The sequence below is a fragment of the Pteronotus mesoamericanus genome, unplaced genomic scaffold (genome assembly GCF_021234165.1).
Source record: "Pteronotus mesoamericanus isolate MK-2021 breed Mesoamerican mustached bat unplaced genomic scaffold, CSHL_Meso_final contig_173, whole genome shotgun sequence".
NCBI classification, from domain to species: Eukaryota; Metazoa; Chordata; class Mammalia; order Chiroptera; family Mormoopidae; genus Pteronotus; species Pteronotus mesoamericanus.
In genome coordinates, this window is record NW_026555072.1 from 122,198 (window position 1) to 266,376 (window position 144,179).

At 40.1% G+C, this 144,179-nt stretch overlaps 1 protein-coding gene and 5 pseudogenes across 1 annotated transcript; 2 read left to right on the forward strand and 4 right to left on the reverse strand.

Moving 5' to 3' along the window:
- Positions 1-42,321: 42,321 nt before the first annotated feature.
- Positions 42,322-77,477, reverse strand: LOC129065024 (prohibitin 1-like; annotated as a pseudogene).
- Positions 77,478-79,118: 1,641 nt separating this feature from the next.
- Positions 79,119-79,738, reverse strand: LOC129065025 (transcription initiation factor TFIID subunit 10-like; annotated as a pseudogene).
- Positions 79,739-93,815: 14,077 nt separating this feature from the next.
- Positions 93,816-97,822, forward strand: LOC129065108 (leucine--tRNA ligase, cytoplasmic-like; annotated as a pseudogene).
- Positions 97,823-102,073: 4,251 nt separating this feature from the next.
- Positions 102,074-106,822, reverse strand: BMP15 (bone morphogenetic protein 15). Its single transcript, XM_054566360.1, has 2 exons — positions 106,474-106,822; positions 102,074-102,933 (listed from the first exon to the last, which is right to left on the reverse strand). The coding sequence occupies exons 1-2, from the start codon at positions 106,799-106,801 to the stop codon at positions 102,074-102,076; spliced, it is 1,188 nt and encodes a 395-aa protein (XP_054422335.1). The 5' UTR covers positions 106,802-106,822.
- A 13,324-nt stretch (positions 106,823-120,146) lies between these two features.
- On the reverse strand, positions 120,147-120,663 carry LOC129065110 (60S ribosomal protein L23a-like; annotated as a pseudogene).
- Positions 120,664-133,133: 12,470 nt separating this feature from the next.
- Positions 133,134-133,529, forward strand: LOC129065112 (fatty acid-binding protein, brain-like; annotated as a pseudogene).
- Positions 133,530-144,179: the final 10,650 nt, after the last annotated feature.

Genomic DNA, 144,179 nt, shown 5'->3' on the forward strand with positions numbered 1-144,179 from the left:
TGCCCCACAGGTAACCTTGGAACTGAATGTTCTCTCTTATCTAAAGGTCAGGGACAAAGTGGGCAACTCCAGCATCCAAGCCATTCACACTGAGTACGGCACCTAGCTTACCAGAAATTGGCCTTTTTGTTGCTGTCCCACTTCAAGCTTTGTTCTTGCCTCCATATTGCAATGAATGGTCACTGCACAAAATTTAGAGTTCTCTGCACTGTGCCTTCCACCGTGCTTATTTTAATTTGCACCAAAGAGCTACATGTGGTTATGGCAGGGCCAGAAGTTATTCCTCATCCTCTCCAGTAGATTGTTGAATAATACAGAGAATTACCTTAATCACAACAGACTCAGTACACTAATAATGTAAATACTAGTTTTCTATTGCTGCGTAACAAGTTGTCGCAAATTCGTCGGCTGAAATCGACACATATTTATTACTTCACAGTTTCAGTGGGTCAGAGTTGTGGCATGGATCCACTGCGTTCTCTGCTTAGCGTCTCACAGGCTGAAATCAAGGTGTCAGCAGGGCTGTGCTCTTACCTGGAGGCTCTGAGGGGAAGCTGCCTCCCAGCTCATTCAGGCGGTTAGCAAATTCAACTTCTGTGGTGGCAGGACTGACCCCACATCGTCAGGGACTGCTCTCAGATTCTACAGGCTGCCGGTATTTCTCATGATGTGGTTCCCTCCTTCCTGAAGCAAGCAATGTTGTGCTGAGTTCTTGTGCTTCAAGACTCTCTTGCTTCCCCTGCTGCTGCAAGCCAGGGAAAACTGTCTGCTGTTAAATGGCTCCTGTGATTAGATTGGGCTCTTTTGGGTAATCTGGGATAATCTCCCTATTTTAAGGCCCACAATTTAGTAACCTTAATTACAACTACCAAACCCCTTTAGCCATGTAAGCCAACACACACATGCCCGTGATAACTCTTCTTATTCACAGTCCCGGGATTGTGATGGGACATCTCCAGAGATCAATTTTAGAATCCTTCCTACCACAACCTTTAATAACTGTCAGTTAATTATTTATGAAAGCCCTACTTAGTGACCCTGATTGTCTGTATTCCTGTGAACATACTGCCCACTCTTTACCGGGTTACAGCATGTCATCATGTAGTGTTACTCCAACAAGAGGCTTGTGCCTTCCCAAGTGTATTAGTCGAGGTTCTCCAGAGGAATGGAACCAAGAAAATGTATATCTATATCCTTAGATATATATACCTCTCTATACTGATAGATCTAAAGGCAGAGAGAGAGGGAGAGAGATGTTTTAAAGGAATTGGATCACATGATTTTGGAGGTTGAAAAGCCCCAGTTTCTATAGTTGGCAAAGCTGCAGACCCAGGAGAGTCGATGGTATACTTCCCGTTCTAAAGCTGCTGGGATCGAGTCTGAAGAAGATCAGATTTTTTAGTTGGAGTCTAAAGGGGCGAAAAGACCAACGTCTCGCCTCATTGTGCCAGGCAAGAGAGGTTCCCTCCTGCTTGAGGGACGGTCAGGTTTTATGTTCTACTCAGGTTTTCAAGGGATTGGATGTGGGACACCCCCGTAAGAGAGGGCAATCTGCTTCACTCAGTCTACCCATTCAATTATTAATCTCATCCAAAACATCCTCACAGACACACTCACAACAATGTTTGACCTAATATCTGGGCACCGTGGGGCCCAGACAAGTTAACCCCAAAATTGCACATCACAGCAAGCATCTTGACACAGTCCATAAACTAACATTTATTTTAAAATTCCTATTGTATCTTAGTTAAATTCTCTGTTCCCCTGTTTTCTTACCTATAATATGGAGGTCTGAATAATTTCACTTTTGTAGTTGCACTGTTAACTAATAACTTTAAGGTTACATGTGTGAAAGGTCAAAACAGATCAGCAAACAGTTCCTTCCTGCAAGGGGGAATTTGGTACCATGTGACATGCAGATTTGATAATACCTACTACTTATGAAATATTTACCACAGTTAGCAAGTCCTTTTGTAAGTTATTTAAATGCCTTACCTCATTCGGTCAGCAAAACTTGGAAGAGAAATGTGCCAGGACTACCCCACTTTCACATGAAGAAGGTGAAGTGCAGAAATTAAGTAATTTGTCCAGACAACAGCTTGTAAGTGAGATGCCCGGGACTGGAGTCTATGGCGTTAGAACCAATGTCCTGAACTAATTCATGAGACCATGTAATTTATCATCCAAACCACCTCATGTAATTTATCACCCAAACCAGAATGAAAGAGAGTAATACTGAAAGTTATATCTCCATAGGCATAAAACAGAAAACGTCTTAGATATACCAAAGACATTGGTCACTGTTTGGTGAAAGTTGTTTTGGTTGCAAGTAGAAGAAAATCCTTACCTCGACTGGCTAAATCAAAAAAGGAAATTCATGATTTCATAGTATTTGTAATATCATCATCACGTTTTCTTCCTCTACTAGATTGGTCCTGTCAGCATACAAACTGTTATAATTTTTTTTCTATCTTAAAAAAAAATCAGAGAAAAAAGAATCAAGATGGCAGAGGAGTGAGTGGAAGTCACACTGACCCCCCTACTAGGACCAACCTGGAATTACAACTAAACTGGGGAGAAATCACCTGGAACAGACAACTGAACAATAGCAAGAGAGGAGCCTTATAACCTTGGAGAGACAGAAGAATCAGCTTTAGCACAACCTAACTGGTGAGGAGTGTGGTAGAGACTCGAGAAGGTGGGCAGGGTGCCCACGGGTGGCAGAACCAGAAGGATAGAGAAACGGCCAGTCGGATCCCCCTGAGAAGAGCGGGGTCTAAATCAAAAGTGGGGATTTCTAGCCCACAACACCAGAGCCCCCAAAATACACATAAAACAGGGAGCTGCAAAAAGCGGCAGGATTGCTCTCTGCTGGAGACAGGAGGCTGGGGGCACAAAGAACCGATTAAAGGGCCAATGCATAAATCTTTATTTCCAGCCACTTACCCTGGGCTCGGGCTGTGTTGGGGGCAGCGTGGGCTGGGGACACCTGGAGGGGGACTTGGGAAGGAGTCTTTGTGAGGAGAACTGGGAGAGTGGCCGACGGAATCCGGTGCTGACTCATCCCCCAGGAGGCAGCAGCCATCTGGCTCAGGCAGATCACTCCCATGACTGGCAATAGCATGAGAGAATCCAATAGTCCCAGCCCCAGGAAGGATTCAGCCCCTAGCTTGGTAGTGCTAAAGCCTGATGGCTGAGTACATAGTGGCAGCTACAGATAGCCGATCCCTGGCTAAGGGGGGGCGCACTGTAGTCTAGGGACATGTGAGGAGAAATGGGAAATGGTGGCTTTGGGGAGAGAACAGAGAGAGTAGCCGGCCGGATCCCGGTGCTGACTTCTCCCCCATACGGCAGCAGCCACCTGGCTCAGGCAGACCATTACCCTGAGTAGCAGCAGCTCGAGAGGACCCAATAACACCACCCCCCGGAGGGACACTGCCCAGCCCTGTGGTGTCTCTATGCTGGCCTGCTGAGTGCAGAGTGGGTAGACTAACAGCTGAAGGATACCAGCCACAGACAGTAGATTCCTGGAACTCTCAAACAGACTGCCAAATGTCAGACGGCGTCAATATCTGACATCAGCCGAGGCAGATCAAGAAAGAATAAACAGCGGTCTCCTACCATAGAAGTTCACACCACAAAGTCAGGAAATCAAGGCAGATCGATTTCGCAAGCAGATGGAAAAAAGTCTCACAAATAATGGGAAGACAAAGAAACACCCCCACCCCAATCAAAGGGAAAGGAGGAATCCCCACAAAGAGAACTAAAAGAAATAGAGGCAAGTCAACTATCAGATAATTGAGTTCCAAACAATGGTTCTAAGGAAGCTCAATGAGCTCAGTGAGCTCAGAGAGAATTACAAAAAACTACAGGGAAAGTGCGAGGAACTTACTGCAAACTCTATCAGCATGAAAAAGGACATAGCAACTGTCAATAAGAGACAAGAAGTAATGAAGGATACAATTTCTGAATTGAAGAACACAATAGAAGGAATCAAAAGCAGGCTAGATGAAGCAGAGGATCGAATCAGCGAACTGGGGGGGCAAGGTAGAATAAAGCTCCCAGAAGGAGCAAGAAAATGAAAAAAGACTCAAAAAGAATGGAGATGCATTTAGGGAAATGCAGGACAACATAATAATATCCGTATAATAGGGATACCAGAAGGAGAAGAGGAGGAGGAAAGGATAGAGAACCTGTTTGAAAAACTCATGATGAAAAACTTCCCTAAGTGGAGGACAGAAAAAGTCACACAAGTCCAGGAAGCACAGAGGGTCCCATTCAAGAGGAACCCAATGAGGCCCTCTCCAAGACACATCATCATTAAAATGGCAAATATCAAAGTCAAACAGGGAATCCTAAGGGAAGCAAGGGAGAAAGAGGTAGTAACATACAAGGGAGCCCCAATATGGCTAGCAGCTGACTTCTCAACAGAAACACTGCAAGCCAGAAGAGAATGGCAGGAAATATTCCAAGTAATGAAAAGTAAAGGCCTGCAACCAAGACTGCTCTACCCAACCAGGCTATTGAAATGGAAGGTAATATAAGGAGTCTTAGATAAAAGAAAGCTAAAAGAATACACATCCACCAAACTAGCATTGCAATATATGATATATGGGGCTTTTAGAAGATAAAAAAAAAGTTTCTATCAATACCCATTCCTTTCACAGTCACCAATTCTTGATATTACCAATAATATTAATACTTATTCATGTGATTGTGACAATGATATATTATTTTAATTGTTACTTTATTATTGAAACTAAAGCTGTTTTTGTATAGTTCTTCCCTATTTCTATTATTTTTAAAAAAGCTTTAAATGACTTTTTGGTATTCTTTATCCATTTTTTTGATTAAATGTTTGTAGAATTTGTTCCCTAAAAGGAACCTATTTACCCTTTTTCAGATGTGTTTCAAATACTTTCCTATTCTATTACTTGTCCTTTAACTTTTTAAATATGTATATTACTGTATAGTCTTAAATGTTTAATATAGTCATATTGTCAACATTTCACTTTATGGTTCTGGGTTTGAATATTTTCCTCAGAGGTAAAAGGATATTATTTGGCTTTTTCTCCTAAATCTCCTTAGATTTTAAATATTGATTTTTAACTCACCTGAATATTGTTTGTATAATGAGTGAAATATGGCTCTATATTTGTTTTATTTCAAGTAATGGTGGTCCATGCACCTTATTTGTTGAATAAGCCTTATTTTCCACATTGATTTGAAATATCAATTTAATAATATATTACATTGTTAGACAGATATATATGTTTGTTTCTAGAATGCTCATTTTATTGCATTGATTTACCTGATTATTTCTGTGCTGGTGTCATGTTTTAGTTGCTGAGACTTTATAATGGATTTATATTTTTAATATTTTGTAATGGATCTTGACATTTAAAGCAATAAATAAAATCAATCTGCATTTAATAAAATAAAGAAGGAAAGAACTCCTACCTTTTGTGATAACATGGATGGAACTGGATTATTATGCTAAGTGAAATAAGCCAGTCAGTGAAAGACAAATACCATGTGATCTCACCTGTAAGTGAAATCTATTCAACAAAATAAACTAATGAAGAAAGTAAACCACAGGCAAAGAAACAGGGAGCAGACTGAAAGTGACCAGAGGAGATGGGGAAGGAGGGCAATGGTGGAAAGAAGGTTGTAAACAAAGAACATGCATGAATGATCCATGGAGTTTGGCAACAGAGCGGGATTTGACTGTGGAAACGGGGGTAGAGTGGGGTGGGTGGAGGAGGGCAAATGGGGAAAAACTGAGATAAGTGTAATAGAATAAACATGATTTAAAAATTAGAAACAAAAACAGATATAAAACGATTTATTTTTCCTTCACTCCCTCTCTCCCCTTTAGGTCCATTTATCCTCCCCTTGAAAACAAAGAAACCCCCTGTAGATAGTTGTTTACATTCACTGTCTTTAATTCTTCTCTTCCCATTCTGTCTGATTCGTATTCCAATCAGGCTTATACACCTTTTGTTAAGCTGAAGCTGTTCTGGTCAAGGTAACAATGACATCAATATTTTAAATCAAATGGCTATCTTACAGTCCTCTCCTTAGTTGACTTGTTCATAATTTTGGATGGAGCTGCTCACTCCCTCCATCTGAAACTACTTTCTTCTCTAGTGTATTTTTCAGAGTTCTCTGGAGAAACAAAACTAATAGATCTCACACACACACACACACACACACACACACACACACACACACACAATTATATATCTATAGATAGTTATCTATATTTAACTCTCCTATTATATATATATATACACATACATATATATGTATATATATATATACACACACACATACATACATACATATATATATATATGTATATATATACACACACACACACACACACACCCCTAATAGCAGATTTTATATGTATATGAAGAGATTTCTTCTAAGGAAGTGGTTCATGCAATTTTGGAGGCCAAAAAGTTCCCTGATCTGGTGGTGTGTCTGATCAGGAATACCAGGAAAGTCTGTGGTGTAAGTTCAAGTACAAAGCATTGAGAATCAAGAACATCAATGATGTAGTTTACAGTTGGGGTCTGAAGACCTGAGAATCAGTAGTGCCATGGAGAGAAGAAAATCCATGGCTCAGCTCAATCCATCAAGCAGGAAGAGCCAAATTCTTTCCTCCTCCACCTGTTTGTTCTATCCTGGCCCTCAAGTGATTGGTTGATGCCTATTTACTATGGGGAGGGCAAAATCTTCACTGAGTCCACTGATTCAAATGTTAATTTTATCCAGAAACACTTCCATAGACACACTTAGAAATAAGTTTTAGGCAAATATTTGGAAACCCCGTGATCCAGTCAAGTTGAAACATATACACTTGGGCTCCAGGACAAAACTTCCCTACTTTTTCTCTGACTTCATTGGCTGTAATATCTCATTGTTTTTGGCAGGTTCTCCTTCTTTCCTTTTGACCTCTTGGAATTGATGTGCTTCAGAACTCAATCCTTGGTTCCCTTCCCTTTTCTACTTATACTCATCTCCTTCGTGACCTCATCCAATATTGTGGCCTTAAATGCTATCTATACCCTCTCTTCTCTCCAGTTTAGCTATCCAGAGTAAATGCTAGAGTGTATTGCCTACTGTCTGCTTTGCAAGTCCACATGGATGTCTAATAGAGATTTTGGTTTTAACCATGAAAAAAATTTATCATTTCATCTTCCTCACTTCATCTATTTAGTTCTTCCTCATCTCAGTTAACATTAACATTATGCTTTTAGATGCTCATTTAAAAATACTGGGGTCAACCTTTGCATTAAATCCATCCAGAAATTCTGTTGTTTCCACATTCTAAATATGTTGAGAACATGAACAGTTTTGCCACCCCTGCTGCTACCACTTGATTCTAAGCCACTACAATTTCTTGCCCTGGATTATTGCAGTAACATCCTTACTGCTTTATCCTCCTATAACTTTATCTTGATGTTTAGTCTCATCACAGCAACAAAGGGTGCCCTTTGAAGACCTAAGTCAGATCATGCCTCCTCTGCAATCACTCTCTATCTCGCTGAGAGGAAAAAAAAGTGTTTACGTGGACTACAAGTTTCTACATGATTTGATATCATGTTACTACTCTGCAATCCAATTGCACTTCACTAGCTCCCTCCACATCTTCCATGACTATAATAGACACACTTTTACCTGCAGGTTTTGCACTGGCTATTTTCTATGCTTGAAATACTTTTCCGCCACTGATTTAATGGCTCCATCAACTCCTTTTAGTCCTTGCTCAAATATCACCTTCCAAGGGAGGCTATCCTGACAACTCTAAAAATAATCCCATTCCTCAGCATTTCAGGTTTTTCTTAACTTTAATTTTTTCCACACCATTATAGTCTTCTAACATACAATATACTTTAATTATTTATTTTATTTGTTGTTTGTACAATTACTTAAAAATATGCATTCCATGATGGCAGAGACAGTTGTCTCCTTACTGGAGTATCTTCAGGGTCAACTGTAGTGCCTGGCAGTTAACTGTTACTTACTATGTATTTGGTTCATTTTCAAAATAGACTGGAAGACAAAAGACAGGTTCTAGACATGGAGAACTCTAGCTCAGGATGTCAAGGGTTCAGATTCTTTCTCTTTTGTTGCTAATCCTCAGTGTCCTCATTATATTGGTACTCTGATGTCTGTAGTAGTTCCAAGCCTCAGATCTAGACATGATAATATTCAAACAGAGAGGGAAAATATCTTCCAGTGTGCTTTTTTCAAAGAGATGGGAAATCAAGATGTAATACTTTTGAGAAGATATCCATCCCCACAACCCCATCAAAAATATATGGGATTGAATTTGGTCACATGACCAACCCAAAACCTGTGATTGTCAGGTATTTGGGTTTGCAATGACTGGCTGAGATGAGTATGGGATGAAATGGATGTTGAGAAGTCAACCAAATTGTACCTTAAATACATCAGTGCAGTGGGATGACAGAATATGTGTGTATGTACATGTGTACACCTTCTAGAGGGCTGAATTCTGGTACTCAATTTTGGTAAAGTAAAAAGAAACAGATTATTGAAATTCAGGAGCCAGAAGGTGGGGGAAGAGATGATGTCTTGCATAAAACATTTCATCTATTAATTTCATGAAGTTAATATCATCTACTATGTTCGTTTTTACGATAGGTAATGCTTTGACAATGAGACCAGAAATTCAGCCATCTGGAAGAAACTTCTTTTACCCACACAGTGCTTAGATGGGCACTACAAGTATATTCTCTCATGACTGACCAACCAGCTTCTTCTGACTGATACATTCTTTTTTTAGATGTTTCCTTTTTTAAAATATATTTTATTGATTATGCTATTACAGTTGCCCTAATTTTTCCCCTTTTGACCCTTCCACCTGGTCCCCTCTTCTCTCCAGCAATCCTCCCTTAGTTCATGTCTGTGGGTTATGCATATAAATTCTTTGGCCTCTCCATTTCCTATACTGATGTTAAAGTCTCCATGTCTATTTTGTACCTACCAATTTATAGCTTTTTTTTTTAATTTTGGGGAAGAAATTTATTTAATAATGACTAGAGATTTAAAATATGATTTAATAGTCTTTCCAAAATGCATGCTACATAAATAATACATGGACTATAATCCCACTTGTTATAAAACCTTTAGAATTACATTTGACTCAAAATGAAAATTTTTTCTTTTTTTTTCTTTTATTCAAATACATTTGTCTCCATTTTCTCGCCACCACTTTCCCCTGCCTCACCCACCCCACCTCTCTCCCTCAATCGTTCCCCACTTTGGCTTTGTCCATGAGTCCTTTATATATGTTCCTTGATCTGACACTTCCCCTTCCTTTCTGTGTTTCCCTCATCCCTCCTCCCCTCACACCACTGTCAGTTTCTTTTTTCCTTCAATATTGCTGGTTATATTTTCCTTGCTTGTCTGTTTTGTTGATTAGGTTCTACTTATAGGTGAGATCATATGGTATTTGCCTTCACCCCCTGGCTTACTTCACGTAGCATAATGCTCTCCAGTTCCATTCATGCTGTCGCGAAGCATAGTAGCTCTTTCTTTCTTTCAGCTGTGTAGTATTCCATTGAGTAAATGTACCATCATTTTTTGATCCACTCATTTACTGATGGGCAGTTGGGTTGCTTCCAGCACTTTGCTATGGTAAATTGTGCTGCTATGAACATTGGGGTGCATAGGTTCTTTTGAACTGGTGTTTTGAGATTCTTAGGGTATAATCCCAGCAGTGGAATCGCTGGGCCAAAGGCAGTTCCATTTTTAGCTTTATGAGGAAATACCAAACTGTTTTCCACACTGGCTGCACCAGTCTGCATTCCCACCAACAATGTAGTAGGGTTCCCTTTTCTCCACAACCTTGCCAGCACTTGTTTGTTGATTTGTTTATGATGGCCGCTCTGATTGGTGTAAAGTGGTAACTCATTGTGGTTTTAATTTGCATCACTCTGATGGCTAGTGATGCTGAGCATCCTTTCATATGTCTCTTGGCCCTGTGTATGTCTTCCTTGGCGAAGTGTCTGCTTATGTCCTCTGCCCATTTTTTTGTTGTTGTTGTGGTTGGTTTATTTATTTATTTTTTAACATTTTCTTTTTTAAATTTATTTATTTTAAATACATTTGTCTTCACCTACCCCCACCACTTTCTCCCCCCCCATCCTTCCCCACTTTGGCTTTGTCCATGAGGCCTTGCTATATGTTCCTTAACTTGCCCCTTCCCTTCCTTTTCCCTGCCCACCCCTCCCTCCTTCCCTCTTGTCTCTGTTGGTTTCTTTTTTCTTTCAGTGTGGCTGGTCTTATTTTCCTTGCATCTTTGTTTTGTTGGTTAGGTTCCACTTATAGGTCAAATCATATGGTATTTGTCTTTTGCCTCCTGGCTTATTTTGCTTAGCACAATGCTCTCTAATTCCATCCATGCTATTGTGATTAACTAGATTGTTTATCTTCTTGAAGTGGAGTCATGTGAATTCTTTATATATTTTGGAGATCAAACCTCTGTCCGAGGTATCATTGGCAAATATATATTGCCATAGGGTTTGTTATTCTTGTTTGATAATTTGTAACTTTCAGTTTTATATCCCGCATATGAGTGAAGTCATATGGTTTTTAACTTTTTCTGACTTATTTCACCTAGCATGATATTCTCAAGATCCATTCATGTTGTTGCAAATGGCAGCATTTTATCATTTTTATGACTGAATAGTATTCCATTGCATATATGAACCACGTCTTTTTTATCCAATCATCTATCAAAGGAGACTCTGGTTGTTTACATGTCTTGGCCACTATGAATAGTACTACAATGAACATAGGGGTACATATGTCTCTGGAATAAATGTTTTCAATTTTTTCAGGTAGATACCCAGAAGAGGGATTGCTGGGACATATGGTAACTCTATTCTTTTTTTTAAATTTTTTAAATGTTTATTGATTTTAGAGAGAGAGGGAGGGAGGGAAAAGGAGAGAGTGATGGGGGGGAGAGAGAGAGAATTAAATACTCTGCTTTTTCCTCAAGACCTTCTCCAGGTGCAGCTGCTTTAGATTCACTCAGGAAAAAGTGACGCTTTCAGACCACACCCTGATCTTACCCCCACAACTCCAACATCATGGGAAGGGACTTGCTTGATGTTACATGAAAGGTCTTGTACTCTGGCTGGTGTGGCTCAGTGGATTGAGTACCAGCCTGCGAACTTAAGGGTCACCGGTTCAATTCCCAGTCAGGGCCCCTGCTTGGGTTTCAGGGCCTGGTCCCCAGTGTGGGGTGCATGAGAGGCAACCACACATTGATGTTTCTCTTTCTCTTTCTTCCTCCCTTCCCCTCTCTCTAAAATTAAATAAATAAAATCTTTAGAGGGGTTGGGGAAGGAGGACAACGGTGGAAAGGAGAAGGGACTAAACAAAGAACATGTATGATTGACCCATGGACATGAACAATAGAGTGGGAATCAAGTATGGGAGAGGGGGGTGGGGTGGAATGGGTGGAAGAGGGCAAAGGGGGAAAAACTGAGATAACTGTGATAGAATAAACATGATTTAAAAATTAAAAATTAAAAAAAGGGAAAGGTATTGTACAGACCTAGGAAAGACCCGAGTGTCTTCTCTTACCCTGTATCTTTCAGCTACTGAAGGTCACTCTGAGACCAGCCTTTTCCCCTATATGTGCCTACATTCTCCATAAGTTCTAAAAGGTGACAGACAGCATTTACAAATTACAGTGTGTGTACGTGCAGAATGAATATGGTTTCACACAAACTGTACATCTCATTGGACAAATATGATAATCAAGATGTAAATATGTCAAGTCAGTTAGAGATAAGGGCTATGAAGAAACATATTAAGCACATTACGGGGAATGGGGAATGACCAGGTGATGGCAGGTGCTATTTTTCAGATGGGAAGATAAGTTAAAACGTCTATAAGGAGCTGAGGTTTGAGCTGAGAGTTGAATTAGAGGCATTGGAGGAGACATGTAGATTGTCAAGTTTGAAGAGCAAGTACCAGAGGCAGAGGGAACAGAAAGTGAAAAGTCCTTAAGGTGAGAGTGCACTCTGTGAGTGTTTTGTTGTCATCACAGTGGAAGGGTGGTAAGAGGTAGAACTTGAATCCAAATTGGTGGGAGGACACCCAAGTGGGACTTGGGGACCACACTGGAAGATCTATGTGTCTGAACCCTAGAGTTTAGGGAGAAAGGGGGATTTAACTAGTTAGAGATGTTATAGGACTTCCTCTGTTCTTCTCACACCACTTACATGAATCTAATTCCTTCTATTTGGTTTCCCAGAGGCAATGGGCCTGTCTCAACTGCTCACTGGGTTTCTGTTTTCCTGGGTCAGAGCAAAGAAAGACGGATGTTGAGTAAGCAAATCACTCAACTCTGCTCCCTCTCAAAATGTTGTATTTCAAAGTGCTTGACAAGCACCCCCAGATTATACAGATGAAGGATAAGAAGCTTCAAAGCCCAGGCACTTCTCTCCGAGCAAAGCCAGACAGCCAAGTTCCCTGAACTCACATTGAAAAAACTCCTTAACCCTATTAACCAGGTTCTCAATCCATGTATTCAAGTTTTCTGCTGCAGAAGGAAAGGGAAATTGAGCTGGAGACGGCTGGGCATCTGAAGACAGTAGAAATGAGGTGGATGCTGATGCAATGTTTATTTTGCATTCATTCGTGACCTATTTATTGTCTGCTATGTCACAAAAGATGTGCAGTACCCTCGTGGACTTCTTTTATGAATGGCAGAGAAGGGCAGTGAACAGAAGAATAGATCACAGCATTTGATATCATGTTGATAACTGTGTTATAAAAATAATAATACAAGGCATAGGGAGAGAAAGAGTGAAAGGGTGGTAGATGCTTCTTTCAGTATAGGAAGAACTTCCTGGGCCCCAAACGAGATGAGCAAGCTCTACAGTTCTCAAGGAGGGGAGGGTGTGGAGACATTTCCAGGCAGAGGGAACAGCAAATGCAAACACCTTGAGTTAAGAAGGCAGGAAGTACATGTTCCAGGGTACAGGGAGGATACCCAGTGAACAATTGGAGAGTAGCATGATGTGAATTGGAGTGTAGGGAGAAGGGAGATCCTGCAAAGCTTTGTGAACCAAGGAAAGGCTTCTGGACTTTACTCTGAATGTTGTGAGAAGACTGTGGAGATCCCTATGCAGTCCCATCCTCTTAAGGTCCCTGACAAGGGTTGGGGAAAAACATGACAAATGTGTAACTAAAGAATTGGCTCCATTAAACAAAAGAAAAATGCTGCCCTCTACATGCCAGGTGGCAGCCTGCTAGCTGCCCGTTCCGCCCAGTGAAAGGGAGCACACTGCCTCTTGGGGGACTTCTGCTAGAGTCTTCTTTAACTTAGTCTCCTCATAAGTTTCTTGGTTGTAATGATATGAATTGAGAAGCATTCTTCCTCTTGCCTTTCTGGTTCCAGGATCATCAGTGCAAAGCTAGGGCCTAAGCTTGAATAAAAAATCATTCCAATTGTCTCTCACCCTCCACCAGTTCCCAAAGAACTTCTGGGCCTCAAAGATCCAGTTCTTTCTGGAAGCCAGGTTTCCACCTTCAGGGTTCTGCCTGACACAGACTTATCATTCTGCCTCTGAGACAGGATTTAAAACAAAACATGAAAAATAAGGAAAACACGTCATACCCAACTGTTAAAACAACCCACCAAGAATCTGTAGAACTGTAAGTGCAAGCAATAAGTTTTTGAAGTCCCTAATTGAGTTATATGACCTTTGGGCTAGAGAACACTATTTGAAATGCTAATCATAACTTTGAACACCACCACCCCTGGGGCATTTTGTTTTCCTGAGGTTAGGGTAGTTCCTGTGGTTCCTGTTTTTTCGCCTTTGCCTAATTTTTGGCTACATGGAAACCCGATCTGCTATCTTAGAAAGGGGGGGCCAAAGTTCATACAAATTTGGTTTTGATTGGCTGACCACATCATTTTAAACTTAGAATGGCCTTGGAAGAATCCCTTTGCCTCAGCTTTGCTGTGGACTCTGGTCTCATGTCATCTCTATGGTATATCACAACAAGAAAAAAAAAGGGCAAAACCATTTACAGTGTTTTCTGCCACTTTGTATTAAAAATGGGAGGCATATATATCTATACTTGTGTATATGTAAATACCTCTGGGAGAATACCTAAATTATCTAATAACAGTTGTTAACTACTTGTGCAGAACACAAATGGGAGACAAGAGTTTAGGGAGATCATTTGCCATCTATCCTATGTAACTTTTTGAGTTCTGAGCTATGATGTTAGTATTGTTGATTCAAAGAATTAAATTTTAAAATAAAAATCAAAATGGGATAATTTCCTGAGGTTTGAATTGTGAGGGCTCTGAGTCCTGTCCCCAAACCCCAAACCCCAAACCCAGATTCAGTCACAAGGACACGCATGACCTTGCTGCAGCTTGATTGCCATCTCTAGAAAAATTTTGTTATCTTCTTTGTGTTAGATTGCCCTGTGGAGGTGAGTGTGTGTGTGTGTGTGTGTGTGTGTGTGTGTGTGTGTGTGTGAGAGAGAGAGAGAGAGAGAGAGAGAGAGAGAGAGAGAGAGAGAGAGATTTGAGGAAAAGGGCCTAATTTATCTGGAAGTGGAGGTCAGGGACCCCTAGTGGAGTGTTTAAAACAAGCCCCAGCTTCCTGATATCTCACATCCAAATACTTCAAATTGCACCTCTAGAAATTAAAGGTATATTCTGGGAAGCCCACAACTTTATTATAATGACCAAAAAAATTCCATAATATCATCCCAAACCTAAACCTATGTAAATGTTCATGATTGTCCCAAAAATGTCTTTATGTTTGGTAGGTGCAACCATTTCTCAGTGTAGTGTTGGCAGCAGTTGTGACCACCTCTTGTTTTCACACTCCACTGTATGTCTAGTGCCAGTCACAAGGGATGGCATGGTATATTCTCGTGTATTTCCCTAGGATGGCATAATCATTATTATGTGACATCTGCCTAGGACAGTAGATAAGATGTAATCCAACATTATAAATTATAGCTCTTTTGAAGGGAGTATAAGGAATTAATAAAAACAAGAAGGGCAGTAAGTCAATGACTATTGAAGGTAAGTGATAGATACAGGAGTTTCATTGTATTATTTTCCCTATTGCCCTTTGAAATGTTTAATAAAACTTATAATGGTATATCCTATGAGGCATGGAGTATAGTTATGAGATGCATTTATAGGATAATTTTTCAATGTTCTTATCTATTATGGATAGCAACATTCAGAAATACTCTAAAACACAATGCACTCTTTTAATTCCATAGAAAAATATCATAATGTAAAAATAAAGGAAAACTGTATTTATGATGGAGGTCATTCTTGATTAAGAGATCCTTTAAACACTATACAACATGTGGACACTGGTTTAAAAAATATCCCACTTTTAAAAACTATTGTGAGGACTACAAAAAGGAATATGTGTAAGGGCTGAGTGTAAGATGATATTGGGGAACTGTTAATTTTTTTAGTTTTGGTAATAGTATGATACTTTTTGTTGAGAAAAAGTGCTCTTTTATTAAAGAAAAACATACTAGCCCTGCCTGGGTATCTCAGTTGGTTAGAGTGCCATCCCAGTACACCAAGATTCCTGGGTCCTATCCCGGGTCAGGGCACATGCAAGTTCAACCAATGAATGTATAAATGAGTGAAGCAACAGATCAATGTTTTTTTTCTCTCTCTCCCTGCTTCCTTCCTCTCTCTCTAAAATCAATTAAAAAAATTTAAAGAGAAACATCCTAAACTATTTCAGAGGAAAGAAAGGGAATCTATAATTATTTACTTATAAATTGTTTAAAAATAGATGTAGCAAATATGATTAACAGGACTGAAATCTAGGTGATAGGGAGTCAGAAATAGTGGTGGTATTAACGCAGTTTATTAGTTCCTCTTAATCTCCACTTAAAAACCGACAGAGCAACTGTATAGAAAAACCAAAAATTACCATCAACAACATTTGCAATAAAATGTGATGACAATCTATTCTGATAGACCTTAAAATACATGTGGGTGGAGAAAAACCACCAACATCCACAGGACCTGTTGGCATCTGCATGACAATAAAAGGAGAAAGTAATGGCTTAGCATCTGATAGCCCTAGGAAAGGAGAACAACAAAATAGCCAGCAGATATTTAATGAAGAACAGAGCTCGTCAATTTGAGAACAGCAGCTGACAGCACATAGTGGTTTTGCCCTCCCCAAACTGCTAGAGTAGTTTAAACCCTAAGCCTGTGGTATGTTTAGATAGCCAAGCAAAAAAAGAAAAAAAAAAGGCTTTGACTGTAGTATTCACCAATTTCCCCCACCATGGCTAATTTTTTCTTTGTTTTGATTTGTTCTAAATTATATTTTATTGATTATGCTATTACAGTTGTCCTGATGTTTCTCCCTTTGCCCCTCTTCTACCCAGGACCCCTGACTCCCTACAGTAATTCCCCAACCATTGTTCATGTCCAAGGGTCATGCATATAAGTTCCTCGGCTACTCCATTTCCTATACTGTACTTTACATTCCCATAGCTATTCTGTAACTACCTATCTGTACATCTTAAATCCCCTCACCTCTTCACCCATTCCACTATACCCCCCTCCCATATGGCAATCAATAAAATGCTCTCTATACCCATGATTCTGCCTCTGTTCTTGTTTGCTTAGTTTTTATTTTAGATTTAATTGTTGATCATTGTGAATTTATGGCCATTTTAATCTTCATGGTTTTGATCTTTTTCTTAAATAAGTCCCTTTAGCAGTTCATATAATAATGGTTTGGTGATGATGAACTCCTTTAGTTTTTTCCTGTCTGGGAAGCTCTTTATCTACCCTTTGATTCTAAATGATATCTTTGCAGGGTAGAGCAGTCTTGGCTGTAGGTCCCTGCTTTTCATGACTTTGAATATTTCTTGCCAATCCCTTCTACCTTGCAAAGTTTCTTTGGAGAAATCAGCTGACAGCCTTATGGGAAGCCGCCCCCGTAGGTAACTAACTGCTTTTCTCTTGCTGTTTTTAAGATTCTTTATCTTTATCTTTAACCTTTGGCATTTTAATTATGGTGTGTCTTGAAGTGGGTTTCTTGATGTATATGTCTTTTGGGACTCTCTGTGCTTCCTGGACTTGAATGTCTATTTCCTTTACCAAATAAGGGAAGTTTTCTTTCATTATGTTTTCAAACAGATTTACAATTTCTTGCTCTTTCTTTTTTCCCTCTGGCACCCCTATCATGTGAATGTTGGACTGCTTGAAGTTGTCCCAGAGGTTGCTTATACTATCCTCATTTTTTTGGATTCTTTTTTCTTCTTCTTGTTCTGATTAGTTGTTTTTTTCTTCCTTATGTTCCAAATCATTGATTTGATTCTTGGCTTCATTCACTCTACTGTTGTTTCCCTGAAAATTGTTCTTTATTTCAATTAGTGTATCCTTTATTTCTGACTGGATCTTTTTGATGCTGCTGAGGTCCTCACTAAGTTCCTTGAGCATCCTTATAACCAGTGTTTTGAACTCTGTGTTTGAGAGATTGCTTATCTTCATTTTCATTAGCTGTTTGTCTGGAGTTTTGATTTGTTATTTCATTTGGGCCACATCTCCTTGTCTACTTGTTTTGGCAGCCTCCCTGTGTTTGTTTCTATGTATTAGGTAGAGCTGCTTTGATTCTGTGTCTTGGTAGTGTGGCCTAATGTAGTAGGTGTCCTCTAGGGCCCATTGGCACAGCCTCCCCTATCATCAAAGCTGGGTACTTGAGGTTGTACCCTTCATGTGGGTGAGTATACCCTCCTCTTGTAGTTGAGACTTGGTTGCTGTTGGCAGGTAACTGGGAGGGATTTACCCAGGCCAGTCAGCTGCAAGGACTGGCTGTGACCACTTACCACCAATTCCCACCCTCTGTGGAGGATCAGCTGTGTGGGGACAGGGTGGTGGTGCTCCAACATGGTCTGTAGCTGTTTACTGGGTTCACTGGCCCTGGGGTTTCCCTGTTGGTACAGGTCAAGATCAGCCCTGACCTGTGTTTTACCCAGGCTGCCCTTCCTGAGCTACAAAGCAATCTGAGATGGCTGCTACTCATTTTGGGCTTGGAGATTCCCAGGCAAAGCAAAGCTGTGAAGCTAGGCTGGCTGCTGCTAGTGCCAGGCCTGGGGCTCACTGAGGGCAGCTGTTGCTTGTTTGAGAGATTTAGTAAGTTGCATAGCAAGAGCCAAGACGAGCCATTCATATGAAAAAACAGCTTGGGTGGGCCCATAAGTTGGGTATGGGAGAGTCCCTGGGGATCTCTAAGGCAGGTCAGTGTTAACCAGGTTGATGGAGTCTCAGATATAGCACAAGCTTGAGGATTCTATCAGGGTAGGGTTTAGAAAAGGGACAATGGCCTCTGTTCACCTGATGCCACATACTTCAGTTTCTCCTTGTATACCACTGGTGCCTTTCAAGCTGCTACCCTGGTGCTGGAGCTCAGAGGGAGTGTCTGAGTAGTTGAGTTTGTGTGTGGGTTCTTTAAGAGGAACAGTTTGGTGCTCCAGCAGTTTCTTTCACTGACTCAATCCCCGCTGCTTTTTGCAGTCAGAAGTTGTGGGGACTTATCTTTCTGGCACTGGAACACTGGGCTGGGGGGCCTGCTGTGGGTCTGGGACTCCTCACTACTGAGATATCCCTCCCGAATTTTTATCCACCACATGTGGGTGAGGGACCAGCCTGTTTCTCATCTGTACCCCCCGACCAATGTGGATGAATATGGTTTCTTTAATTCTGTAATTCTCAGACTTACATTCAATTCGATTTCTCACAGTTATGAGTGATTGTTGTTATATATTATAGTTGTAATTTTGATGTGGTTGTGTGAAGAGGCAAGCCACTTCTGCCTATACTGCCACTTTTTAATTATATTTTTAATTTAATTTTAATTTATTTTTTCAAATACATTTGTCTCTGCCTACCCACCACCATTTTCCCTTGCCCCCTCCCTCCTTCCTTCCCTCAGCTCTTCCCCTTTAGTTTTGTCCATGAGTCCTTGCTAAAAGTTCCTTGACTTTCCCCTTCCCTTCATTTTCCCCGCCCCCCTCCCTCCTTCCCTCTTGTCTCTGTTGATTTCTTTTCCTTTCAGTGTTGCTGGTCTTATTTTCCTTGCATCTTTGCATTGTTGGTTAGGTTCCGCTTATAGGTGAGATCATATTTGTCTTTCGCCCCCTGGCTTATTTCGCTTAGCATAATGCTCTCCAGTTCCATCCATGCTGTCGTGAAGTTTAGTAGTTCTTTTTTTCTTTCTGCTGCATAGTATTCCATTGTGTATATGTACCACGATTTTTTGATCCAATCATCGACTGGTGGGCATTTAGGTAGCTTCCAACACTAGGCTATTGTAAATTGTGCTGCTATGAACATTGGGGTGCATAGGTTCTTTTATATTGGTGTTTTTGAGTTCTTAGGGTAGAGTCCCAGCAGGGGAATCCCTGGATCAAAAGGCAGTTCCATTTTCAGCTTTTTGAGGAAATTCCACACTGCTTTCCACAGTGGCTGCACCAGTCTGCATTCCCACCAACAGTGTACTAGAGTTCCCTTTTCTCCACAGCCTCGCCAGCACCTGTTGTTTGTGGATCTGTTTATGATGGCCATTCTGACCAGTGTGAGGTGGTACCTCATGGTGGTTTTGATCTGCATTTCTCTGATGGCTAGTGATGCTGAGCATCCTTTCAAATGCCTCTGGGCCCTCTGTATCTCCACTTGGAAAAGCGTCTGCCCAGGCTCTTAACCCATTTTTTGATTGGATCGTTTGTCTTCTTGGAGTGAGTCGAGTGAGTTCTTTACATATCTTGGAGATCAAATCTCTATCTGATGTATCATTAGTGAATATATTTTCCCATAGGGTTGGCTCCCTTTTCACTTTGCTGATGTTTTCTTTTGCCTTGCAGAAGCTTCTTATTTTGATGAGGTCCCACTTGTTTATTCTTTCCTTTATGTCCCTTCCTTTAGAAGACATATCAGTGAAAAAATTGCTGCATGGGATATCTGAGAGTTTCCTGCCAATGTTCTCCTCTAGGACTTTCATGGTGTTGCGACTTATATTTAAATCTTTTATCCATGTTGAGTTTATTTTTGTGTATGGTGTCAGCTGATGATCCAATTTCAATTTTTTGCATGTAGCCGTCCAGCTCTCCCCACACCATTTGTTGAAGAGGCTATTATTGCTCTATTTTATGCTTCTGCCCCCTTTGTCACATATTAGATGCCCATATAGACCTGGGCTTATTTCTGGGTTTTCTATTCTGTTCCACTGGTCTATGGGTCTGTTCTTGTGCCAGTACCAGATTGTTTTGAGTATATTGGCTTTGTAGTAGAGTTTGATGTCCAGTATTGTGATCCCTCCTACTTTGTGTTTCTTTCTCAAAATTGCTGAGGCTATTAAGCCTGTATTGCTCTGAACTTCCCTCTCAGGACAGCCTTTGCTGTGTCCCATAGGTTTTGGACTGTTGTCTGTTCATTTTCATTTGTTTCCAGAAATTTTTTGATTTCTTCTCTTACCTCATTATTGACCCATTCATTGTTTAATAGTCTACTGTTCAGTCTCCATGACTTTGCAAGTTTTAGAAGTTTCTCTTTGAGGTTGATTTCCAGTTTCAATCCCTTGTGGTCCGAGAAAAAGTTTGGTATTATTTCCATTTTCCTGAATTTGCTGAGGTTTGCTTTGTGTCCTATCATGTGGTCTATCTTTGAAAAACTGCCATGAGCATTTGAAAAGAATGTGTATTTTTCTTCTTTGGGATGTAAGGTTCTATATATGTCAGTTAAGTCTCTCTGATTCAGTGTGTCATACAGCGTCACAATATGTTTCTTAATGTTTTGTTTGGAAGATCTGTCCATTTTTGGGGAGTTGGGTGTTGAAATCCCCTACTATCAGTGTGTTGCTGTCTATATCTTTTTTGAAATCATCCAACAATTTCCTTATAAACTTGGGGGCTCCTATGTTGGGAGCATATAAGTTTACAATGTTGATATCTTCTTGATAGATTCTTCCTTTAAGTATGATAAAGTGCCCCTCTGGGTCTCTCTTTATGGCCTTTGTTTTGAAATCTACTTTGCTGATACAAGTATGGCAATCCCAGCCTTTTTCTGATGCCCATTTGCTTGGAATATTTTTTTCCATCCCTTTACTTTCAATCTGTGTAGGTCTCTTGCTTGAGTTGGGTCTCTTGTGGGCAGCATATGTGTGAGTCATGTTTTCTTATCCATTCAGCTACCCTGTGTCTTTTGATTGGGGCATTTAGTCCATTCACATTGAGAGATATTACTGATAGAAACTTACTCATCTTTTCTCTTTGTACCTGTGTTCCTCTCTGTCTCATTCTTTTCCTTCATCTGCTTAAACCCGTCCCCTTAGCATATCTTGAAGTGCTGGTTTGGTAGAGATGTATTCTTTTTGTCTTGTCTTGTCTGGGAAACTCCGTATTTCCCCTTCTATTTTAATGGAGAGCCTTGCTGAGTAGAGCAGCCTTGGCTGTAGGCCCTTGCTTTTCATGGCTTGGAATATTTGTTGCCATTCCCTTCTGGTTTGTAGTGTTTCTGTTGAGAAGTCAGCTCCTAGGTGTATCGGGGCCCCCTTGTATGTTACTGTCTCCTTCTCCCTTGCTGCCTTGAGGATTTTCTCTTTGTCTTTGACATTTGCCATTTTAATGATGATGTGTCTTGGAGTGGACCTCTTTGAGTCCCTCTTGTGGGGTCCTCTGTGCCACCTGGATCCATGAGAGCCTTTCTCTCCTCAAATTAGGGAAATTTTCCATCATTACTTTTTCGAGGAGGTTCTCTATCCCTTGCTCCCCTTCTTCGCCTTCTGGTATCCCTATTATACGGATATTATTGTGTTTCAGGTTGTCCTGCATTTTCCTAAATGCCTCTTTATTCCTTTTGAGTCGTTTTTCCATTTCTTGTTCTTTCTGGGAGCTTCTCTCTACCTTATCCTCCATCTCACTGATTCGATCCTCGGCTTCATCCAGCCTGGTTTGGATTCCTTCTACTGTGTTCTTCAATTCAGAAATGGTATTCTTCATATCCTCTTGTGTCTTCTTGATAGTTTCTATGTCCTTTTCCAGGCTGATGTAGTTTACTGTAAGATCCTGATAGCTTCTCTGCAGTTTCTCATAGTTATCTTTGAGCTGGCTGAGCTCATTGAGCTTCCTTAGAACCATTGTTTTGAATTCAGTATGTGATAGTTCCCTTGCCTCTATTTCATCTAGCTCTCTCTGTGGGGAGTCCCCTTTTCCACTCATTTGGAGGGAACTTCTTTTCTTCCCATTTTTGTGAGAGTCTGTTAAGTATTTTTGTCCTTTACTTTTCTTTCTGGGCCTGCCTCTGATGATGTTAGTTGTTGACCCTATCTGTCCTTGGCTTGTTTGTTTGAGCCTTCCAGGAGTCTACTGTCTGTGTTTGACTCCTGCTTGGGGCAGCTCTGTGACCCCTTCGGTCAGGGCTGGGCTATTTTTTGGGATCTCTCTGCACTCTCCTGCCGGCTCCTTGAGCGCGCTCTGGCGCGGCAGTATCCCCTGCCTGTTTGGCCTCGCATGTGCTTGCCCCAGACCAGGGGGCTTACCCGCGACCTCACGTACTCATCTGGCCCCCCTGGCCAGCGAGCTCCCCGGCCCTGGTCAGTTTAGGGTCTTCTCTTGTGTGTTTTCCCTGCTTTTGGTTCCTTGGGTGCGTTGCTTGCCCTCGCCAAATGGGGACTACGGAAATGGGAGGAAGTCAGCTCTAGGACTCTCCAGTTAATCCTGTCTCTGTTCTCTCCTCCAGGGACTCTGGGAAGTTCTACTAATTTTGTGGGCTGCTCCGCAGTCGCGGGCGGGCGGGTCAGTTTATACCTGCCCTTGCCTCTCTGTGCACTCCCTCGCAGGCCGTATCGGTGCCAATCTGTAGGAGGCCTTTCTGGCAGGTTCAAGCGTTTGTCAGCTCACGCAGGTCACACACACGCTCGCCAACCCTCACCTGTCACTTGGCACAAGTGTGCACGCTTGCTCTGGGTTTTTCAGGGGTGTCTATGTGTGCTTTTCGGCTTTTGGCTCTTTGGGGGTGTGGCCTCGTCCCGTGCAATGGAGACTACAGCAAGGAGAAGGAGTCAGGACTCCTCGGTTCCTCCTCCCTTTCTTTACCCAACGCCTCCATTTCTGGTATCTCCTCAGGGGTCTCTGGGCAGTTCTGTGACCCCTTGCCCAAGGATCCACCAGCTGTGCGGCCTGCGTTTCAATCGCAGGCAGTCTGGTTCCTGTGCGCCCCTCTTCTGCCTCTTTGGGGGCGCTCCTTTCCAGCCCACAATGGAGACTACGGAACGGGGAGGGAGTCAGGGCTCCCTGGTTCCTCCTCCCGTTCTTTCCCCAATGCCTCCGTTTCCAGACTCTCCTCAGGGGCCTCCGGGCAGTTTTGTTACCCCTTCGGCCAAGGATCCACCCCCTGTGCGGACTGCGTTTCAATCGCAGGCAGGCTGGTTCATGCAAGCCCTGCTTCTGCCTCTTTGGGGTCGCACCTTTCCAGCCGACAATGGCGACTGCAGAATGGGGAGGGAGTCGGGACTCCCCAGTCCTCCTCCTGTTCTTTCCCCAACACCTCCGTCCCCAGTCTCTCCTCAAGGCTCTCCCAGCCAGTCTGCACTCAGCCCAGCAGCTCACACACATACAAGCTGTGTGCGGAGCGCACAGAAGGCAGGTTAATTGATTCCCTTATGCCTGAGCGAGATGGGTGCTGCAGAGTGGGAGGTGCTTTATCACCCGGGCTCCACCGGCCACCCTGTCAGTTCTCTTCACAAAGTTTTCCTGACCAGTTTTTTCCCAGGCACCAGCCCGCCCTGCTGCCGCCTCTGCCGAGAGATCAGGGAGGGTGGCTGCCACTGCAATTTTTGCGTTGGCCCTTTAAATGTCTCTTTGCATCCCCAGCCACCTGTCTCTGGCAGAGAGTGCCCCTAAGCTTTTCGGGGTTGCGTTTTGTCTGTATTTTCTTGGTAGTTTAGGGGTCCCTGTTTATGATTCAGACCCCGCTCTTCTCGAGGGAAGCTAACTGGCCGTTTCAATGTCCCTCTGGTGCTAGTTCCCGTGGGCACCCAGCCCACCCTCTCAAGTGTCCACCGCATTTCTTACCCATTGGGATGTGTTAGAGTCGAATCCACTGTCCGCAGCTCCAAGGCTCCTCTCCCACTATCGTTCCATTGTTTTCCGGGTGATTACTCTACTGTTTAGTCGCAATTCCAGTTTGGTCTTGGGAGGAGGTCAGTGGGACTCCCATTCACTCCTCCGCCATCTTCTCTCCTCTCCAATTTTATATTTTGAAGCCCTAAGCCTCAATGAGACTTATAGATAAGGCCCATTAATTAATATTAAATGAGGTCATAAGGTCCTAACCCAATAGGATTAATGCCCTTATAAGAAGAGATATCAGAGAATTGGGTCTCTCTCACAGCAAAGGACAGCCATGTGAAGACACAGAAAGAATGTGGCTATTTGAAAGCCAGTAGGGTATTTCTCACCAGAAAGCAACCGTGCTGGCTCCCCCATCTCAGGCTTCCAGCCTCCAGACCTGGGACATAATTAGTTCCTGTTGCTTAAGTAACCTAGCTTATGGTATTTTGTTATGGCAGCTTGAGCTAATAAAGTATTCCCATTCTATGTGGGTAAATTAATAATTTACCTGTTGTTTAGTATAATTTAGAGTGGTGTTTGCTTTACTGTAATATTCAAGTCACTTCAGAATGTAGATTTATGTATATATAGGTCAAACATTTTATTGTTCTTTCCAAAATATTGAGTAGAAACTTTGCTATTTTTGCAAACTTTCTATCATATTCTATGATCTGTAATAGAGTTTATGGTATTGAAATAGACTGCTTTTTGAAAATGTGCAAGAAATTCACCAGTAAATAGTTTGGATCCAGAAAAATTAGGGAATAAAAGTATAAATATGGTTATATTTGGCTTTCTCTAGTTCTTTTAGTTTAATATTCTTTAAAGTTGATACACAGATGGATTTACTTAATTACCCAAGAATGTAGAGAAAATAAAGCCAGATAAATTAAACATAATGCCCATTGTGTGACTTATCAACAATTGATTGAATTAGATATCTAGTATGTGTGAGTGGATTTGCTAAGTGTTGGAGATATAAAGATAGAAAATATATTTCCAAAGAGAAAAGTAGGAATTTATAAACCTCAAATTACTAATATTGTTTAAAGAGGATAGTGTAAGAACAAGGTAGAAGGAAATAAGGAAAATTGCTTTGTTTACGAAAAACCTAAGAGCACAAGTTAATTATATATGTGTATAATTGTGTGTGTGTGTGTGTGTGTGTATGTGTGTGTGTGTGTGTGTGTAAGAAGAAGGGCATTGAAAAATATTCACTATATTTGCTATTGTTGCCATAACAAACTACCACAGTCTTGGTGTCTTAAAAAGAAAAACAACTTTTTTTTTTACCGTAGTTAATGTGAATTTATTTATCTCCCAGACTTTTTTTATTGTTATTCTATTACAGTTTTCTCACTTTTCCCCTGCTGCTCACCACTTCCCTGCCTACCCTCTATGCCCACAGTCAATCCCCACCCTGCTGTCCATGCCCATGGATCACTCAGACATGTTCTTTAACTAGGCCTTTCCCCTTCTTTCCTCCCTTATCCCCCTCTCCCACCCCTCTGGTCACTGTCAATTTGGTCCTTGTTTCCATGCCACTGGTCCTATTTTGCTCGTTCGTTTTGTTCAATAGATTCCAGCTATAGATGAGATCATATGCTATTTGTCTTTTGCCCCCTGCCTTATTTCACTTAGCATAATGCTCTCCAGTTCCATCCATGCTGTTACAAAGGGTAGCAGTTTGTTCTTTCTTTCTGCTGCATAGTATTCCATTGTGTAAATGTACCAGTTTTTTGGATCCACTCATTTACTGATGGACACTTAGGCTGTTTCCAGCACTTGGCTATTATAAATTACACTGCTATGAACATTGGGGTGCATAAGTTCTTTTGAATTGGTGTTTCAGGATTCTAAGGGTATAATTCCAGCAGTGGAATCACTAGGTCAAAAGGCAGTTCCAGTTTTACTTTCTTGAGGAAGTTCCATACTATTTTCCATGGTGGCTGTACCAGTCTGCATTCCCACCAACAGTGTGCTTAGGGTTCCCTTTACTCCACAGCCTTGCCAGCACTTGTTGTTTGTTGATTTGTTTATGATGACCTTTGTAATCAGTGTGAAGTGGTATGTCATTGCAGTTTTAATTTGCAGATCTGTGATGGCTAGTGATGCTGAGCATCCATTCATTAGCCTTTAGGCCTTCTGTATGACCTCCTTGGAGAAGTGTCTGTTCATATCTTTTGCCCATTTTTTAATTGGATTGTTTGTCTTCCTGGCATGGAGTCATATGAGTTCTTTATAAATTTTGGAAATCAAACCCTTATCCAAGTTATCTTTAGCAAATACGTTTTCCCATGTGTTTGGTCCTCTTCATTTTGACAATGTTTTCTTTTTTGATGTAGTCCCATGTGTTTATTCTTTCCTTTATTTCCTTTGCCCTAGAGGATGTATCATTGAAAATATTGCTGCAAGGGATATCTGAAGTTTTACTGCCTATGTTCTTCTCTAGTACTTTTATGGTGTCATGGTTTATGTTTAAGTCTTTTATCCATTTTGAGTTTATTCTGGTATGTGGTGGAAGTTGGTGGTCTAGTTTCTTTTTTTTTTTTCTTTTTGCATGTAGCTATCCAGAACTCCCAAAAACATTTGTTGAAGAGGCTATTTTTACTCCATTTTTGCTTGTGCCCCTTTGTTGAATATTAATTGACCATAGAGACATGGGTTTATTTCTGGGCTCTCTATTCTGTTCCATTGACCTATGATTCTGTTCTTGTGTCAGAACTAGACTGTTTTAATTACAGTGGCCTTTTAATTTAGTTTGATATCAGGTATTGTGATCCCTCTTACTTCTTCTTTCTCAAAATTGCTGCTGTTATTCGGGGTCATTTATAGTTCCATATATATTTTTGAAATATTTGTTCTAAATCTGTAGAATATGTCATTGGTATTTTAATAGAGATTGCATTGAATCTATACATTGCTTTGGGTCGTATGCACATTTTAATGATGTTGATTCTTCTAGTCCATGAACATGGCATATGCTTCTGTTTATTTGTATTTTCCTTAATTTCTTTCTTCAGTGTTGTGTAGTTTTCTGAGTACAGGTCTTCTACCTCTTTGGTTAAGTTTATTCCTAGGTGCTTTATTTTTCTTGTTGTTATATGTAAATGGGATTTTTCCCTGTTGTTTCTCATTCTGATATTTAATTGTTGGCATACAAAAATGCCTTCAATTTCTCAATATTGAGTTTGTATCTTGCTATTTTTCCAAACTCACATATTAGGTTGAGTAGTTTTTGGTTGAGCCTATAGGGTTTTCTATGTACATTATCATGTCGTCTACAAATAATGACAGTTTTACTTCCTCCTTTCCACACTGGATGTTTTTTATTTCTTTTTGTTGTCTGGTCACTGTGGCTAGGATTTCCAATACTGTGTTGAATAAAAGCAGTGAAAGCGGACATCCTTGTCCTGTTCCTGATCTTAGGGGAAAAGCTTTTCGTTTTCCATGTTGAGCATGATGTCGGCTGTAGGTTTCTCATATATGGCCTTTATTATATTGAGGTATGCTCTCTCTATTACCACTTTGCCGAGTGTATTTATCATTAATGGATGCTCTACTTTATCAAAAGCTTTTTCCTCATCTATTGCTATGATCATGTGATTTTTGTCTTTTATTTTGTTTATGTGGTGTATTACATGTATTAATCTGTAATATTATACCATCCTTGTATCAAGTGGGATCAATCCCACTTGATCATCGTGTATGATCTTTTTAATGTATTGCTGGATCTCCTTTGCCAATATTTTGTTGAGGATTTTAGCATCTATGTTCATCAGCGAAATTGATCTGTAGTTTTCTATCTTTGTTGTGTCTTTACCTGATATTGGAATTAGGATGATGCTGGCCTCATAAAAAGAGTTTGGGAGTCTTCCCTCTTCTTGAATTTTTTGGAATAGTTTGAGAAGTATAGGAATTAGCTCTTCCCTAAATGTTTGATAAATTCGCCTGTGAAACCACTTGGTCCAGGGCTTGTGTATGTTCGGAGTGTTTTGCTTACTGCTTCAATTTCACCAGTTGTAATTGATCCGTTCAGACTTTCTGCTTCTTATTCATTCAATTTTGGAAGATTATATGTTTCTACAAATTTGGCCATTTTGCTCAGGTTGTCCAATTTCTTGGCATATAGTTGCTTTTAGTAATTTCTTAGCAATCCTTTGTATTTCTGTGGCATCGGTTGTATTTCCTAATCTTTCGTTACTGATTTTATTGATTTGGGTCCTCTCCCTTTTTTTCTTAATGAGTCTAGTTAAAGGCTTGTCAATTTTGTTTCTCTTTTCCATGTACCAGCCCCTCGATTTCTTGATCCTTTGAATATTTCTTTTAGTCTCTATATCCTTTAATTCTGCTCTGATCTTGATTATTTCCTTCCTTCTACTTGCTCTGGGGTTTGATTGTTGTTGTTCCTCCAGTTCTTGTAGATGTAGGGTTAGGTTGTTTATTTGAGATTTATTTTTATTTCTTTACATTTTTCATATGCGTTATTTATTTTTTTAATTTATGAATCATGTTTATTCTATGACAGTTGCCTCAATTTTTACCCCTTTACCCCCCTCCACCGATCTCACCCCCACCACCCATTCCCACAGTCAATTACGACTCTGTTGTCCATGTCCATGGGTCATTCATACATGTTCTTTGTCTAGTCCCTTCCCCTTCTTTCCATCACTGTCCTCTTTTCCCCTCCCCTCTGGTCACTTTCAGTCTGCTCCATGTTTCCGTGCCTGTGGTTTATTTTGTTCATTAGTTTATTTTGTTGAATACAGTCCACTTACAGGAGAGATCATATGGCAATTGTTTTCCATCAACTGGCTTATTTCACTTAGCTTAATATTCTCCACTTCCATCGATGTTGTTGCAAAAGGTAGGAGTTCCATCTCTCTTTATTTCTTTCTTAAATGCAGATTGATTTTACTTTTTAAATGTCAGAGTTAATTATAAAATATTTAAAAAATTTAAAACCATTATAAAGTCTCAGCAATTAAACATGACACCAGCACAGAAATAATCAAGTAGATCCATGAAATATAATGAGCATTCTAGAGACAAACATATATATCTGTCTAACAATATAATATATGATTAAGTTGATATTTCAAATCAATGGGTAAAATAAGGCTTATTCAACAAATAAGGTGCAGGGACCACTACTACTTGAAACAAAACAAATATAGAGCCCTATTTCACACATTATACAAGAAATATTCAGGTGAGTTAAAAATCAATATGTAGAATCTAAGGAGTTTTAGAAGAAAATAGAACTAATGTTTTTCATGACCTGAAGTAAAATATTCAACCCCAGAAGCTATAAAGTAAATATTGACAATATGACTATATTAAACATTTAACTATGTAGTAATATACTATAAAAAAGTTAAGGGACAAAGAATAGAATAGAAAAGTATTTGCAACAGATCTAACATATGTTTAATAGCTTTTGTTTTTTAGGGAAAAATGTTCTACAAACCTTTAATCAATAAATGGATATAGAATACCAAAAAGTCACTTAAAGCTTTTTTAAAAAAATAGAAATACACAAGAAATATACTAAAACAGGTTTAGTTTCAACAAATAGTAAAGGAACAATTAAAATAACATCGTTGTCACAATCAGATTAATGAGTATTAAAAATATTGGTAATATCAAGTATTGGTGACTATGAAAGGAACTGGGTATTCATAGAAACTTTTTCTTAATCTTAAAGCAGTCCCTTTAGCATATTTTGCAGTGCTGTTTGGGTAGAGGTGTACTCTTTCAGCCTTCTTTTGTCTGGGAAACTCCTCATTTCACCTTCCATTTTAATGGAGAGCCTTGCTGGGTAGAGAAGTCTTGGTTGCAGGCCTTTGCTTTTCATGACTTGAAATATTTCTTGCCATTCCCTTCTGGCTTGCAGTGTTTCTGTTGAGAATAAGCTGCTAGCCATATTGGGTCTCCTTTATATGTTACTACCTCTTTCTCCCTTTTTTGCTTTAGGATTCTCTGTTTGTCTTTGATACTTGTCATTTTACTGATGATGTGCCTTGGAGTGGGCCTCATTGGGTTCCTCTTGAATGGGACCCTCCATGCTTCCTGGACTTGTGTGACTTTTTCTCTTTTCCAATTAGGGAAGTTTTCCATCATGACTTTTTAAACATGTTCTCTATCCCTTCCTCATTCTCTTCTCCTTCTGGTTTCCCTATTATATCGATATTATTATGTTTCAGGTTGTCCTGCATTTCCCTAAATGCTCTTCATTCTTTTTGAGTCTTTCATTTTCTTGCTCTTTCTGGGAGTTTTTTTCTACTTTGTCCTCCAGCTCACTGATTCAGTCCTCAGTTTCATGGAGCCTGTTTTTTATTCCTTCTACTGTGTTCTTTAATTCAGAAATTGTATTCTTCATTTCGTCTTGTCTCTTATTGATAGTTTCTATGTCCTTTTTCATGCTGATACAGTTTGCAGTTAGTTCCTCATAGTTTCTCTGTAGTTTTTGGTAATTCTCTCTGAGATCACTGAGCTCATTGAGCTTCCTTAGAATCATTGTTTGGAACCCAATATCTGATAGTTTACTTGCTTCCATTTCATTTAGTTCTCTTTGTGGGGATTCCTCCTTTCCCTTCAACTGGGGGACATTTGTTTTTCTCCCCATTATTTGTGAGACTCTTCTCTTTTGATTTTGCTTCTTAAATTGCTCAGTCTTGATTTCCTGACTTTGTGGTGTAAAGTTCTCTGGTTGGAGATCACTGTTTTTACATTCTGGATCTGCCTTTGATGATGTCAGATGTTGACCCTGTCTTACCTTAGGCAGTCCATTCGAGACTTTCAGTAATCTACTGTCTGTGGCTGTCTCCTTCAGCTATTTATCTATTCACTCCGCATTCAGCAGGGTGCCTTAGACAGCTCAAGATGGGGCAGAGTTCCTCCTGAGAGCTGGGTTAATTGGTCCCCTCATGCTGCTGCCGTATGGAGGAGGAGTCTGCACTGGGATCCCACTGGTTACTCTCTCTGTTCTTTCCCCAAAGCCTCCATCCCCAGTCTCTCCTCACGTGTCACCAGACCTCGCTGCGCCCACTTTAGCCAGGAATCTACTGTCTGTGGCTGCCACTGTGCCCTCAGCAGGCAGCTTAGACAGCACTGGGCAGAGTGGAATCCCACCTGGGGGTGGGGCTATTTGGTCCTTTGATGCTGGTGCCACTCATAGGGAGTGGTCTCTTCCTGAGCAAGATGGCTCCTGCTGCATGGGGGATTAGTTAGCACTGTGATCCCACTGACTACTCTCTCAGTTCTTTCCCCAAAGCCTCCTTCCCCAGTCTTTCCTCAGGCGTCTCTAGCCCACTCTGCTCCAGCCTTTGCCAGAGACCCAGGTAAGTGGCTGCAAATAGAATTTTGCATTGGCCCTTTAGAAGGCTCTTTGCCTCTCCAGCTGCCTTTCTGTAGCAGAGAGCAACCGTGCTGCTTTTCGCAACTGGCTGTTTTCTGTGTTTGTTTTGGGCTCTGGTGCTGTGGGCTAGAGATCCCCACTTTTCAGTTAGACCCTGCTCTTCTCAGGGGGATCCAGCTGGCCTTTTCAATATCCTTCTGGTACTGCCACCCATGGGCACCCCGCCTGCCTTCTCTGGTCTGTACTGCACTCCTTAGCAGTTAGATTGTGCTAAAGCCGATTCTTCTGTCTCTGAGATTACAAGGCTCCTCTCTCGCTATTGTTCAGTTGTTTGTTCCAGGTGATTTCTCCCCAATTTAGTTGTAATTCCAGGTTGGTCCTGGGAGGAGGTCAGTGTGACTTCTACATACTCCTTCGCCATCTTGATTCCTATTTGAGATTTTTCTATATTTTTTAGGTAGGCCTGTATTGCTATGAATTTCCCTCTCAGGACTGCCTTGTTGTGTCCCATAGGTTTGGCGATGTTGTGTGTTTATTTTCATTTGTTTCCAGAAAGTTTTTGATTTCTTTCCTTGATCTAATTGTTAACCCATTCATTGTTTAATAACATGTTATTCAGTGTCCATGAGTTAGAATGTTTTTGAGTTTTTTCCTTGAGGTGGGTTTCTAGTTTCAAGACCTTCTTGTCCAAGAAGATGTTTGATATGATTTCAATTTTCTTGAGTTTGTTGGGGCTTGTTTTGTGACCTATCATGTGGTCTATCTTTGAAAATATTCCATGTGCATTTGAAAAGAATGTATATTTTGCTTCTTTGTGGTGAAAGGTTCTGTATATACAAGTTCATTTGATCAAGAGTGTTGTTCAATTTTCCAGTAACTTTGTTGACTCTTTGTTTGGAAGATCTATCCATCGTACACTATGGGGTGTTAAAATACCCTACTATAAGTGTGTTTCTGTCTATATCTTTCTTGAGGTCCTCCAAGATTTTCCTTATGTATTTGAGTTCTCATGTGTTGGGTGCATATATGTTTACAAGATATATGGGTTATATCTTATTGATGGATTGTTCCCTTAAGTATTATATAGTGTCCTCCTTTGTCTCTGTTTATGACCTTTCTTTCTGAAATCTATTTTGTCTAATATAAGTATTGCTACTCTGTTTTTTTTCCCCTGTGCATTTGCTTGGAATAAGTTTTTTTTTAAACCCTTCACTTTTAGTTTGTGTAGGTCTTTTGTTCTGAGGTGGGTCTCTTGTAGACAGCATAAATGTGGGTCATGTTTTTTTATCCATTCACCTACCCTATGTCTTTTGATTGGAGCATTTAATTTATTTCCATTTAAGGTTATTATTGATAGGTACTTATTCATGGATATTTTTCCCTTTGTTCTTGTGTTCCTCTCTCTCTGTTTTTCTCCATATTCTTTTTTTAAATAAGTTTTTTTATTTTGAAAAACTTTTTTTACATTTCTTTAGATTTTATTTATTTAGTTTTAGACAGAGGGGAAGGGAAGGAGAAAGAGAGAGAGAGAAACATCAGTGTGTGATTGCCTTTCACACGCCCCCCACCAGGGACCTGGCCCAAAACCCAGACATGTGCCCTGACTGGGAATTGAACCAGCAACCCTTTGGTTCGCAGGCTGGTGCTCAATGCACTGACCCACACCAGCCAGGGCTTCTTCATCTTAAAGCAGCCCCTTTAGCATCTCTTGCAATGCTGGTTTGGTGGCGGTATATTCTTTTATCCTTCTTTTGTCTGGGAAACTCCTTATTTCACCTTCAATTTTAATTGAGAGCTTTGCTGTGTAGAGCAGTCTTGGTTGCAGGCCTTTGCTTTTCATGACTTGAAATATTTCTTGCTAATCTCTTCTGGCTTGTACTGTTTCTGTTGAGTAATCAGCTGGTAGTCTGACTATGGCTCCTTTGTATGTTACTTCTAGTTTTTCCCTTGCTGCCTTTAAGCTTCTCTCTTTGTCTTTGAATTTTGCCTCTTTGGATTCATCTTGATTGGGACTCTACGTGCTTCCTGGACTTGTGTGACTTTTTCTGCTATCAAGTTACTAATTTTTCAAGCAGGTTTTCTACCCTTTGCTCTTCTTCTCCTGCTGGTATTCTTATGATATGGATACTATTACACTTCATGTTGTCCTGAAGCTCCTTTAAACCCTCTTAATTCTTTTACAGTCTTTTTTTGTTTTGTTGCTCTGTGTGGGATTTTTTTTCCTACCTTTCCCTCCAGCTTGCTGATTTGATCCTCTTCTTCATCTAGCCTGCTTTTAATTTCTTCTGCTGTGTTCTTCAATTCACAAATTGTATTCTTCATTTCCTCCTGGCTCTTTTTGATAGTTTCTATGTCCTTTTTCATGTTGATGTAGTTCACAGTAAGTTCCTTGTAGCTTCCCTGTAGTTCTTTGTAATTCTCACTAAGCTCACTGAACTTCCTTATAAGCATTATTTTGAATTCAATATCTGATAGTTGGCTTGCCTCTATTTCATTTAGCACTCTTTCTGAGGATTCCTCCTTTGCTTTCTATTGTAGGTTGTTTCTTTGTCTCCCCATTTTAGGTACTCTTCTTGTTTGTTTCTGCTTCTTAGGTCTATCAGCTCTGACTCCCTCTCTTCATAATGTGAACTTCTGTGGTAGGAGACCTGTGGTATTTTGTGGTGCAGTCTGCTTAATCTCCAAAACTTGATGCTCTTTGGAAGACTTTTATGCCATTTTTGTTAGTTCTCTGGTTGTAATTGGATTTTGATTGTTGTTGGGTCATTGTTTCGTAGTCCTTCCCTATTGTTGGCTGACTGAGAGTAACTCTGCCCACCACATCTTGTATGTTGTTGTGCAGGTGCTGCCAGAACAAAACCATAGAGCCCAGGAAAGAAACCCACACCCACAAAAATAACCCTCACCCACAATCACACTATCAACATCAAATTAGCCAATATTAATGAGGGTGTAAAGGGATTAGGACTTAAAAGAAAGAAGAAACAAATATGAGATTACTAACTAAAAAAATGATTTTGAGATGGTAGAGGAAGGAGCAATAATAAGAGCAGGGAATTAGGGCAAGGCAAACAGAAACAGGAAGTAAAATTTTCACTGTAAATAAAAAAGAGAAGAAGGCAGAATGGAGAAAAGAAGTGAAGTGTATAGTATTAAGTTTAAACAGAAATTATAAAAATAATATAGTTAGAAGGAGAAATAAAAAGGGAAAAATAAGTAAATAAATAACAAAATAGGGACCAAATTGGAGAAAATATCCACCATAGCACTATCAACAACAAATTGGCTAAGATTAATATATGTGGGATGGAAATAAGAGGGAGAAAAGAAAAAAAGGAAAGCTTAAGAGATATCTAGAGGAAAAGCAAGTGTTTTTGACATGAGAGAAGCAGAAGTAATACTAAGAGAGAGGAATGAAAACTAGGCTAAGACAGGGAAAAATTAAAATTTGATACAAAAAAGGAAAGGGCAGAAAGAAGGCAGAATGAAGGAGGTGAGGGAAATGGTAAAATTTGAGATTTCAAATACCAAAATAGTGAAGATGTAGAGATAAAATTGAAGAAATGCAACAACAACCACCCTATCCACAACCAATGGGCAAAGATTGATAAAGGTAGAAAGAGAACACAGGTTTTTGTTTGTTTGTTTGTTTGTTTTTTTAAGGAATTGGTATGCTTTGAGGACTGTCCGATAGAAGAGACACTGTAGCAAAGACAAGGATTTGTTTTATGTCCCATCATAGGGCAGAACCATTAAGTGGCAATCTTTTTTTGCCACTAATTTTTATTTACTTATTGTTGTTCAGTTATAATTGTCCTGCCTTCCCCCTAAATTCTTGCTCATGACAACACAGGTATTTTAAGAGCAGGTAAAAGAATGTGAGATGACCAATGACAAGAAAAAATGATTTTGAGAGGCTGGATGGGGGGAAAATAGAGTGTGGAATGGAAACAAGTTGTAGCAAGAGAAAAAACAAAATTTATAAAGAAAGTAAGAAAAGGAAAGAAGAAGATAAAATGGCATAGGAGAAAGGAGGAGCAAAATGTGAGCTTTGTAGTAAGCTGTAATATAAACCTAGTGATTTAATATGCACAAACTTGAAGGATAAGAAATGAATGTTACAAAGCTGTGCAGGAGAGAAAATACTGCAAATCATGAATAAGGCTGCTGTGGAATTCGTTTCAGTAGCATCTAGTGTTTACCACTGTTTTTTCTTTCTGATTTCATTCTTGGTGATATCATATGATGTTCCAATATGGCCTTAGGCAGCGTGTTCAAGGCTTCCAGGGATCTACTGTCTGTGGCTGTCTCCTTCAGTTGTTAATCTAGTTAACCCACACTCAGCAGTCAGGCTTAAGCACTAAAGGGTGGAACAGAGTAATTCCTGTGAGTGGGACCACTGCTTCCCCTCAGGTTGATGCCACTTGGAGGTGTGTGTTCTCCCTGAGAAAATGGCTCCTGCAATATGGGGGATGACCCTACCAGGATCCTGGTAGCTGCTCTCTCAGTTTTCTCCCTAAAGCCACCATCCCCAGTCTCTCCTCAAATGTTTCTAGTCCACTTTGTCTCCCCTTTGCCAGAGCCCTGGGTAAATGGCTACAAAGAAATTTTATGCATTGGTTCTTTAATAGGCTTTATGTGACTTCTGCCATCTGTCCATGACAGAGAGAAACCCTGCCACTTCTCACAGCTGGATATTGTCTGGGTTCTTTTTTGGCTCTGGTGCTGTAGGCTGGGGAGCCCAGCTTTGGGTTTAGACCTCACACTTCTGAGGGGGAATGCTGTGGCCACTGAAATATTCCTCTGGCACTTCAGCTACTACCCATGGGAGCCCAGCCAGCCCTCTCACGTCTCCTTTGTACTCCCTACCAGTCTCATTGTAGTGAAATGGTTTCTTCTGTCTGTCTGTGGTTATAAGGCTTCTCTCCCACTATTGTTCAGTTGTTTATTCCAGATGATTTCTCTAGTTTAGTTGTAATTCCAGATTGGTCCTGAGAGGAGGTTAGTGTAGCTTCCACTTATCCCTTTTCCATTTTGGATCCGAACTTCCTATTGACTTTTTTGAGGAAACTCCATACTGTTTTCCACAGTGTCTGTACCAGTTATGTCACAGTTTTCATGGTCATGGAACAACATGGCTTAACTGGGTTTTCTGCTTAGGGTCTCACAAGGCTGAGATCAAAGTGCAGACAGGGCTGCATTTCTTTCTGGAGACTGGGGAAAAATCTGCTTCCAAACTCATTTAAGTTATCATCAGAATTTAATTTCTTATGGTTGTAGGTCTGAGGTTCTCATTTCTCACAGGCTGCTAGCCAGGAACCTTTCTCCCAGGAACTTCAGATTGCTTGTATTTTTTTTTTAACATGGCTCCCTTCATCTTCAAAGGAGCAATGGCCTGTCAAGTCCTCTGGTTTCAAATGTCTCTGACATCCTTTTCTGTTCTTACTCTGTAATTTTGAGGGCTCATATGTTTACCTAGGGTCCACCTGCAAAATCCAGGTTAATCACTTTATCTCAAGGTCAACTGATTAGTAACTTTAATAACATCTGCAAAGTCCTTTTTCCATTGGCATATACCGTATTCATGGGGGTGAATAATACCAGAGTGACAACCGTGGGAGCAAAAAATCTCCCTCTCACAGTCAGGAATATATTAATTGAACTCACCTCAGAGTAGAGAAATTTCAAGTAATCTTTACTTTTATTCACATGCATTCCTGAGTTGTTTGAATTTTGAAAATAATTCACATGTACTAATTATAATCTGGGGAAAAGCTATTTATTCCATAGGGAAATATAATACACCAGGATAAGTGGCCAGGCTCTTCATTAAGGATTAGTGTTTGGTGATGGGGTGGAAATTCGGCTTGCACCTAGTGGATATGTTATCCAACCCCATCACTCTCTTGCTTAAGATTATTCAATTGCTTCCCTTACTTTTACAATTTGTGAAATGGTTAGATCCATTTTTGTGAATTGAAGCCTAGGTGGGGATCTATATATCACTCCATCCCAGGTACCCAAGATGGTGTACTGAGTCTTTGTAACAGGTTATATGGCTTGAATTTTCCACACCATTTCCAGGAGATCATTTCCAGCAGAGTTTTATGGAGACAAGCAGCCCAAGAAAAGCCCAGGTTTTTCACAGTCTTTTGGAGGAGTAGTGTCCAGGTATCATGTGCCTGGTTAACAAGCCAATTAACTTCTTTCCCTGGCCACTCTCAACCCATCCAGAGAAAGAGAAGAGCAAACACACCTGTCTGCTGGTCTTTTCAAGGATAAGGGTAGTGTTTCTGGGAATCCAGGCTTCTGGTCAAAGTGACTCCTGCTTTCCCATAAGAGAGCATTATAAATAAGGTCTGTGGGGAATGAAGCAAGTCTTTCATGTCTTTTTCAATGACTGGCAGGGTGACTGACCTAAATATTCTCTGTGGAGGAAGGGCATAGTCTGTGTCATATTAGTGTTACCGAACAAATGGACCCATGGCGGGGGCGTTGCCCAGATGCTATTACCGAAACAATGACCTCTCCTCCTTCCCTGGGGTCCCCTGGTTGTAGGTACTTTGCCCGCCACCCTTGGAATTATGGCTCTGAATGGCAGAGTTTGGTGAAAAGGAAAGGAATTATTTATTCAAAAGTTATACAGGTTTGATTAATGGCTAAATGTCACCCTTAAATCTCAAAATCCCTTTAAAACATCCACCAACACACACAGCCCTGCCTTCCCCGCTTTGCCCAATTAGGCCAGTCAGGCCAGTCAGGCCAGTCAGGGTACCGTCCCTCAGAAGAAAAAGAACAGAAGTCTGGGGCTCCGCTAGGCAGGCCTCTCGCAGTTCTCAGCACCATCTGCTGCGTCGCCGTGGTCTCCAGCTCTTAATCTATAACCATGTGGCACCTTCTCATGGCCCACTAGCAAGAGTCCTTTCTCCTCTCTTTCTTCCCGCATGGTCTTTACATTGTTCCCCAGAGTCTGTGTCCCTTTGTCTCTCCCTCAGGCTCCTGTCTCTCCTCCTTTCTCTCCCAGTTATATTCTATATTAAGTCTTTCAAGCCTTCCTGATTAGACTTGGTGATTTGCAAAATAACCCTCTTTGCATATGAGGAAGAAAGCTATCCTGTATTGACATGCAAAATGACTCTCAGTGGCCTTGCTCCACTTCAGGTAAGAAGCTGGCCTGTTACTGATAGACAAAGTAACTCTCAGTGGCCCTGCTCCAGGCTCCCATCCCCCATGGCGACCTGCCTTGGGGTAGGGAGAATATATTTTTCTTGGACACCCCAATTTCTGGACCCTGTTACAAATACCCTTTGAGGGGGTGCCTGGCTGTTCCCCATAACATTAGGAGCTTTGTGGGTTTGACCGAATGGAGGTTACCTTCAAGTTCCAAGTTGAGCACTATGCAGGGATGAACAGAAATCTGCAATGTAGTCAGGCCTAGACCTGGCCACAGCTGAGCAGAGGCCACCAGAAATCCTTTGTTTTAGACAGGGAGGGTCTGTTTTGGGCAGACTTTGAAGAGGTACTGTTCCAACACAAGGGTAGGGGGCTTCTTTTTGGTGTAGGGTAGAATTTAATGCCAGAAAAGGAAAATGAATAGAAAAACATGTTTTTGTGTATCTATACTTACACATCTAAATATATAGCTTTGCAATGGAGTGTAGATTTGAGTGTTCATACTAGTCTCTTAAATCTCAAAATCCCTTTAAAACATCCATCAACATACACAGCCCTGCCTTCCCCCACTCTTGCAGTGAGGGTAAGAAAAACATGAGGGAGATGCCCCCCATTTTATACTCATTTTTGCCATCTGAAAATTTTAACTGGTGCTTGTATTATGGACTGACCATGGCATCAATGGCAAGGCCTAGCAACCTGTCCCTTTGTTCTATATCTTCCCTGGTGAGTGACAAGGACCAGAGGCTTGCCAAGGGTAGTGTCTCCCAGCCTTTGGGGGGCCTATCAGTCTCAAACTCAGCAGCCTCTGATGTTCTAAAAATTGCTCCTTCAAATAGCAAATTCTCCATATAGCCCACCATACCAACTGAGAACTTAGGGTAATTAGATTTCTTCATCCTACAGAAAAGAAACAGACTCCTTCTACAGCAAGTCCTCAAATAATGTCATTTTCATAACATTGATGAGATGCCATAGGAACTTAACTCTTCTTTGTATCAATTAGCCTGTGGTATAGTCAGTTTCATTACACGTCCTTTCAATTAAAGTTGCAGAACCTATCGATGACGTTAAGTTAGGACTTATGTACTGACCCCTCACTGGGATCATCTAGGAAATCAGACTTCTATATGGGAAAGCAGCAATAAGGTTACCAGGGGGTTGTACACCATGCATTGGTAAGAAGGAATCCTGGTAGCTATCAGCTGAGTTTCTCACTATAATTTGCCTGTGCCCACCCTTAGACTGCACAAAGGACCTTGATCAAAAGTGAATATACAGGGTCCAGCACAAATAATACCCCTATTTTATTACAACATATTTTATTACAAAATCATAAACATGTAATTCTGTAACATAATAATATCATACTCAAACACACCATATGACATTTTAGGTGAAATACTCAAATTAAAACTATAAATTATTATACCCATAGTATTACCCTATCAAACACACTCAAACAGGTATCATTTCTGCTGGACCCTGTATTTCTGGTGTGTGACAATGCCTGTGTTTCTACTTCTCATATCCCATCCTTACCTTTCTCTAGTTTTCAAAAAGATTTTATTTATTTATTTTTCCAGAGAGGGGAAGTGAGTGAGAAAGAGAGGGAGAGAAACATCAATGTGTGGTTGCCTCTTGCGCACCCCCACTGGGCACCTGGCCTGCAACCCAGGCATGTGCCCTGACTGGAAATTGAACCAGCGACTCTGGTTTGCAGGCTGGCACTCAATCCACTGAGTTACACCAGCCAGGGCTCTAGTTTTTCTTCTTGCTGGGACTCCTAGCCTTGTCTCCAAGTTCTAGACTCAGTCATGTTTCAGTTTACTGAGCAGAACAGCAACAACAAAGCCCCAAACTAAAGAAATGATGTTGGAAATTCTTCTAATTCATATAATTATGCTAAAGCCTACATTGTATTTCAAATATTTAGCAGTCTCTTATAGATTATTATAATGAAAATATATAAGAAACACACATTACATAGATACCAGATAATTTTTATTGTAAAATATATACATTATATATAACACAAACTCATGTGTTTGTCAAAAAAAATATAGAACATTACAGTTTCCCAGATGCTTCTTGTGTCCCTTTCCCATTCACTAAGTTTTCATTTTTTAATTTAATGATAGTATTACATGTATATCGGTAAATTGCAGTCTAAGATATGAAACATATAGTGCAATTAAAATAGTAATTATAAAACATACTTGTGTAACCACTAGCCTACTCAAAGAATAGAAGAACACTTCAGGTAATTTGTAAACCCTTAGTGTGCCTCTTCTGGAATACATCTCCCATTCCATTAAACCTCAAAATACCTCTTTCCTAACTTTTGTAAAAATTTTTACCTTGTTTTTATTGACACTTTTATGATCTTCATTTGTAGCCCTAAACACTATATAGTTTTGCCCCATTCTTAAACTTTTTAATATGCAAATCATACTCTATGTTTACTCATTTTGACTTGTTAATTTTGCTCACTATAATGAAGTCATTTATCTTGATGCTATTAGCTATAACTACTTCCTTTGTTGTTGCTGCATAAATTCTAATCTATGAACATTTGAGAATATATCCACTGGTTCTAATAATAAGGAGCATTTATATTCTTTCCAGTTTTACAGCAATTATAAATAGCAAAAAAAAGAAAGAAAGAAAAGAAAAAGAAAAAAACCCAAAAGAGGAAACACCAAAAAAAAAAAAAAAACCCACAAACAAAACTTCACATTAAAGAATTCTCATGTATTTGATACTTTAATTGTCAATATTTCTAATGTTTTTCTGGAAGATCTGGGTGTCATTCATTGACAGCAATTTACACACATTTGCTTTCTTTCCACAGTTTTCTTCAAAGCATAGGCACGGAGTCCTCTAGGAGGGCAGTCTCATAATGAGAGAGCCAGAAAAGCAGGATGCAATCCTTCAGAATGGAACTCAGCTGGGCGTTTGAGAGACACCAAGGTGGAAGGTGGACAGGAAGTCTTCCACAGGATTCACATCTCAGTCCAGTGCTACTCTCTCACTATCCAAGCCCATCTCAGTTTTAGGAACCTTGTGGGGCAGCAAATCAAGCCCACCCACCTTCACAGGGCTAGATTCTTCAATCTATGCCATTTGTACACACCTGCTTCTGCTGGCCCCACAGTTCAAGACAATCAGCCTTATGGTAAGAGACAAACCACTTCCTCTTTGACTCTCCCAGCCCCTCTCTTCAGCTGGGTCTGTGCAGGAACTGCTGGAAAAAATGGAGGCCTGCATTCTCTGTTGAGCTGTGTGCCATCTTCAGATCTTGAATAAATGTAAGGTTGGAGGCTATAAGTTTACTCAAGCAGACAGCATGTTCCCCAGCTATTCATATACATGACCCTGCCTTTCTTCTGCCAATTACCAGTGCCTAGACTGGAGCTCCAGCAAACCCCAAAGATAAAAGTCAAACTGGTCTACATAGGCACTTGGCAATTTTTGGTAGGGATGTGGGTAAAAAAGTGGATGGAATTGAGAAGAACAAAAGAGTTTCATCTGATAAGAGTAATTAGTTATCTGAAGTGATTTTACTTTTATTTCCTTCACTTTAAGCCAATCATGAAATTTCAGTGATTCTGGGATGGGGGCAGAAGGAAGGTGATGCTAAGAATCCTCAGGGCTGTGGCCCCCATGGCTGGGGGAGGTGCAGGTAGCAGGCCTCGCTGGGGTGGCTGAAGGAGCAGCGACTGTCTAGCCAGCATGTAGGTAATGTTCCGAGAGCATGAGAGCTGGTACGCTATGTTCTCTGTGGCTTCCAACTTGCACACTTCCATCAGGTGATCGATCGCCTGCACTAGCAAGAGAGTTGGCCATCAGTTCAGCAGCCCTGGAATTGCCCTCAGCTGAGGTGGTGGCCACCTTTCTGCTGCTCGGCTCTTTCCACCACAAATCTGGCCTTCTCCACTTCCTGCTGGGCCACCTTTTTGGCTTCTACCACTTCTATGAACTCCTTCCCAAAGGTCAGATGAGTCAAGGACACGTCATCCAGGATGAGCCCAAAGTTGCAGCTTGCTCTGCAAGGTTGTTTCTTACCTCTGGAGATCAGCACTTGCAGGGTGATGAATTCTCCAGCATCAAAGTGTGCCACACTGACTTGAGGATCTATCTCTGTAATGGTAGACAGCAATGTGTGCTTACCACAGTCCTCTCTGATGCTGGTGAAGATGCAGGGAAGCTAACTAGCAACAAGGCGCAAAAGGATATGCAGGGTGATGTAGATTTTCTGTTAATCTTTGCTATCAGTGATGACTGGCACATTATGTGGTCCACAGTGGCAGTCAAAGACAATTGGTTTCTGTACCCAAGGGATGAGAAAATGCGTCCCTTCCCCTACCATGATGTTCTGTACTCCACAGAACTTGTCAAAGATGACAGTTATGTGCCCAGCATCCACATTACACAAAGCATAGTTCATTACACCTCCTGCAATGGCTAAGGCTAGGCACAACTTGCCAATGGAGTCAAACACCTTGGCAGCCGTGTCTCCTTCTGCTGGACCCACTTACACTTGCTTCTACTCTGACCTCCACATTAATTCCCCCAATATTTCTAATGTTTTAAATGACAGCTTTACTATTTTTTAATTTTTCCTATACATGTAAAAGAGTTTTCAATCTTTCACAAAATGTTTAATGTTCACAGAACATTATTTTTTCTATTGATGATTAAGATCATTTTATATGGTTTCAGCTTGCAAAAATTACCATGCAAATAAAGGACTGGCTTGTCCTCTACCTTTTTATTCCTCTTTGGTGTTCTTGACCTACTACATTACTGTATAACATTTAGAATCACCTTGTCAAATGCCACACAAAATGATTGTTGGGATTTTGTTTGTGATTACATTGAATCTTTAAAATAATTCAGAGATAACTGACATTTTTACAACATTGTTTCCCAGTTGGTGAACATAGTATATTTCTCTATTTTTGAACTTATTATTAGCATCTGTATTAGTTTCCTAAGGCTGCAGTAGCAAAGTGGCACAAACTGGGTTGTTTAAATAACAGGAATTTATTGTTTCATGGTTCTGGAGGCTAGAAGTTGAAGATCAAGATATCAGCAAAGCTGATTCTTTTTGAGGGCTGTGAGAGAGAATCTGTTCCTATCTTCTAGATGTTCCTTGGCTTCTGACAGCATAACTCTGATCTCATGGCATTTCCCCATGTGCATGGCTGTTTATGTGTAAATTTCCTCTTTATATAAGACACTGGTCATATCAATTAGGGCCTCTACTCTACTTTAGTATTATCCAATTTCAAAGCCACTTCCACATTTCTAGGTATTTGTTACAGCAACACCCTTCTTCTTGGTATCAAAATCTATATTACCATATTTTGCCATGTATAATGCACACTTTTTTGCCCCAATTTTTGAGGGAAAATAAGGATGCGCATTATATATGGATATTACTAATTCTGTATCTATATAAATGTTTTAATTCTTTTATTTATGGTTATGCACTAAAAGTGTAACTCTAGAAAGCAATAATAATATTTGTATGCAAAATAATACCCTAGAATAGGATAATTGGTTTTGTTTCTAAATATAAATAAATAAAAGAATGGAATTAAAAATAAAACTAAAGTTGGGCCAAAAACGTAGGTGCACACTATATACAGGAGTACATTATACAAAGCAAAATATGGTAGTTTGCTAGGGCTGCCATAACAAAGTACCAGAGACTTATTGGCTTACCAGCAAAAATTTATCGTCTCATGGTTCTGGAAGATAGAAGTCCAAAATGAAAATCCTGGCAGGGTTTCTTCCTTCTGAGGGCCATAAGAGAAGAATTGGTTGGCCCATCTCCTTGCCTTGTCTTCATCCTGTGTGTCTTTTGTTTTTTTTGTGAATTCGAAATTTTTTAAAACATTTTCATTTATTTATTTATTTATGTAAACATATTTTTATTTTTATTTATATATCATGTTTATTCTATTACAGTTGTCTCAGTTTTTAGCCCTTTACCCTCCTCCACCCATCCCACCTGCACCCCCCACTCCCACAGTCAATTCCCATTGTTGTCCATGTCCATGTCCATGGGTCACTCATACATGTTCTTTGTCTAGTCCCTTCCCCTTCTTTCCACCATTGTCCTCTTTCCCCCATCCCCTCTGGTCACTTTCAGTCTGCTCCATGTTTCTGTGCCTGTGGTTTATTTTGTTCGTTAGTTTATTTTTTTGAATAGAGTCCACTTATAGGGGAGATCATATGGTATTTGTCTTTCATCAACTGGCTTATTTCACTTAGCATAATATTCTCCAGTTCCATCCATGTTGTCACAAAAGGTAGGAGTTCCATCTCTCTTTCTTTCTTTCTTTCTTTCTTAATGCAGATTGATTTTATTTATTTTTAAATGTCAAAGTTAATTATAAAATATTAAAAAAATTTAAATCCATTATAAAGTCTCAGCAATTAAGCCAACATGATATCAGCACACAAATAATCAGGTAGATCAGTGAAATATAATGAACATTCTAGAGACAAACGTACATATCTGTCTAACAATATAATATATGATTAAGTTGATATTTCAAATCAATGGGTAAAATAAGGCTTATTCAACAAATAAGGTGCAGGGACCACTACTACTTGAAACAAAACAAATATAGAGCCCTATTTCACACATTATACAAGAAATATTCAGGTGAGTTAAAATCAATATGTAGAATCAAAGGAGTTTTAGAAGAAAATAGAACTAATATTTTTCATGACCTGAAGTAAAATATTCAACCCCAGAAGCTATAAAGTAAATATTGACAATATGACTATATTAAACATTTAACTATATAATAATATACATATAAAAAGGTTAAAGGACAAGGAATAGAATAGGAAAGTATTTGCAACACATCTAAAACATGGTTAATAGCTTTATTTTTAGGGAAAAAAGTTCTACAAACCTTTAATCAATAAATGGATAAAGAATACCGAAAAGCCATTTAAAGCTTTTTTTAAAAAAAATAGAAATACGCAAGAAATATACTAAAAGAGGTTTAGTTTCAACAAATAGTAAAGGAACAATTAAAATGATATTGTCACAATCAGATTAATGAGTATTAAAAATATTGGTAATATCAAGTATTGGTGACTATGAAAGGAACTGGGTATTCATAGAAACTTTTTCTTAATCTTAAAGCAGTCCCTTTAGCATATTTTGCAGTGCTGTTTGGGTGGAGGTGTACTCTTTCAGCCTTCTTTTGTCTGGGAAACTCCTCATTTCACCTTCCATTTTAATGGAGAGCCTTGCTGGGTAGAGAAGTCTTGGTTGCAGGCCTTTGCTTTTCATGACTTGGAATATTTCTTGCCAGTCCCTTCTGGCTTGCAGGGTTTCTGTTGAGAAGTCAGATGATAGCTGTATCGGGGCTCTCTTATATGTTACTACCTCTTTCTCCCTTGTTTGCTTTAGGATTCTCTGTTTGTCTTTGATACTTGCCATTTTACTGATGATGTGCCTTGGAGTGGGCCTCATTGGGTTCCTATTGAATGGGACCCTCCATGCTTCCTGGACTTGTGTGACTTTTTCTCTCCTCCAATTAGGGAAGTTTTCTATCATTACTTTTTCAAACAGGTTCTCTGTCCCTTCCTCATTCTCTTCTCCTTCTGGTTTCCCTATTATATCGATATTATTATGTTTCAGGTTGTCCTGCATTTCCCTCAATGCCTCTTCATTCTTTTTGAGTCTTTTTTCATTTTTTTCCTCTTTTTGGGAGCTTGTTTCTACTTTATCCTCCAGCTCGCTGATTTGATTCTTAGCTTCACTGAGCCTGCTTTTTATTCCTTCCACGCTTTTCTTCAATTCAGAAATTGTATCCTTCATTTCCTCTTGTCTCTAATTGATAGTTTCTATGTCTTTTTTCATGCTGATATAGTTTGCAGTAAGTTATTGTAGTTTCCCTGTAGTTTTTGATAATTCTCTCTGAGCTCACTGAGCTCATTGAGCTTCCTTAGAACCGTTGTTTGGAACTCAACATCTGATAGTTTACTTGCCTCTATTTCCTTTAGTTCTCTTTATGGACATTGCTCCTTTCCTTTCAACTGGGGGACATTTGTTTTTCTCCCCATTATTTGTGAGACTCTTCTCTTTTGCCTCTGATTCTTAAGTTAATCTGTCTTGATCTCCTGACTTTGTGGTGTGAACTTCTCTGGTTGGAGACTGCTGTTTTAACTTTCTTGATATGCCTCTGATGATGTTAGATGTTGACCCTGTCTGACCTTAGGCAGTCTGTTTGAGACTTCCAGTAATCTACTGTTTGTGGCTGTCTCCTTCAGCTGTTAATCTATTCACTCTGTACTTAGGAAGCTTCCTTAAACAGCTCAGAGCGACATAGAGTCCCTCCTGGGGGCAAAGTTATTGGATCCCCTCACACTGCTGCCGTATGGGGGAAGAGTCCGCATTGGGATCCTGCCGGCTACTCTTTCTGTTCTCACCCCAAAGCCTCCATCCCCAGTCTCTCAAGTGTCGCCAGACTTCTCTGCACCCCCTTTAGCCAGGATCTACTGTCTGTGGCCAGTACTCTGCACTCAGCAGGCAGCTTAGACAGCACGGGGCAGGGTGGAATCTCACCTGTGGGCGGGGTTATTAGGTCCTTTCATGCTGTTGTCGCTCAGGGGGAATGGTCTCTGCCTGAGCAAGATTTCTTCTGCCGCATGGGGGATGAGTCAGCACCGATAGCTGGCCGGCTACTCTCTCAATTCTCTCCCCAAGCCTCCTTCCCCAGTCTCTCCTCAGCTCTTTCTAGCCCACTCTGCCCCCGCCTTTGCCAGAGTCAGGGTAAGTGACTGCAAATGAAAATTTATGCGTTGGCTTTTAAACAGTTCTTTGTGTCTCCAGCTGCCTGTCTCTGGCAGAGAGCAACCCTGCCGCTTTTTGCAGCTGGCTGTTTTCTGTGTACCTTTTGGGCTCTGGTTCTGTGGGCTAGAGATCCCCACTTTTGGTTTAGACCCCACTCTTCCTAGGGGGATCCAATTGGCTGTTTCAATATGTTTCTCGTGCTGCCTCCTATGGGTGCCCTGCCCACCTTCTCAGGTATGTAGCTCACTCCTTACTAGTTAGATTGGGCTAAAGCCAATTCTTCTTTCTCTAAGGTCACAAGGCTCCTCTCTTTTCATCGTTCAGTTGTTTGTTCCAGGTGATTTCTTCCAATTTAGTTGTAATTCCAGGTTGGTCCTGGGAAGAGGTCAGTGTGCCTTCCACTCACTCCTCCACCATCTTGATTCTCTCCCAGAATTCCAATTTTGGGGAAGCCTTTGAGTAAGTTGCATTTATTTTTGACTCCAAGTCTGTGTTTTTAAAAATAGTATATTTGCTTAAAACCTATTCTTGTAATTTTAGTTTTATACAAATGCAGTTGACCCTTGAACAACATCAGGTTAGTGGGACCCACTCATGTGCAGTTGAAATATGAAGGTAACTTTTTTTTTTTTTTGTCCAACATCTTAATATTCTGCTTTTATTTACTTGAGTTGGGATCTACGTTCCAGTATTTTATTTTATTTTTTATTTATTTTTTTAAATTAATTTATTTACTTTTTAAATACATTTGTCTCTGCCTTCCCCCCACCTCTTTCCCTTGCCCCCTCCCACCTTCCCTCCCTCAGCTCTTCCCCTTTGGTTTTGTCCATGAGTCCTTGCTATATGTTCCTTGACTTTCCCCTTCCCTTCCCTTTCCCTGCCCCCCCTTCCCTCTTGTCTCTGTTGATTTCTTTTCCTTTCAGTGTTGCTGGTCATATTTTCCTTGCTTCTTTGCATTGTTGGTTAGGTTCTGCTTATAGGTGAGATCATATGGTATTTGTCTTTCGCCCCCTGGCTTATTTCGCTTAGCATGATGCTCTCCAGTTCCATCCATGCTGTTGCAAAGTTTAGTACTTCTTTTTTTCTTTCTGCTGCGTAGTATTCCATTGTGTATATGTACCATAATTTTTTGATCCAGTCATCTACTGATGGGCATTTAGGTTGCTTCCAACACTTGGCTATTGTAAATTGTGCTGCTATGAACATTGGGGTGCATAGGTTCTTTTGTATTGGCGTTTTGGAGTTCTCAGGGTATAGTCCCAGCAGGGGAATCGCTGGATCAAAAGGCAGTTCCATTTTCAGCTTTCTGAGGAAATTACACACTGCTTTCCATAGTGGCTGCACCAGTTTGCATTCCCACCAACAGTGGACTAGAATTCCCTTTTCTCCACAGCCTCGCCAGCACCTGTTGTTTGTGGATCTGTTTATGATGGCCATTCTGACCGGTGTGAGGTGGTACCTCATGGTGGTTTTGATCTGCATTTCTCTGATGGCTAGTGATGCAGAGCATCCTTTCAAATGCCTCTGGGCCCTCTGTATCTCCTCCTTAGAAAAGCATCTGCCCAGGTCCTTTGCCCATTTTTTGACTGGATCATTTGTCTTCTTGGAGTAAAGTCGAGTGAGCTCTTTGTATATCTTGGAGATCAAACCTCTATCTGATGTATCATTAGCAAATATATTTTCCCAAATGGTTGGCTCCCTTTTCATTTTGCTGATGTTTTCTTTAGCTGTGCAGAAGCTTCTTATTTTGATGAGGTCCCACTTGTTTATTCTTTCCTTTATGTCCCTTGCTTTAGGAGACATATCAGTGAGAAAATTGCTGCATGGGATATCTGAGAGTTTCCTGCCAATGTTCTCCTCTAGGACTTTGATGGTGTTGCAACTTATATTTAAGTCTTTTATCCATCTTGAGTTTATTTTTGTGTATGGTGTCAGCTGATGATCCAATTTCAATTTTTTGCATGTAGCCATCCAGCTCTCCCAACACCATTTGTTGAAGAGGCTGTTATTGCCCCATTTTATGCTTCTGCCCACTTTGTCGAATATTAGATGTCCATAGAGACCTGGGCTTATTTCTGGACTTTCTATTCTGTTCCACTGGTCTATGGGTCTGTTCTTGTGCCAGTACCAGATTGTTTTGAGTATAGTGGCTTTGTAGTAGAGTTTGATGTCCGGTATTGTGATCCCTCCTACGTTGTGTTTCTCAAAATTGCTGCGGCTATTCGAGGTCGTTTATGGTTCCGTATAAATTTTTGAAATGTCTGTTCTATTTCTGTGAAATACGTCATTGGTATCTTAATAGGGATTGCGTTGAATCTATAAATTGCTTTTGGTAGTATGGACATTTTAAGGATATTAATTCTTCCAATCCATGTGCACGGTATATGCTTCCATTTATTTGTGTCTTCCTTAATTTCTTTTTTCAATGTTGCATAGTTTTCTGCATACAGGTCTTTTGTGTCTTTGGTTAAATTTATCCCTAGGTACTTTATCTTTTTTCGTGCTATATCGAATGGTATATTTTTCCTGATTTCTTCTTCTTCTATTGCATTGCTGGTGTACAAAAACGCCTTTGATTTCTGAATGTTGACTTTGTATCCTGCTGTTTTGCCAAATTCACTTATTAGGTTGAGGAGTTTTTGGGTAGAGTCTACAGGGTTCTCTATGTACACTATCATGTCATCTGCAAACAATGATAGTTTTACTTCCTCCTTTCCTATTTGGATGCCTTTTATCTCTTTCTCTTGTCTGACCGCTGTGGCTAGGACTTCCAATACGATGTTGAAAAGAAGCGGTGAGAGCGGACATCCTTGTCGTGTTCCCGATCTTAGTGGGAAAGCTTTCAGTTTTTGCCCGTTGAGTATGATATTGGCTGTAGGTTTTTCATATATGGCCTTTATGACGTTGAGGAATGCCCCATTTATTCCCATTTTGCTGAGTGTTTTGATCATAAATGGGTGCTGTACCTTGTCAAATGCTTTTTCTGCATCTATCGAGATGAGCATGTGGTTGTTGTCTTTTCTTTGATTTATGTGGTGTATCACGTTTACTGATTTGCGTATATTGAACCATCCCTGCATCCCTGGGATGAATCCCACTTGATCGTGATGGATAATCTTTTGAATGTATTGCTGGATGCGGTTTGCCAATATTTTGTTGAGGATTTTATCATCTATGTTCATCAGCGAAATTGGCCTGTAGTTTTCTTTCTTTGTAGGGTCTTTATCTGGTTTTGGGATCAGGGTGATGCTGGCCTCATAGAAGGAGTCTGGCAATCTTCCCTCCTCTTGGATTTTTTGGAATAGTCTGAGAAGGACAGGGGTTAGCTCTTCCTTAAATGTTTTGTAAAATTCTCCTGGGAAACCGTCCGGCCCTGGGCTTTTGTGTGCTGGGAGTTTCTTGATTACTGCTTCAATTTCCACAACTGTTATCGGTCTGTTCAAGCTTTCTGTTTCTTCCTCCTTCAGTGTTGGAAGATTATACTTTTCTAAAAATTTGTCCATTTCATCAAGATTTTCAAATTTCTTGGCATATAATTGTTCATAATAGTTTCTGATAATCATTTGTATTTCTGTGGTATCAGTTGTTATTTCTCCTCTTTCATTTCTGATATTATTAATTTGGGTCCTCTCCCTTTTTTTCTTGATGAGTCTGCTTAAAGGTTTGTCCACTTTATGAATCTTTTCAAAGAACCAGCTTCTGGATTGGTTGATCCTCTGAATTGTTCTTTTTGTCTCTGTGTCATTCAGTTCTGCTCTAATCTTGACTATTTCGTTCCTTCTACTTGCTCTGGGATTTATTTGTTGTTGTTTCTCCAGTTCTTCAAGTTGTAGTGTTAGGTCTTTTATTTGAAATGTTTCTATCTTTTTAAGGTAAGCCTGTATTGCTATGAACTTCCCTCTCAGGACCGCCTTTGCTGTGTCCCATAGGTTTTGGACAGTTGTCTGTTCATTTTCATTTGTTTCCAGAAATTTTTTGATTTCTTCTCTTATCTCATTATTGACCCATTCATTGTTTAATAGTGTACTGTTCAGTCTCCATGAGTTTCCAAGTTTTTGAAGTTTCTCTTTGAGTTTGATTTCGAGTTTCAAGACCTTGTGGTCTGAGCAAAAGTTTGGTATTATTTCAATTTTCCTGAATTTACTGAGGCTTGCTTTGTGTCCTATCATGTGGTCTATCTTTGAAAAACTGCCATGAGCATTTGAAAAGAATGTGTATTTTTCTTCTTTGGGATGTAAGGTTCTATATATGTCAGTTAAGTCTCTTTGATTCAGTGTTTCATTCAGCGCCACGATATGTTTATTAATGTTTTGTTTGGAAGATCTGTCCATTTTTGACAGTGGGGTGTTGAAATCCCCTACTATCAGTGTGTTGCTATCTATATCTTTTTTGAAGTCATCCAACAATTTCCTTATAAACTTGGGGGCTCCTATATTGGGAGCATATAAGTTTACAATGTTGATGTCTTCTTGATAGATTCTTCCTTTAAGTATGATAAAGTGCCCCTCTGGGTCTCTCTTTATGGCCTTTGCTTTGAAATCGACTTTGTCTGATAGAAGTATGGCAACGCCAGCCTTTTTCTCATGTCCATTTGCTTGGAATATTATTTTCCATCCCTTTACTTTCAATCTGTGTAGGTCTTTTGCTCTGAGGTGGGTCTCTTGTAGGCATCATATGTGTGGGTCATGTTTTCTTATCCATTCAGCTACCCTGTGTCTTTTGATTGGGGCATTTAGTCCATTCACATTGAGAGATATTACTGATAGAAACTTACTCATCTTTTCTCTTTGTACTTGTGTTCCTCTCTGTCTCATTCTTTTCCTTCATCTGCTTAAACCAGTCCCCTTAGCATATCTTGGAGTGCTGGTTTGGTAGAGATGTATTCTTTTAGCTTTCTTTTGTCTGGGAAACTCCGTATTTCTCCTTCTATTTTAATGGAGAGCCTAGCTGGGTAGAGCAGCCTTGGCTGTAGGCCCTTGCTTTTCATGGCTTGGAATATTTGTTGCCATTCCCTTCTGGCTTGGAGTGTTTCTGTTGAGAAGTCAGCTCCTAGGCGTATCGGGGCCCCCTTGTATGTTACTTTCTCCTTCTCCCTTGCTGCCTTGAGGATTCTCTCTTTGTCTTTGACATTTGCCATTTTAATGATGATGTGTCCTGGAGTGGACCTCCTTGGGTCCTTCTTGAGTGGGGTCCTCTGTGCCTCCTGGATCCATGAGAGCCTTTCTCTCCTCAAATTAGGGAAATTTTCCATCATTACTTTTTCGAGGAGGTTCTCTATTCCTTGCTCCTCTTCTTCTCCTTCTGGTATCCCTATTATACGGATATTATTGCGTTTCAGGTTGTCCTGCATTTCCCTAAATGCTTCTTCATTCTTTTTGAGCCGTTTTTCCATTTCTTGTTCTTTCTGGGAGCTTTTTTCTACCTTGTCCTCCATCTCACCTATTCGATCCTCAGCTTCATCCAGCCTGCTTTGTATTCCTTCTACTGTGTTCTTTAATTCAGAAATGGTATTCTTCATATCCTCTTGTGTCTTCTTGATAGTTTCGATGTCCTTTTCCAGGCTGATATAGTTTGCTGTAAGATCCTGATAGTTTCTCTGCAGTTTCTCATAGTTCTCTTTGAGCTGGCTGAGCTCATTGAGCTTCCTTAGAACCATTGTTTTAAATTCCATATCTGATAGTTCCCTTGCCTCTATTTCATTTAGCTCTCTCTGTGGGGAGTCCCCTTTTCCACGCATTTGGGGGGTACTTCTTTTTCTTCCCATTTTTGTGAGAGTCTGTTAAGTGTTTTTGTCCTTTACTTTTCTTTCTGGGCTTGCCTCTGATGCGCTCAGTTGTTGACCCTATAGGGCCTTGGGTTGTTTGTTTGAGCCTTCCAGGAGTCTAATGCCTGTGTCTGACTCCTGCTTGGAGCAGCTCTGTGACCCCTTCGGTCAGGGCTGGGCTATTTTTTGGGATCTCTCTGCGCTCTCACGAGAGCTCCTTGAGCGCGTTCCCAGCGCGGCAGGGTCCCCCACCTGCCTGGGCTCGCATGTGTTTGCCCCAGACCAGGGGGGCTTATTCGCGACCTCCCGTGCTCATCTGGCCTCCCTGGCACGCGAGTTTCGCGGCACTGGTCAGTTTAGGGTCTTCTATTGTGTGTTTTCCCCGCTTTTGGCTCTTTGGGTGCGTTGCTTGCCCTCGCCAAATGGGGACTACGGAAATGGGAGGAAATCAGCTCTAGGACTCTCCGGTTAATCCTGTTTCTGGTCTCTCCTCCAGGGACTTTGGGCAGCTCTACTTATTTTGTGGGCTGGTGTGCAATCGTGGCGGGTAGGTCAATTTACGCCTGCCCTTGCCCCTCTGTGCAATCCCTCACAGGCCGCATGGGTGCCAGTCTGCATGAGGCCTTGCCAGCAGGTGCAAGCGTTCGCCAGCTCGTGTGGGTCACACACACGCTCGCCAACCCTCGCCAGTCACTCGGCGCAAGTGTGCGCGCCTGCTCTGGGTGTTTTGTGGGTTTCTATGTTTGCTTTTCGGCTTTTGGCTCTTTGGGGGTGTGGCCTCTTCCCGCGCAATGGAGACTTCGGCAAGGAGAAGGAGTCAAGACTCCCCGGTTCCTCCTCCCGTTCTTTCCCCAATGCCTCCGTTTCTAGTCTCCCCTTAGGGGCCTCTGGGCAGTTCTGTGACCCCTTCGGCCGAGGATCCACCCCCTGTGCGGACTGCGTTTCAATCGCAGGCAGTCTGGTTCATGCGCGCCCCGCTTCTGCCTCTTTGGGGTCGCGCCTTTCCAGCCCACAACGGAGACTACCAAACGGGGAGGGAGTCGGCACTCCCCGGTTCCTCCTCCCGTTCTTTCCCCAATGCCTCCGTCTCCAGTCTCTCCTCAAGGCTCTCCCAGCCAGTCTGCACTCAGCCCCGTAGGTCACAGGTGTACAAGCTGTGTGCGGAGCGCACAAAAGGCAGGTTAATTGATTCCCTTATGCCTGAGCGAGATGGTAGCTGGAGAGTGGGAAGTGCGTTATCACCCGGGCTCCACCGGCCGCAGTCTCAGTTCTCTTCCCAAAGTTTTCCTCACCAGTCTTTTCCCAGGCACCAGCCCACCCTGCTGCCGCCTGTACCCAGTGATCAAGGAGGGTGGCTGCCGCTGCAACTTTTGTGTTTGCCCTTTAAATGTCTTTTTGCATCCCCAGCCACCTGTCTCTGGCAGAGAGCGCCCCTAAGCTTTTTGGGGTTGCGTTTTGTCTGTATTTTCTCGGCTTTAGCTGCTGTAGTTTAGGGGTTCCTGTTTTTGATTCAGACCCCGTTCTTCTCGGGGGGAGCTAACTGGCCGTTTCAATGTCCCTCTGGTGCCAGTGCCCGTGCGCACCCAGCCCACCCTCTCGAGCCTCCACTGCAATTCTCACCCGTTGGGATGTGTGAGAGTCGAATCCACTGTCCGCGGCACCAAGGCTCCTCTCCCACTATCGCTCCACTGCTTTCCAGGTGATTACTCCATTATTTAGTTGCAATTCCAGTTTGGTTTTGGGAGGAGGTCAGCGTGACTCCCTTTCACTCCTCCGCCATCTTTTCCTCCCCTTGAAGGTAACTTTTAACTCCCTCAAATCTTAGCTGTCTTTGGATATCTGTAGGGAATTGGTTCCAGGACTCCTACTCCCCTGGAGACAGCAAAATGTGCGGATGCTCAAGTCCTCTATATAAAATGGCCTAGACCAGTGCAGTCAGCTCTCCGCATCTGGAGACTGCAAACTTCAGATTGAAAAGAGTTCAGGTACTTATTGAAAAAAATCCACAGGTAAGTGGACCCACAGTATAAACCCATGTTGTTCAAGGGTCAACTATACATATATACATTCAATCAAAGGAGTAAATACAATGTTGCATATGTAATAGAAGCACCAGAACCCATATTTTTTTCCATATTTGTCTGTTTCTGTGTCCAAATTTTCCTTTCCCATAAGAACACAAGTCATATTATATTAGGGCTCACCCTAATGACCCCATGTTTATTAATTACATTTTAAATAATCATATTTCTAAATAAGTTTATATTCCAGTGTGCTGGGAGTTAAGATTTCAACATATGAATTGGGGAGGTGGGAGTGGTGACACAATTTAACCTATAACAGGATCTTTTAATAGAGTTTTCTAGTTTTTCCATGTAAGTCTTTACTTTGTTAGGTTTATTCCATGGTATCTGTGCCAATTATCAATTTATTCCCTCTCCGCTTGAAACATATCCTTCAATATATGCTCTGTGATAAAAAAATTGTAATAAATATGTATGGTGCCAGGTGAGTACTTGAATTATCAGGGGATCATTTTGTAAATTGTATAAATGTCAACCACTCTGCTGTACACCCAAAACTATTATAAAAATAATATTGAATGTCAACTGTAATTGAAACATAACTTTTTTTTCTTAAAAAGCATTTCTCCTTTCAAGTGAGTATGATGTGAAAGCTTTCTCAGTAGATGGCGGTAGAGGGACACTGAAAGAGGAAGAGGCCTTCCTTCAATTTCTACCTGTGGCAAGATGAGTGCATATGTTGGACTTTTGCCCCAGCCAGTGGGCTCCTAAACTTAGGGTCTCTCAGTGACCTTGTAGCCTTGGTCTGGCAATAATCTGTCCACAGTTCTCTCAACCTAGAAACTGAACCCCTAAGGTTTTCCCTTGGCACAATCGCCAGACTGCCTCTCAACAGCACACATGTCCAAATTCCTCCAGCATTTGCCTATGTCCCTGAAGGCCCCTGGCTCACACCAGTGCTCCAATTCCCTCTGCAGGCCCCAACACAAGTTCTCCTGAGGTCTGGGTGGTCCAAACTGACTTGCTTTTCTCTCTGTAAGCCCACTGAAAATCCTGAGTGCAGCCTACCTGCTTCCTGGAGGGTTCCCATCCTCTCAGTACATGCAAGTTACCAGTTGTTCATTACCTCCCTGCTGGCCCTCCTGAGCATTGCCTTCTACTTGTCCTGGAATGGTAGACAAGCACAGGCCTAGCTAAAGTGGCCCATTTCTCTGCTATCCAGAAGACTGAACTGCACCTTATCTCATGGGGAGGTCCTTCCAAGTGTTTCCTTCTTTGGGTACTGTCAGCCCTAGGGCATCCTATAGAGTTTCTTTATATCTTATAGTTACTCTTTTATCATAGTTTCTGTATTGGGTCACCTCTCTCTTTTAGTTGGTATGTAGATGTGTCTCATATATTTTGAGTAAGAGTTCTTTGATAGTTATGTGTTTCAAATATCTTTTCTCATATTTCTTCTAATTTTATATATGTTGTCTTTTGCCAAAAGATGCTTTGTTTGAATATAGTGAAACTTATCAATCTTTACTCTCTGCATATTGTATTGGTGTTTTTTTGAGAAATATTTATTTAACCTGAGATCATAAATATGTATAGTCCTGCATTATATCCCAACAGATCTATGCTTTTCCTTTCAAATTTCACCCAGAACGATGTGAGAGACAGGTCCCATTTTTCTAAGATTATGGAAAATCAATTTCCTATGGCCTGCAGTGCCACAATTGTTATTAATCAAGTGTTCTATATTGAAACAACTCTTTGTCATCACTATACTGACTTCACATCTTGTTATTCCTCAAATGAATCTTTGTTTTCTTGGACATTTGAATTTTATATAAAGTTTAGAACTGGTTTATGAATTTCCACAAGCAAAAAATTAGAATATTTTCATTGAATTGCATTGAATATTGGGAGAAAAGGCGTCTTTAAAATATTGAATCTTCCAATCCACTTACATGAAATATCTCTCCATTTATTTGTTCCCCTTCAGTTTTAAAAAAGATTTTATTTATTTTTAGAGAGGAGAAGGGAGGCAGAAAGAGAAGGTGAGAAACATCATTGTGTGGTTGCCTTTTGCATGCCCCCTACTGGGGACCTAGTCTGTAACCCAGGCATGTGATCTGACTGGAAATCAAACCTGCAACTCTTTGGTTCACAGGCCGGCACTCAGTCCACTGAGCCACACCAGCCAGGGCTGTCCCCTTTTCTTTAAACTTGCAGGAACATTATATTATTATTTTACACTCAAAATTACATATGTTATTAGTTTTGCAAATAAGTTCATGTTTGAATTTGAGAATATATTATTTTTATTGGTTACATTTACTTAGCTAGAATTTTATTTTATTTTAAATATTTAAATATTTATTTATTTTTAGAGAGGGGAAGGGAGAGAGAAAGAGAGGGAGAGAAACAGCAATGTGTGGTTGCCTCTTGGGTGCCCCATCTTGGGGACTTGGCCCACAACCCAGGCATGTGCCCTGACTCGAATCAAACTGGCGACCCTTTGTTTCACAGGTTGTCACTCAATCCACTGAGCCACACCAGCCAGGGCACTTTTAAAAATTTAAAAAAGAATTTTAAATCAGTAATATTCACTTTTTGTGTTTCTATGAGTTGACAAACGCATGCAGTAGTATAACCACCACCATAATCAAGAAATACAACAGTTCCCCCCCCCCCCAAAAATTTCCTCATGCCGTTCTGTATACAAATCCTTCCCCCACATCCCCTGCTCCTAGCAAACTGGTGGCTCAGAAGAAAAATCCTTGGCCAATAAGTTGTCCTGCTGAAACCAGAATTCATGTGGAAGGAGGTGATCATATTTGGTGCTGTATGTGACCATGTCAGCAGAAAGGGGTAACAACACCTGATCACCTCTGGGTTTGGATTTGACAACATCTCACTTCTTGTTTAGCTTTCCTAATATGCTCTCGTCATGCTCTTCTCCTATCTCTCTGGCTAATCCTTCTGAGGCTCTTTCACTGGCTTTATTTCTTCCTCCAGCAAAAGATTCTATCCCTGCCCTTCCTTCTCAACATTTCTCTCAGGGAAGGCTTTTGTACCTTTCTCCCTGGATTTGGTAGGTCCTTACTGCTATACAGTCCTATAACACCTTGTATTTTCCTTGATAATACTTTCCCCACTTAGAATTCCTGGCTAAACATTTTGTAACAATTTCTCTAATTGTAAAATTTGTTTAATACCTACCTTCTGAAGCACTATGATGCTGTTTTGTGGATAACAGAACTTATTATAGAGGCTGATATGTAAGACTATGTCTGGCATGTAAAACACATTAAGGGCTGTGTTTTAACTGGCTGATTCTGATATGTCAATAATGAAGTTACTCATTCTGAATGCTGTACTCCTTCTGTTCTTCTCTGCTAATCTCCCTTCCATCTTCCCATTGTCTTAAGTCTCATACATTTTCAGTGTGAGTTCAACCATGCTCCATAACTTCAGGCTACCATTATGAATGACACTGCTACTTGATCCTGACCCAAGCCCTCCTTCATGTCTCAGGTTCATGTATTTGACTGTCCCCTAGAAATATCCACTTGAAAGGTCAATAGAACCTCTGAAAGGCCACTGAACTCTTTCCCTAAGTCCTCTCCTCTTCTGTATCCTGCTCCAAATTTCCTCCTTCTCCTCTTGTGCCTAAAATCTCTGTTCATAATATCATCATCCAACCAGTTGCCCAAGACAAAAACCTGAAGATAATTTTGTACTCGTCCTTTTCTCTTCTATCTGATCACCAACTCTGGTTCATTTCTAAATCTAAAACTCTCTCAACTCTATTTCCCCTCCTCCACCCATCTCTACTACTACAGCTTAAGTCCAGGGCCATGTCAGTTTACCCTGATTTATTTATTTGGTGTTTTTTTCTCACTCTCTCTTGCTTGAGTCATTGCAATGTCCTGTTCACCAGTCTCCTCATCTCCAGTAGCACTCTATTCTATTTTACCCTCCAAGCCACTACTGACAAGTCCTGTCCAGAAAACCTAGTATTTCTTCCTCTGCTGCAAACCCCTCACTGACTTCTTACTTGCTGCCTTCACAATGAATGGCAAAGATTTCATTACAACTTGTCAGGAGGGTCTTTTAACTGGTTCCAGTATTGGAGCCCTAATCTTCCCCAGATACATCAGCTCTCCCAGAACCCAGGTTTTGACTGGCACACTCAGTTTATATCCCAGGTCTGTATAGCACTGTTCAGTCTTCTGTGTCCATGGTTGACCTCTGCACATTAATCAACAATTGGCAACCTGTTAGAAAGCAGCATCTAGATCCTAGAAGGAAATCCTGAGTGCCAAACTTCTTATATAAAACATTTTTCATTAAGTAACTTCTACAGAATCCTACAGGTCATAAATAATTTATTACTCTCTTCTATTAGAACAGATAATTCTGTGGCAGCTGTGGTACCAACCCTGTATTACCGTATACTCTGGCAACTACTCTATATCAACAAAATCTGCAGGATATCCCAAACCATACCTTATACCAAACCAAGGATCAGCATGAAGCCCACTGTAATAGGAACATGGGAACCATGGTAGCCAAGATAAACTTGGGACATGATCTTTATCATATCTCAAGACATGAACATCTCCCAACACTTTATCTACAGTCATTGAGATTATCATTCACATGGTATTCCCCCCACCAATTACTTTCTTTATGGAGCTGTATTCCTCTTTTCACTACCCCTTGCTTCTCCTGGCCTTTCTCTCCAATCGTCTATCATTTCTCACCAATCCACTCATCCATATATTTACAAGCCCAATAAGGGAATTCCAGGGTAGACAGGGAAGAAATACCAGGTTCCTACCAGCAATGAAGTAGCTTCCAGCCCTGGTATACTGGTAAGGGTATGCTGGACCACCAGAGGAGACAAAAGATGTAGTTTTCCCCAAATTCAAGAATGGCAGTCACTGGGTAATATTGGATTCCAGATTGAGGGGTTCTAAGAGAGAATGAATTTCTGGATTTCTTCTGGTCTTTTCATCCAATGGATCTGCTACTCCTCTTGTAGGCTCCAGAAGGTACTGAGGAGTCAGAGATGAGCTAGGTCTATTCAGGCAACTTTTCCTAGACTTTCATTGCAGATCCCCAAACTTGCCTCTGTCTTGTTCTTTTTCTATCTGTGAATTCTGGATTCAGAATTCTGATTTTAATGAAATATTTCCTAGCAAAATAACATAAACAAAAATAATGTTAGCTTTAAAGTATTTGCTATTATTACTATTTAAAACCATATGAGAGGGAAGGGGGGGTGAGGAAAAGGAAGGGAAGTGGAAAGTCAAGGAACATATATCAAGGACTCATGGACAAAACCAAAGGGGAAGAGCTGAGGGAGGGAATGAGGAAGGCAGCAAGGGAAAGTGGTGGGGGGTAGGCAGAGACAAATGTATTTGAAAAAATAAATTAAAAAATATTAAAAAATTAATATGAGGTAAAAGTGATTAAAAATATATGGGTTATATTAAAAAAATAATAAAATGTCAATTGTTTGAGTTTGGTGGAATTGGATGGCACAATTTTAGACTAAAAAAAAAAACCCATATGAGCAAATTAACAGCTGAAGAGGACAGCCACAGACAGCAGATACCTGGAAGTCTCAAAAAGACTACATAAGGTCAGACAGGGTTCACATCTGAAATCATCAGAGGCGAATCCAAAAAGAAAAAACAGTGCTCTCCTACCATAGAAGTTCACATCAGAAAGTCAGGAAATCAAGACAGATAAATTTAAGAAGCAGAAGCAAAAAAGAGTCTCACAAATAATGAGAAGACAAAGAAACATCATCCAATCAAAGGGAAAGGAGGAATCTCCAGAAAGAGAACGAAATGAAACAGAGGCAAGTAAACTATCAGATATTGAGTTCCAAACAACGTTTCTAAGGAAGCTCAATGAGCTCTGTGAGCTCAGAGAGAATTACAAAAATACTGCAGGGAAACTACAAGGAACTTACTTCAAATTATATCAGCATGAAAGAGGACAAACAAACTATCAGCAAGAGGCAAGAGGAAATGAAGAATACAATTCTGAATTGAGTAGCACAGTAGGAGGTATCAAAAGCAGGCTCAATGAAGCAGAGGATCGAATCAGCAAGCTGGAGGATAAGGTAGAAAAAAGCTCCCAGAAAGAGCAAGAAAATGAAAAAAGACTAGAAAAGAATGAAGAGACATTTAGGGAAATGCAGGACAACCTGAAACAGAATAATATCTATATAATATAGACACAGAAGGAGAAGAAGAGTAAGGGATAGAGAACCTGTTTGAAAAAGTAGGAGAATTGGGATGTCAGAGGAATGATTGGAAGTCACACTGACCTCCTCCCAGGACCAACCTGGAATTACAACTAAAATGGGGAGAAATCAGCTGGAATAAACAACTGAACAATAGCAAGAGGGGAGCCTTGTGACCTCAGAGAAAGAAGAATTGGCTTTAGCCCAACCTAACTGGCAAGGAGTGTGGTACAGACCTGAGAAGGTGGGCGGGGCACCCATGGGAGGCAGCACCAGAAGCATATTGAAATGGCCAGTTGGATGCCCCTAAGAAGAGCAGGGTCTAAACCAAAAGTGGGGATCTCTAGCCCACAGAACCAGAGCCCAAAAGGTACACAGAAAACAGCCAGCTGCAAAAAGCGGCAGGGTTGCTCTTTGCCAGAGACAGGCAGCTGGAGACACAAAGACTGTTTAAAGGGCCAACGCAAAATTTTTATTTGCAGCCATTTATCCTGGTCTCCGGAAAAAAGCACGGGCAGAGTGGGCTAGAAAGAGCTGAGGAGAGACTGGGGAAGGAGGCTTTGGGGAGAAAACAGAGAGAGTAGCCGGCCAGCTCTCGGTGCTGACTCATCCCTCATGTGGCAGAAGAAATCTTGCTCAGGCAGAGACCACTCCTCCTGAGCGACAGCAGCATCAGAGGACCCAACAGCCCCGCCATGAGGTGGCATTCTACCCCACCCTGTGCTGCCTGAGCTGCCTTCTGAGTGTGAAGTGGTAGCCATAGAGAGAAGACCCGTGGCTAAAGGGGCCACAGAAAGGTCTGGAGACACTTGAGAAGAGACTGGGGTCGGAGGCTTTGGGGAGAGAATGGAAAGAGTAGCAGTGGGGATCCCAGTGCTGACTCCTCTACCATACAGCAGCAGCATGAAAAGATGCAATGACTTGCCCCAAGAAGGGACTCTGCCCCTCCCTGAGCAGTCTAAGGTGGGCTGCTGAGTGCAGGGAGACTAGATTAACAGCTGAAGGAGTCAGCCACAAACAGTAGATTACTGGAAATCTCAAACAGAGTGTGTAGGGTCAGGCAGGGTCGACATCTGACATCATCAGAAGCAAATCCAGAAATTAAAAACAGCAGTCTTCTACCATAGAAGTTCACACCACAAAGTCAGGAAATCAACATAAATCAACTTAAGAAACAAAAGCAAAAAAAATGGGTCTCACAAATAATGGGAAGACAAAGAAGTACCCCCCAATCAAAGGGAAATGAGGAGTCCCCAGGAAGAAAACTAAATGAAATAGAGGCAAATAAACTATCATATATTGATTTCCAAATAACGGTTCTAAGGAAGCTCAATGAGCTCAGTGAGCTCAGAGAGAATTACAAAAAACTATAGGGAAACTGTGAGGAACTTACTGCAAACTATATCACCATGAAAAAGGACATAGAAACTATTAATAAGAGACAAGACGTAATGAAGAATACAATTCTGAATTGAGGAGCAAAGTAGGAGGAATCAAAAGCAGGTTGGATGAAGTGGAGAATCGAATCAGTGAGCTGGATGACAAGGTAGAAAAAAGCTCCCAGAAAGAGCAAGAAAATGAAAAAAAGAATCAAAAGAATGAAGAGGTATTTATGGAAATGCAGGAATGTAACCTGAAATGTAATAATATCCACATAATAGGAATACTAAAACAAGAAGAGGATGCGGAACGGCTAGAGAACCTGTTTGAAAAAGTAATGATGGAAAACTTCTGTACTTGAGGATAGAAAAAGTCACACAAGTCCAGAAAGCTCAGAGGGTCCTATTCAAGAGGAAACCAATGTGGCCCACTCCAACACACAGCATCATTAAAATGGCAAATACCAAAGAAAAACAGAGAATCCTAAAGGAAGCAAGGAAGAAAGAGGTAGTAACATACAAGAGTCCCGGAATGGCTAGCAGATGACTTTTCAACAAAAACATCACAAGGCAGAAGGGGATGGCAAGAAATATTCCAAGTCATGAAAAGCAAAGGCCTGCAACCAAGACTGCTCTACCCAGCAAGGCTCTCAATTAAAATGGAAGGTGAAATAAGAAGTTTCCCAGACAAAAGAAGGTGAAAAGAATACACCTCTACCAAACCAGCACTGCAAAATATGCTAAGGGGACTTCTTTAAGGTGAAGAAAGAGTCTATGAATACTCAGTTTCTTTCAGAGTTGCCAATACTTGATATTACCAATATTTTTTAATACGTATTATCTGATTGTGACATTTATGTGTTATTTTAATAGTTCCTTTACTATTTTTTGAAACTAAACCTGTTTTGTATATTTATTCCCTCTTTCTATTATTTTTAAAAAGCTTTAAATGACTTTTTGGTATTCTTTATCCATTTTTCGATTAAAAGTTTGTTGAATTTTTTTCCAAACAAAACAAAATGAACCACTAACCCTTTTTTTAGATGTGTTGCAAACACTTACCTATTCTAGTACTTGTTCTTTAACTTTTTTATATGTATATTACTGTACAGTCTTCAATGTTTAATATAGTCATATAGTCAATAATTTATAGCTTCTGGGTTTGAATATTTTACTTAAGGGTAAGAAAAATATTTTGAATTTTTTCCTAAAACTCCTTAGATTTTACATGTTGATTTTTAATTGTCCTGAATATTGTTTGTGTAATGTGCGAAATAAGGCTCTATATTGGTTTTATTTCAAGTAATAGTGGTCCATGCACCTTATTTGTTGAATAAGCCTTATTTTACCCATTGATTTGAAATATCAACTTAATCATATATAGTTAGACATATATATATGTTTTTCTCTACAATACTCATTATATTTCATTGATCTACTTGATGATTACTGTGCTGGTGTCATGTTGGTTTAATTGCTGAGACTCTATAATGGATTTAAATTTTTTAATATTTTATAATGGATTTTGACTTTAAAAAAATAAAATTGATCTACAATGAAAAAAAAGAAAAAGAAAGAAGGAAATCTACCTTTTGCCACAAAAGGGATGGCACTGGAGAATATTAAGCTAAGTGAAAAAAGTCAGTCGGTGAAAGACAAATACCATATGATCTCATGTATAAATGGAATCTATGCAATAAAATAAACTAACAGAAAAAACCATACAAGTGCATTAAGAAATTGGAAATACAAGCTAACACAAGAAAACAATAAATATCACAGATTACGGATAGTTTTTTAATTAAATTTAATTTTTTCTGTATATTTCAATTTTTTTTACAATTAGTGTAGATTTACTATCATAACACACTAAAAATTCAGAGTCTATATTGTTTTGGTTCACATTGAGCATTGTCTTGGGTCTCTGGTTTTCTAGTCTTTTTATTTTTACATTTTTTTGATATATTAAAAAATTTTTAAAAATGTTTATTCTTATTTTTACATTTTAAATTAATTTATTATTAATTTTTAATTAATTAATTAATTTTTAAAAATACATTTGTCTCTGCCTTCCCCTCACCACTTACCCCTGCTCCCTACTCCGTCTCCCTCCCTCAATCCTTCCCCACGTTGGTTTTGTCCATGAGTCCTTTCTATATGTTCCTTGACTTGCCACATCCCTTCCTTTCCCCACGCCCACCACTCCCTCCTTCCATCTTGTCTCTGTTGGTTTCTTTTCCTTAGAGAGTTGCTGGTCTTATTTTCCTAGCATCTTTGTTTTGTTGGTTAGGTTCCATTTATAGGTGAGATCACATGGTATTTGTCTTTCACCCCCTGGCTTATTTCGCTTAGAATAATGCTCTCTAGTACCATCCATGCTGTCGCAAAGTGTAGTAGTTCTTTTTTTCTTTCTGCTGCGTAGTATTCCATTGTGTAAATCTACCAAATTTTTTTGATCCAATCATCTACTGATGGGCATTTAGGCTGCTTCCAACACTAGGCTATTGTAAATTGTGCTGCTATGAACATTGGGGTGCATAGGTTCTTTTGAATTGGCATTTTGGAATTCTTAGGGTACAGTCCCAGCAGGGGAATGACTGGATCAAAAGGCAGTTCCATTTTCAGCTTTTTGAGGAAATTCCACACTGCTTTCCACAATGGCTGCACCAGCCTGCATTCCCACCTAAAGTGTACAAGGGTTCCCTTTTCTTCACAGCCTCACCAGCACCTGTTGTTTGTTGATCTGTTTATGATAGCCATTCTGACTGGAGTGAGGTGGTATCTCATTGTGGTTTTGATCTGCATTTCTCTGATGGCTAGTGATGCTGAGCATCCTTTCAAATGTCTCTGGGCCCTCTGTATCTCCTCCTTGGAAAAGCATCTGCCCAGGTCCTTAGCCCATTTTTTGATTGGATCATTTGTCTTCTTGGAGTGGAGTCGAGAGAGTTCTTTATATATCTTGGAGATCAAAACTCTATCTGATGTATCATTAGCAAATATATTTTCCCATAGGGTAGGCTCCCTTTTCACTTTGCTGATGTTTTCCTTAGCCATGCAGAAGCTTCTTATTTTGATGAGGTCCCACTTGTTTATTCTTTCCTTTATGTCCCTTGCTTTAGGAGACATATCAGTGAAAAAATTGCTGCATGGGATATCTGAGAGTTTCCTGCCAGTGTTCTCCTCTAGGACTTTTATGGTGTTGCGACTTATATTTAAATCTTTTATCCATCATGAGTTTATTTTTGTGTATGGTGTCAGCTGATGATCCAATTTCAATATTTTGCATGTAGCCGTCCAGCTCTCCCAACACCATTTGTTGAAGAGGCTATTATTACTCCACTTTATCCTCTGTCGCCTTTGTCACATATTAGTTGCCCATATAGACCTGAGCTTATTTCTGGGCTTTCTATTCTGTTCCACCGGTCTATGGGTCTGTTCTTGTGCCAGTACCAGATTGCTTTCAGTATAGTGGCTTTGTAGTATAGTTTGATGTCCGGTAATATGATCCCTCCTACTTTGTGTTTCTTTCTCAAAATTGCTGAGGCTATTCCGGGTCGTTTATGGTTCCATATAAATTTTGAAATGTCTGTTCTATTTCTGTGAAATACGTCATTGGTATCTTAATAGGGATTGCGTTGAATCTATAAATGGCTTGGGGTAGCATGGACATTTTGATGATATTAATTCTTCCAATCCATGAGCACGGTATATGCTTCCATTTATTTGTATCTTCCTTAATTTCTTTCTTCAATGTTGTATAGTTTTCTGCATACAGGTCTTTTACCTCCTTGTTTAAATTTATTCCTAGATACTTTATTTATCTTCTTGCTATATCGAATGGTATTTTTTTTTTCTGATTTCTTCTTCTATTTCATTGCTGGTGTAGAAAAATGCCGTTGATTTTTGAATGTTGACTTTGTACCATGCTGTTTTGCCAAATTCACTTATTAGGTTGAGTAGTTATTCAGTGGAATCTATAGAGATTTCTATGTATAGTATATGTCATCTACAAACAATGATAGCTTTACTTCCTCCTTTCCTATTTGGGTGCCTTTTATTTCTTTTTCTTGTCTGACTGCTGTGGCTAAGACTTCCAAAACCATTTTGAAGAGAAGTGGTGAAAGCGGGCATCCTTGTCGTACTCCTGATCTTAGTGGGAAAGCTTTTAGTTTTTGCCCATTGAGTATGATGTTGGCTGTAGGTTTTTCATATATGGCCTTAATTACGTCAAGGAGTACCCCAGTTATTCCCATTTTGCTGAGTGTTTTGATCATAAATGGGTGCCGGACCTTATAGAATGCTTTTTCTGTGTCTCTCGAGATGATCGTGTGGTTTTTGTCTTTACTTTTATTTATGTGATGTATTACGTTGATTGATTTTCTTATATTGAACCATCCCTGCATTCCTGGGATGAATTCCACTTGATCACCGTGGATAATCTTTCGAATGTAATGCTGGATGCGGTTTGCCAATATTTTGTTGAGAATTTTATCATCTATGTTCATCAGCGAAATTGGCCTGTAGTTTTCTTTCTTTGCAGGCTCTTTATCTCGTTTGGGGATTACGGTGATGCTGGCCTCATAAAAAGAGTCTGGGAGTCTTCCTTCCTCTTGGATTTTTTGGAATAGTCTGAGAAGAACCTCCGTTAGCTCTTCCTGTAATGTTTTGTAAAATTCAACTATGAAACCATCCGGCCCAGGGCTTTTGTGTGCTGGGAGTTTCTTGATTACTGCTTCAATTTCCCTAGCTGTTTTTGGTCTGTTCAAGCTTTCTGTTTCTTCTTTCTTCAATGTTGGAAGATTATAATTTTCTAGAAATTTGTCCATTTCATCAAGGTTTTCAAATTTCTTGGCATATAATTCTTCATAGTAGTTTCTGACAAGCCTTTGTATTTTTGTGGTATCAGTTGTTATTTCTCTTCTTTCATTTCTGATATTATTAATTTGGGTCCTCTCCCTTTATTTCTTGATGAGTCTGCTTAAAGGCTTGTCGATTTTATTTATTGTCAAAGAACCAGCTTCTGGATTGGTTGATCCTCTGAATTGTTCTTTGCTTCTCTATGTCATTCAGTTCTGCTCTAATCTTGACTATTTCCTTCTTTCTATTTACTCTGGCATTTATTTGTTGTTGTTTGTCCAGTTCTTGAAGTTGTAGTGTTAGGTCTTTTACTTGAAATGTTTCTATCTTTTTTAGGTAAGTTAGTATTGCTATGAACTTCCCTCTCAGGACTGCCTTTGCTGTGTCCCATAGGTTTTGGACTGTTGTCTGTTCATTTTCGTTTGTTTCCATGAATTTTTTGATTTCTTCTCTTATCTCATTATTGACCCATTCATTGTTTAATAGTCTACTGTTCAGTGTCCAGGAGTTTGCAAGTTTTTGAAGTTTCTCTTTGAGGTTGATTTCCAGCTTCAAGCCTTTGTGGTCCAAGATAAATCTTGGTATTATTTCAATTTTCCTGAATTTGCTGAGGCTTGCTTTGTGTCCTATCATGTGGTCGGTCTATCTTTGAAAAAATTTCATGCACATTTGAAAAGTGGATGTATTTTCCTTCTTTGGGATGTAAGGTTCTATCTATGTCAGTTAAGTCGATTTGATTCAGTGCATCATTCAGCTCCACAATATCCTTATTGATGTTTTGTTTGGAAGATCTGTCCATTTTTGACAGTGGGCTGTTAACATCCCCTACTATCAGTGTGGTACTGTCTATATGTTTTTAGAAGTCATCCAAGATTTTCCTTATATATTTGAGTGCTCCTATGTTGGGTGCATATAAATTTACAATGTTTATGTCTTGTTGATAGATTCTTCCTTTAAGTACTATAAAGTGTCCCTCTGGGTCTCTTTTTATGGCCTTTGTTTTGATATCTATTTTTTCTGATATAAGTATTGCAACCCCTACTTTCTTCTCTTGCCCATTTGCCTGGAATATTTTTTTCCATCCCTTTACTTTCAGTCTGTGTAGGTCTTTTGCTCTGAGGTGGGTCTCTTGTAGGCAGCATATGTGTGGATCATGTGTTTTTATCCATTCAGCTATCCTATGTCTTTTGATTGGGGCATTTAGTCTATTTACATTGAGAGTTATTACTGATAGAAACCTATTCATTTCTTCTCTTTGTACCTGTGTTTTTCTTCTTTTCACTCTTTTTCTTCACCTTCTTAAATCAGTCCCTTTAGCATATCTTGCAGTGCTGGTTTCGTGGAGACGTATTCTTTTAGCCTTCTTTTGTCTGGGAAACTCCGTATTTCCCCTTCCATTTTAATTGAGAGCCTTGCTGGGTAGAGCAGCCTTGGCTCTAGGCCCTTGCTTTTCACGACTTGCAATATTTGTTGCCATTCCCTTTTGGCTTTTGTGTTTCTGTTTAGAAGTCAGCTCCTGGGGTGTATCAGGGCCCCCTTGTATGTTACTTTCTCCTTCTCCCTTGCTGCCTTGAGGATTCTCTCTTTGTCCTTGATAGTTGCCATTTTAATGGTGATGTGTCTTGGAGTGGACCTCCTTGGGTCCCTCTTGAATGGGGCCCTCTCTGCCTCCTGAATGCATGAGACCTTTTCTTTCCTCAAGTTGGGGAAATTTTTCATCATTACTTTTTTGAGGAGGTTCTCTCTCTCTTGCTCCTCTTCTCACCTTCTGGTATCCCTATACGGATATTATTGTGTTTCATATTGTCCTGCATTTCCCTAAATGCCTCTTCGTTCTTTTTGCATCTTTTTTCCATTTCTTGTTCTTTCTCTGAGCTTTTTTCTACCTTATCCTTCTTCTCGCTGATTTGATCCTCAGCTTCATCTAGCCTGCTTTTGATTCCTTCTGCTGTGTTCAATTCAGAAATGGTATGCTTCATATCTTTTTGTGTCTTTTTGATAGTTTCTATGTCCTTTTCCAGTTTGATATTATTTTATGTAAGGACCTGATAGTTTCTCTGCAGTTTCTCATAGTTGTCTTTGAGCCGGGTGAGCTCATTGAGCTTCCTTGGAGCCATTGTTTCGAATTCAATATCCTATAGTTCGCTTGCCTCTTTTTCACTTAGCTCTCTCTGTGGGGATTCCTCCTTTCCCCTCATTTGGGGGGAACTTCTTTTTCTTTTCATTTTTGTGCGAGTCTATATTCATTCATTCATTCATGTATTTATTTTTGCTTCTGCTTCAATTGATCCATCTAGATTTCTTGACTTTGTTGATTAAACTTCTATGGTAGTAGGCGGGTCTTTTTATTTATTTATTTTTTCTTTAGTCTGCCTCTGATGATGTCAGTTGTTGACCCTATCTGACCTTGAGTTGGTTGTTTGGGCCTTCCAGGAGTCTACTCTCTGTTTCTGACTCCTGCTTTGGGCAGTTCTGTGACCCCTTCAGCCAGTGATCTACTATTTCTGTGGATTGGTCTGCACTCTCACTCCAGGTCACCTGGGTAAGCTCCCTGGCCCAGGTAGGGACTTCTGCCAGCTTGGGCATGCCCACGTCCTGGTCTGGATGGGCAGGTGCTCTCGCCTCAGCCCCTGGCTAGCGTACTCGCCTGACATCCTGCGCTCACCTTCAGCCCGGTGCGCACCCCCGCACTGGTCAGTTCAGTGTCTTCTATTATGTGCTTTCCACACTTTTGGCTCTTTGGGGGCTTGGCCTGCCCGCGGAAAATGGAGACTAGGGAAATGGGAAGAAGACAGCTCCGGGACTCTCTGGTAAACCTGTATCTAGGCTCTCCCCCAGGGCCTCTGGGCAGCTCTGTGACCCCTTCGGCTAGGTATCCACTAATTCTGTGGACAGTAATCCCGTACCTTCTAGCTCCCACCCTGCTTCTGCCTCTTTGGGGGTGGGGCCTGCCTGCAAATGGGGACTACCTAATGCGGAGGGACTCTCCTCCGGGGATCTCAGATAATCCTCCAGTTCTTTCCCCAACCCCTCCGTCTTTAGTCTCTCCACAAGGGTCTCTAATCAGCTGTGTGTCCCCTTTGGCCAGGGATCCTCTATTTCTTCCAGCCAGTCTGTACTCAGTCCACACGCCCACAAGCTGTGCGCTGAGCATTCAAAAGGCAGGTTAATTGATTCTCTTCTGCCTGGGCGAGGTTGTAGCTGCAGAGTGGGAGGTGCGTTATGACCAGGGCTCTGCTGGCCACAGTCTCAGTTCTCTTCACAAAGTTTTCCTCGCCAATCTTTCCTCAGGCACCAGCCCACTCTCCTGCCGCCTCTACCCAGAGATCAAGGAAGGCAGCTGCCACTGCAAATTTTTGCGTTGGGCCTTTCAATGTCTCTTTGCATCTCCAGCCACCTGCCTCTGGCAGAGAGCGCCCCTAAGCTTTTCAGGGTTGCGTTTTGTTTGTGCATTTTTCTGGTTTCAGCTGCTGTAGTCTAGGGGTCCCTGTTTATGGTTCAGACCCTGTTCTTCCCAGGGGGATCCAACTAGCCATTTCAATGTCCCTCTGGTGCTGGTACCCATGGGTGCCCAGCCCACCCTCTCGAGCCTCCGCCGCACTTCTCATCTGTTAGGATGTGTGAAAGTTGACTCCACTGTCTGTCCACAGCTCCAGTGCTCTTCTCCCTCTATCATTCATTTGTTTTCCAGGTGATTTCTCCACTATTTAGTCACAATTCCATTTTGGTCTTGGGAGGAGGTCCGCGTGACTCCCATTCACTCTTCCGCCATCTTTTTTCCCCCATGTTTTCTTCTTTGTAATCATAAAGGGGTGCTGGGTTTTGTCAAATGCATATTCTGCATCACTTGAGACAATCATTTATTTTCCTCCTTTATTCTATTAATGTGGTTATATTAATTTTCATATGTTAAACCACTCCTGCATTCTTGGGATACAACCCTCTTAGTGGTGGTATATATTCCTTTAAATATGCTGCTGAATTCAGTTTACTAGTAGTTTTTTGAGAAGTTTTCCATCTATATTCATTTGCGATATTCATATACAGTTTTATTTTCTTATAGTGTCTTTGTCTGGCTTAGTTTTCAGGGTTACACTGACCTTACAAAATGAATTAAGAAGTATTCTCTCTTCCTTTCTTTAGTAGAGTTCAAGAAATATTGGTGTTAATTCTTTAAATGTTTGTTAGATTTCACCAGTGAAACCATCTGGTCTTGGGTTTATCCTTGTTGGGTAGTTATTAGTGATTTAGTCTCTTAGTTGTTATAAGTTGTTCAGAGTTTCTATTTATTAATTCAGTTTTCATAGTTTGTTTCTAGGAAAGTATGTTTTGCCGAGGTTGTCAGGCTGATGTGCATTTCTTCAGAGTATTCACTTATAATCCTTTTTATTACTCTAAGTTCAGGAGTAATGCCCTGTTTTTCTGACTTTAATTACTTGCATCTTCTCCTTTTTTTTTTCTTTTTAATTAAATTTTTATTTTGAGATAAGTGCAGCATCACATGCAATTTAAGAAATAATACGAAGAAATCCCATATACCCTTCACCCAGTTTTCCTCAGTGGCAACCTCTTACAAAACTCTAGTACAACAGCACAAGCAGGATAAGTGACATTTATACCATCAAGATACCAAAGATTTCTACCACCACAAGGATCCTTCAAGTTACCCTTTCATAGCTACACACATTTTCTCCCTACCTCCACCTTCTCCTTAACCTCTGGCACTCACTAATCTGTCTTCCTTTCTCAAAATATGTCATTTCAAAAATTTTATGTAAATAGAATCATACACTATTGTTTGTTTTCTTCAATCAGCAGGATTGCCTGGAGATTCATCTATGTTGTTGTACATATCAACAGTCTTTTCCTTTTTATTGCTGAGTGGTTTTCCATGGCTTGAATGTACAGTACCACAAATAGTGTATCCAGTCCTCCTTTAAAAGACATCTGGGTTGTTTCCAGTTTTGGGGCTATTATAAATAAAGGTTCCATGAATAATCATGTAACAGATTTTATGTGGACAGACTTTTTAATTCCTCTGGGATAAATGTCCAAGAGTGCAATTGCTGGGTCATATGGTAATTGAAAGTTTATCTGTTGAAGTAAGTTGCAAAGTGTTTCCAGTGTGGCCATAACCATTGTACATTGCCACCAGCACTGAATGAGGAATCCAGTTTCTCTGCATCTTTTTAAAAAATTAATCTAGCTAAAGATTTGTCATTTTTTATCATTTCAAACAACAAAATTTTGATTTCATTGATTCCCGCTATTGTTTTTCTATTCTTCATTTCACCTCTATCTGCTATAATCTTTATTATTTCCTTCCTACTACTAGCTATGGCTTAAGTGTGCTCTTCTTTTTCTAGTTCCTAAAGGTGTAAAGTTAGGTTATTTATCAGAGGGTTTTTTTCTTTTTTATGTGGTCATTTACAGATATAAATTTCTTACTGAGAACTGCCTTTGTAGTATCCTATAGGTTTTCACATGATGTCTTTTCTTTTTTATTTATCTTTAAGTATTATCCAATTCCTCTTGCTATTTCTTCCTTTACCCATTGTTAAGTGTACATAGATTAATTGCAACATATTCCTCAATTTTCCATTTACCTTCTGTTAATGATTTATACTTTCATCATTGTGGTTAGAGAAGATACTTTGTCTAATTTCAGTCTTCTAAAATGTATTGACATTTTTTTTTTTGTTGACTATATCACCTATACTGGAGAATATTCCATGTGTATACACATACAGAACACTGTTTGGTCTACTTGGTTTATAGTGCTGTTTGCATTCTCTATTTCTTTGTTGTTCTTTCCATAATTAAAAATGCAGTATTTAAGTCTCCAACTATTATTTTAGAACTATTTTAGAGTGTGTAATTTTCACATCTACTTGGTGGATTAACCTTTTTATCAATGTCATGTTTTTCTTTGTCTCTTGTAACAGTTTGACTTAAAGTCTGTTTCATTTGATTTCATTATAGCCATCTCAGCTCTCTTTTGGTTACTATTTACATAGAATAGTGATTTTGATATTTTCACTTTCAATCTACTGATATTTTTTTCTACTGATATTTTTTTTCTACAGATATTTCCTTTGGGCTTAAAGTATATCTCTTATAAACAATATATTGTTGAATTATGTTTCTTTTATCATTCTGCCAATCTCCGCCTTTAATTGGAGAGTGGAATGCATTTACATTTAAATTAATTACTAATAAAGAAGTACTTATTCCTACCATTTTGCAGTTTTATATATATTTTATACTTTTTGTTCCTCATTTCCTATATTACTGACTTATTTTGTGTTTAATTGTTTTTTTTTGGTAGAGAATTGTTTTATTTGCTTCTCACTTCCTTTTTTTGCACATTTTAAAGTTATTTTCTTAGTTAGCCTAGCAGTTACAATTAATATCTTAAATTTTTAACAATCTAGTTTGAATTAATACCAACTTAGCTTCAATATTACATAAGATCTGTGTTCCTATACAGCTTCATCCTTACCTGTTTATGCTGTTATTGTTACACATTACATCTTTTTTTAAAGTATATTTTATTGATTATGCTATTACAGTTGTTCCCATTTTTTTCTCCCTTTTATCTCCCATGCCCTGCACCACCCTGCCCTCCTGCACTCCCCGCTCCTTAGTTCACATCCGTGGCTTGTACATATAAGTTTTGTGGCTTCTCCATTTCCTATACTATTTTTAACCTCCCCCTGTCTACTTTGTGCTTACCAGTTATGCTTCTTATTCCCTGTACCTTTCCCCCATTCCTCTCCTTCCCCCTCCCAGCTGATAACCCTCTGTGTGATCTCCATTTCTGTGATTCTGTTCCTGTTCTAGTTGTTCGCTTAGTTTGTTTTTGTTTTTTAGGTTCAGTTGTTGAGAGCTGTGAGTTTGTTGTCATTTTACTGTTCATAGCTTTGATCTTCTTTTTCATAGATACATCCCCTGAACATTTCATAAAATATGGGCTTGGTGATGATGAACTTCTTTAACTTGACCTTACTTGGGAAGCACTTTACCTGCCCTTCCATTCTAAATGACAACTTTGCTGGATAGACTAATCTTGGATGTATGTCCTTGCCTTTCATGACTTTGAATACTTCTTTCTGTCCTCTTCTTGCCTGCAAGGTTTCTTTTGAGAAATCAGCTCATAGTCTTATGGGAACTCCTTCGTAGGGAACTGTATCCTTTTCTTTTGCTGCTTTTAAGATTCTCTCCTTATCTTTTATCTTGGGTAATTTAATTATGACATGTCTTGGTGTGCTCCTCCTTGGGTCCAACTTCTTTGGGACTCTCTGAGCTTCCTGAACTTGCACGTCTAGTTCCTTCACCAGATTGGGAAGTTTTCCTTCATTACTTGTTCAAATAAATTTTCAACTTCTTGCTCCTCTTCTTCTCCTTCTGGCACCCCTATGATTCTAATGTTGGAACATTTACAGTTGTCCTGTAAGTTCCTAAGCCTCTCCTTACTTTTTGGAATTCTTGTTTCTTCATTCTGTTCCAGTTGGATGTTTATTTTTTCTAAATCACTGATTTGAGTCCCGGTTTCCTTTCCTTCACTGTTGGTTCCCTGTATATTTTTCTGTATTTCACTTTGTATAGCCTTCATTTCTTTCTTCATTTGGTGACCATACTCAACCAATTCTGTGAGCATTCTGATCCCTGGTGTGTTTTGAACTCTGCATATGATAGGTTGTCTATCTCTTCTTCACTTAGTTATTTTTCTGGAGTTTTAATCTGTTTTTTCATTAGGGCCATATTTCTTTCTCTCAGCACACCTGTTATGTTGTAAGGGGCAGAGCCTTTTGTATTCACCAGGGAGCGCCAACTTTCTTTGCTGGGTTGTGGTGCTATCTGTGGGGGAGGTGACAGAGAGGGAACAATGCCACTTTCTTGGCTCCCGCCCCACTTTCCATCACTTCTTTTGCTTCCCAGAAGCCAATCGTGCCCTTTCAGGTGCTGATTCCCAGGTGAGTGTGCCTGTGTATGTTCTAGGATCCTGTGGGCCTCTCCAATGAACTCTTTTGTGAGAATGAGAGTTTCTCCTGCCTTTGCAATACCCACAGGATTTTACAGCTACAGGTTTTTGAGTCTTTAGTTTCCCAATCAGCCAACCCCCACTTCACCTACGTGGTCCATCGCCTTGCCGCAGTTCTGCTTTGCCTGGCTGCCCATCTCTTTCCCTCCTACCTGTCTGAATGAATATTTCTTTAAGTCCTTGGTTTTTGGATTTCCATGCAGATTGATTTTCTGGACATTCTGATTGTTTTATATATATAGGTTGTTATCCTTCTTTTGGTTATGCAAGGAAGCGTTTCTACCTACACCTCCATCTTGGCTGGAACTGCCAAATTATATATTCATACACTGTGTTCCAATCAACATAGATTTAGTTTTTTAAATATAATTATCTTTTGAATGATATAGAAAAATAGGAATTACAAACCAACAAAACAATAATGCTAACTTTTATATTTACCTACTGTACTAGATTCCCAGGACTGCCATAACAAATTACCACAAACTGTGTAGCTTAAAACAACAGAAACTTATTCTCTCACAGTTCTGTAGCCTGAAAACTAGGTATCAGCGGTTTAGATTCCTTCTGGGGGGCTCTGGGGCAGGGATGGTGAGTGGCAAAGGGCTCATAAGGCTCTTTCTTCATGTGACAAACACCATTAGCTGGATTCCATAGAGAGTTTTGGACTACTAGACTGGAAGGGCAGAGCATGGGCCAAGAAAGTCACATAGGGCTCCTTCCTAATAATTTACTTACTCGTAGCTTACAAGGGAATGTAGAAAGTAAGAAGACAGCTCTGTGTGTCTGTGTATGTGTGTGTGTGTGTATGTGTGTGTGTACTCTCTGTCGGGGAGAACAGTCATCTCATTGGGAGTTTGACTTGAAAGACATAGAGATATGGACTATTATAGAGGGCCCCTGCATTCCCACAGAATGGGGAAATTTGTGGGTTAATGTTAAGTGTATAAGTCTAGGGAATTTCCATAGGAACACACCCCTTCTTCCTGTCTGTACTATCTAGCTATTGACAGATACAATGCATATATGTGTGTTTTGGATGGAGGGGTGGTATGGAGAGAAAAAAAGTTATTCCACCTTGTTATACTGAACTATCCAACGTCAGAGCCATTTTCTGTTCATCACAATACTGTCCTGATGGGATCCTACTGCTACTAAGAAATAAGCAGGATAGTTCTAGGGGCACAATGGACACAGACTAATAGAGACTAGTGGTTTGATCTTTTCTCCTGTTCCCATATCATTTCCAGCCTGATATAAAGCATATATCATTCCATTAAGGTACCATAAAATATGAACTAGCCAAAAAAATCAATAATGCCAGGGATTATTAAGGTCCATTAATGTAGAAACTAATCACAGCAAATACATTGCTTAGCACAGGTGGCTTTATCTCCCTTCGTGCTCTTATGTCTACCTTCTCCATGGTGTCATCACCAAAGTTTTTGACTACATAGCAATCATTCCTGAAAAGAGAAAGCAGGGGGTCATCTGAACCCTGGGAACACTGACATTAAGCAGTTTAGCTGTTAAGAGGCAGAGGGTGAGGCAGAGCTCTCACCTGCAGTATTTGGTCCAAGTGCAGGCAATCCCAACAAGTTTACCATGAAGGGTTCTCTAGAATGGAGTCATTCTAGCCACCTGGAGATGATTGGCAGACCCATGCCCTCTAATGGTTTTGCCACTGCCTCACAACTCCAAAACAACAGTATTTTTGGGGGGTAGGTAAAAGGCCTGCAAAAAAGGAAAGAGCAGAATCTAATCTAATCTAATGCTTACCTCCCTCCTTCACCTTAGCACTGAAGTTCTATCAGTCTTACCAGCTGAGGCGGCAGCAACAGCAGCAGCGGCAATACAAGGCAAGATTCCAGGAAGGTAATATGAAGATAGTGCCAGAAAAGAATCCTGGCAGATATCATTTTGGTGGAAAGTAGTACAGTTACTAAGCCTCCTTGTACTCTGTACTCCATCCCTTCACACCCACTCTTGAGATTTTTCTTCCCATCTAACAGACATTGTTCAAGTATTTGATATTTTGATGTGTAGAAATCCCTTTGCCTCTGCCTCTCTGACCCAAACCCTCTACCATCTTTCTTTCTCTGATATTTTTCTGTTGGCACTCCCAGGGCCAGATAAAACACTTAAGTTCAAGGTCAGCTTTCTGCTTGTTGAACATAAAAGCATTCAAATACACGAAGATGAGAAAGTGATAAAAGCATTTGATTAGACAACAGCACACTGTGTAGGGACACCATCTTCTTCCTCCACATGAACTCTACTTGCAAATAAACTCTAGTAATAAACACTACTTGTAAATAACATTGCATATGGAATAGAGGGATGGTTAGATGGATGGATGGGTGGATAGCTAGTTAGTTTGCTAGATAACACAGAGGGTGAGGGCATGTGTATGCAGATATGTATATAAGTATATAAACACTTTGGTTTCTAAGTGTTTAAAACTGTATAGGATGATAAGAAATAGTCTGTTATCTGGGGAATTTCATTTATATCCACTAAACAAATGACTGAATAGAGAAGATATGGATCTCCGTGACAAGTCACAGTGAAGTAGGGCTATTAAAAGAGTACTTCAGGAATCATGGAGCAAGGACCTCCAAAAATCTACTCCTGAATAAAACCAATAAGAAGACTTGCAAAAAATAATCAAAATCAACTTTTGCAGAACTCTGGAATAATTCAAAGGCTTGCAACAATCCACAAGCATTTATCAAAAAAAAAAAAAAAAAAAGGCTGAACATCTGTGAGAGCAGTGAGCTTCGTGGTGTTTTAACTTGTCCTATTCCAGTTCCCTTGTCCTTGGTTCCACAATAGCCTTGAAAAATAACAGCCTGACAAGTACAGCAGTTGTGAAAATCAGAAGCCTAGCAGTCACTGGAGGGGGAAAGACTCAGTTTCAGATCCCCCAAAAGCTCCACTTCTAGAGAATAGTCACAATCTGACCTGACAGTTCTTGGAAAAAAACTCTCACACAAACTCATCTTTACTTGACCTGCCTGCCTCAGAGCTCGTTCCATGAAAAAGGTTTTTTTTTTCCTTGACAGTCTTTTTTTTTTTTTTAGAGCAGCTTTGAGTTTAGAGAAAAACTTAAAAGTATCGCGTTCCCATATTACCACTGTTCCTTCCTGTCTCCCCTCCACAGTTTTCCCGTATTATTAATGTTTTGCATTGGTATGGTACATTTGTTACATGAGGAACCAATATGGATACATTGTTTACAAGAGGGTTCATTCTTTTTTTTGTCTGTCACAACAAAGTTTATTATGAAAACAGGCTGGTATGGAGACAAGGGGACAGACAAGTATATAGAGATAGGGTGGCAAGATGAAATAGTGTAGCTTCTTCACATGGATCCCATACTCACTAAGGGCATAGGTCAAGTCCTCCATGGTTAGAGTGTACTTGTGTCCTTGATCTTGCTCAGGGAGCTGCCAGAGGCTGTGCCCTTCATCTCACATGCTGTAGTACATCGTTGGCAATATCTGAGATGAATTTCTGAGCAGCTAGGGAGATGAGCCAAATTATGTGAGGATCTGAGGCCTCAAAGCCAGCATGGTTCAGGTAGTAATTGGTCACTGCATCTGGGATTGTAGGTGTGTATGTAATCCTCTAGCTGCATCAGGGAGTCAACCAGAGGTGTGCTAGGCACCAGCAGCTTCACGTGTCCATTGGCTGAACTTGGCAGCACATAAACCCCCTTAGACATGGCCCCCTCTGGGGACACCGCCCAGCCAGCTGAAACCTGAGCTTCCGACACCACTTACTCTACTCCCCAGCCCGGGCCTCCAACTCCAGGCCTCCCTGCTGTCCCTGTGCAGCTGGCTTTGTTCTCCGTAGAGGTGCCTGGCAGTAGAGGACAAGATCACAGATGATGGCCTGGGGCCTCAGGCAACATAGGACTGTGGGAGAACTTCACTCTTTTCAACTGTACATTCTACTTGGGTTTTGAGGAATGCATAATGCATGTATCTACCACTATCGTGTCATACAGAGTTTTTACTGTCCTAAATATCCCCAGTGTTCCATGTATTCATCTCTTCTTTTCTCCTTCTAAACTAGTGGCAATCATTGATCTTTTTACTGTCTCGATAGTTTTGCCTTTTCTTGAATGTCATATGAATAGAATTATACAGTATGCAGTCTTCTCAGACTTCCCCCTCTTCACTTAGCAATATGCATTTAAGATTCTTCCATGTCTTTTTGTGACTTGATTGCTCATTTTTTTTAAATTTCTTTATTTCTGAATAGTGCCCCTTGGAGTTGGACTTGAATAGGTTGCGTAAACTTATGTGATTGCTGTGGAAAGTACCCTTCTATTAGAATTGCATTTTAAAAACATTTAGTGACCCTTTTTACTCCAAAAGACATTAAGAACAAAGAATGTTAGACCAAATTTCATTCAACTTATTTTCAAGGAACCTCAGTCAATGCAGCTTTCATTTTAAACAATACTTCAGAAGAAAATTCATGAAGTTGTTTTTTAATAAATGTATGGATTTCAGAAATAAAATTTGAATTTATAATTTATACATTATTTTATGAAGATTCAACTCAACTGTATAGACTACTAAAACTGTCCAGACATTAGTCAGGTCAATGAAAAGATCTCATGTATGAAACAATGTGTACCTGTCACTACCCTGTTCAAATATTACTCCTTCTGAGAAGACTTGCTGGATTCTAAAGAGACAGATATAATTATTGTTTCTTGCACCATCCTCAGCACCTCTAATACACTTCTTTTAGAGCCTGTGTCCTAGTAAATAGAACCAATTTGTTTATTTTTCTCCCCTGATAGACTGTTTTACCCATCTTTGTATGCTCAACACCTAGTACAGGTCTAACACGTGGCAAGTGTTTAAAAACTACTTGAAGGTAAGGGAAGAGGATAAGGAGGGAGGGATAAAAGGGAGGGGAGAAAAAAAGATTTCTTAGCATTAGCAAATTAGGGAGAAGATATTCTTGGTTAGATGAAACGCTTGTTTATCCAGCAAGTTTCAATTTGCATCCATTGTCTTAAGGTAATTAGAATATTTCTAGGTCATTTCACAGTGATGATTGTATATACTTTGAAAGTATTAATCCAGTGTTAGACTGGTGCTCCATGTCCTGCAAATTCCATACAAGTCATTTCCCTTATGATCTGAGGACACTAAAATATTTTACAAATATTATCTTGCCAAATGAGTATGTGTAAAAATTTTCCTCGGGGCTTCCAGTGATGAAAGAATATGCATACCAACAGGGTAAACACACTTCCCCAACCGCCAGGCAACAGTTTTCACTCCTGTCTCTTGCAGAGCACAATATCCATCCCTCCAATGTAACATTCAGCACAGCATAGTCATGTCTGTGTGTCTCCCCTGCCCGATTGAATTGGAAACTTCTTGAGGACAGAGAGTGTGTCTTCATCTTTTTATCCGCAACACAGGGATTGGCATGTGGTAGATGTCCCATATTTATCTCCTGGCTTCATTGAAGGTGTCAGCAGGGTTGCTGTTCTTCTGGTGACTCCAGCAGGAAGTTCACTTTTTGCATTTGCCAACTTCTAGAAGCTGCCACATTCCTTGGCTCCTGGCTCTCATCCAGCAATGGTGTTACTCCGACTCTTCCATAGGGCACCACATTTGCTTCTTGCTCATTTCTTTTTATTGCTGAATAATATTCCATTGTATACATGTACCAGAGTTTGTTTATCCGTTTACCTATTAAAGGACATTGTCATTGCTTCCAAGTTTGAGCAATTATGAATAAAGTTGCTATAAACATTCATCTGCAGGTTTTTGCATGAACATAATTTTTCTACTTGTTAAGTAAATAAATGGGACTACATCCAATTAAAAATATGCATGGCTAAATAAACCATCATCAAAAAGAAAAGGGAACTGACTATATGGGAGAACATATTTGCCAATGATATACTGGACAAGGGTTTAATCTCCAAAGTATGTAAAGAACTCATACGACTCTACACCAGAAAGACAAACTACTCAATTAAAAAAAATGGGCAAAGGACCTGAATAGGCACTTCTCGAAGGAGGATATACAGAGGGCCCATAGGCATATGAAAAGATGCTCAGTGCCACTAGTCATCAGAGAGATTCAAGTTAATTAATTAATTTATTTTTAAATTAATTAATTTATTTTTTCAAATACATTTGTCTCTGCCAACCCCCCACCACTTTCCCTTGCCCACTCCCTCCCTCCCTCAACTATTCCCCTTTGGTTTTGTCCATGAGTCCTTGATATATGTTCCTTGACTTTCCCCTTCCCTTCTTTTTCCCCCACACCCCCTCACTCCTTCCCTCTTGTCTCTATGGGTTTCATTTCAGTGTTGCTGGTCTTATTTTCCTTGCATCTTTGTTTTGTTGGTTAGGTTCCACTTACAGGTGAGATCATATGGTATTTGTCTTTCACCCGCTGGCTTATTTTGCTTAGCATAATGCTCTCTAGTTCCATCCATGCTGTCACAAAGTGTAGTAGTTCTTTTTTTTTTCTGCTGCGTAGTATTCCATTGTGTAAATCTACCAAAATTTTTTGATCCAATCATCTACTGATGGGCATTTAGGCTGCTTCCAACACTAGGCTATTGTAAATTGTGCTGCTATGAACATTGGGGTGCATAGGTTTTTTTGAATTGGCATTTTGGAATTCTTAGGGTACAGTCCCAGCAGGGGAATGACTGGATCAAAAGGCAGTTCCATTTTCAGCTTTTTGAGGAAATTCCACACTGCTTTCCACAATGGCTGCACCAACCTGCATTCCCACCAACAGCGTACTAGGGTTCCCTTTTCTTCACAGCCTCGCCAGCACCTGTTGTTTGTTGATCTGTTTCTGATGGCCATTCTGACTGGTGTGAGGTGGTACCTCATGGTGGTTTTGATCTGCATTTCTCTGATGGCTAGTGATGCTGAGCATCCTTTCAAGTGTCTCTGGGCCCTCTGTATCTCTTCCTTGGAAAAGCGTCTGCCCAGGTCCTTAGCCCATTATTTGATTGGATCGTTTGTCTTCTTGGAGTGGAGTCAAGTGAGTTCTTTATATATCTTGGAGATCAAAACTCTATCTGATGTATCATTAGCAAATATATTTTCCCATAGGGTTGGCTCCCTTTTCACTTTGCTGATGTTTTCCTTAGCTATGCAGAAGCTTCTTATTTTGATGAGGTCCCACTTCTTTATTCTTTCCTTTATGTCCCTTGCTTTAGGAGACATATCAGTGAAAAAATTGCTGCATGGGATATCTGAGAGTTTCCTGCCCATGTTCTCCTCTAGGATTTTTATGGTGTTGCGACTTATATTTAAATCTTTTATCCATCTTGAGTTTATTTTTGTGTATGGTGTCAGCTGATGATCCAATTTCAATTTTTTTGCATGTAGCTGTCCAGCTTTCCCAACACCATTTGTTTAAGAGGCTATTATTGCTCTATTTTATGCTTCTGCCCCCTTTGTCAAATATTAGATGCCCATACAGACCTGGGCTTTTTTCTGGGCTTTCTATTCTGTTCCACCGGTCTATGGATCTGTTCTTGTGCCAGTACCAGATTGCTTTCAGTATAGTGGCTTTGTAGTATAGCTTGATGTCCGGTATTGTGATCCCTCTACTTTATGTTCCTTTCTCAAAATTGCTGTGGCTATTTGGAGTCGTTTATGGTTCCATATACATTTTTGAAATGTCTTTTCTATTTCTCTGAAATATGTCATTGGTATCTTAATAGGGATTGCATTGAATCTATAAGTTGCTTTGGGTAGTATGGACATTTTGAGGATATTAATTCTTCCAATGCATGAGCACGGTATATGCTTCCATTTATTTGTGTCTTCCTTAATTTCTTTCTTCAATGTTGTATAGTTTTCTGCGTACAGGTCTTTTACCTCCTTGGTTAAATTTATACCTAGGTACTTTATTTTTCTTGCTATATCGAATGGTATTTTTTTTTCTGATTTCCTCTTCTTCTCTTTCATTGCTGGTGTACAAAAATGCCTTTGATTTCTGAATATTGACTTTGAATACTGCTCTTTTGCCAAATTCACTTATTAGGTTGAGGAGTTTTTTGGTAGAGTCTACAGGGTTCTCTATGTACACTATCATGTCATCTGCAAACAATGATAACTTTACTTCCTCCTTTCCTATTTGGATGCCTTTTATCTCTTTCTCTTGTCTGACCGCTGTGGCTAGGACTTCCAATACGATGTTGAAAAGAAGCGGTGAGAGCGGACATCCTTGTCGTGTTTCCCGATCTTAGTGGGAAAGCTTTCAGTTTTTGCCCGTTGAGTATGATATTGGTGTAGGTTTTTCATATATGGCCTTTATTACGTTGAGGAATGCCCCATTTATTCCCATTTTGCTGAGTGTTTTGATCATAAATGGGTGCTGTACCTTGTCAAATGCTTTTTCTGCATCTATCGAGATGAGCATGTGGTTTTTGTCTTTTCTTTCATTTATGTGCTGTATCACGTTTACTGACTTGCGTATATTGAACCATCCCTGCATCCCTGGGATGAATCCCACTTGATCGTGGTGGATGATCTTTCGAATGTATTGCTGGATGCGGTTTGCCAATATTTTGTTGAGGATTTTAGCATCTATGTTCATCAGCGCAATTGGCCTGTAGTTTTCTTTCTTTGTAGGGTCTTTATCTGGTTTTGGGATCAGGGTGATGCTGGCCTCATAGAAAGAGTCTGGGAGTCTTCCCTCCTCTTGGATTTTTGGAATATCTGAGAAGGACAGGGGATAGCTCTTCCTTAAATGTTTTGTAAAATTCTCCTGTGAAACCATCCGGCCCTGGGTTTTTGTGTGCCGGGAGTTTCTTGATGACTGCTTCAATTTCCCCAGCTGTTATCGGTCTGTTCAAGATTTCTGTTTCTTCCTCCTTCAGTGTTGGAAGATAATACTTTTTAAAAAATTTGTCCATTTCACCAAGATTTTCAAATTTCTTGGCATATAATTGTTCATAGTAGTTTCTGACAATCCTTTGTATTTCTGTGGTATCAGTTGTTATTTCTCCTCTTTCATTTCTGATATTACTAATTTGGGTCCTCTCCCTTTTTTTTCCTGATGATTCTGCTTAAAGGCTTGTCAATTTTATTTATCTTTTCGAAGAACCAGCTTCTGGATTGGTTGATCCTCTGAAATGTTCTTTTCGTCTCTATGTCATTCCATTCTGCTCTGATCTTGACTATTTCCTTCCTTCTACTTGCTCTGGGATTTATTTGTTGTTGTTTGTCCAGTTCTTGAGTTTGTAGTGTTAGGTCTTTTATTTGAAATGTTTCTATCTTTTTTAGGTAAGCCTGTATTGCTATGAACTTCCCTCTCAGGACTGCCTTTGCTTTGTCCCATAGGTTTTGGACTGTTGTCTGTTCATTTTCATTTGTTTCCAGAAATTTTTTGATTTCTCCTCTGATCTCATTATTGACCCATTCATTGTTTAAATAGTTTACTGTTGAGTCTCCATGAGTTTGCAAGTTTTTGAAGTTCCTCTTTGAGGTTCATTTCCAGTTTCAATCCCTTGTGGTCCGAGAAAAAGTTTGGTATTATTTCCATTTTCCTGAATTTGCTGAGGTTTGCTTTGTGTCCTATCATGTGGTCTATTTTTGAAAAACTGCCATGAGCATTTGAAAAGAATGTGTATTTTTCTTCTTTGGGATGTAAGGTTCTATATATGTCAGTTAAGTCTCTTTGATTCAGTGTGTCATTCAGCGCCACAATATGTTTCTTAATGTTTTGTTTGGAAGATCTGTCCATTTTTGACAGTGGGGTGTTGAAATCCCCTACTATCAGTGTGTTGCTGTCTATATCTTTTTTGAAATCATCCAACAATTTCTTTCTAAACTTGGGGGCTCCTATATTGGGAGCATATAAGTTTACAATGTTGATGTCTTCTTGATAGATTCTTGGTTTAAGTACTATAAAGTGCCCCTCTGGGTCTCTCTTTATGGCCTTTGTTTTGAAATCTACTTTGTCTGATACAAGTATGGCAACCCCGGCCTTTTTCTCTTGCCCATTTGCTTGGAATATTTTTTTCCATCCCTTTACTTTCAATCTGTGTAGGTCTCTTGCTCTGAGGTGGGTCTCTTGAGGGCAGCATATGTGTGGGTCATGTTTTCTTATCCATTCAGCTACCCTGTGTCTTTTGATTGGGGCATTTAGTTTATTCACATTGAGAGATATTACTGATAGAAACTTACTCATCTTTTCTCTTTGTACCTGTGTTCCTCTCTGTCTCATTCTTTTCTTTCATCTTCTTAAACCAGTCCCCGTAGCATATCTTGGAGTGCTGGTTTGGTAGAGATGTATTCTTTTAGCCTTCTCTTGTCTGGGAACCTCTGTATTTCCCCTTCTATTTTAATGGAGAGCCTTGCTGGGTAGAGCAGCCTTGGTTGTAGGCCCTTGCTTTTCATGACTTGGAATATTTGTTGCCATTCCCTTCTGGCTTGTAGTGTTTCTGTTGAGAAGTCAGCTCCTAGGCATATTGGGGGCCCCCTTGTATGTTACTTTCTCCTTCTCCCTTGCTGCATGAGGATTCTCTCTTTGTCTGTGACGTTTGCCATTTTAATGATGAGGTGTCTTGGAGTGGACCTTCTTGAGTCCCACTTGAGTGGGGTCCTCTGTGCCTCCTGGATCCATGAGAGCCTTTTTCTCCTCCCAATTTGGAAATTTTCCATCATTACTTTTTCGAGGAGTTTCTCTATCCCTTGCTCCTCTTCTTTTCCTTCCGGTATCCCTATTATATGGATATTATTGCGTTTCAGGTTGTCCTGCATTTCCCTAAATGCCTCTTTATTCCTTTTGAGTCGTTTTTCCATTTCTTGTTCTTTCTGGGAGCTTTTTTCTACCTTATCCTGCATCTCACTGATTCGATCCTCAGCTTCTTCCAGGCTGCTTTGGATTCCTTCTACTGTGTTCTCAATTCAGAAATGGTATTCTTCATATCCTCTTGTGTCTTCTTGATAGTTTCTGTGTCCTTTTCCAGGTTGATATAGTTTGCTGTAAGATCCTGATAGTTTCTCTGCAGTTTCTCATAGTTCTTTTTGAGCTGGCTGAGGTCAGTGAGCTTCCTTAGAACCATTGTTTTAAATTCCATATCTGATAGTTCCCTTGCCTCTATTTCATTTAGCTCTCTCTGTGGGGAGTCCCCTTTTCCACTCATTTGGGGGGAACTTCTTTTTCTTCCCATTTTTGTGAGAGTATTTTAAATAATATATTTATTTATTTATTTATTTTTGCTTCTGCGCAATTGGGCCGTCTAGATTTCCTGACTTTGTGGATTAAACTTCTATGGTAGTAAGCGGGTCTTTTTATTTATTCATTTAATTTTTCCCTTTACTTTTCTTTCTGGGCCTGCCTCTGATGATGTCAGTTGTTGACCCTATAGCACCTTGAGTTGTTTGTTTGAGCCTTCCAGGAGTCTACTGTCTGTGTCTGACTCATGCTTTGGGCAGCTCTGTCACCCCTTTGGCCAAGGATCCACTGTTTCTATGGATCACTCTTTACTTTCTCACTGGCTCCTTGAGTGCACTCCCCGGCCAGCAGGGTCCCCCGCCAGGATCCCCCGCCAGCATCCCCCGCCAGCCTGGGATCGTGTGCATGCTTGCCTCAGCCCAGGGGGCTTCCCCAGGCCGGCGCGCTCCCTAGCACTGGTCCATTTAAGGTCTTCTATTGTGTGGTTTCCCTGCTTTTGGCTCTTTGGATGTGTTGCCTGCCCTCACCAAATGAGACTATGGAAATAGGAGGAAGTCACCTCTAGGACTCTCCAGTTAATCCTGTCTCCAGTCTGTCCTCCAGGGACTCTGGGCAGCTCTGTGACCCCTTTGGCCTGGGATCCACTATTTCTGTGGACTGCTCTGCACTCTCCGGCCCACGCGCGTCAATATACACCTGCCGTCTCCGATCTGCACACTCCCTTGCAGGCCCCATGGGTTCCAACCTGTGGGAGGCCTTGCCAGCTAACGGGAGCTCTCGCCAGCCAGCGCCGGTCCACACACACACTCGCCAACTCTCGCCGGCCACTCGGCGCCAGAGAGATTCAAATTTAAACCACAATGAGATATCACCTCACACCTATCAGAATGGCCATCATAAACAAATCAACAAACAGGTGCTGGCAAGGCTGTGGAGTAAAGGAACCCTAGTACACTGTTGGTGGGAACGCAGACTGGTGCAGCCACTGTGGAAAACAGTTTGGAATTTCCTCAGAAAACTAAAAATGGAACTGCCGTATGACCCAGTGATTCCACTGGTGGGATTGTACCCTAAGAATCCTGAAACACCAATTCAAAAGAACTTATGAACCCCTATGTTCACAGCAGTGCCATTTACAATAGCCAAGGGCTGGAAACAGCCCAAGTGTCCATCAGTAAATGAGTGAATTAATAAATGGTGGTACATTTACATAGAAAGAAAGAAGGAAGTCCTACCTTTTGCAACAGCATGGGTGGAACTGGAGAGTATTATGCTAAGTGAAATAAGCCAGTCAGTGAAAGACAAATACCATATGACCTCAGTTATAACTGAAATCTAATGAGCAAAATAAACTAATGAGAAAAATAGAACCAGAGACATGGAAACATGGAATAGACTGATAGTTATAGGAGGGGAGAAGGATGGGGAGGAATGGTTGAAGGAAGGGGAAGGGACTAGTCAAAGAACATGTATGAAAGATGCATGGACATGGACAACAGAGAGGGGATTGACTTTGGCTAGAGGGGTGGGCTCGGTGGAGGGGGGTAAAAGAAAAAAATGAGACAATTGTAAGAGAATAAACAATAAAAAAATAACAAGAAGTGTGATTGCTATATTGTATGGTGAGACCATGTTTAACTTTGTAAGAAACTATCAGATTGTCTTCCAAAGCAGACTGTATCATTTTTCGCATTTCTACCAGCAATTGGAGCTGTATGTTTTGGATACAAATCCTTTATCTAATATGTATTTTGCAAATATCTTTCTAGTCTGTGGTTTATGCTTACATTCTCTTAACAGTGTCTTTTGCAGAGCAGACATTTGAATTTTAATAAAGTCCAAGTTACCATTTTTTAAAATTCTTAGTCATGCTTTTGGTGTAATATCTAAAAAGTCATCATCAGAGCAGTGGTAGGGGCCACTCTGGGTCCAAGCATCCTCTGGCTCTGGACGTCCCCACAAGGACATGGCAATTATCTGGGTCCCGATGACAATCATGGAGGTGGCAGGAAGCCTGGCCCTGGCAGTGCGGGGTGCATTGTGTTGTGATCAGTCAAAGGATAACCAAATATGCCATGATATATGTGAACAGATATTTTCCTCAAAAAGTGAGTCACAACTAAAACATCTGTTGCAGCAAGTCCCAGATTATTGCCCTAAAACAATGGTTGAAATTTGGAGTTGGAGATGAATTCATCTTTGCCAGGTTCATTTAAGAAATCTGACTGCTGGGTTGGCTTGGGCTGCTGTGAACTGGCTATTTTATCTTAGAGTGTCAACAGGCATACAAGCAGATATCTTCAAAAAATCATATTTCCAAAGGTTGCAGAAAAAAAAATATGAGCCTCTCTTCCATTATTTTAATGTGTTTCCTTCTCTTGTCTGGATTTCTGCATTGCCCTAGCAGGTCTGCCAATATGTGTTGATGAAGGAAGGGTCAGGAAACCTTTCTTCAGTCCAGTTATTTGATGTTATTTCACTAAGGAAGATAAGAAACTATGAAGGAAGAGCAGTATGAGATATTTTGTGAGGACTCCATTTTTTTTTACTCTCAAGGCATTTAAGTTTTAAATTAAACAGCTGCTAAGAAAAACTAAAATAATGTTCTGTACTGGAGCTCTGACTCCATGAGAATACTAACATAAAATTAAGACTTTCAGGATGTTAAAAAGAGGCTCTAAAGAGTGCAAAAACAAAGATGATTGGCCTTATGTGTTTTAGGCTCAGTTCTCTCAGCATTGTCCTATCAATACACAGCTAAGTTCATAAGTGAGGGGTGCAGGCATGCATTAAATTTTATTTTTGGAATAGTCACATGGTTCAAAATTCAAAATGTATTACAATAAAATGTCTCTTTTTCACCTCTTGTACTGCAACCACTCAGTTCCTTAAGTTACCAGAGACATTTTCTGCATTTAAAGTAAATATGTACATATAATCCTTCTCTATTCTGCTATAACACAAATTGTAGTCTGCCATACGCCTTGACCCACCTCTGAATGCCAGTTTTTGGTGAATATATATGTATGTCTCCATGGGCTATAGAGTGTATCCTCAGGAAATATCAAAATTAATTGTTCTCCTTTAGATATTTATAAAAATACTAACAAAACAAAAAACCATCAGGGCATCAGAGAGATTTGGGTTAGAATCTGACTACCTACTTACTTGATATGCTTTGTGACCTCAGGCAAGCTTCCAGAACATTTTGTTTCCACAAAAGTAAAAGGAAATGATAATTATTCAGGTCAAGATGAAATAATATGATGTATGAAAAGCACTAAAAATAAAATACAGGAAAAAAATAATCTCTAAACCAAAGGTTACCTAGATTTTCTATGTTGTCTTCTAGAAGTTTCATAGTTTGTATTTGACATTTATGTCTATGACCCATTTTCAATTAATATTTGTGATAAATGCATGTACTTGTCTAGTTATTCCAGCACCATTTGTTGAAAAGATTATCCTGTATTCATTAAATTCCTTTCTCATCTTTGTCAAAAGTCAATTGACTACATTTGTGCAGGTATTTTTTGTTGCTCTCTATTCTATTGCATTGATCTATTTGTTTATTCTCTCACCAGAACCACACTGTGTTAATTGCTGTAGCTTAAAAGTGAATATTGAAGTCAGGCATCTACAAAAAACCATAGCTAACATGACACTTACTGGCAAAAGACTAAATGCTTCCCCCTAAAATGGGGAACAAGGAAAGGATGTCTGCTCTCACTACTTCTACTCAACATTGTATTGAAGGTTCTACCCAGGGTAATTAGGCATCTAGATTAAAAGAAAGAAGAAAATCCTAAGAAATCCACACAAACTATTACAGCTAATAAGTGAGTTCACCAAAGTTGTAGACAAGTAAAATACACAAAAATTACTTCTATTTCTACACAATAACAATTAATGAAATTTAGAAAAATCCTTTTATAATAGCATCAAAAAGAATTAGAAAACAGGAATAAATGTAAAATGTTAGACATATAATGAAAAATAACAAAACATTGTTGAATAAATTTAATAAGTTTAAGTCCTAAATAAATGGAAAGATATCCTATGTTTACAAATCAGAAGACTTAATAATGTTAAGATGGCAATACTACTTAAACTTATCTACAGATTCAGTAGAGTCCCTAATTAAAAAAACTCAGATAGTATTTTTCCTAAAATGAAAAGCTGATTCTAATTTTCATATGATAAGTCTTCTTGTTAAGATGGAGGCATAGGTAAACACGGCTTGCCTTCTTGTACAACCACATTAAAATTACAACTCAACTATAAAACAACCATCACTCAGAACCATCAAAAATCAAGCTGAAAGGAAGTCCAGCAACTATAGAACTAAAGAAACCACATCCATCCAGACTGGTAGGAAGGTGGAGATGGAGAGTCAAGGAATGGGCTGGTCCCACACCCAGGTGTGGTGGACAAAATTTTAGGAGGGATATCTCCGGAGTGAGGAGTCCCAACCCCACACTAGGGCTCCCAGCCCAAGGTTCCAATGCCAGGAAGAAAAGTCCCCATAACTTTTCAAAAACCACTGAAGATTGAGTCAGTGGAAGAAACTGCTAAACTCCCAAGCAGTTCCTCTTAAAGAACCAGCACACAGACTTACTAAGACTCATTCCCTCTGAACTCCAACACAAGGGTAGCAGCTTGAAGGGCACCAGAGGTATACAGGGAGGAACTAAAGTGTCTGGCATCAGGGCGAGAGCTGAAGTACAGTTTTCTCCCAGACAGAAAGGTAGGCAGAGGCCATTGTCCTTTTCTGAACCCTCTCCCAAAAGAGCCACAGAGCCAGCAGGCAGGTGCCATATCTGAGACTCCATCAACCTGACTAACACTGTTTGCACAACCCTGAAGATACTGGAGGCTCTGCCCCACCCAACTTATGGGCCCACGTGAGCGCTTAACGGTGGCTTTTGCATATGAATAGCTTGTCTAGACTCATGATTCACATATTCTTAACTCCTCTCAAATAAGCAACAGCCAGCCTCAATGACCACCCCCCAGCCCCTGTACATCTTGCTAAGCGGCTGCAGGCCCGGCACTAGCAGCATCCAGCCTAGACTCACAACTTGGCTTCACCTGGGAATCTACAAGCCCAGCACAAGCAGCAACCATCTCAGTTTGCTTTGCAGCTCATGCAGAGTTGCCCCAGGTAGAATACACGTGGGGGCAGTCCTTGGCCTGCACCATCCGGGAAACCCCAGAGCCTGCATAACCAGTGGGCAGCTACAAATCACATCAGAGCACCATGGCCCTGCCCTTGCACAGCTGATCCTCCATGGAGGGTAGAGGTTGGAGGTCAGTGGTCACCGCCAGTCCTTGCAGTTGACTGGCCTGGGTAAATCCCTCCCAGTTACCTGCCAACAGCAACCAAGGCTCCACTATAAGAGTAGGGTGTACTCACCCACATGAAAGGCGCACTTCAAGTACCCAGCTTGGGTGATAGGGGAGGCTGGGCCACTGGACCCTACATGATACCTACTACATTAGGCCACGCTACCAAGATACGAAGCCAAAGCAGCTCTACCTAATACATATAAACAAACACAGGGAGGCTGCCAAAACAAGGAGACAAGGAAAGATGGCCCAAGTGAAAGAACAGAGCAAAACTCCAGAAAAAGAACTAAGCAAAATGGAGATAAACAATCTATCAGATGCAGAGTTCAAAACAGTGGTTATAAGGATTCTCAAGGAACTTAGTGAGGACCTCAACAGCATAAAAAAGATCCAGTCAGGAACGAAGGATACACTCATTGAAATAAAGAACAACTTACAGGGAATCAAAAGTAGAGTGGATGAAACTGATAATCAAATCAATGATTTGGAACATAAGGAAGTAAAAAACAACCAATCAGAACAAGAAGAAGAAAAAAAGAATTAAAAAAATGAGGATAGTGTAAGGAGCCTCTGGGACAACTTGAAGCATTCCAACATTTGCATCATAGGGGTGTCAGAGGGAAAAGAGAAAGAGCAAGAAATTGGAAATCTATTTGAAAAAAAATAATGAAAGAAAATATCCCTAATTTGGTGAAGGAAATGGGCGTGCAAGTCTAGGAAGCACAGAGAATCCCAAACAAGACAGATGCAAAGAGGACCACTCCAAGATACATCATAATTAATATGCCAAAGGTTAAAGATAAGGAGAGAATCTTAAAAGCAGCAAGAGAAAAGAAGTTAATTATCCACAGGGGAATTCCCATAAGACTGTCAGCTGATTTCTCAAAACAAACTTTGCAGTTTAGAAAGGATTGGCAAGAAATATTCAAAGTCATGAAAATTGGGGACCTACAGCCTAGATTGCTCTACCCAGCAAAGTTATTATTTAGAATTGAAGGGCAGATAAAGAGCTTCCCAGACAAGAAAAAAATTAGAGTTCATCATCACCAAGCCATTATTATATGAACTGTTAAAGGGACTTATTTAAGGAAATAAGACAAAAACTATGAACCATAAAATGGCAATAAATTCATATATTTCAATTGAATCTAAAAAACTAAGCAAACAAGAAGAGCAGAGACAGAACCATGGATATGGAGAGAGTTTTGATGGTTGTGAGATGGGAGGGGAGTGTGGGGGAATGGGTGAAGGGGTGACGGGGGGCAGGGGAGGGCGATTGCCTCAGCAGGCGTGTGAGCTTCAGTGGTGTGGGAGGCCTGGGTGTTCCTATAGGGAACAGACAGGTTATAACTACTCTTTTGTAGGGTGGATTGCAAAGGTGACAGTTGTGGGTTTGCACTGTCAGCTGGGTGGCGCCATGGCAGAAAGAAAAGAAACAGCCAAAGTGGACTTTTTGAAGATTGAGAAGAAAATTCAACAGAAATGCAATACCAAGAAAGTATATGAGGTCAATGCATCCAATTCAGAGAAGCAGAATAGCAAGGGCAGGTACTTTGTAACCTTCCCGTATCCATACATTAACAGGCAACTTCATTTGGGACACATGTTTTCTTTATCCAAATGTGAGTTTGCAATAGGGTACCAGAAATTGAAAGGAAAAATTTGCCTGTTTCCCTTTGGTTTACACTGTACTGGAATGCCTATTAAGGCATGTGCTGATAAGTTGAAAAGAGAAATAGAGCTATACGGTTGCCCTCCTGATTTTCCAGATGAAGAAGAAGAAGAGGAAGAAGTCAGTGCTAAAACAGAAGATATAACAATTAAGGATAAAGCTAAAGGAAAGGAGAGTAAAGCTGCGGCTAAAGCTGGGTCTTCTAAATACCATTGGGGCATTATGAAATTGCTTGGTCTGGCTGATGAAGAGATAGTCAAAAGCAACCTAAGTGCCCATCAGTAAATGAGTGGATCAAAAAACTATGGTACATTTACACAATGGAATACTACACAGCAGCAGAAAGAAAGAGCTACTACCCTTCGACTGCATGGATGGAACTGGAGAGCGTTATGCTAAGTGAAATAAGCCAGGGAGCAAAAGACAAAAATACCATATGATCTCACCTATAAGTGGAACCTAATCAGCAAAGCAAGCAGGCAAGGAAAATATAACCAGCAACATTGAAAGAAAAAAGAAACCAATAGAATCAAGAGGGAAGGAGGGAGGGAAGTACAGGGAAAGGGAAGGGAAGGATGAAGTCAAGGAACATGTGTAAAGGACCCGTGGACATAGCCAAAGTGGGAAAGGATTAAGGGAGGGAGGTGGGGGAGTGGAGCAGGGGAAAGTGGTGGTGGGAAGGTGGAGACAAATGTATTTGAACAATAAAAAAATAAATTTTAAAAAATAAAAAATAATTTTAAAAAAAGAACATTGGCTTGATTATTTTCCTTTTTTTTATTTACTTTTTAAATACATTTGTCTCTGCCTACCCCACATCACTTTCCCTTGCCCCCTCTCTCCCTCCCTCACTCAACTCTTCCCCTTTGGTTTTGTCCATGAGTCCTTGCTATATGTTCCTTGACTTTCCCCTTCCCTTCCCTTTCCCTGCCCCCCTTCCCTCTTGTCTCTGTTGATTTCTTTTCCTTTCAGTGTTGCTGGTCATATTTTCCTTGCATCTTTGCATTGTTGGTTAGGTTCCGCTTATAGGTGAGATCATATGGTATTTGTTTTTTTTCCACTATTGGCAAATCAGGATCTGAATAGAATGGATTTGAAAGTAGACTGGTATCATTCCTTCATCATCACTGATGTTAATCCTTACTATGATTCATTTGTCAGGTGGCAGTTTTTAAGAGAAAGAAGTAGAATTAAATTTGGGAAACGATATACCATTTACTCGCTAAAAGATGGACAGCCCTGTATGGATCATGACTGACAAACTGGAGAGGGTGTTAGCCCTCAGGAATATACTTTAATCAAGTTGAGAGTGCTTGAGCTGTATCCATCTAAATTAAGTGGCCTGAAAGGGAAAAAATATCTTCTTGGTAGCTGCTACTCTCAGACCTGAGACCATCTTTGAACAGACAAACTGTTGGGTTAGCCCTGATTTGAAGTACATTGGGTTCGAGACAACAAATGATGATATACTCATTTGCACCTAAAGAGCTGCCAGAAATATGTAATACCAGGGCTTTACCAAAGACAGTGGTGTGGTGCCTGTTGTTAAGGAATTAATGGGAAAGGAGATTCTTGGTGCATCACTTTCTGCACCTCTAATATTCCTACAACATGATCTATGTTCTCCCAATGCTCACCACTGAGATGATAAAGGCAGTAGTGTGGTCACTAGTGTTCCTTCTAACTCCCCTGATGATTTTGCTGCCATCAGGGACTTGAAGAAAATGCAAGCCTTATGAGCAAAGTATGGAATTAGAGATGACATGGTCTTGCCATTCGAGCCAGTGCCAGCCATTGAAATCCTTGGTCTTGGAAATCTCTCTGCTATAACTATTTGTGATGAGTTGAAAGTTCAGAGCCAGAATGACCAAGAAAAACTTGCAGAAGCAAAGGAGAAATTATATCTAAAAGGGTTTTATGATAGTGTAATGTTGGTGGATGGATTTAAAGGACAGAAACTTCAAGATGTAAAGAAGACTATTCAGAAAAAGATGATTGACCTTAGAGATGCATTTATTTACATGGAACCAGAGAAACAAGTCATGTCCGGGTCTTCAGATGAATGCGTCATGGCCCTGTGTGACCAGTGGTACTTGGATTATGGAGAAGAGAACTGGAAAAAGCATACATCCCAGTCCTTGATGAACCTGGAAATATTCTGTGAGGGGACCAGGAAGAATTTTGAAGCTACCTTAGATTGGCTCCAAGAACATGCTTGCTCAAGAATTTATGGTTTAGGTGCTCGCCTGCCTTGGGACGAATAGTGGCTGATTGAATCGCTCTCTGATTCCACTATTTACATGGCATTTTACATGGTGGCCCACCTATTATGGGTGTGGGGGACTTGTGTGGACAGGCAGAGTCTCCAGTGGGCATCAAACCACAGCAGATGATCAAGGAATTTTGGGATTATATTTTCCTCAAGGAGGCTCCATTTCCTAAGGCTCATATCCCAAAGGAAAAATTAGATCAGTTAAAGCAAGAGTTTGAGTTCTGGTATCCTGTGGATCTCCGAGTGTCTGACAAGGATCTTGTTCCAAATCGCCTTTCGTACTGCCTTTAAAATCACATGACTATGTGGCCAGAACAAAGTGACAAATGGCCTGTGGTGTCTAAATCCACAGGCAACTTTCTCACTTTGACGCAAGCTATTGACAAATTTTCAGCTGATGGGATGCACTTGGCTCTTGCTGATGCTAGTGACACTGTTGAGGATGCTAACTTTGTGGAAGCCATGGCAGTTGCAGATATTCTTTGTCTGTACACCTGGGTGGAGTGGGTGAAAGAAATGGTTACCAACTGGGATAGCCTAAGAAGTGGTCATGCCAGCACCTTCAATGATCAAGTTTTTGCCAGTGAAATGAATGCAGGAATTATAAAAACAGATCAAAACTATGAAAAGATGGTTTTTAAAGAAGCTTTGAAAACAGGGTTTTTTGAGTTGCAGGCTGTGAAAGATAAGTACCGTGAACTGGCCATAGAAGGGATGCATCCTTGTGTTCCGATTTATTGAAGTTCAGACACTTCTCTTGGCTCCATTCTGTCCACATGTGTGCAAGCACATCTGGACACTCCTGGGAAAGCCTGACTCAATTGTGAGTGCCTCATGGCCTGACACTGGTCCTGTGGATAAAGCCTTGATACATTCCTCACAGTATCTCATGGAGGTGGCACAGGACCTCAGACTGCAACTGAAGATTTATATGATGCCAGCTAAAGGGAAGAAGACTGACATACAACCACCTCAGAAGTCTTTGCATTATGGAGAATATAGTCTACCTGACCAATTTCCTTGAGCTAGAAAACATAGAAGTCTTGTTTGCCTCTGAAGCAGAAGATAAAATCAGGGAAGGATGCTGTCCTGGGAAACCACTTAATGTTTTTAGAACAGAGCCTGGGTTGTCAGTCTTCATAGTGCATCTCCAGCTATCCAATGGTCACTTCTCAACCAAAATTGAAATCAGCCAAGGAGATACCTGCGATCCTATAATTAGGCATTTAATGAAAATGGACCAAGGAATCAAAGGTATTTCCAAAATGAAACAGATGAGATTTGATGACCCACTGTTGGGGCCTCGGCGAATTCTTGTCCTGGAAAAAGAGCAAACTGGGAAGACCCCCATTTATGAGCATGCTGTCTTCCATGTAGACCTCATGAGCAAGAAAGTTTACCTTACTGAAAATGGGCTACAGGAAGATATTGGTGACACAGTGGCCTATCTGGTTCATTAGACTCATGCAAATTGGAGATTTATCCTGGTTTCTGGGGATACTGCTATTTTGTGCCTATAGATTGGCTGTGAGAACCTTAGGCTGGACCTAAATAGATTTCATTTCTAACCATTAAATTCTGCATGTAATCATAAATATACCGAGTCATCTTGGATTCCTGGACCTAATAAATTATTTTTCCTTCTTGGAGTCTCAAAGAGAAAAAAAAAGAGGTGAGGGGGTAAAGAGCTACAGATTGGTAGTTATAAAATAGCCAAGGGGATATAAAGTACAGTATAAGAAAGGGAGTAGCCAAAGAACTTATACACATGGCCCATGGACAGGAACAATGGTGGGAGGATTGCCTGAGGGAATGGGGGTGCTGTGTGGTGGGGGGCAAAGGAAGAAAAATTCAGACAACTGTAATAGCATAATCAATAAAATAAAAAATGTTTAAAAAATGAAATTCATATGAAAATTCAAGTGGCTCAGAATACCCTAAACAATCTTTGTAAAGAAGAAAATATTTGGAAGAATCACATTTCTCAATTACATAAGTTACACAAAGCAACAGTTATTAAGACAGTGCTGTTCTGGAATAAAAGCAGACCTATGGATCAATGGAAGAAAGTTGACAGCCTAGAAATAAACCCTTATATTTATGGTCAATTTTTGATGAGGTGTGAAAACAATTAAATGGAAAAAGATTAGTCTTTTCAACAAATGGTACTGTGACAACTGGATATGTATGTAGAAATAAGTGAAATTAGACCTTTATCTCATATCATATGCATAATTAACTAAAATGGATTAAACACCTAAATATTAAAATGATAAAAATTCTTAGAATAAGACATAGGTGTATAAATCCTCATGACCTTGGATTATTCATTGTTTTTTAGGTAACACCAGAAGCACAAGAAACAAAAGATAAAAATAGATAAGTTAAAAACTTCTGTATTTCACAGGACACCATCTAGAAAGTTAAAATGCAACTCATAGAATCAGAGAATATATTTACTAATCATATATCTGATAAAGGGACTAATATCTAGAATCTATTAAGAACTTTTACAAATCAACAATAAGGGACAACCCAATTAAAAACTGACAAATGGCCCTGGCTGGGTGGCTCAGTTGGTTGGTTGTTTCATTGTCCCATACACCAAAAGGTTGTGGGTTCTAACCCTTTTTGGGGTGATTAGGGGAGGCAGCCAAATGATGTTTCTCTCTCACATCAATGTTCTCTCTCTCTCTCTCTCTCTCCCCTTTACCCCTCCCCTCTCTGTCTCTCTCCCCTTTCCCTACCTTCCTCTCTCTCTAGAACCAATGAAGGCATATCCTCAGGTGAGGAAAAAAAAACAAACTGGGCAAGTGACTTGAATACACATTTACCTAAAAAAGATATTCCAGTTGCAAATAAGTACATGAAAAGATGTTCAATATCATTAGTCATTAGGGAAACGTGACCAAAACCACAGTGAAATATCACTTCACCTCCACTAATATGATTAAAATAAAAAAGGCAGACAATAACAAGTATTGGTGTGGATGTAGAAAAATTGAAACCCTCACTCATGCTGGATAGTAAGATGGTGTAGCCACTTGAGAAAACAATTTAGCTGTTTCCCAAAGTGTTAAACATAGTTACCACATGATTTAGCATTACTACCCCACTTTATAATGCTGTTGGAAGAATTGACCAAAGACATGTGAAACTTCTTTACCAAATTAGGCACCCAAGTATTTGGTGGAACTGAAAATGAATTTTACATGCTTCCCAACTTTGCTCAGTATTAGATGTAATATACTACCAAAGTAAATACAACAAACAGAGCTCCAGGGTCAGAAGCAACTTTAAATGCTTGCTCCTTTTGTGCTCATACAATGAATAAAGTTCTGGCCTATTCACTGAAAGAGCTGGGACAAGATGGACTTTGTTCCCTGCTTTTGCTTTCTGGACCAAATAATCATTTCTCACCACCCACCTGGACAGACAGATTTCTCATCCGCACACCATCCTCCACTAACAAGCGTATCTCCTTTCTCCCAGAAGAACATTTGAAGTATAGATCTTTTACACTGGACTTGAGAAAAAGTGCTGAGCTGAAAGCAACATTTCAAAAAAAAAAAAAAGAATTCATACCATCAGCCACAACTGACCTCATCCTTCCAGTGTTTTCTTTGGATATTCTGACAACTCAGGGCTTACTAGATAATGGGTTCGATTAACCCTGAACCCTACATAAATAGATTAAGTTTCAGATGTGTTCAGGATTCACAGGTTTGGAGACAATGATTTTCTGAAAATCTCAAAGAACACTGAGATACTGAACTCAGAATATGGTCCTGTGACCAAAGTCTGTCTTCAGGCCTGTCATGTATTTGTGCCTACTGCAGGTAGGCTGGGGAAATGGCTGCACTACAAACTCACATTTACTCTCCCATGTCGACTTGGAGCATATATGATTCCACAAACCTACTTATTGAAGAACACAGTTGTCACATTCTATTGTAAATTGAATCATGATTTTGAAACGGGGCAAAAATTAATGTTACTTTATATTAAAAATATATATTACATTTATTCCAATAGAAAATTAATGAAATATGTGAACATTGAAATATATCATGTTACAAGGAAAGCATCCCTCACAAAAAAGAAAAAAAATCAGTGTCACTGTCCTATGTTTGAACCTATGTTTGTATCCATCAAGGATGTACTATGTGCCAATCTCCAGTAATATAGAAATGGGTAAAACACAGTTGAAATTTTCTAAAGGAGCTCCATCTTTTGGCAAAAAAAAGTTATACTGGAGTGTTAAAGGAAAGCAAATAGTGCTATGTGAGCACAGAGTAGGGGGCACATACTTGAGTCTGGGATGTTATGGGAGCATTGAGCATGTGTAGAGAAATTCCTGAGCTGATTCCCAGAGATACAGTAAGGAAGGTAGATGGACAAAAGGATGTTATAGAACAGCTCCCCAGGCAAAAGAACACAATTTGTGTATTTATAAATGTGTATGTCTGTCTAGCTGGAACCAGTTTTTGAGAAGGGAGTCATAAAATGAGTTAATTTACAATGGATAGGTAAAAAAAGAGGGATTCATATATTTATATTTGGCAAATACATGCACCCATCCTAAATCAGTCCAATCTTATTCCCACTGAGACTGGCCCTAAGACTAGTCAAGGAACAGTTGGGCAGGGAAAAGGCCTTACTAGGCTTCTTCAAAGGGGCCCCTTGGGGCTTCAGGGCTGCCTTAAGAGAACAAAACTTCAGAGGAGCCTCTGGCTCCACTCTTGGGGATTAGAGTTCAGCTGCTGGTCAAAGCTAAAGGAAATAAATTCCTTCCACCCATTCTCTCCCAATCCTCAAAACATTCCAGATTTTCTTTAGCAACAAAATGATTTATTTGTAACACAACTCAGTTCCCATCACTTCAATACAGTATAGGAATAAAAAAGTTACATTGCAAGCATCATATAGTCCAAAGCATAGCACCTTGCTTCCCAAAACAGCAAGTCCATATCCCCCAGAGACCCATGCCCAGAACCAAACTGAACTTGCATAAACAGGCAAGCCCAGAATGAAGTAAGCCCCAGGCCTCAACATGATGCAGCCTCCCCTCACAGCCGTTGAAGCTTTCTAAATGCAGCCTTCTCCCACTTCCACCTCCATCCAGGCCAGCTCCTGGGCTCTGAGACATTAGGGAACTTTCTATGTTGAGTAATTAACAGGGGTGTTAAGTGTTACACAAAACAAGACAATACCCTGTGAAATCTAGTGTTCCATAGAAGTGTTAAGATTACTCCCCTATACATAATCCTAATAGACAATGACAACTCTTCCCCTTTTCTATCTCAGATTTTCTAGAGAGCCTCAGAAAATGGGACACTAGGAAGATCCTACCTTTCCCAGATCTTGGTGGGACAATGCCTAAAGTTATGCCATCATGGATTGGTGACTTTTAACAAAGTCACAATGAAATGACAAGAAATAGAGAGGACATATCCAAAGGAATATCTTACTCAAGCATTAAGGGTTCTGACTAGTGGTCAAAACACACTAATGTTTTATATCAGAGCTGTTTCTATATAATGCAAGGAGATCATAAACAGGGGAAGAGACATGTAGCAACACTGAAGACAAGGAATAGAACCTGTAGATTAGGTAGGAGATCACCTGCAGATTTAACATTGGTATTGGTTTCTTTATTTTAAACCCTACTCCAATTTCTTGGGAAACCTGAGCCACCTGTACCTGTGCTGTCACTTGCATGTGCAGGACTGGGCAATCATATCCTCATATTCCTTGTACAAGATACTACCATTAGCCTCAACCAGAAGGATGCTAATGGGAGCATACTTATAAGGGACACAAGAGGGCTGAGGGACATTCTGGTCCACCAGCTCATTGACAAGGTTCTGGATGATGGCGTGATTGGGAGAATTGAGACCATAGCGCAGTACCCGAGGGCAGGCTCCCTTACAGTAGTTTGGGGTATAGAGATTGGGAGCAATGATCCAGTGATCCCAGCCCAGCTGGTGGAAACTGACTTGGAAATGGTGGAGGGAACACTGGTTACTTTCAGGCCCAACATGTTCCTGGGAGGGGCCAGGAATCTTAGATGCAATACTGGCTGCTCGCTGTGCCCTCTGCAAGAGAAGAGAAGAGTCCTTTTTCATAAACTCCTCCAGGCCTCTGGGTAGAAGTTTGGTCTTCTGAACACTTTTATGAGTGTCATTGAAATAGAGTAACAAGAAGGCAGTGTCTAAGGATGACATGCCATGCCACAGGAGTTCAAGACCCTCACTATCTTTTTGCTGCTGACACATGAAGTGAAGTTGCAGAACCTTGTGCCCCTTGTGATTCCAGAGACTTTGCTGAACATGTTGTGTGATTTCCATCTCTGTCCAAGCTTTGGATAGCAGGGAAGGCTTTGAGGAACCTCTTCCTAGGGAAGGAAAGTGACTAGTTGGATTTTTCTGGACCCACGGCTCCACATGGCATAAACGGTGGAAGCCAGCTAGGTGGAGTTGATGGCGATAAACCACAGTGGCTCTGACTAGTTGGTAGGCTACCCGGTTTGGTCTCAGAGGAAAGTGCAGGGTCTGTATATGCCGGTGGCCTGCATAAAAAAGAGGAAACAAGAACAAAGGGTTAGCTTCTTACCTCCAAGCCTGAATCTCTCTCACAAAACTTCTCAGAACACACTGACAGTTGTAAACAGCCTTAAAATTAACTCAAGTTTGATAATAGCTATTGCATATTGAGCACTTACTAATATATTAGAAGTTTTACATGCATTAGCTCTTTAGCCTGCAATAGCCCTATGAGCTAGTTATTATCCCTATTTTATAGACAAAGAAATTAAGGCTCAGAGAAGCTATGCCAGAGGACATACAGCCAGTTGTGGTAGAATCAAGATTTGAGCCCAAGCGTGTTTCCCTTAAGGAGAGAAATTGTGTCTTATTTTCAGTTCACTCACAGCACTAGGCTGAAAAAAACCTTCAAATATAGAATTATTCTGTGTATATATTGTATGTGTGGGAGAAGATCAATCATATTATTAGTTGATTATTAAAGGTGACCAATTAAGAGAATTGTTGAGAAATACATGAATTAAGAATGAGTCCTTGTGTCATATCACTGTACAGATGCAGCTTTGGGGTAACAGTCCAATATTGAGGGTTAGGACCTGCCATTAGCTCAAATCCAGGGCCAAGGTGCCACAAAATAATTTTTTCTATCCATACCTAGCTGGGGCAGCTATTTTACCATTTCTGCCTTCCACTTTAAGAATTGCTTCTTGAATAGCTATTCCTTCTTGGGCCTTAACCCTCAGTCTCTGCTTTTTCTATTTATTACTGGAAATGATTCTTCCTTTTCCCCATTCATTGTACCACCATTCCTCTAAATAATATTTTCAACAAGACCTTGGTTATATAAATGTTTTGTTTGCATGCTCCCTAGTGATTAAGAGTTTTAATCTAAACCATAATGCTGACACCCAGTGGCCAAAGGGATTAGAAGGTGGGGCCTGCAGTGCTCTGAACTTCTGCATCCCCCTCCTGGTGAAGGTCAAGAGCAAAGGTTACAAAAACCAGACATTGTAGGAAAAAGCCTTCTTTTGTCTTCAGAGATTTTATAGTGATAAACTATATAACATTTGCATGTTAATATACATATTACTCACCTAACCTTCCTTCTGGAGGGCATCTTCAAGCCTGGAATTCTTTTGTAGGCCTAAGGCCTTTAACATAGAAGCTCTTTAATGTCTTCATGCATCAGGGTATTTTCTTTTTTAATTCAGGCTCCAACTAATGCTTAATAAACCCTCAAGTTTGGGGCACTGGACATCATTCACATAAGGCCAGCGCCAGGGTTTTGTTTGCTTTCTCAAGTTACTCCAAACTCCCATCCTACCATAACCTTTCCAAGAGTCCCACCCATATAACTGCCCCACCCTGCCTGAAAAGGAATCCAACCCAACCTCTATCTAGCAGGCTGTCTGGTGAAGAACACTGCCTTTTCCTTTTAGACTTTGACATCATATATTTCCTGAAGCAGGGTGGGGTTGCTGAGGGTCAGAGTCAGAAGGGAGGGCTCAGAACTTTTCAGGGAAATGGCCAACTCATACGCCCTACTTCCTAAGCACCTGCTTTCAAACTTCACATCTGTATGAACTTGATTTCTGCTGAACTAAGGAATGAACTCTAGAGCTTCTAAAATGGCCTGCAAGTCCCTGTCTCTCATCAGCCTCATATCCTACCACTCTCCACAAGACTCTCTGGGCTCCAGCCATACTCATCTTCCTTCTGTTTTCAAGTGTGCTTCCATACTCTAGAACTTTGCACATGTTTCCTTGGCCTAAACCAGACTTCTGTCTACTCTTCTCATGCCTAGCTTCTTATTTTACAAATCTCAGCTCAAATGTCACCACTTCAAAGATGCCTTTCCTGACAATTCCATGTAAAGAGAGGATTCTTTGCTATTATTTATCAAAAAAACTTGTTTCATTCTTTGATAGCACTTACCACAATTTGCAATTTCAGTGTTTACTTACTTGTCTCACCACCCAAGCTTATCTTGATCACATCTGTATTCTGGCACCTAGACAATTGCCTATCATTTAGTAGGTGCTAAATAAATATTTGTTGAGTGAATCCCCACCCCACCAAGCTATTTTCCTTTTCCTTAATCAGAACATACTTCCCTATCTCTATTCATAGTCTCCTTACTCCTTCTGCAAGGTCCAGCTTAAATATCACCTGCTCTATGAGGCCTTTCCGACTGTTTCCCTGCTTCCTTTTCTTTGCTTTAAGCAGTGACCATTTCTTCTTTGGGGTCCTGGGAGCCCTACTGCTTATCCTTTTCAAATCATTTATTATGCTGTAACACCATTATGAGACCTAGAGGTGAGGAAAGCATTTATTTTCCTCTTTATACCCAACCCAAACACAGAGCCTGGTGCTCAATTAATATCTGCTGTGGAATCAGCACAGCAGAGTTATTAAAAGCACAAGCTCTGGAGCCTGAAAGCCTTGGATTCACAGTTAGCTCTACAAATTACTAGCTGTGTTACATTGAGTAAGTTACCCTAAGTCTCAGTTTCTTCACCTATAAAATGGGTAGGTTAACAGTACTTACCTCATGTGATAGTACTGAGGCTTAAGGGAGATAATGTTTGTAATTAGCCCAAGGCCTGGCACCTTTACGATGTGGTAAACTCACAGTAAAGGTTAGCTAGGGGTATGGTTGTTTTGCTTGGAGGAAGGAGTATAAATCTTCTTGTCATCTGAGACTAGCGAAGGCCCAAGATTGATCTTGCCAGATTCCCAAGATTTCCTAGAAGTTGATGACTATCTGCATTCCCTAGAGAACCCTGCACTTTGAGAGCCCACTGCTGTCCTGGAACAGTGTCTAATGAAGATGTTTAAAACAGAATTAAGCACAATGGGAACAAAGGCAATTCCAAAATACATTTGGTACCAAAAACCCAATGTAGCACCATGGTCTAAATTGAAAAACTGCTTGGTATACAAGGATATTGGGATACAACACTTAAACACTTGAGAAGTTATGAATATACTTTAAAATCAAACAGACTTGAGCTCAAATCCTTTTCTCTGCTACCCACTGTCCTTGTGATATTTGCAAGTTATTTAATCTCTCTGTGCTTATTTTTTCTTATCTTTTAAAGTTAGACTAATTGCTTAGTGACAGCTAACGACAGTGGCTATAATTAAGGATGTCCTTTCTGAGGCTTTGTAAATTTCCCCAACTCAGCATTCTGTACTCTTTGTCTTCTAAGAATAAAACATATGAACAGCCCTCCACAAGAATGCGTATGGGTATTTTTCAATCATAATTTTCAGTGATATAACAAGTGGCATGTATTTCTCTGAAAAATAGGAGTTGACATATTACTCAGTTGCTCTGGGGCCTGGGAAAGATTCCCCAAAGCAACCTGTTCTTAAATTAGGCTGCAAAAGGGTAGCAGGATTGGAGCCAGCTTTTCCCAAGTTCGCAACTCTTTGAAAACCAAACCTGAGACCACAACCTGCCTACCAGGCAATGAAACCTTACTGTCAACTCACAGATCCTCCTTTCTCTAAACTCCCACTCATTACTCTACTCTCCAGGACAGTATAGTATAATAACTCACCTCTGAGAGGCCTTGCTACCTTGGCCAAGGGCCTCACCAGCCTCACCATGGTGGCCCCAATTGTGCGGTTCTCCCTAGGGTGACCACGAGCATCAGCTGAACGCTGGTATAACTCCAGCATGTACCGCATGGGATGCCCTTGGACCTCTGGCTTCCTCTGTTTCTTGCCAGAGACTTCTTCTAGCAGCTCCTGAATCAGGGGCAAGGTAGGGGTCTCAGCCAGAAGAGCAGGGGAAGGCTGCCCTACCTCTGCCATTTGGCCTCTGTGTTCTGTAAAAAGTACCAGTCCCCAAAGAAGAAGAATTCTAAGGATGCTGAGGAGGACCATCTTGAAAGGGTTGGTGTTTACCAACACGTTCTAGTCCAAGCCTAAAGATGTCACTCTTTCCCTTTCCTTTCACACAGGTAACTGCATCCTGGCGCCACAATCACAAAGGATAGGGCAAGAAAAAAAATGAAAAGCAGGCAGGCCCTATGTTGCTTCCTCTGGGAGGATCTTCTGAACCAAATGACGTCTCCAAACTTGGTCTCTTTGCATCAAAACAAATAGAAACAGCAGGTGGGACAAGGAAGCATGTCCCCCACACCTGCTTCCCAGGGCTGGGAACAAGATAGCACTTATTTGGAGTCTGAGGTAACTTAAAAGGAGAAGTCCATTCTAGGACCTGCCCCCTTATGTTATCCACTAGGATGAAAAAAAAAAAAAAGCATCCCTAGCCTGCTCTGCTTCACAGATTTAAAGGAAGTCTGTTAATCAGTCCTTAAAGGGCCAGAGGCCTCCTGGTCCCATCCCACATCCATGTAGTACTGTCTCTAATGCAGTATTTCCCCAAACGTGGTCTGCTAGTGACTTGCAATGAAACTATCTGCGGTGACTGGTAAGAATGAAGACTTCTGGGTCCATAGGAATCTGAATCTTAATGAATGCTCCAAGAAGTTCCTGTAAACACTAAAATGTGGAAACCACTGTATGAATGTGGCTGCTGGAGCTTGAAGAATATGCCTTAACAGTGGTTCTCAATCTTGGCTGTACATTGGAATCACTTGGGAGAGATTTAACTATCACAGATGCCTCCGTACCATCCCCTGAAGTTCTGATATATGGGCCTGGGTGTTACCAGGGCATCACAATCTTACAAGTTCTGCAGGTGATTTTAATGTGCAGCCCCATTTGAGTACCCTGATTTGGAACTTTCTGGCTCACCATGGAAGGTGTTGAGATCCTGAGTCGGCTTCATCAGAGAAGCCTGGGGTGATGGAAGATGAATCTGTGGAAGTTGGCTGGGAACCTGCCTACCCTGGGGGGTTGATGGGAGGGAGCAGGGCTGAGTCAGTTTAGTTAAGGCTGCCCAGGCCACGATTCTGCAGAAAGATGGTAGGTGGGGTTCTGGTTCTGTCCAAGGAGAAGTAGTTTGTTGGGGTTCTAAGAAGAAGGTGGGGCAGGAGTTCAAGCCATGGGTCTAGGAGATGATGAGGCAGGCCTGATTGGTGAGAAGCCTTTACCTCATACCAAGAATATGTATGGACAGGTACCATTATTGTGGAACAGGCATGGACTTTATAATCACACTGGACTTCCCACAATGTGCTAGTTCTGACCTCATGAGCTGCAGAGAGGCAGCCAAGAAGCCTCTCCGTTCTCCATGTCTGCACTGTTCCTCCCTCCTCCCTACCCCCTCCTTTGAATTGTGATTCTGTTTCTTATTAGCTGTAATTTTACTTCTCCAAAGCAAATCTCTTCATTTCCCTCAGCCTCAGTCTTCTCAGCTGTTAAATGGAGATCACATGTTTTATCTCACAGGTTGTTGTAAGTATACAAGGAAATAATCTGTTAATTGCACAAACTTAATTAGACACATGACATTCTTCCCATTCTCTATTTTTTTCTAACATGGCTTTGGTCCTTGGCATATAAAACAAAAGGCCTACGTATATGGGTCTTTTAGGTCTGGACTCAAATCCCAATTCAAAAACCCATTATCTGGGTGACTTTAAGCAAGGTTTCTCCTAGCCTGAGTTTCTCCATCTAAACTGATAGTTCCTTTAGAGGGTTATTATGAGAATATTGTATACATTTGTATTGTATACAATAATATATAAAGGATCTAAACAAATAATTCACAGTAGGAAATACCTGAATGACAAAAAACATACAGAAAGATGTAATAGAAATCAGAAAAATGCAATTTTAAATCACATAAGATATGAATCCATACCTGTTGAACTGGCAGCATATTAAAAGTGCGATGCTATTAAGTTCAGGTGAGGATATAGAACACAGGTAACTCTCTTACACTGCTTGTGGGGATGTGATTTGGTATGATCATTCAAAATAGCAACCTATATTATCTCTAGTGAGGTCAAAGATGTATAATTCAGCAGTACTATTGCTAGATCAGTAGCTTTTAGAATTTTTTTCTGTGACTCACAGCAATAAATACATTTTACATCGCAACCCAGTACAAATGTAAGCCTACATTCTCACATACACATGTATACCTGAAGTAAAGGTTTCCTGAAATAATACTTATTTTTACACTATATTGGTAGGGGTAGTATGTCATGATAGGTAAGAACATGGCTCTGGAGACAGAATCCTGTTTAAATTTAACCTCCACCATTTATTACATTAATTTTGGGCAAGTTACTCAACTTCTCTGTGCCTCAGTTTTCACATCTGTAAAATGGAAATCATAGGCTCTCTCTGCTTAAATATTCTAATATGTACAATGTGATTAAGCAAAAGATTTTCCTCATAGTATTTTTGTGAGGATTAAATGAGTTAATACATGGAAGGCATTTCAGAGAGCACCTAGCACAAAGTAGGTAGTAGACAGGTTAATTGCTACTACATTTGATACAAGCTGTGCTCACCAGAAAGTTTGGCTCTCCCTGATGTACTAGTTCTGACCTCAAGAACTACAGAGAGGCAGCCAAGAGGCCTCTCTGTCTTCCTTGTTCACATGGTTCCTCCCTCCTCTCTTATCCCCTTCTCTGCTGCCCCAACATTCTCTTTGGCCCTTGACCTCTGTCTGTTACCAATTTAAACTTCCTATCTTTCTATTCAACATAGCTAAATAAAAGAAAAAGTTGTGAGGACAACTATCAAAGGGTCCATATAAGAGTTTTGGGCACAGTTTTCTTTGATGTCTCAGTGGTATTGGACTGGGATTACATCTGTCAAGAACATTTTTCTTCCATCTCTTAGTAATGAGATTTTGACACAGGATCAAAAGAAGTAAAAAGACACAACATATTACACTGGAAAGAGGGTGATTTGGGCTTGAATTCCTGGTTCTGCCTGTTTTTGGCTGTTGCTTAACCTCTCTGTTATCTCAGCTTTTTCTTTCTTTCTTTCTTTCTTTCTTTCTTTCTTTCTTTCTTTCTTTCTTTCTTTCTTTCTTTCTTTCTTTCTTTCTTTCTTTCTTTCTTTCTTTCTGTTTGTCTTTCTTTCTGTCTTTCTTTCTCTTTCTTTCTTCTCTTATGTTTGTCTTCTCTCTTTTCACTGGATTATTTAATTTTTTTAATTGTTCAAATACATTTGTCTCCATTTTCCTGCCACCAATTTCTCCTGCCCCACCCACCCCCACCCATCCTCACCCTCAATCTTTCCCCACTTTGGCTTTGTCCATGGGTCCTTTATACATGTTCCTTGACTTGACCCTTCCCTTCGCTTTCCCCATTACCCCCCTCCCTCCTTCCCTCTCGTTACTATCGGTTATATGTTGCTGGTTACATTTTTCTTGTTTGTTTGTTTTGTTGATTAGGTTCCACTTATAGGTGAGATCACATGGTATTTGTCTTTCACCCCCTGGCTTATTTCACTTAGCATAATGCTCTCCAGTTCCATCCATGCTGTCACAAAGGGTAGAGGTTCCTTCTTTTTTTCTGCTACTGCGTATTATTCCATTGTGTAAATGTACCATAGTTTTTTGATCCACTCATTAAATGATATAATGCATGTGGCACATATATAATCCTAAATAAGTGGTAAATTTTATCATTAATAGCTTATGATTTAAAAGTATATATAAAGTGTATCTCACTGAAGGAAATACCTGCTCAGCATCCTAAATTTCAGCTGAATTTTTATTCCATCCTTTTACCCACAGGGCTTCAGGAGATTCACTGGATTGACTAGGTCAGCTTTCTTATTTTCAGAAAAAGATCTAAAAACCAACCCCATTCTTACCACCAAAATTGAAAGAAGCTGGCATGATTATTTCCTAAAATGTCCCCTGGTGGGCCCAATGTATGCTAGTGCCCCAAACCCCCAGAAGAGGGCACTAACTTTCTTTTCAGCCTTATGGTTGGAGATATGGTGTGAGGTGGAGGGGCCAGTTATGAATGAGTAGAACAGGATCAACTACAGGATGTTTACCAACCATTCCTGCTTTAGAAAAGCTAGTATGTGGAAAACAACTAACTGTATAAATCGGACAGTTTAGGAGGTGATTATTGACATGAAAAAGGGGGGTTCTTGAAACAACAAAATGGGTGACCACAAGTTGCTTTGAGCAGCAGAAACCCTTAATATGTGGTGTGGGTTAACTTTTGAAACTCAAATGTGCTGGGCATACTAGTAAAGTGGATGAAATTTACAAAATAGTCGACTTCTACTGAGTTTTTGAGAGAATGACTATTGTATATAGTACACGGGTAAAATGGATTCCTTCTTTTACAGAATTATAATTCACATTTTCTTGCAATTGTATTCATTCAACAAATATCTAATTAAGCACCTCCTGTGTTAAATATTAAGGGTACAGGCCTATAGCCAGGCTGCGTGGGTTCATATTCCAGCTCTACTACTTAACTGGCTTGGTAATTTGGGGCAATTAACTTAATGTTTCTGTGCCTCAGTTTCCTTACCTAATTAATAACAAGAAAAATAACACTGCTTTTGAGGGCTGTTGTGAGGATTAACTGAGTTAATGCATTTAATAAGCATACTGTATTCTTGACACTAGATTAGACCCCAACACTACAGAAATTAATATAAGCCCTTTATCTTCAGCACTCACAGGCACTATACTAGGCACTGAAGTAGGTTGGGGGATACCAAGATCAAACAGTTTCTACCTCAAGAAGATAACAACCTTGACAGTGACATAAAAGATAGGAAATCTTTCCCCAAACTATGACATTTCCTCTGATTACTGTTCTGAGTTCTTGCAAAATGGACCTATTTTCTAGATATGTTTTGTTTAAAAAATCATTTTCTATAAAACAGAGATTATAGGGAGTGGTTGGGGGATGGGTCTAAAAGGGGAAGGGATTAGATGTATATATTGCCAGTTATAAAAACAGTCATTGGGATTTAAAATACAACATAAGGAATATTGTCAAATAATATTGTAATAACTAAATATGGTTCAGGTGGATTCTAGATTTATGGGGATGATCACTTTGTAAGGTATATAAATGTCTAATCACTATGTTCTACACCTGAAACTAATATAATATTGTATGTCAACTGTATTTGAAAAATAAAAAATATTAAAAACAGAGATTATGGTGCATTTTTATAGATATTTATTAATTTGATACTAGACTACATCCTTTTATATAGTATTGCATCTCTTTTTATCTTCATATCAACTCTGAATTAAGAGTTGCTATTCCCATTTACAGATAATGAAATTGAAGATCAAAAAAGAAAACTTGCCCAAGGTTGTATAGCTCTCAAATGGTAGAATTCACTGGAATTTGCTCCCAAGTTGGGTTGCTCTTAAAGCCCCTCTCTTTGTACTTTGTAGGTTGCTATATAAGCTATCAATAGCATTTAGCCTCCTAACAAGACTCAGTTACCCTATAAGGTAATCTCACGGAGATTCCTGAATATAACACTAAAATATAAGCTCTGTGAAGTCAATGATCATGCCTATCTTATTTATTATTATAGGTACTCAATAAATATTTGTTGAATAAATGGCTGCATTAGGAGCTTATTATTCTTGCCAAAATCTAGGCTGATGGACAGACTCTTGTTGGACTCTTGTAATGTGTCCTCAAGAAGGCTTTCCTGAGTTTTGAGGTAGAAGAAAATCTAAAGCAGTCACTTTGCCTTAAAAAATTCCTTAAAAAAAGTCATATTGCCTGTCTTAATAAATCTTTGTGACTCTCTCCATCCCTTATCAATGCCAGAGGCCCATGTAGAAGAAGCGCCCCTTTTGCCATGCATGGATAGCAAGAATCACTGCTCACAGCACATGGAAATAGGCATTGTACCAGCCTCCCTAGTCTGAAGACCAGGAAATCTCTAATTTAATTGCAGTTTATTCAGGTCTAGGCTTCTAGGTAGCCAAACTAGTCTTGGGGTCATGAGCCCTGCTCTAAAACACATTCATCAAGCCTCAATGGTGTGCCAAGCATTGTGTTAGGTGTATGAACCCAGCTTAGCAAAGAAAACATTTGCAAAGATCCCAAGGATGCAAAAAATCCATGTAGCTAGAGTGCAGAAAAGAGAGTTGGGGGAAAGACTTCCAAGTAAAGATAGTGTGGTAGGTACATGAACATGCATGAGCCAGAACAGGCATAGTATTGTAAGGGCTGCTGTTAGCCTTTGTGCATCTTTTTGACATTTATAACAAGAGTGCACAAATTAGAAAAAGATAACCCTTCTGAGTGAACACAGTTCTACGCTGATTTTCAGCCCTTATATCACTCCTTGAACAGGGCACCTTTGTATAGTGCACTAATTGCACAGCCATTTGCAACTACCCTATTTGTAAGGCTTTTGGCCTTCTCTGTGTTTGCCACACTGGCCTTCTGGTATCTTTCAGTTTCCCCAACAAACTGTAGTACACTTGCCTCTAGGTCTTTATGTATACTGTCTCCTATGCCCAGAATACTCTCTTCCCTTTTCATCCCCCAGGGTATTCCCACTTAGCTTTTATGTCTCAGCTAAAGTAACACTTCCTTGAGGAAACCTTCCCCGAGTCCTTAGATTAGATCTAAAAAGCATCTGAGGAAGATTTGAAGAGAGGATGACACTTGAACTGGGTTCTTAATTATGAGTAGGATTTTAACAGGTAGAGAAAAGAAGATATGTCATTCTGGGACCAGTTCAGAATATTTGAAATATTGCTCTGAAAATTGTAAGAAGGATGGATTGACAAGATCTTAAAAGGTTCTGCAAAGCCTTTTGAGCATATACTGGATCCTTTGTGCACGCATTATTTCATTAATTATGACTGTGAAATAGGTATGGGTATTCCTGTTTTACAGAGAGAGGAATTGAAGTTCAATGCAGTTAAGTGATTTAACCTGGATAATAGCTATAATGAAAGGCAGATTTAAACTCAGATCTTACTCCAGATTCATGGCTTTTATTGTATCTTTGAGGAGTCTGCTCACTTTCTGCAGTACTATCAAAACTTGGCTTCCCATTCTGGGTATTCAGAATTTGGTTTTAAGCATAAGAATAGAGAAGCTCCTATTCAAATGTTTCCTACAATAGCTCTCATGATGTTCCTGGGATCCTTGGGCTGGAGAGAATGTCCAAAGGGGAATCTCTGGGGATGGCAATCTAGAAACATAACCTTGTAAACCTTAGCATAAGAGTGCAAAATTTTAACTCTCATCATTGCTTATAGACCATATCACTCGTAGGCCACTAGAAGAGCATGTTTTCTTTTAGCAAAGTATGCAAATAAGAGATAATGATGATACATTCTGAAGATCCTTTTGGCCTCAGAGACAGCATTAACTGGTATAGCTTTTGGAGTTTTTGGTCATTCCTGAATAATCAAGTTATCAATAAACAATTAACCATATTTGCATTCTCTAGCCTCCTTCTCTCTGGTCCCAGTAGTGACTTGTATTTTTTTAATTTGATATTAAAGCAAATGACTAGGTAATTGACTTCCTGCATTAGAGATAGAGGGACTGCTTCTCCCCTGAAAATCCTACATAAACTGGTTGCATAAGTATAACTGCATTTTCTATTGTATGTCAGTTTCACAAGGGCTGGTCATGGCTGAATATTTATGGAGCCTGGGCCAGAACAACTCACTACAAGGAAGACATTCTGGATGCTTGGGACAGAAGAGAAGAAAGTTAAGAGTGGCCTCTTCAAAGACTCAGAAAGTCTATAAGCCCTGCCCACATCTCAAAAGCCACTGTGAGTAAAAGTGGTCAAAAGGTACAAAATTCCTGCTATAAATTAAATAAGTCCTGGGGATGTAATGTGCAGCATAGTGATTATAGTTTATAATACTATGTTATATATTTGAAAGTTGCTAAGAGAGTAGATATTAAAAGTTCTCATCACAAAAAAATATTGTAACTATGGTGGTGATGGATGTTATTGTGGTGATCATTTCATAACATATACATATATCATATTATTGTATATCTAAAACTTATATAATGTTATATGTCGATTATATCTCAATTAAAAAAGAAAAAGAAAATGCAGAGTTTGGTGTTAAAAAAGAAAAGACCTAGAACTTGGCTTAAGGCAAGCACATGAGATCAATAGTGTGGGATGTAAGGGCCTTTTTTAGAATGGTCATTTTCTCTAAACCAATCCTTGATACTGTCCTGCTGATTCAGATAGGGCTAGAAATGTCTTTGTCTTTTCATTTGTGATATCAGGAAGAAAGTACGCAGGTTGATGTTTCTCCTTCACTGTACATAAGAAGTATTCCCTTCTCCTACTACTGTGGCAAGACTTCTGGAAATACCAGAGCATAATTATCCCCCATGAACATGGAAGTCAGAATCTGGACCATAACCACTGGGGATTATGAAGTTTAATAATACAAATTGTTTGTCTCTGTTTTCCTTCATTAAGCCCTGAGCTTTACTTCTCCATTTGGGCCATAAGGAGAGTCCAATTCCACCTCTCACACTGAAACAGCAAGTTGAATATGAAAGCAGACTTGTGAACACCAAATTAGCCCCAGATAAATTGTCTGCATAAACTTGAGGACAACTCAAAATTTCAGCCAAATCTCTAAGACTTTAAGTCCTTTGGATTATCAGGAAAATCTAGTGAACATTTTGATGGTGTTTTTATTTTTGTTTCTTCTCAGGTTAAAAAAAAAGCTGGTGGAAATCCCCAGAAGAAGGCTTGGGGCAAAAAAGAGAATAAGGGAGGATAATATTCAGTTCCAACTTGGGACTTAATTGTAAAAATGATTGGGAACTTTGTTGAGAACATCACTGTGTTCTCAAAGGCAGTTCTCATTCTTTCAGAGTATCTACTCATCAGACCATGAAGTAGGTCCCCAAATTCAAAAGGTCCTGCTCCTTTGAGGAATATATTCTCTTTGAGAAAAACGTGTATTCATTCACTCATTCATATGTATATTCACTGATTGAATATTTATTAATTACCTCCTAGGTGTCAGTTCTGTGTTTTGGACACAGAATAGCACTATACTAATAATGTCCCTGTCCTTGTGGCGTTTATAGTCAAGTAGGGGAGGAAGACATTATGTAGACAACCTCACAAATGAATATTTTAAATGGTAATGGAGTGCTATGAAGAAAAATTATGGGCCTTCCTAGGAGCATAACCCAACAGGATATTAAGATGGAAGATCTGATTTAATCAGGTGGATCCAGAAAGGTTCACCAAAGGAAGTGATATTCAATTGGAGACATATAGGTTAAGTATGAGTTCGCCAGTTAAAGATTTGGGAAAAGAACATTATGGGAAGAAGACATCAATATAAAGACTCTGAGGTAGAAAAAGAAAAGAAGAAGGGAAGGAAAGAAGGAAAGAAGGAAGGAAGGGAGGGAGGGAGGAAGGGAGGAAGGGAGGGAGGGAGGAAGGAAGGAAGGAAGGAAGGAAGGAAGGAAGGAAGGAAGGAAGGAAGGAAGGAAGGAAAGAAAGGCCTGGATGTCCTCAAGGCATTGAAAGAAGGCAAGTTTGGCATGAGCAGGAAACATAAGATGAAGCAGGAGATTTTGGCATGGGTTACACCACACAGTGATCACTTAGACTATATCAAGGATTTTGTGTTTGGGAGAGGAAAAATTAAAAAATAATTGAATTCTGGTTTGCTCCACTGGAGGCATGGTGGTCCTTGTTACTGAGCCACAAAGTACTGGAAGAAGAGAAAGTTTGGAAAGGAGAAGAGATAATGAAATTTGATTCTGTATACTGTGATTTCAAATGCATGTAATGTAGGTAATTGTATGCTTATTGAAGTTCAGAAGAGAAACCTAGAAATACAAAACTGGGAGTTGCTGGCATATACGTGATTATTGAAGACATGGGAATGGTTGAGTTTATCTAGAGGATAAAGTACAGAGTGGAAAAAAATGAGAAAGCCTAAGCTGAAACTTAGATGATTCTAGCATTTTATGATTGAGTAGAGGTAAGAAGACCAAGGAGGCGGAAGAGGAGTAGGAGGATGTTGTGGCCAGAAGATAAAGACAGACAATGTTCAAGAAGTAAATGATGAACTGTATTGAATTAGGCACAGAAGTAAAGAATATGAGAACAAACAAGTGACCATTGGCTTTAGCATCAAGGTCATTGATAACCTTATGGAGAGCTGTGTTTGGTGAAGCAGTAGTAGCACTAATCTAATTGTACTGCATTGGGGTTGGGAGTGAAAAGGAGGGAAACAATGGAAAAAAGTCAGACTAGAAAATCCTTTCAGAAGTGTGGTTGTAAAGGAGAGAAAAGAAACAAAGTGGTAACTAGAGGAGTGTGGGGGATCCAGGAAGTTGTTTTTTTTTTTTTTAATGAGTGAAATATATAAGTACTGATGGGAAAGTATCATGTACTGACTATTTTTCATGCTCTAAAAACCAGAAATTAGTCAAGGTCAGCCTGTAGATGGAGTGCTTGGGTCCACTGCCAGCAAAAGCAGAGTTCCCTTGAAGTGTTCCATCTGACACAAGTAGTCTGTTCAGTTGCTTTTAAATAAGTTATACTTTAGTTTCTCTAATTACCCCTAAAGAAAGATGAATTTTCCTGTAATGTTTATAGGCTAAGGCCATGTTTTTCACTTGGATGATATCTTGAAACTGTCTTTGGCTTTGCTCAACGTTGTCCAAAATGTGATTACTTGAATAACCTTTCTAAAACACACATCTGATCATGTCACTATTCTGCTTAACATATTTCAACAGCTCTCTACTACCTTCAAGATAAAGTCCCAAATTCCTCAGAATGAAAAGCAAAGCCCTTTCTGACCTTTCCTGTAACTATTTCTGAGGCCTCATTTATATTTACATGAACATTTACATCCTACACTCCATTTAAGCCTGAGTACTAACAATTCTTTGAACCAAGAGTAAAACTCTCCCTTAATTTTTCCTACCTTTTCTCAAGCTGTTTCCCTTGTCTAGAATGCCTTCAGCTGAAGTACTTAACAAAAAACTGTTAAATAAATGAATAAACGAGTGAGCGAATAGTGCATTTACCTCCATTTCCTTGGCCATTTTTGAGAGGGGCTACATGGCTGTATACAGTAATGAGTGAGGCATTTATTTGGGGAAACAGGAGGACAGTCACGTGGTAGGATTTCAGGGAATCATTGAGATCCTCACTGCATTAAAGCATCACTCCTGTTAGCCTATCACTGGACCTTATCCCATGAAAGTTTTATATCCCTGAGTAAGGGCTTGGTTTTACTGGAAGTCTCTGAGGGAGGGAGGGAGGAGTACTAAAAAGGAAAGAGGGGGTCAGAGAGAGAAATTGCAAATAGGAGGCATGGTGGGAAACAGCCAACCGTACCTCTTTGCCCAGAACTGATGTTGTGATGGTACTGTAGCAGAAACAAGCCAGTATGAAATATAATCAAGTGCAGGGAAAAGATTAATTTAGAGCTTAAAACATACTTTGGGCAATTTTTAATCATCCTGCTGTTGAATTAAAATGCAGATTAAAATAACACTTCCCATCCCAGATGCCCAAGGTAGAGAACTAAGTGTAATGTAGCAGGGGGTTTGGGTCATTTCCAGAGACAGATCATTTCAAGTAGAGCCCTTTGGATTTGAGAATAAGGGTGGGAGTGGGGATTGGTATGTTAGGATCCTTTAGCAGAGCCAAGTCGATACAACAAAGAGCTCCAGAAAATCCCAGGTTTTTCATAGTACCTGTGGATGGACAGGAGAGACCTGGTTTACAGATATAACCAACCTGGTGAACAGGCCAAGATACTTCCTCTTCTGGCCACTTTCAGGACTACTCATAGGAGAGCAAACCTACCCAGCCAGCTGGGATTTTCTGGGCTGTCTAGGATTAGTGTTTCTTGGAGTCCAACATCCAAGGTGAAAAGATTTCTACTCTTTTATAAGACCCTGGACTAGAATAGGAGGTAGGAAGTAAGAAAATCAAACTCCATTGTTCTTCTATACTTTTCTCCCTGTTAACTATCAAGCCTAGCTTCCTTCCATTGGTCAATTTTATTTGTACTTTGAGGAAAAAAGGCAGTGGAGAATTGGATAGAAGACAAAGCTTAGAATTAAAAAATAAAAAATAAATATTGTATGACAATCATGATTTAAAAATAAATAATAAAAAAGACAAAGCTTGGAAAAACACAAGATACAAATGAACATTATGGGCTTGGTTAAAGGTCACATAGAAGTCAACTTTGTTAAAATTCCACATTTGCCAACTTATTAGGTACATGACCTTGGAAAAGTCCTTCACTGAGCCTCAGTTTCCCTACCTGTAAAATTAATACTGTAAGCTTTACTCATATGAGAATTGAATGCCTGGCACCTAGGAGGTAGTCAATCAATGCTAATTTATTTTCCCTTACTTGTGGAAATGACAGAATTGTAGGTGAATCTTATTCTGAGGGACAAGGATTTTAAAATCCTGAGGTCTGGATTGAGCAGAAAGGACTTGGCTAAGTACTCAAATTTTATAGAAGTTATGTAGAGAGGAGGATCCCATCTATATCCATCCATTGAATGGATAAAGTACAATTGTAGCCAAGAATTATTATCTGGGTACTTTATATAGGTAAGTGGAGTTTGGAGGTAACATGTAAGCAGGTGATATAATGGGGCCTATCAAACCATAAAATCTGAGCTTCTTAACCCTATCTGGCTCAGCTTTGCACTTGTTGTGTTATATTGTATAAACACTGTTTCCTCGATTCTAATTGCTTTCTCTCTCTTCCTGTCCCACTTCTACCATCAAATTGAGATTTTTTCAGACTAATTGATATTTACAAACTATGAAAGTATGGATACTCTATAGAGAAGTGGAAAGGAGGGTGAAAATTGAGAAAGGGGGAGAGAGGAAGGGAGGGAGGGGGAGAGAGGGAGAGAGAGAGACAGAGAGATCAGACAGAGAAGGAGGTCTAGAGAGGTGCTCCAGAAAGATGTTTTGCATAAGAAGGGGTATGGTTTGGCCTTTAACTTGTAGGTGTTGAGACAGGAATTCATAACTATCTCTTTGTGAAGAGTGAAGTTTGGTCGATTGACCCAATTGGAGGGCCTTGCTTTGAGCCACCTAAGGTAGAGGTTGAAAGCATGAGTTAATATTGTATGTCACAAAAATTTTTATAGGGTTGGTGAGTGTTTTGTGGGGTGAGCAGAGCTGTAGATGACTGGAAAATAATATTTGCCATGACATCAATTGGGTGATTTTTAAATTGCTCAATCACTTATGTAAGAAATTCTACAAGTAGTCATATTTTTTTACAGTGTAAAATTTTTATATTAACAATTACCTAGCTGAACTCAGTTTAGATGATCCCAATTTTGTTGGCAACACCCCGAGCATCATAGTCAGGAGCCAGACAAACGTATGCCTTCTTCTCTCCATCAGGCCTAAACACGGTGTTGACTTTGGCCACGTCAATGCCATAGAGCTTCTTCACATCAATGTCATAGAACTTCCTCATAGCCTGTTTGATCTGGTGCTGGTTGGCCTTGACATCCACAGTGAACACAAGTATATTTATGTCTTCTCTAATCTTTGTGACTTACTCAGTAGTCAGAGGGAACTTGATGATGGCATAACAGTCAAGCTTGTTTCTTCTGGGTGGGGCTCTTCCGAGGTTATTTAGGCTGCCTTTGGAGCTGCAGTGTTTTCAGCTGTCAGAAGGTGGGTGGCATGTGGATCTTCTTTTTTTGTGTGTGGCTGTGGGTGCCTTTCAGCACTGCTTTCTTTGCCTTCAAAGCCTTTGCTTTGGCTTTGGCTTTGGCTTTGGGAGGGGAAGGGGCTTCCTTCTTTGCTTTGGGCACCATCTTTGTGAAAAGCTACAAGTAGTTATATTAAACATGTTTTTCTCTCAATCTTTCTACTCTCTGGAGATGTATTTCTATCTCTTTCCCTCTTTTCACCATCAAACTTCTGGCTCCATAGTTCATAATTGTGCACTGACTGTTGTTCCTGCCGTTCAACTTGTACTATTATCTCAGGTGTCTCAACAACCTCCACATAGTCTAAATCTTTGTCCTTCTCTTTCATGATCCTTTAATGTTGCTGACTTCTTCTACTTGGAAACTCTTCACTCCCAAACCTCCAGGCTTCCATGGACCAGCACATGTAAGGCTCTCTTATTACCTTTCTGATAGCTATTTCTTTGCCTCTCAAGACTCCATTTTTCCTCTGGCTCACTCAGAGCAAATTTGTCTTATGATTCTCTCCCCAACTCTCTTCTCATTCTGCAGACTGTTTCTTTGCTACCACATTTCCACAGCATCCACTGTCCTTTCTGAGTGATTTTAGCCTCCTTATCTTAATCTCAAGCTCCAGTTAGTATTTCTAATTGCTACCTGGACATTTCTATGTGGATTTCTATAGTCATCTGCTACTCTTGTCCTAACAACATATATCTACTTTCCCAAGCCAGTTCTCCACCCATGTATTTTCTTCCATTACTACCAATACCATTTTCTCTTCTAAGAAACCCAGCCACCCTTGGTTTCTCTCTCTCCTTCAGCATTTATATTTGGTTCCTCTAGCCAATTGAATCTACTCCTTAAAAGTGTCTTAACCCTGTTCCATCTTTGCCGTTCCCATTGCCACCACTATAAGTCTGGTTCTCATTACCCTTCTTCTGAATAATTACAATAACCTCTTATAATTTCATTATTGCTATAACAACTCATTTCTTTAACAAACATATTGAGTCACTTACAGTGTGCTGGGCATTCAGTATATAACTGTGTATCTGATGTCTTGGAATATGCAGTCCAGTATGGAAGTCAGACAACTAAAAAGGAAATAATCACATAGAGGAGATGAGTGTCAGAATAGATTTAAGTACAGGAAATTGTAGGACATAGAAGAATAGCCCTAACCTAGATTTCAGGTTAAGGAAAGCTTCACAAAGAAGGTGACAACAACAAGTACAGGAGTTTATCTGGCACAGAAAGATCAACATAATATTCCAAGCAGAGGGATAAGTATTAGCAAAAGCAGGGGGCAAAGGGAGGGTGCATGCTTTTGGGAACTGCAAATTATTAAAAATGACAAGAGTACAGCCAGAGAGGTGGGACAGGAGGAGAGATTGATTGGCAGGAGTTGGATTGTGAAATGTCTAGTATCCTTGCTGAAGAGTTTAGAGAGCTTGGGAAACTACCAAAATATTCCATAGTTCTTTTTTTATTAAAGATTTTATTTATTTATTTTTATTTTTAAAAAGATATTTATTTATATTTTTAAAAAAGATTTTATTTATTTATTTTTAGAGAGAGGGGAAGGGAGGGAGAATCAATGTGTCCAAACCACACTGGAGCCCAAACCACAACCTAGGCATGTACCCTGACTGGGAATTGACCAGCAACCTGTTGCTTCACAGGTCAGTACTCAATCCACTGAGCCACAGCAGCCAGGGATATTTATTTATTTTTAGAGAGAAGGAAGGATGGAGAAAGAGAGGGAGAGAAACCATTGTGTGGTTGCTTCTTGCACACCCCACACTGGGGACATGGCCCACAACTCAACCATGTCCCCTGAATGGGAATCAAACTGGTGAACCTTTGGTTCGCAGGCTGGCACTTAATCCACTGAACCACACCAGCTGGGGCTCAAAATATTAAAAAAAAATTTTATTGTTGTTCAATTACTATCAAAATATTTTAATCAAGAGAGGAATGGTATCTGATTTGTACCTGAAGAAGTTTGTCCTGGCAGTAGTGTGGAGGCTGAATTGTACAATGTTGATTTCAATACAAGTCCTAATAATCATTTTTAGGATCCAGAAAATACACTTGTAAAAGTAAACATCAAAATAATTACAAAGGTCCAATACGGGTCAAGAAGGACAGGTACTGATAAAATAAACCCATGGTTAAACTCATGGTTAATGGGTTAATTTTATGTCTACTTGACTGTACCACAGGGTGTCCAGACATTTGGTCAAATATTATTCTGTGTGCATTTGAAGTAATAAACTGAGTAAAGCAGTTTGCCCTCCCTAATGTAGGTGGGCCTCATCCAATCCACTAAAGGCCTTATTTTGACCTTTCCATGCATAAGAGGACACACTTCCTGCCTGACTTTGAGCTGGGACATAAGTCTTATCCTGACTTTGGCAGGAAAATTGAAAAACAAACACTTTTTAGGTCATGATCCTAGTAGCTCTCAGTCTAGAAATTACACTTTTGGGTCTCCTGGTTCTCAGATTTTAGGACTAGGATTGAAACTATGGACAAAGCCAAGGTGGGGAAAGATTGAAGTGGGGAGGGGGGTGGTGGGGCAGGGGAAAGTAGTGGCAGGTAAATGGAGACAAATGTATTTGAAAAATTTTTAAAAAAGAAATAAATAAATTTAAAAAAGAATTCAGTAAAAAAAAAAAAAAAAGAAAGAAAGAAACAATACATAAATTCTTCTGAGTCTCCAGCTTGCCAACTGCGGACCTTGGGACTTAGCAACCTCCATAATCATGTGAGCTAGTTTCTTATAATAAATTTTATTATATGAAATTAGAGTATATATAATATATATGTTACATATATATATCCTGTTGATTTCTATTTATCTGGAGAATACTAATTAATACAAATTTTGGTACTTAGAAGTAGGATGCTGATGTAACAAATAGCCTAAAAATGTGGAAGGGGCTTTGGATTGGATAATGGGTAGAGGCCAAAAAAAGTTTTAAGGTGCATTCTATAAATATGGATGTTAAAGGTGATTTTGGTGAAGTCTCAAACAAAAATGTAGAATAGGTTATTGGAAACTGGTGGAAGGCAATCCTTGTTATAAAGTGGTGGTGAACTTTGCTGAATTGTGTGTTATCATTTTGTTAAAGGTAGAACTTGATGGTGATGAAATTTGATGTTTGGCAGAGAAAATTTCTAAGCAAAGTATTGAAGATGCAGCTTGGGTCCTCCTTACTTTTTATAGTAAAATGTGAGAGGAGAGAGATGGATTTAAGAAAGGGTTATTAGGCAGGGGTAGCTGGGAAAATTCTCAGCCTACCCATATTGCGGGGAAAAAATGAGAAAGCTTGTTCTGAAAGGAACACTAAGGGTGTGGCTGGAGAAATATTTGATAAAGAGATCATGGGTATGACTCATAAATTTGATCAGCCATCTCAGCAGAAGCTAGGAATAGAGATGGGCTTACACCAACAGAAGCACTGCCAGATGGGATTAGAGGACAGAAAGAAGTGAGATGAAATCAAAAGCCATCAGACCTCTTATATCCCACTGGGGAGAACCATACAGCTCTTCAGCTATGAACATGCACTATCCTTCAAAAAAAGGAAGAATGACTCTGATGGCAATTCAGAAATCATCAGGGCTGTCTCCTAAGTTTCAGATGAGGCTGTCTTTTCAGTTTCAACAAGCCACATGACCCTTAGCTAGAGTTGTGGGGACAGAGCTGCCTGGAGTCTTGGGATTGGGATTGCCACCTCTGTGGGCCCAGAAGGTGGGCATTGAGCCAAAGAGGATCATTTTCGAGACTTCATATGTAATGGAATTTGCCCTGCAAAGTCTTGGACTTGCTTGGGACTTTTCACTCCTTTCTCCTTCCCTATTTCTCCCTTTTGGAATGGGATTGGCTATCCCAACCCTTTCTGACATTGTATTTTGGAAGCACATAACTTGTCTGGTTTCACAGGTTCACAGATAGAGAGGATTTTTTCCTTAGGATGCATTATAGCTTTGAGTCTCACCCATACCTGATTTAGATGATATTTGGATGAGACTTTGGACTTTAGACTTTAGGGTGATGCTGGAATGAATAAGACTTTTCCAGGCTGTAGGGATGAAAAGAATGTATTTTGCATGCAATAAGGATGTGAATTTTTGTAGGCCAGGGGCAGAATGCTATGGACTGAATTGTGTACCCCCAACCCCCAATTCATATGTGGAAGCCCTAATTTCCCATGTGACTATATTGCAGATAGGATCTTTAAGGAGGTGATTAAGGCTAAATGAGGTCTTAAGGGTGGGGTCCTGATTGGCGTCTTTAGAAAAGAGGGAGTCACTAGAGGTCTTTTTCTCTCCACTATGTGAGGACTCAGTGAGTCTGCAAGTCAGGAGGAGAGCTCTCACCATAAACTGAACTCTGCCAGAATTTTATCTTTGACTTTCCAGCCAGTGTCTAGAATTGTGAGAAAATAAATTTATGTTGATTAGGTCACCCTGTCTATGGTATTTTGTTATGGAAGACCGAGCAGACTAAGACACCCATAGACCCTGACTGCTGCATAGCTTGGGTTCAAGACCTACCTTTACCACTTACTGAGTTTGGTGAACTTTGATAATTAACTTGTCTTTCCTGAGCCTTAATAATCACCTTTAACATATAGTTCCATGTTTCTGCACAGTTTTCATTTCATTTTTAATTTAATCTTTATTGTATTTTTCCATTACCATTTAGTCACCTTATACCCTCCTCCCCACTGTTGTCCATGTCCATGAGTCCTTTTCCTTTTTGCTCAATCCCTCCACCCCATCACTTCCCCCCACTAACTGTCATCTGCTCTCCATCTATGAGTCTGTCTCTGTTTTGCTTGTTAGTTCAGTTTGTTCATTAGATTCCACATATGAGTGAAATCATATGGTATTTGTCTTTCTCTGACTGGCTTATTTCACACTAATTTGAAAGAACATAAGCACCCCTATATTCATTGCAACATTATATACAATCACCAAGATATGGAAACAGCCCAAGTGTCCATCAATAGTTCAGTGGATGATGAGTGGATAAAACCATTATGGGACATTTATACATTGGAATTCTACTTGGCTATAAGAAAGAAAATTTTACCCTTTGTGACAGTATGGATGGACCTGGAGAACAGAGTTTTCATTTTAAGTTTGCATAGCTTTTACCCCATTGTAGAGTTTTAGATGTTTTATGTAGTCTTATTATTATAAAAATATTCATACATATAGTTTTTTTTCTTATTGAGTTTTCTTCTTAGGATTGGTTCTCAAGAGTGGGATCACCAAGTCAGAAAATATAAGTATTTTGATTGCTGCTGATTCATATTGCCACATTGCTTTCCAAAAGGACCAAAACACCATGGACTGATTTCAGGGGTGTCAAATGCTTCCTATTTATTATTTCACTTTACATTCCCTTTGCTATTAGTGACCTTGATATTTCCCCCATGTGTTTATTTACTCTTCATGTTTCCTCCTGTGTGAATTATTGTTATGTTCTTTGTCTACATAGCTAGTGTATTGTTGATATCCTTATATATGAAAGGATTAATATTTTTCTATAATGTTCCATGTACTTATTTCCTTAAGTATTCATTCATTTTTAGTTTTGTTACTATAACTACAGAACATTTTAAATATATAGTAAATCGTATTGAGCTCTATTTTGTAATTTTTAAAAACTAAAAGAAAAAAATCAAGTCAAACTCTGGTAAAAAAAATTCTGAATAAAAGAAAGTAAAAATTATCCTTGAGAACATCTAAAGAAATTCCAATTCTTTTTCAAAGTTTCTTATGATTGAGTTTTTTAATGTAATTAATTTATTTTTTTCAAATACATTTGTCTCTGCCTTCCCCCCACCATTTTCCCTTGCCCCCTCCTCCCTCTCCTTCCCTCAATCCTCCTCCTTTGGTTTTGTCCATGAGTCCTTGCTATATGTTCCTTGACTTGCCCTTTCCCTTCCTTCCCCCCCCGCCCCGCCCCCCCACCCCCCCCCACTCACCCCTCTCTCCTTCCCTCTTGTCTCTGTTGGTTTCTTTTCCTTTCACTGTTGCTGGTCTTATTTTCCTTGCATCTTCGTATTGTTGGTTAGGTGCCGCTTATAGGTTAGGTCATATGGTATTTGTCTTTCGCCCCCTGGCTTATTTCAGTTAGCATAGCGCTCTCGAGTTCCATGCTGTCGCAAAGTTTAGTAGTTCTTTTTCCTTTGTGCTGCATAGTATTCCATTGTGTAAATCTACCAAAATTTTTTGATCCAATCATCTACTGATGGGCATTTAGGTGGCTTCCAACACTTGGCTATTGTAAATTGTGCTGCTATGAACATTGGGGTGCATAGGTTCTTTTGAATTTGCTTTGGGGATTTTTAGGGTATAGTCCCGGTAGGGGAATCACTGGGTCAAAAGGCAGTTCCATTTTCAGCTTTTTGAGGAAAATCCACACTACTTTCCACAATGGTTGCACCAGTCTGCATTCCCACCAACAGTGTACTAGAGTTCCCTTTTCTCCACAGCCTTGCCAGCACCTGTTGTTTGTGGATCTGTTTATGATGGCCATTCTGACCGGTGTGAAGTGGTACCTCATGGTGGTTTTGATCTGCATTTCTCTGATGGCTAGTGATGCTGAGTACCCTTTCAAATGTCTCTGGGCCCTCTGCAACTCTTCCTTGGAAAAGCATCTGCCCAGGTCCTTTGCCCATTTTTCGATTGGATTATTTGTCTTCTTGGAGTGGAGTCGAGTGAGTTCTTCATATATTTTGGAGATCAAACCTCTATCTGATGTATCATTAGCAAATATATTTTCCCATAGGGTTGGCTCCCTTTTCATTTTGCTGATGTTTTCTTTAGCTGTGCAGAAGCTTCTTATTTTGATGAGGCCCCACTTCTTTATTCTTTCCTTTATGTCCCTTGCTTTAGGAGACGTAACGGTGAAATAATTGCTGCGTGGGATATCTGAGAGTTTCCTGCCAATGTTCTCCTCTAGGACTTTGATGGTGTTGCGATTTATATTTAAGTCTTTTATACATCTTGAATTTATTTTTGTGTATGGTGGCAGGTGATGATCCAATTTCAATTTTTTGCATGTAGCCATCCAGCTCTCCCAACACTATTTGTTGAAGAGGCTATTATTGCTCCATTTTATGCTTCTGTCCCCTTTGTCACATATTAGTTGCCCATATAGACCTGAGCTTATTTCTGGGCTTTCTATTCTGTTCCACCGGTCTATGGATCTGTTCTTGTGCCAGTACCAGATTGCTTTCAGTATAGTGACTTTGTAGTATACTTGGATGTCCGGTATTGTGATCCCTCCTACTTTGTGTTTCTTTCTCAAAATTGCTGTGGCTATTTGGAGTCATTTATGGTTCCATATACATTTTTGAAATGTCTTTTCTATTTCTCTGAAATATGTCATTGGTATCTTAATAAGGATTGCGTTGAATCTATAAATGGCTTTGGGTAGTATGGACATTTTGAGGATATTAATTCTTCCAATGCATGAGCACGGTATATGCTTCCATTTATTTGTATCTTCCTTAATTTCTTTCTTCAATGTTGTATAGTTTTTTGCGTACAGGTCTTTTACCTCCTTGGTTAAATTTATTCTAGGTACTTTATTTTTCTTGCTATATCGAATGGCATTTTTTTCTCTGATTTCTTCTTCTATTGCATTGCTGGTGTACAAAAATGCTTTTGATTTCTGAATATTGACTTTGAATCCTGCTGTTTTGCCAAATTCACTTATTAGGTTGAGTAGTTTTTTGGTGGACTCTACAGGGTTTTCTATGTATACTATGATGTCATCTGCAAACAATGATAGCTTTACTTCTTCCTTTCCTATTTGGATGCCTTTTATTTCTTTTTCTTGTCTGACCACTGTGGCTAGGACTTCCAATACCATGTTGAAGAGAAGTGGTGAAAGCGGACATCCTTGTCATGCTCCTGATCTTACTGGGAAAGCTTTTAGTTTTTGCCCATTGAGTATGAGGTTGGCTGTAGGTTTTCATATATGGCCTTTATTAGGTCGAGGTATGCCCCATTTATTCCCATTTGCTGAGTGTGTTGATCATAAATGGATGCTGTCCCTTATCGAATGTTTTTTCTGCATCCATCAAGATGATCATGTGGTTTTTGTCTTTTCTTTTACTTATGTGATGTATTACGTTTATTATGTAATATATGTAATATATGTATTATGTAATATATGACTTGCATATATTGAACCATCCCTGCATCCCTGGGATGAATCCCACTTGATCATGGTGGATGGTCTTTTTAATGTATTGCTGAATGTGGTTTGCCAATATTTTGTTGAGGATTTTAGCGTCTATGTTCATCAGTTAAATTGGCCTGTGGTTTTCTTTCTTTGTAGGGTCTTTATCTGGTTTTGGGATTAGAGTGATGCTGGCCTCATAAAAAGAGTTTGGGAGTCTTCCTTCCTCTTGGATTTTTTGGAATAGTCTGAGAAGGACAGGGGTTAGCTCTTCCTTAAATGTTTTGTGAAACTCTCCTATGAAACCATCTGGCCCAGGGCTTTTGTGTGCCAGGAGTTTCTTGATTGCTGCTTTAATTTCCCCAGCTGTTATTGGTCTGTTCAAGCTTTCTGTTTCTTCCTCCTTCAGTGTTGGGAGATTATACTTTTCTAGAAATTTGTCCATTTCATCAAGGTTTTCAAATTTCTTGGCATGTAATTGTTCATAGTAGTTTCTTACAAGCCTTTGTATTTCTGTGGTATCAGTTGTTATTTCTCCTCTTCCATTTCTGATATTATTTATTTGGGTCCTCTCCCTTTTTTTCTTGATGAGTCTGCTCAAATGCTTGTTGGATTCATTTATCTATCAAAGAACCAGCTCCTGGATTGGTTGATCCTTTGAATTGTTCTTTTTTTCTCTATGTCCTTCAGTTCTGCTCTAATCTTGACTATTTCCTTCCGTCTACTTGCTCTGGGATTTATTTGTTGTTGTTCCTCCAATTCTTGAAGTTGTAGTGTTAGGTCTTTTATTTGAAATGTTTCTATCTTTTTTAGGTAAGCCTCTATTGCTATGAACTTCCCTCTCAGGACTGCCTTTGCTGTGTCCCATAGGTTTTGGACTGTTGTGTGTTCATATTCATTTGTTTTCATAATTTTTTTGATTTCTTATCTCATTATTGACCCATTCATTGTTTAATAGTCTACTGTTGAGTTTCCATGAGTTTGCAAGTTTTTGAATTTTCTCTTTGAGGTTGATTTCCAGTTTCAAGCCCTTGTGGTCCAAGAAAAATTTTGGTACTATTTCAATTTTCCTGAATTTCCTGAGGTTTGCTTTGTGTCCTATCATGTGTTCTATCTTTGAAAAAGTTCCTTGCGCATTTGAAAAGAATTTGTATTTTGCTTGTTTATGATGTAAAGTTCTATATATATCAGTTAAGTCTATTTGATTCAGTGCGTCATTCAGCTCCACAATATCCTCAATGATGTTTTGTTTGGAAGATCTGTCCATTTTTGACAGTGGGGTGTTAACATCCCCTACTATCAGTGTGTTGCTGTCTATATCTTTTTGAAGTCGTCCAAGATTTTCCTTATATACTTGGGTGCTCCTATGTTGGATGCATATAAGTTTACAATGTTCATATCTTCTTGATAGATTCTACATTTAAGTACTATAAAGTGTCCCTCTGGGTCTCTTTTTATGGCCTTTGGTTGAAATCTATTTTTTCTGCTATAAATATTGCTACCCCTGCTTGCTTCTGTTGCCCATTTGCATGGAATATTTTTTTCAATCCCTTTACTTTCAATCTGTGTAGATCTTTTGCTCTGAGGTGGGTCTCTTATAGGCAGCATATGTGTGGGTCATGTTTTCTTATCTGTTCAGCTATCCTGTGTCTTTTGATTGGGGCATTTAGTCAATTTACATTGAGAGTTATTACTGATAGAAACCTATTCAATTTTTCTCTTTGTGCCTGTGTTTGTCTTTTTCTCACTTGTTTCCTTCATCTTCTTACACCAGTCCCTTTAGCATATCTTGCAGTGCTGGTTTTGCAGAGACGTATTCTTTTAGCCTTCTTTTGTCTGGGAAACTCCTTATTTACCCTTCTATTTTAACTGAGAGCCTTGCTGGGTAGAGTAGCCTTGGTTGTAGGCCCTTGCTTTTCATGACTTGGAATATTTGTTGCCATTCCCTTCTGGCTTGTAGTGTTTCTGTTGAGAAGTCAGCTCGGAACCGCATCGGGGCTCCCGTGTATGTTACTCCCTGTTTCTCCCTTGCTGCCTTGAGGATTCTCTCTTTGTCTTTGATAGTTGCCATTTTAATGATGATGTGTCTTGGAGTGGACCTCCTTGGGTCCGTCTCGAGTGGGGCCTTCTGTGCCTCCTGGATCCATGAGGTCTTTTCTCTCCTCAAATTGGGGAAATTTTCCATCATTACTTTTTCAAAGAGATTCACTATCCCTTGCTCCTCTTCTTCTCCTTCTGGTATCCCTATTATACGGATATTAATGCGTTTCAGGTTGTCCTGCATTTCCCTAAATGCCTCTTCATTCTTTTTGAGTCGTTTTTCCATTTCTTGTTCTTTCTCGAAGCTTTTTTCTACCTTATCCTCCATCTCGCTGATTTGATCTTCTGCTTCTTGTAGCCTGCTTTTGTTTCCTCTTACTGTGTTCTTCAATTCAAAAATGGTATTCTTCATATCCTCTTGTGTCTTCTTGATAGTTTCTATGTCCTTTTCCAGGTTGATATAGTTTGCTGTTAGATCGTGATAGTTTCTCTGCAGTTTCTCATAGTTTTCTTTGAGCTGGCTGTGCTCATTGAGCTTCCTTAGAGCCATTGTTTTGAATTGAATATCTGATAGTTCCCTTACCTCCATTTCATTTAGCTCTCCCTGTGGGGATCCCCCTTTTCCACTCATTTGGGGGGAACTTCTTTTTCTTCCCGTTTTTGTGAGAGTCTAATAAGTAATTAATTAATTTATGTATTTTTGCTTCTGCTTCAATTGGGCCGTCTAGATTTCCTGACTTTGTGGATTAAACTTCTATGGTGGTAGGCGGGTCTTTTATTTATTTATTCATTTATTCTTTACTTTTCTTTCTGGGTCTGCCTCTCATGATGTCAGTTGATGACCCTATCTGACCTTGGGTCGTTTGTTTGAGCCTTCCAGGAATCTACTGTCTGTGTCTGACTCCTGCTTTGGGCAGCTCTGTGACCCCTTCGTCCAGGGATCCACTATTTCTGTGGATCGCTCTGCACTCTCAGGACAGTTCTTTGAGCGCACCTGCCCCATCCCCAGGACCAGCGGACTTGCCCTACCTCGTGCCAGCCTGGAGCCAGCGTGCACCCCTCATTGGTCTGTTTAGGGTTTTCTATTGTGTGCTTTCCCTGCTTTTGGCTCTTTGGGGGCGTGGCCTGCCCACTCAAAAAGGAGACTACGGAAATGGGAAGAAGTCAGCTCCGGGACTCTCCAGGTAATCCTATCTCCAGTCTCTCCCCAAGGGTTTTTGGGCAGCTCTGTGCCTGCTTCGGCTAAGGATCCAATATATTTGCGGACCCTAATTGCGAGCTTTCTAGCTCCGGCACTGCTCCTGCCTCTTTGGGGGTGTGGCCTGCCTGCGCAAATGGGGACTACGGAATGGGAAGGGACTCTGCTCCTGGGATCTCAGGTAATCATCCAGTTTTTTCCCCAACCCCTCCGTCTCAGGTCTCTCCTCAAAGGTCTCTATGCATCTGTGTGTCCCCTTTGGCCAGGGATCCTCTTTCTTCCAGCCTGTCTGCATGCAGTCCGCACACCCACAATCTGTGGGCGGAGTTCGCAAAAGGCAGGTTAATTGATTCCCTTATGCCTGAGCGAGATGGTAGCTGCAGAGTGGGAGGTGAGTTAATAACGGTGGCTCCACTCACCACCACCTGGGTTCTCTTCACAAAGTTTTCCTCGCCAATCTTTCCTCAGGCACCAGCCCACTCTCCTGCCGCCTCTACCCAGAGATCAAGGAGGGTGACTGTCACTGCAAAGTTTTGCGTTGGGCCTTTCAATGTCTCTTTGCATCTCCAGCCACCTGTCTCTGGCAGAGAGCCCCCCTAAACTTTTCCGCGTTGTGTTTTGTCTGTGCATTTTCCTAATTTCAGCTGCTGTAGTTTAGGGGTCCCTGTTTATGGTTCAGACTTTTTTTTGAAACCCAGGGCAATGGAAGCCCTACCAACTGGAATATTGTCCAGTAGTAGGGGAAAGAGAAGACAAAGAATCAGCTATGATCTCTGAAATGCTTCTACCCTAAAGTGATACATACCACTTTTATTCATACTTCATTGGTCGGAATGAGTCAAAGACCACAGTAAACTTCAAGTGGGCAAAGATATCTAATATCCCTATATTACTGAAATTAGAAAGGAAGTAGTAAATAGTGGTGAACAGTAGTAATTTGTAGTAAAGCCTCATTTTACAGGGAGAAATCCAAGAGTCAGAAGAATGACATGTTGAGGGAAGCTATTTGGAACTCTGGACTGAGCTTGCAATAAATGATTTTTAGTTGTTATTACTAAGAGAAACATGGTTTCAGTTAAAAAAAAGTGTTTTCAGATTGAGAATATGAGAACTCAGGCTTTGGGTTTTCATAGCTATTGGAAAAGGGCAAGGATGGTGGGGACTTTCTGTGCTACCTGGAAGATGACGGGCAGTCAGAACTTTGATAAATACACAAACACTCTAGGTATGGGCTTTGCCTCTAGGCAGGTAGGAAATGTGACTAATCCAACAGTGATCATCAGTCAGGAGGGGGATAAAGTGGTGATCAGGACTCAAAGCATGTTTGAGAACAGAGAGATTAATTTCCATCTGGGAGAAAAATTTGATGAAATCACCGCAGATGATAGGAACTGTAAGTCTGTTTTTGGCCTGGATGGAGATAAACTTGTTCATGTACAGAAATGGGATGGCAAGAAACAAATTTTGTAAGAGAAATTAAGGATGGCAAAATGGTTGACTCTTACTTTTGGTGATATAGCTGTCATTTGCCACTATGAGAAGGCATAGAAAAGTTCTTGATCTGAGCCTGTAGAAGCTCTACAATTTTTCTGTTACTCAAGTCTCAGCACTATCCTGCTATTACAGCATGGCTGGTCACTAATTACAAGGTTATTCTTGGTGTGGAAGTAAAAAATGGTGTTTAAAAAATTTGTTTTAAAAACATTTCACTTAAAGCAACTAGCCCAATTTTGATCTGCAAATTTATCATGTTTTATAGTTTGCATTAAAATTATAAACCACATTTTTAAATTAGGAAGTGAATATATTTTATAATTTCCATTGGATTATAAATTAAATTAGGATAAAAATCTAATAATACAAAAAAAAAACAACCAGAACTCAGGCTTTGGATTCAGGCAGTACTGTGTTCAAACCCCAAATTGTGCCTCATACTAATAGAGTATTTCAAGCAGGTGAGATCACTCCTCTAATACCCCATTTCCTTGTCTAAAAATGAGGGTAAAGAATTAAACAGACAACTTGCAAGATGATTGATGATTAGAGTTAATGTAGATAAAGGGCCCGGGCTCAAACTTAGTTATTCTTATCCCAAATTTATCCCTCTTTCCTCTGCTAGATATGCCAGAATGTAGAAATCCTGTGGGGCATCTCTTAGTCTGATTTTTCTCTGGATTTCTATTTCCTATTGTGACATGTGAATCTGTATGAAGATAGAAAGAGAAAGGAAACTTGAGACAAAGAAGAAGGTCAGTTTTATCATAAGTTCAGAAATGCTTTCTTTCTTTTGCAGTGTCCTCTCCCAACACTTTTGTCCAGTCAACCCCTTCTTGTCCTTCAAAACTTACATCAGTCTAATCACTTTTTTCTGGGAAGTGTTCCCAGACTCCCTAATACTGAATTCAATGCCCCTTTTCCGAAAACCCCTCCCAAATATTTTGTGCTTAGGTCTATCTCATTACTCAGCATAATCCCTTATAAGCATTTGACATATAGCAAGTGCTTAATGAATGTCTATCCAAGGAATAAATAAAATTATTACATGGCATGTAAGTACTTTGTTGACTTTTCTGTCTAGCCTCGTTTCTCTCTACCCATCTCCTTACCCTACTTAACCTACCCTCCTCCAGTACCCCAAAACATACACTTGCTGCTCCAAAAATACTATGCTGTTTGTGGGACCCTGGAATCCTCATAATCTCCAGGCCTCCATCTTTACACATGTTGCTTCCTCTGTATGGCATGCTTTCTTGCCAACTTTCAAACAATCATCTTTTAGCAGAGACTAGGGATCTGGTAGTTTGGAGCATAGGCTCTGAAGCCAGGCTGCCTGATTTTAAATTCCAGCTCTGGGTATCAGAAAAAATGTCTAACTTATCTGGGTCTCTGTTTCCCCATCTATAAAATAAGGCTAATAAAAGTACCTACCTAACAGACTTGCTATGGAGATTAAATGAGTTAATACATTTAAATTGTTTACAAATGTACCTGGTACACAGCAACCTCTATATAAGTGTTTCCTGTTATTATTTAAGTTTTAGCACAAACACTACCTCTTGTCTAAGCTGGGATCACAAATGGGTAGCTTGCAGGCTATGTTTTATTAGGAACACATGGTATGCTTACATTTTTAAAAATTAAAATGCCTTCCAGTTTAGTATAACCTTCACCACTCCCTGCATTCACCTGTATGATTCATTTGCCTGGTATGGAAGCTTTGAGTTTGCAATCTTGAGTAAGCATATCTCTTTTCTGACCCCTTCAGACAGAGTCCCAGAAGCTCAATACACATTTTCATTAAAGCAGTTCTATGGACTGCTGACTGGTTTCTTGCCTGAGTCTTCACTCCACTCTGAACCTTCTTTAGTACAGGAATGGTGACCTCAGTATTGCTGGTATCTAGAATGATGCTTTATACAAAGAAGTGCTCAATAAATAAATGCTTGTTGAATGACTGACTGAATGAGTGAAAGGAAATTAATAGTTAGGGTAGCCCTAGCCCCTATTGTCAGTGAAGAACAGGCCTCTGGAGAGACTTACATGGCTTCTTTGCAGGCAAGCTTAAAATTTAAACACCATCCATAGATAGCGTTCTGGTCCTGGCTGGGAAATACAAAGAGCTCTCTTTAACCCCTTTCCTCCAAGGCCACATCTTCTCTGACAGTCATTAATGGGATCAAACTAATAGGACCTAGCCACAAAGGCAAAAGAAGCAAAACACAGCAGAGCTTCTTTTGCCTTTGTAATTCAGACATTGTCAGGATAAGGGCTGAAGTTTCCTAAAATGAAAATACATGCTTTTTTATAATAAGATGCTCAGAGTTTACACAAAATTGTCCCCAAGCAACATTCCATCCTTAAAGTGATGCACTGTTTTCCCAAGTTAAGAGAGTAGGGGTTGCGTCCATGTATATCATATGGTTAGGACCCTAGGCTCTCTGGCCCAGAGCATGGGTTTAAGGGCAGGGCAGGTTTCTTAGATTTACTCTACTCTGTGCTTGAAAAATGTATCTTTAAATAGGTGTAAATACATTTGGGAATGGATATCATGTTTTCCTAGTGGTAATAGTGTGATTCAATGAAAGGATCCTTGGTTTCGGAATCAGACAAAGTTGAGTTGGAGCCAATGGCAAACAGACCCTTAAAGTGGCAACCATAATCACCACTTCCTGGCATTCATGCCCTTGCATAATCCCCTCCCTTTGAGTAGGGGATATAATCTAGGACTTGCTCCTAACCAATAGAATATGGCAAAGATGATGGGATGTCACTCTCATTGTTTACACTATGTTTTATATGACACCATCTTGCTAGCAGATTCACTCTCTTTCCCCTTGCTGGCTTTGAAAAACAAGCTGCTGTGAATCCTACAACCACAAGGAATTGAGTCCTGCTAACAATCACATGAGTGGAAAAGCAGAATGTTCCTTAGTCGAGCCACCAGATGAGAACCCAGCCCTGGACAACACCTTGGCTGTGGTCTTGCAAGAGGATTCATCTAAGCCATGCCCAGACTTCAATGAAAAAAATTGCGAGATAAATGTGTGGTGTTGTAAGTGCTGAATTTGTGGTAATTTTTTACATAGCATAGAAAACTACCCAGCAGCCCAGTGCAATGTCACACAACTTTTCTTACCTCTCACCCCATTCTCAAATTCTCACTTTACAGAAGTCTACTTCAAAGGACATTGTCCAATGTACTGATTACTCCTTGGTCACTGCCTGAGGCTATGGGGGTTATATGGGGACATGATGACCTGTAGCTCTTGCCAAGTGGAGCAGAAGGCTGCTGATAACTGAGAGAGGGTTGAGTTTCTTTCAAAACAGAACAGAAGGTCATATGGTCATTCACAGCTCATATTCACTCTTGTGAATCTGAGCTATGGAAAAAAGATTTTCTGCATTCAGAGGGCACTAGACCACAAGTATACCCATGTTCTTGACCACCCATGTTCTTCCTTTACATAGAAGAAATGTAGGGATTGGTCACCCACCTTTTCAGATACCCTGCTACAATGACATCCTGCCACATAGCTTGGCATAGTGCATAGCATTCAAGGCTCTGCATGATTTGGCCTGTGCCTACCTCTTCTTGGACCTCCATCCAGGTATCTTTTGGTCCTTCCTCAAACACTGGTTTAGGACCATCTCTTAGCCATTTGCACTCTATTATGGAACAGAGAAAAATAATAATGATGATGATGATAATAATAATAATAATAATAATGGTAGCATATAACACCTTTGCACCTTTGTGATGGGTAACTTTGAGTTTATTACACCTATCAGTCCATTCATTTCTCACCACAGCAATTATATTAGGTATATACTGATATTATCCTCTCCATTTTATGAATAAGGATATCAAGGTTCAGACCATACTGCTAATATTTAGTGGTGATATGATTTGATCACAGATACATTAAGCATGAAAGCCATGCTCTTAATCATCATGCTGTTTTGCTTTTTGTTTACCTATATCCCCTACAAGTCTATGTATTCCTTATGGGCAGCAATTTTGCACCCAGTACCTAGTACAGTGCTTAGTACATAGTAGTGATTAGTAAATGTTTATTGGGTGAGTGAATAAGTGAATACACAGTGAGTGAATACACACAAAGTGAATACACAGAGCACACAATTTGGAGTCAGAAAGCCTAGTACTTAACCTAGTATCTATCATTTGACAATTTTTGTGCCTTTGAGTGAATGAGTTAACCTTTCAACCTTTTAAGTCCGAATAGCATCATGTTTACACATGTGGACTCTGGAACCAGGCTGCCTATGTTCAAAACAAGGCACCACCACTTACTGGCCCTGTGACCTTGAGCAAGTCCCTTACCTTTTCTGGGCCTCAGTTTCCTAATCTTTTTTTTTTTAATTTATTTACTTTTTAAATACATTTGTCTCTGCCTCCCCCCCACCTCTTTCCCTTGCCCCCTCCCACCTTCCCTCCCTCAGCTCTTCCCCTTTGGTTTTGTCCATGAGTCCTTGCTATATGTTCCTTGACTTTCCCCTTCCCTTCCCTTTCCCTGCCCTCCCTTCCCTCTTGTCTCTGTTGATTTCTTTTCCTTTCAGTGTTGCTGGTCATATTTTCCTTGCATGTTTGCATTGTTGGTTAGGTTCCGCTTATAGGTGAGATCATATGGTATTTGTCTTTCTAAAGTTTCCTAATCTTTAAAATTGTCATAATTATAATAACTAGGTCACAATGCTGTTGTAAGGAAAATAGGAGTTAACACATACATAGTGCTTAGAACATGGCAAATGCTTGATGAATGTTAGTCATTACTGTTATTATCATGCTTTAGTATTTTTCACATACAAAAATGGGGATAAGAATATTTATTTTAAAAATTTGTATCCTCACCCAAGGACATTTTTTCATTTCATTTAAAGATGGAGGAAGGGAAAGAAACATTGATGCAAGAAAACTATCAGTTGGCTGCCTCATGTATGTACCTAGACCAGGATTTGAACCTACAACCTTTTGGTTACAGGACAATGCTCCCACCAACTGAGGCACACCAGCCAGGGTAAGGACAAGAATATTTATCTCAACAGGCTGTCACCTGAGGATCAAATGAAGCAGTGGGTGTGGAAGTGCCCTGTTATCTTAACAACACAATATAGATGCTAAAACTAAACTTAGAAAATATCCCAAGTCATTTGTTCAGAGCCTAAAGCTCAGACTACATGTAACTTAGCTTCACACTCACAGGTGAGTGGCAGCAACTGCCCCAAAAAGTTTGGAGAAAGCTACAAAGGTTGGCTCTGCCAGTACTAAAAGGCCCATGACTCCTAGGTTGTTTGTGGGCATGACATTATATAAATAGATATTTACTTTCCCTCATGTGGGCTATGAGCTACAAAGTCTGTTGGATATCTGGCATTTACCCCAATAAGAGGCCAGGGGATGTCAGGGCTTAGCTGGAAGAGTCTTGGGGTACAGAAAGAAACAGACTTCACCAAATAACATGACAAAAATGTACCTGTGAAACCTTAGAAAAAGTTTCCACTCTGTGCATGGTAGGGCTCCACTGCGAGAGGGGAGTGACCAAAGCACAGAGCAAATGAAGAACTTCAATTAGATCAACATTTCCCAGTCCAAACTACAAATTTTCTACCTCAGACATCATGAGTAAGAGAAATGGGAAGGACAACAAGGAGTCAAGCAGTGGTCCAACAACCATGGTTCCCAAGAATAAAAGGAGCAGGTAAGGAAATAAACATCCTGGGTCACTGTATAGAAAGGACCTGAGGAGATGATTACAGTGTACACATACTAAGATTTTCAGAGACAGGGGTGGCTAGATTTTGCTCAGGCTGTGCCTCCCTGGTCTGTGTAGGACTAGTGCCTCATCCACCCAGTGCTACTGAGGGCAAAAGGAATCCAGTCATTTCAAGTGAGAAAAACACATTTTTTAAGAGTGAGGAAAAGGTGAAGTGTCTGGAAAATCCCCACTTGGGTTCTCAGAGTTCTTACTACTGGCAGCTGCTGATGGAGGTTTGAGTGGGAGGATAAAAAGGAGAGAGAAGTGTGGGAGAGATTTATGGACAGACTGGGCTGAGAGACTGATCTAAAGGAGTCTTGGTTGACTACAAGAAAGGGCAATGATTTGACTAGACTAGAACCAGAGAAACAGTAAGTGGAGGTTGCAGACATTTTTCCCATGTGGAAGCAGAAGCAATGTTTGCAGTATTTTCCTCTTGTTTTGTAATGTCTGCAATGATTAGTATAGGGATGGCCACATTTACTAGCACTTGCATGTCTACTTCCTTCACCAAATTAGGGATATTTTCTTTCATTATTTTTTTCCAATAGATTTCCAATTTCTTGCTCTTTCTCTTCTCCTTCTGGCACCCCTATGATGTAAATGTTGGAACACTTGAAGTTGTCCCAGAGGTTGCTTACACTATCCTCATTTTTTTAAAATTCTTTTTTCTTCTTCTTGTTCTGATTGGTTGTTTTTTACTTCCTTATGTTTCATATAATTGACTTGATTCTTGGCTTTAACCACTCTCCTGTTGTTTCCCTGTAAATTGTTCTTTTTTTCAATGAGTGTATCCTTCATTTCTGACTGGATCTTTTTTATGCTGTAGAGGTCCTCACAAAGTTCCCTGAGAATCCTTATAACCACTGTTTCTTATAATCCTGCATCTGATAGATTGCTTGTCTCCTCCATTTTGTTTAGCTCTTGTTCTGGAGTTTTGATCTGTTCTTTCATTTGGGCCACATCTCCTTGTCTACTTGTTTTGGCGGCCTCCCTGTGTTTGTTTCTATGTATTAGGTAGAGCTGCTTTGACTCTGTGTCTTGGTAGTGTGGCCTACTGTAATAGGTATCCTGTAGGGCCCAGTAGCACAGCCTCCCCTATCACCCAAGCTGGGTACTTGAGGTGCACCCTTTGTGTGGGCTGAGTACACCCTCCTCTCATAGTTGAGACTTGATTGCTGTTAGAAGGTCAGTGGGAGGGATTTACCCAGGCCAGTCAGCTGCCAGGACTGGCTGTGACCACTGACCACCAACCTCCACCCTCTCTGGAGGATCGGATGTGCAGGGGCAGGGTGATGGTGCCCCTAAGTGATCTGTAGTTGTCCACTAGGTACACTGGCTCTGGTATTTCCCAAGTAGTGAAGGCCAAGGTCAGCCTCCACCTGTGTTTTTCCCCATGCCATACTTCCTGAGCTATAAAGCAATCTGAGATGGTTGCTAATTGTGCTGGGCTTGGAAATTCCCAGGTGAAGCCAAGTTGTGTGAATCTAGGCTGGCTGCTGCTAGTGCCCAGCCTGCAGCCACTTAAAAAGAGGTATGGGGACTAGGGGCTCACTGAGTGTGGCTGTTGCTTGTTTGAGAGGATTTAGGAAGTTGTGAAGCATGAGCCAAGACCAACCATTCATATGGAAAAGTAGCTTGGGTGGTCCCACAAGTTGGGTGGGATGGAGTCTCTGAGGATCTTTAGGTAGGGCAAACAGTGTTAGCCAGGTTGATGAGGTCTCAGATATGGCACCAGCCTGCCAGCTCTGCTGGGGGACGATTTAGAATAGGGATAATAGCCTCTGCTTCCTTTGATATAAGACACTTCTGTTCCTCCCTGTATGCCACTGGTACCTTACAAGCTGTTACCCCAGTGCTGGAGCTCAGAGGGAGTGAGTCTGAGTAAATTCATGTGTGGGTTCTTTAAGAGGCATTGCTTGGGAGTCTAGCAGTTTCTTCCACTGACTCAATCTTCAGTGGTTTTTGAAAAGTTATGGGGCCTTATCTTCCTGGCATTGGAACCCTGGGCTGGGAGCCCTGGTGTGGGGCTGGGTCTCCTCGCTCCTGAGGTATCCCTTACAAATTTGTATCCACCACGCTTGGGTGTGGGACCAGCCCATTCCATGTCTGCACCCCTCCTACCAATCTGGATGGACATGGTTTCTTTAATTCTGTAGTTGTGAGACTTCCATTCAACTCGATTTCTGAAGGTTCTGAGTGATGGTTGTTCTATATTAGTTGTAATTTTGATATGGTTGTGCAAAAAGGCAAGCTGTGTCTGACTATGCCACCATCTTAACTGGAATTCTGGCACTCAGACTCTAACCTGAAGGAGATTCACTCTCTTATCTATTAACTGTGAACAGTGTTTCCCAAATCTAATCAGAGGCAATAACACCAAGAGCCAAAGCTCATGACAGCTTGAGGCCATTCTATCTGTTCTGGGAGTAACTTTAGATTCAGGGAACTGGGCAGGAGAAGGGGCCAAAATCTGGACTTGGGACCTTGACTACTTCAGGGGAAACAGCCCATGTGTCTTTGGAAGGCAGAGATCTCAGACTCCCATCCTGAACCTCACAGGCTCCCCTTGGCCACCCAGGGAACAGGCAGGGCTACAGCAGGGCAGCAAGAAGACAGAGCCTACCCAAGGCACCAGAGTGTCAGGTGCAGAGGGGTCTGGACTCCATCTGTTCCCCCTTCATCAGTCCTTCTACCTCCAGACCCTCACCAGACTCAGACCAGAAAATCTTTCAGATCACCTGCTCCCATCCTCTGCATTTGGTGAGGACTCCCTCTTCAGCCTTCTTGCCAAGTACTCCCATGCAGTTTCCAAGTGAACTGGGAGGGACCTGGGAGCACCCTGCCTCAGCAGGCTCAGGATTCCACTTGACAGAATGTTGTTCTTGCTCCCCTGTGACTTTCTCCTACACACCCACGTTCTGCCCTCAGGACAAACAACCAGACAGGACTGCTCCTTATTCTCAGGAATGTCCTTCACATATTTGAACACAGCTACCTTTGCCATTCTTGCTCCCCAGCCAGGCTTCAATGCTTCCCAAGCTAAATACCCTCATCTCTTTCAGTCATTGATCATCAATGCCAAAGGAGATTATGCTTATCTTCATGCCCCAGTGAAGAAGCTAATTGCCCAACTTGTGCAACATGGGTTTCATTCACACTTGTGAAACTTTGGGCAAGATATTTTGCTTCTCTAAGATTGAGTTGTCCCATCTGTATAATGGTTTTATTTCTGGTAATACAATGTATTTACATTCCATGCCAGAGCTTGTGAGACATAATGGCAGGATTATTCCTGATTATGTTTTTTTTCCCCCTGGACATCTCAGTAGTGGTGTTAATAGGTGAGGATATGCATAAACTACAAAGAATGCAGCAATTGGTTTATCCTGAATAACATTTAGTGAACAATATTGTTGTTTGTGTCACATCATTTGATCTTGTCATCAGTTATATTCTTAATTTTGCATGTTCAATGATTACCATTGTTTTTTGTATTTTATCTTTAATTCCTAAAATGTATTAATGACTCAAAAGTGGTTCCTTAAAGTATAAAACCAGTGATGGAAAACAATAGCAACTCAAGGTAACATTAAAAACACAAACAGTGGCCTTGACTGGTGTTTAGTTGGGCATTTTCTGCAAAGCAAAAGGTCACCAGTTTGATTCCCAGTAAGTACATGCCCGGGTTACAGGTTTGGTCCCTAGTTAAGGTGCGTGCAAGTGGCAACCAAATGATGTCTGTCTCACATCAATGTTTCTCTCCCTGTCTTTCTCACATCAATGTTTCTCTCCCTGTCTTTCTCCCTCCCTTCCTTCCCCTCTCTCTAAAATCAATTTAAAAAACCCCACAAATTGTGAACTTAACTTTGGCATAAATATACTTGTACAATGTAAAGATATATGCATGACAACAAGTAAATCTGAAAATATGATGACTGATGTAGAAGGCAAAAAGCTTTTAATTCACAATATTATGTTTCATGATTAATGGGATTAATATACTGCTTTTTTATGATAAAAACAATCTCTGTTAACATAGCAGCAGAAATTAGTAAAGAGGAATTAAAACAATGAATATCTGAACAATAATTTATATTGTATACAGATCATAGTCTGTTATGAAACTTTACCCAGTGATGCCACCATAGCTTTCATAATATTTTCATAGAAAGCACACAGACTTCCCTGGTAACCTGTCAAAATGTCTCCAGAATATGCAGAAATAATGCTTTCCAATGCTAAACTGATAAATATTATTACTAAGAAATAAGAGGCCTAAACCACAATGATATTAACAAAATTGCACTGATTAGAGTATATCCACTATTTCTAACACTATTTCTAGAAAACTTATATGACCAATCACAAAGTTTGTGGCATCTGTTATGTTCACTAAAAATTTAGAATAAATTTTTGACACAATTTCTTTATCATTATCATATCTTGCATAATATTATTGGATTGCACACTGGAAGAACAATTCTTAATATGTGAACATGCTAAGGGGATATTTTAATTGGCATATTGATATGCATATTCAAGAGAAGAGCTAATAAACTTTTGTTTCATTTATCACTGAAAAATAAGCCTTCAAGATATGATAATATTCATTTACTTAAAGATCATTTTGAGATGTGTGATAAAGACTGAAAAAAATGGCCTAAAATCAGTGTTGACAAAGGAGCAGCTATGCATGTTACAAGAAAGGAAGCTGCAGCACATGAATAAAAGAAGCTGTGCCTGAATGACAACTCATGCTTAGATGTATTCAGAGGAACGTTTGTGGTCAATAATGTGCCTCAATTTTAACTCAGTGTTGATGATAAGATTCTAGATTGGAATTATGAAAACATACCTGCCATTGAGTGTTTATCCTTCCATGAATCTAAGTGAAAAAATAGGCAGTAAGTATAAGTCTATC

What these genes read in the sequence shown, in the direction of transcription:
- BMP15 (XM_054566360.1), bottom strand. Translation starts at nt 106,801, where the DNA reads ATGGTCCTCCTCAGCATCCTTAGAATTCTTCTTCTTTGGGGACTGGTA. An exon ending in GGTAGCAAGGCCTCTCAGAG is followed by an intron (nt 102,934 to 106,473) that starts GTGAGTTATTAT and finishes TTTTTTATGCAG; the next exon opens with GCCACCGGCATATACAGACC.